The sequence below is a fragment of the Hippocampus guttulatus genome, chromosome 13 (genome assembly GCF_054856545.1).
Source record: "Hippocampus guttulatus isolate MCC_2025c chromosome 13, RoL_Hgut_1.0, whole genome shotgun sequence".
In the NCBI taxonomy this organism is placed as follows: Eukaryota; Metazoa; Chordata; class Actinopteri; order Syngnathiformes; family Syngnathidae; genus Hippocampus; species Hippocampus guttulatus.
Genome location: NC_141273.1, coordinates 13,577,436 through 13,721,614, shown reverse-complemented (window position 1 = coordinate 13,721,614; position 144,179 = coordinate 13,577,436). Strand labels below are relative to the sequence as shown.

General features: G+C 42.7%; 4 protein-coding genes across 4 annotated transcripts; all 4 read right to left on the bottom strand.

Moving 5' to 3' along the window:
- Positions 1–5,328: 5,328 nt before the first annotated feature.
- LOC147196440 (gap junction delta-2 protein) lies at positions 5,329–8,359 on the bottom strand. Its single transcript, XM_086128054.1, has 2 exons — positions 7,901–8,359; positions 5,329–7,579 (listed from the first exon to the last, which is right to left on the bottom strand). The coding sequence occupies exons 1-2, from the start codon at positions 7,969–7,971 to the stop codon at positions 6,694–6,696; spliced, it is 957 nt and encodes a 318-aa protein (XP_085984180.1). The 5' UTR covers positions 7,972–8,359; the 3' UTR covers positions 5,329–6,693.
- A 1,185-nt stretch (positions 8,360–9,544) lies between these two features.
- Positions 9,545–13,370, bottom strand: LOC147196439 (actin, alpha cardiac muscle 1). Its single transcript, XM_086128238.1, has 6 exons — positions 13,242–13,370; positions 12,207–12,531; positions 11,925–12,086; positions 11,658–11,849; positions 10,919–11,100; positions 9,545–9,789 (listed from the first exon to the last, which is right to left on the bottom strand). The coding sequence occupies exons 1-6, from the start codon at positions 13,368–13,370 to the stop codon at positions 9,646–9,648; spliced, it is 1,134 nt and encodes a 377-aa protein (XP_085984364.1). The 3' UTR covers positions 9,545–9,645.
- Positions 13,371–26,485: 13,115 nt separating this feature from the next.
- aqr (aquarius intron-binding spliceosomal factor) lies at positions 26,486–68,590 on the bottom strand. The gene is made up of 38 exons (XM_086127724.1): positions 68,468–68,590; positions 68,021–68,127; positions 67,662–67,718; positions 67,537–67,577; positions 67,415–67,450; positions 67,214–67,334; positions 67,007–67,147; positions 65,860–65,928; positions 65,278–65,378; positions 65,110–65,186; positions 64,596–64,660; positions 62,480–62,596; positions 62,278–62,391; positions 61,815–61,918; positions 58,223–58,325; positions 57,594–57,714; positions 57,364–57,505; positions 56,433–56,611; positions 55,649–55,816; positions 51,727–51,896; positions 50,845–51,086; positions 50,620–50,769; positions 49,875–49,944; positions 48,736–48,846; positions 48,542–48,651; positions 45,337–45,472; positions 43,124–43,333; positions 40,777–40,914; positions 40,623–40,694; positions 39,435–39,622; positions 39,176–39,347; positions 37,416–37,586; positions 33,486–33,571; positions 30,969–31,143; positions 29,861–29,971; positions 29,319–29,769; positions 28,629–28,765; positions 26,486–26,946 (listed from the first exon to the last, which is right to left on the bottom strand). The coding sequence occupies exons 2-36, from the start codon at positions 68,111–68,113 to the stop codon at positions 29,446–29,448; spliced, it is 4,485 nt and encodes a 1,494-aa protein (XP_085983850.1). The 5' UTR covers positions 68,114–68,127; positions 68,468–68,590; the 3' UTR covers positions 26,486–26,946; positions 28,629–28,765; positions 29,319–29,445.
- Positions 68,591–71,743: 3,153 nt separating this feature from the next.
- On the bottom strand, positions 71,744–131,136 carry dph6 (diphthamine biosynthesis 6). Its single transcript, XM_086128052.1, is given in 16 exon segments — positions 71,744–72,204; positions 74,686–75,000; positions 75,003–75,069; positions 80,713–80,961; positions 98,541–98,715; positions 98,783–98,912; positions 101,847–101,984; positions 102,457–102,616; positions 105,126–105,219; positions 105,939–106,033; positions 106,314–106,375; positions 113,520–113,638; positions 114,507–114,580; positions 129,826–130,010; positions 130,618–130,709; positions 131,009–131,136. Coding segments are annotated over 16 exon segments (2,097 nt in total). The 5' UTR covers positions 131,032–131,136; the 3' UTR covers positions 71,744–72,085.
- Positions 131,137–144,179: the final 13,043 nt, after the last annotated feature.

Below are 144,179 nucleotides of genomic sequence, written 5' to 3'. Positions count from 1 at the left end.
TTGACATTATACATAAGCTTTCAGGGTATTTTTTAGGTATTTATTTTGCCATTGCTGCAAGGTCAACCAATTGTTTGAGAATTGTCATTTCTTTATCATGCAATATGCATTGACCTTTATTTTTAAATCTTATACTCAACAAATACTTCATATATTTAAAAAAACTCATATTAAAACTAGTAAAAACTAAATGGAAAGATTAATGAAAACCAGCAAACCAACTCCCAAAACTAATTAAAAGCAACTGAAATAAAATGGGCGAAAGTCAAAACAACATAAAATGTAACTCTCATGAAAACTCGTTGTATCTACAGTACACCGAGGTTATAATCGACGTTTATTATGGAAAATCCGTTTTTCCAAATTAGTTTTTACAGCAGGTTTATTCGGTTTTTTTTGGGGGGGGGGGCGATGCTTCCTTTTAGGTTAGCGGTGATTAATTTCAGTGTTGGTTTTCTTCCCACAGTTCGACCTTGTTTTCTTCTGTATGGCCGCGCAGTGATACTAAAATAAATACATTAAACATAAATCACGAAAGCTCATGTCCAAAATTAATTAACAAAGACTAAATTGAAGGACTTTTTTTTGCTCTAATTAACGTTTTAGTTGGTTTTATAAATGGAAAATGCAGTTTCAATTCGTTTATATTTTATTTAATTCACCCCGAAACTTTTTTTTTTTTTTCAATTTTAATCTTATTCCTAATGAACGTGGTCTACACTTACTACCAGCATCTTAAATGGAGTGCCACTTTCATACTTTTCTCTCAGTGTCAATCAAAATGGAGTATTATTTTCAAGTGTTCAATGTCACACCACGTTAACCTGATCTGGCTGAGCGATGAAAAACGAATCAAATTTCAGTGGCGGGAGGTATACATTTTTGTTTTGGCTGCATCATGTCCCCATCCAGGTGTTGACCACCCCACCGTGAACCTGTGCTTTTGGCAAATCTGCGCATAATCCGCTAATGTTCTTAATCCCAGGGGCAAGGGGGTCACAATTTTTTTTTTTTAAATGGATGAGAAATTAATCTTCTGTCAGGTAGAACACTCTGTCCACGCCGGTGAGTAATATTTGCCCCCCCCACCGCGCACCCAAATCCTTCTGTCATGTGTGCTGACTGCAGGAGCAAAAACCGGAACACCAAATTTGGTCTGGTACGGCCCATCAATGCCTATTTTGTCGTCGATGTCCTCAATCAAGCGGTTGGAAATGTAGCCTATTGTCTGTTGAAAACGGAATGTACTGTGCTGTACTTGGAAAAAAAAATCAACAACATAAAGCTTTTATCGCACACTAATGTTCCAGGGGTTTGATTTGCTTTTTCTTCGGCTTTTTCGCAATACCACAGAATGCTATCAACGATAGCCATCGTGCCAGAAACAGAACATAGTGTCACCAAAGGAAGCAAGTGTGTGGATCAAAAGCAAGTCCCGCTGAAGACGATAAAACTATTTTCCCTCATGGAGGCAGCACTTCATATGTGTGTATGTGGCACATGGCATTTCAGTGATAACAAATACCCCTCTGCCGCCACTGTGCCGACTCTTTACACCGGGCAATCAAATATGTGCGGTTTAACAGAAGATGTGATTAGTTTAAGATTATCTGTGCATATAATCTAACTCGACGCAGCTCTGCTTACCCGAAGGATAGCAGGGAAGTCGCACCTGTGGGTGTTTCTGTGTGGCGGTATGATAATGTTGCAGAAAGGGGTGGGGGGGGGGAGCAAATTCTGGCCTGTGAACTACATTTGGGCTGCCCAATTTATTTATTTTTTTAGCTGGCGCCCCAGCATTTACGTCACAAGTCCTGTAACATTATAATGTATCAATTCATGTTTTCCTTATATTCATGAAGCTATAGGTTTACATTGAGTTAGATTGGCTGACAGAGCCATTAAGCCATCCGTCTGAGAACCATGGTGACCCCCCCCCGCCCCTCGCACAACGCGCATGTGTGCATCCAAATCCTCTCTTTTGTGTGCGTAGAGTATCAAATACTATACGTGCCCCGCACGCCACACACATGCCTCACCCTGTGAACATTCGGGATTAAGAACGTTCCCCGGTGCAGGTGCACGTGTCCCACACGCGGACGCGCTCGACGCGACAGGGTTAATCTTTAATCAACGGGGCTGAATGACACATTGTAAGGTGGGATTCGGGCGGAATTGGTGGCCTTGCTCCGAAAATAGCTCGGTGCCTTCTGCTGCAGTTGTCACGGTGACTCTTTGCCTCTGAGGTGATTTGTAGGTCCACCAAAGCGATCCAGTACAATTGGCGTTGGACACAGATATTTTTATTATCAAGATAGAAAACAGGCAGTACATGCAGTACTTGCGAGCATCACATGACCAAACCTGGAAAATCGCGATGGTCGTGACTGGAGCCCTGAGGCACTGTGATGACATTTTCAGTTGACAGCAAGTTGCAAAATGATGGAGAAAAACGGCAGAATTTTCCTGCTGAATTCATATTCCACAAACAAAAATTGACTCCGAATCTAAAGATTCATGGGGCAATGACGCCCATATTGAATAGAATTTTTCATTTTTAACAAAGCCCTATGGCGGTGGTTCTTAACCTGGGTACGATTGAACCCCAGGGGTTCGGTGAATCAGTCTGAGGGGTTCGACGAAGCCTCTGCTATGTTGGTTAAGACACAACCGACTCAACATGTCACTTAGGTATGACATGCCCGGTTGGCCATCACTGGCTGCAGATAATCACATTACATCGCTTGTCCAATCACTGTTGCGAGGAAATTTAGTTTGCTCAGTAGTCAACGTGTGATAGTACGTCGTGTGATTCTTATTATTTTTTTCATGTTTTAACACATGCTATGTCGAGCAAAAAAAGAAAGTGGTCAGACGAGTGTGTACAACATGGATTCACATGCATTACGGAACGTGATGGGACTCAGCGTCCTATCTGCATAATTTGTCATACCAAGTTGAGTAACTCTCATCTCGCACCTATAAAACTGAAGGAACACTTCTCGAATCATATTTTTATTTTTCACAAAGGGTTCGGTGGATCTGTATATGAACTTGTGGAATTCAGTACCTCGAACAAAGTTAAGAACCACTGCAATACGCCCAGTTAGAACATGGTGTGCACACTTGTGCAAGTTACATTTGACAATTTACAAGTGAGCTCTCATTTATTGTGCATTAATCTAATTGTATCATGTATTTGTTACATATTTTGATGCATTTTTATGTTTTAGAAAACATTAAGGTCTGAATTTTGGGGGGCTTGGAACGGATTAGGGCATTTACATGGAAAACGTGTCCCTACTTACAAATTGCTCTAGTTAAGAAATTTCTTGTAGAACATATTAATTTCTTAAGTAGAGGTACCACTGTATCACAAAAACCTGTGATTTAAACAGGGGTGTTTAGACTTTTTATATCCTCTTTAAATTTCAGCCTGATCTCAAATTGGCACAAAAGTAAGAATTAAAGCACATTGCTTTTGGATGTCAATCGATTGTGTCATTGATCGAATGAAGTGCATTTTGCGATGTTCAGGTAGACGGAAGCAAGCGGGACGTTTTGGTACTCCTTGTGATCTTTGCCGAGTGCTGTGTGTTGTTTAAAAAAAAAAAAAAAAGTGCACGGCAGTGTGCATAATCGCATTGCACCACAGCCCAATTATTTCTCCTGACGTTTGAGAGGCGAGCGAAACGACCCTCTGACCAGATGAAAAGGCGTCAAAAAGCGTCCCGGCGTTCGGCTGCGGCAATTTGTCATCGCGACGGACGCCGATTGTTCCTCCATTTTGTCACACTTGTGAAGAATGAGCAACAAGAGAGCATAACATCAAAGTCATGTTTTGCTTTCTCACCCCCCCCCCCCCCACATTCCCTTTTTTTATTCTCCTTTAGTTTTTCTTTGCGTCAAGTGGAGCATACGGAAAATGGATGCGTCACCCATGCTTCTTGTGCTGCTGGTCGATTTCCTCCCGACTTTGCGGAGTCACGCCAGCGAGGGGACTTGGCCTCCACTCGTCACCTGTGGTGGCCTCCTGCAAGTACCTTTTTCTTTTTTTCTCTCTCTCTCTCTATTCAGGAGGCGGGGCAACCCTCGCTGCGTTTTTTTTTTCCTCTTCTGACCTTCAGGGTGCACGCTTCCTCCTCATCAATCCAGCCTCTTCTTCCTCTCGCAAGTGAGAGAGGAAAGGTGGAGGTAAGCAGACCCAAAATGGTCTGCTGCTCATTTCTAGGCTGCGTGTGCACCAGAACGGGCGAAACCGCAACAGGGATGCCAATGCACGGCAATTATGAAGTCGAATATTAGAATAGTGGAGGAAATATTCCTTTTACAGAAAAAAAAACATTATAAGATCAAATGAAAACACTCCACAATCATTAATTGATGAAAAAAATAATATCGAAACATCAATATCATATGCACTCATACAAAAAAAGACAATAACCCTTTTTTAAATAATATTGTTAATCCTAACAATCAACAGTGATTCTCAAAATCTTCCCTCTCGTGCAAAGTGGAAGAACTTTCAGCATTTCAAACGTGAACAACAAGCAAACATCTTCAAATGAAACTTGTCGCTATGCACGCAGCCTGTTTTGAACCGATCAGTCGGATTTCATCTTCGACTGTTTTTTTGTTTGTTTTGAAATGAGCGCAATTGTATATCCAAATGTAACTTGCGTGCAATACATGAATAATGGATTCATTGCATGTCAAATGTTGTTCAAGGTTACAAATGTTCATGTACCTAATCTCCTTCCTATTTTTGAGGAACGTTTACGCTTACTCCATGATTGTATTTTAGTGTTGGTCATGAATGGTGGTACTTGAAGGCTTTTTTGGGGGTTTTTTTTGAGATAGCACTTGATGTAAAAAGTTTAAAACCACTGTAATATAGGTTATATGTTTTAATAGTAAATATATTTATTTATTTGCTCTTATTATTTTTGTTATTATCATGTTTTCCACATAATGTCAGATCATTGATACGCCGACTAATCTGAGATTATTTTTACCTCTCCTCGGTAGGTGCTGCTGTTTTGTTTTGCAACTGAATTCAAATGGGCTCAGCAATTGACTTTTGAATGTTTGTGTGGGGGGGGGGGGGGGAGCATTGCATCTGTGAGCTCAGGTAATGAAATTTACTCAGCTGTATCCGCTGCATAATGTTGAGTTGCGCATCAGTGATGCGGCACCACTCGTGTAAAAAGTCTGTCCTGTAGTGGAGCGGGCGTGGCTACTGCACCAAGGACACACACACACACATTCAGTAAGAGTGCCAACCTTTGCACAACCCCCCCCAAAAAAAAAAAACTGCGCCCCACATACTTGTGGTGTACAAGAATCCCACTTTTTATTTGCTGGTCATTCCTTTATTCCGATGTCTTTTTTGGTTACAATTTCAGACCATTCTTTGAAACACAAAGCAAAATTGTAGCACCAAAATTTTTTTTAACAAAAAACAAACAAACGTCAATTTGTGCTACTTTTCTTATTTGGAGCTTTGTGTGAGTGTGTGTGTGTGTGTGTGTGTGTGTGTGTGTGTGTGTGTGTGTGTGTGTGTGCGCGCGCAAAGGAGAGGGGGCATTAAAATAAAAACTTCATTTCTTCATTTCCCAAGGTTGAAATAAAACTGTCCATATGCATTTTTTTATTCATTGAAATCACAATAAATCCAGTGAAAGCATTTTAAAAATATTAGCATTAGTTAACATCAAGCAGGGGAAAGAAGCTTCTCATTGATGGTAAAATATCTATCTATATATATATATATATATATATACAGTATATATATACAGTATATATATATATATATATATATATATATATATATATATATAATGTATGTATTTTATATATTTGTATACATTTATGTTTATATACAAGTATGGCACTTGATTACACATCAAGAAAAGTGAAATAAAAAAGAAGAAAGGCTAAAAAAATCATTTTTAAAATCTGTGGGCGCTTTGGTGTGTCCTACCAAAAAAAAAAATGTTCAGGTAATGTCACAGACGTTAGCATTTGCAGCGAAGGTTGATATAAAAAAAGCAATGGAGGTGCTGCGATGATTTAAGGTCCAGTGGTGTGACACAGGCAACAAAACTACTGACGTGTATGTGTTTATACATTTATATATCTATATATATATATCCATGTATCTATATGTGTATGGATATATTTGTGTCCTTTTGACGGTGCCATTTAACTACAGGTAGAGATGGAATCAAAGCACATTTTGGGATCAAGCTTTCAGGTGTTTCCCTCCTTTTAGTGCATTTCCAAGGGGACTTTGTCACATCGTGAGGTACATCGAAAGCATTTAAACGATCATATGGTGTTCCGAAGCTTTGTTTGCCGTCCACCCGCACTCCTAAGCATATTGTTCGGTGAATTCCTCCAAGAAAATAGAATACCGTCATCACTGGTGTAGCCGATGAAGTGTCCAGTGCGTCGCGGTCAACACGTGGTTGCTCTTATCGGAGTACAAACTCCAAAAAGATGCATCGGTGCAATTCATAAACATGAATTAGCAAGCCGGCGCACCCGTAATCCGAGCCCAAAATTCACGGAAAGAAAGGGGAAATCAAACTTGCCCACCGTTCAAAAGTCACGACGCGTATTCGGGCGTGCGTCATCGTCAGAAGTTCCAAACGTGAAAGGAGGGCCGGACAGAGTAACGGCTTTTCCTCTCTAGACATAAGCCGAGTCGCTGGACTGCGTGCGCCCGAAATTGGGCACGCTCATCCGCGGCAGGTCCTTGTTCCGGATCTCGTAGATGGACTTCCTTCGGGCCTGCACGCCGCGCACCGCCGTCTTGATCTTGCGCCAGCCCAGGTGGTTGAGCTCGGCCAGGTTGAGCACCACGCAGAAGCCGCTGACGGCGAACATGAAGACCAGGAAGACGGTCTTCTCCGTAGGCCGCGACACGTAGCACTCGACGTCCTTGATGCACGGGTAGCGGTCGCACTCGTAGACCGAGGGCACGTTGAAGCCGTACAGGAAGTACTGACCCACCAGGAAGCCGATCTCCAGCGCGTTGCGGAACACCACCTGGATGATGTAGAACCGCGAGATGCCCTCCTGCCGCCTCATTTTGGACTTTGTAGTTCTGGCGGCCGCCGAGTTGGGCATCTCCTTCACCTCCAGGCAGTCGGGCTCGGCCTCCTTGGTGGAGTTCTCGGTGTTCTGCAGCACCACGCCGTTGACCACCGTGTTCTTGATCTTCTTGGCTGAATCGTCGCCGCCGCCACCGCCGCCCCCGAGCCCGCTGCGCTTCAGCAGCGAGTCCGGCTCCTTGTCCAGCGTCAGGTAGACGGTGGAGTAGCGCCGCTCCTTCTGCTTGGCCGACTGGTGCACCGAGTAGGTGATGAAGCACAGGCTGGGCGTGCACACCATGATGATCTGGAAGACCCAGTAGCGGATGTGCGAGATGGGGAACGCCTTGTCGTAGCACGCCTGGTTGCAGCCCGGCTGCAGCGTGTTGCACACGAACATGGTCTGCTCGTCATCGTACACCGTCTCCCCGACGATGGCCACGATCAGGATGCGGAAGATCACCACCACCGTCAGCAGGATCCTTTTTCAATACGCGCAGAGAGAGAAAAACGAAAAAGTGAAAACAAGTGAACTCGTTTCGAGGAGGACTAAAAAAAAAAAAAGGCGCATGTTGAGCTGTCCGGTGCTGAAGTGCTTTTCTGGCTTACCGTCTAACCCGAATTCAACATCGACAGTGCAAATCACAACACACACACACACGGAGACGAGGATGGGGGGGGGGGGGGGTACAGACAAGGTCCGGCGGGGGGTGCACAAGACAGAAGCTGGGGGACTGTTGACCATGCTAAAGACGATCCTGGAGGCTGCTGTGGTCTCTCTCTCGTCCTTCTTCTCGCCTTACCTTCCGATCATGGTAGAGTGCTGCTGGACAGCAGCCTCCAGGAGCCTCTCTAGTATAGTCCATTCCCCCATTTCTGAGCATCCGGAGGAGCAGAAGAGGGCACAAGTGGTGGTGGTCCAGCAGCCTTTCCCTCCACCCCCACCCCCCACAAAAAAAAAAGATCTTCCTCTTTGTCTTCCTCTTCTTGGTTTTTTGTTTGTTTTACTTCCCCCCCAGGAAGAGTCCGAGCCCGGCGTCAGAGCGCATCCCACCGCGCCGAGCGTCTCTTTGTCTGCCTGCGCGTCCCGCCGCGTGTGCCACGCGCTCCCGCCGCCACGCCGCCGCCACGTTGACCCCCTGTCATGTGGTGGTGGTGGAGGCAGCAAGTAAGGGGGTGGGGGGGGGTGGTATGGGGGGCGCAGGAGGTTGCCTTCGAAGCCCTCCGACGTGCACGATCCTCACATCAGGTGTCTGCGTGGATGGGAGCTCGCCTTGAATGTCTTTGCCGGCGTTAATCCGCCTTTAAGTACAGCCCCCACCACCTTCTCGTCCTCCCTGCTGCTGCTCCTCCTCCTCCTCCTCGCGCGCATGCACGCACACACGCGCGCAGGGTTTCTGCTTGGGAGTCATTCACTTCACTTGAACATAGAATGAACTTGATGCGCAGGGCAGGCACAGTGAAGTTGCTGAACTGCACGAGGGCCAATTAAAAGTTTTTTTTTTTTTCCAATTAATCCTTTAAACCACAGGTGTCAAAGTCAAGGCCCGGGGGCCAGATCCGGCCCACCACATCATATTATGTGGCCCGCACAAGCAAATCAAGCATGTCAACATCCACGATGCTTGCTAAAGTCTCAACCAAAATTTAAAATTGACATATTTAATCCATAATAACAATGTTTGAAAAGGCAATCATTCTTGACTTTTGATTTCAAAACTAGCTATCCATCAATTTGTTGCTCGCTGTGTATATAACTTGTGGAGGTGGTTAAACATTGATATGGTTTCACAAAACGGCCATCAAAGGGAAACCAGAAACTACAATGTGGCCCGCGACAAATTTTGACACACCTGCTTTAAACAATATTGAATGAAACGGATGAATCATCCACAAAAATCCTCCTATAACTTTATTTTCGTAGTATTTTATCATTTAAAAAAAATATTTTCTCAGAATGATACAATTTTGTTTGATTTACTGTCTATGACCTGATTTCCTTTCCAAATCTGGCAGGTCGTTGTTCCCACTTGGCACCAATGCAAGTAAATTGTAAATTGTAGTGCATTGATACGATCCCAATACTTGACTGTCATGATATTAGACTTTTAAATTGGATTCTTATTATTGTAGTAGGCCAGAGTGAGGTTTGTCCATCACTGTACCAAAAAGGATTAGGGAGGTCACATGACCGCCTGTGTTTTCCCTCAATGAAACGGCACAGTGGCTTATCTTCTCCGCTCGCTCTAATCTTTTCTAATTCAAATCTTTAATAACCTTTATTTGGCAGTCACGTGGACAAAGGACACATTCTTTTTTTCTTCTTCTTCTATGCAGTTTTAATTGAAGAGCAGCTCACCTTGCATTCGCCAGCTTCATTTGTCTGACTTCCACTGCCCGAGCAAGCCGTAATGAAGACAAAGAGGCGCATGAGGCAAGTCCCGGGTTCTTGTTTATTTATAAAGCTATACATAAAATTGTAAACAAACGGCTGGATGGTAGCCGAAGAATTGCCGCTTTAGAAGGGAAGGGGGGGGGTGCTGCTGGCTTAGAAGCACTTCCTGTGGACGATGGAGGGTCCGGCCTCATCGTACTCCTGCTTGCTGATCCACATCTGCTGGAAGGTGGACAGGGAGGCCAGGATGGAGCCTCCGATCCAGACGGAATACTTCCTCTCAGGGGGGGCGATGATCTGAATGCGAGAAAAAAAAAACATTAGCGCATTTCTACATCCTTTCAATTTCGACACATCAGTCCGTTAAAAATTAGGAAACATGAAATAAAGCAAGCTAGCCGTGTTTATGGAGGAGGAGGACCCAATTTCGTTTTGGAGACGAGGCATTCGGAGCTCAGGCGAGGGGGGGGTGCAACAATCGATTTCTTTATTAATTAATCTATTCATGGAAAATCAAGAAAAACTGTTCTCACTAGAATTTTGTACAACAGTTAACAGTCTGGCGGCAGTGGTTAGCACGTCGACCTCACAATGCAGAGGTCGTGGGTTCAATCCCGGCTGTGGCCTTCCTGTGTGGAGTTTGCATGTTCTCCCGGTGCCTGCGTGGGTTTTCTCCGGGTACTCCGGTTTCCTCCCACATTCCAAAAACATGCATGATTGAACACTCGAAATTGTCCTTAAGTGTGAGTGTGAGCACGGATGGTTGTTCGTCTCTGTGTGCCCTGCGATTGGCTGGCAACCGGTTCAGGGTGTCCCCCGCCTACTGCCCTAAGATGGCTGGGATAGGCTCCAGCACCTCCCGCGGCCCTTGTGAGTATAAAGCGGAACGGAAAATGGATGGATGAATGAGTTCACAGTCTCATTATTGAGAACAGAAAAAGGTTTTGTTCAACATTTGCAGACCTCCAACTGGGTCCATAGTCAGTCAGCAATTCTTGAATGCATTCAGCCCCCCCCCCCCCCAAAAAAAATCTAACCATCCAATGAACTTTAAATGATGAAGATTTCCCTGATTCAATGTGTAGTTTTTCAGCACCATTTTAGTGGTACAGGAGGACCTGTTTCATTTTGCGCATCGGGGCAGGGGACCCGGGTGATCTCATAATGTGGGAAGAGGGAGGTGATAACCAAGAAAAAATATTTTTGTGTCAGTTAAAGTGGAAATTCTTATCAAAATTAAGTACAATTTTATCTTTTTTATTTTGTCGGCCATCTTTGGGAAATGCGTTGCCGTAGGATGTTTTGAGGTCATACGCATTCATTTTGCTCAGTCACTCTTGCTGGAAAAAAAATAGTCCAGCGATGCAATAATGTGATGCTTAGCTTCGGGACAATTTCCGACTAAAGTGTCACGTGTCGTAGCTACCTTGATCTTCATGGTGCTGGGGGCCAGAGCGGTGATCTCCTTCTGCATGCGGTCAGCGATACCCGGGTACATGGTAGTGCCGCCCGACAGGACGTTGTTGGCATACAGGTCCTTCCTGATGTCGATGTCGCACTTCATGATGCTGTTGTAGGTGGTCTCATGAATGCCGGCCGACTCCATGCCTGCAGAAGCACACACGTGAGGAGTTGGTGGTGCGGGAATGGGGGGTTGAAACGTATCCGTGCCCCGTGACCCCATCACACCAGAAAAACTGTCATCACTGTCAGCTGCCGTAACACGCGCGACAGCAGACAGCTTCCCCCAACAGCTGACGGCAGCAAATGTTAACAGTATGCGGCTGCTTTGTAGAAGACGCGAAGGGGGCGTCGGCAAAACGCTGCCAGCGATAAAGACTTGAAGATGCTTTATGGTTGATGCCCAGTGAATAAGCATGGACTGTACTTTCAAGTTTTGGACAGTTGGTGTCTATCTGCGGTGAGGCGCTTATTTGTTTGTTGTTGTTGACTTAGCAGTGGCGGGAACGAGGCATGGTGGTTTATTAGCGTTAGCGTCCAGGCCACATTCATGAACACCTGCATAGTTGAATTTTCTTTTTCCTTGATTTCCTGGAAAAAATCACCTATTCGCTGTTTTTGTGCTTTGTCTGGTGACAAATATCGGGAATTCTTGAACACAAGTCTATGAATGACTTCCTTCGAGGTGGTGGCTTTCTACGCACCGATGAAAGAAGGCTGGAAGAGCGTCTCCGGGCAGCGGAAACGCTCGTTGCCGATGGTGATGACCTGCCCGTCGGGCAGCTCGTAGCTCTTCTCCAGGGACGAGGAGGATGCGGCGGTGGCCATCTCGTTCTCAAAGTCCAGCGCCACGTAGCACAGCTTCTCCTTGATGTCCCGCACGATCTCACGCTCGGCTGCGGAGGCAAATTGTCATCCTTAGTCAAGCGGAAGGAAAAAGAACAACTTTTTGGGATTGGGCGGAGGCGTACCCGTGGTGACAAAGGAGTAGCCGCGCTCGGTCAGGATCTTCATGAGGTAATCGGTGAGGTCGCGTCCGGCCAGATCCAGACGCATGATGGCGTGGGGGAGAGCGTAACCCTCATAGATGGGCACGTTGTGCGTCACGCCGTCACCAGAGTCCAGCACGATACCTGACCGTGAAATAATGGCTCGATGAGTTCAACCCGTCATTGGCCGGCGTGTGTCTGATTGACAGCCACGTAATCAAATTTGACGACATGATCACTTCCCATCCGCTGTTGGCAACGTACCGGTGGTACGACCGGAGGCGTACAGGGACAGCACGGCCTGGATGGCCACGTACATGGCGGGCACGTTGAAGGTCTCGAACATAATCTGGGTCATCTTCTCTCGGTTGGCCTTTGGGTTGAGGGGGGCCTCGGTCAGCAGGGTGGGGTGCTCCTCGGGAGCCACCCTCAGCTCGTTGTAGAAGGTGTGGTGCCAGATCTTCTCCATGTCGTCCCAGTTGGTGATGATGCCGTGCTCGATGGGGTACTTCAGGGTCAGAATGCCCCTCTTGCTCTGGGCCTCGTCGCCCACGTAGGAGTCCTTCTGGCCCATGCCCACCATGACGCCCTGAGAGAGAACGGAGCAGGCGGGGCTCGCTTGAGGGATTGGCGCAGACGCTATACAAAATTGGCCCTTCAATCTGTTTTGCCTCGGAGCCTCTTCGACTGTTAGGTTGGTTGTTTCGGTCGTCCCGTATAACCACAATGCGGATCTCTACAGAGGCTAAAAATGTTCTAATGTTATTCCAAGACGTATTTAACCAAAATCCTCATCGTCGATAGTTTTCCTCCTTTGTCAAAAAGAGATCTTCTCTCTCCCCCCCGCCCCCAATATTTCCTATTGATCAGTCTGCACATGGGTATGTTATTTGTACAAATCACTGACAATCACTTAAGATTTTTTTTTTAACCCTGGAGAACCCAAGAACCCTTTTCTTCTTTGGAAAATGATGAATTAAATAAATGACTGCTATATGAACACCAAAATATGTTTTTTCAAATATTCAATGCTTTAATCCTAGTTTACGATTAGGGCCAAAATTGACCCTTTGGGATTTAAGGGTAGCATTTGAGTAGCAGAATTTATAGGGGCCAAATTTGACCCCATGGGTTCTCCAGGGTTAAAATTCTGTTTTGAAAAATATTCTCCCAAACCGGTTTTGTGGTTTCGCTTTTTCAACAGTTCTGCATACAAACATTTACCCTCTGGATCTCATCTCTTCAATTCGAAGACATTAACGCTGGCCTCAATCGATGGAAACGGTTGGTATCCTTTACCTGGTGACGAGGGCGGCCGACAATGGACGGGAAGACGGCACGAGGCGCGTCGTCTCCGGCGAAGCCGGCCTTCACCAGACCGGAGCCGTTGTCGCACACGAGGGCGGTGGTCTCGTCGTCGTCGCACATGGTGTAACCTCTGAAACATACGGTAAGTCAGATAGTCGGCGATTAGGATGCGGTTAGGATATGGAAGGATCCCCCATTCAATTTTCTCTGGCATCTCCGAGACATTTGCCGCAAATTCTCAAAAATAATGGAGCGGTGATGAAACAAGAAGAGATGGAAGGGTTCCACATTATTGACGACATAATTAGTCAATGGTAGCGGGTGAAAAATCAAGTTGCGATCGAGTCCACCGTCTTGGCATAAATCCACGCTTGCATGGGTTCCCCCGTACTCACCAGATTAGCACTGGGCACTGGGGAGGGTGTCGACCAGGGGAGGGTGTCAGAGTGTCAGGTCATGCCATTTTATAGTCTGAAAGAGGTGTGAGGGGGGGGGGCTGTGCTTTCGCCATGTATGGTCACTCGCCACGCCATTGACAACTGCGCTCCATGAATGGCATGAGAGGCAACGGGAGGTCCGTCTGTGCCATGTATGGATGGTGCGCTGAGGACAGACAGACTAAGACAAGCGTCATCTTTCGATCTTGACTCAGGCTGGCGAATCAACACTGAAGACGCTCGAGTCCCTTCTGTTCTGTCAACAGCGTGTAAATTTTGACTGGTCAGCTCATCTTTTGCCTTCATATGGACATGTGGAAGAGGCACAAGATTAGAATGCTGACATTTTTATTGCATTTAGTTGATTTACTGTAGATGAAGTGTAAACCAAAAAAAACAACAACAACAACACGTTTTTCTACATCAATACAACATCGGGGATCTGAACCATTTCGCACAGCCTGTAACCTGATAACCTGATTAGCTGTCCACTGGAGTAACCGCTATCCCTCAAAGGATTAAACAAACAATTTTCACTCGATAATGACTTTTAGCATTTTAGTGTGACAAAGTGAAACATTTTTAGCACAACAGGTGTGTTTATGGAGGCTCTGGTAACTCTACTGTCCAAACCCCCTTGACATTTTGGCACAGTTAATTTCATTTTTTTTTTAATACATGAAGACAGTTTTTATTGACATAGTCAAATACACATTGTTACCTGCTTCGAAGTTGTGGCCTATTATACAAAACCGGTTATCATATGTGGAGTACATGTTTGTTTTTAATAAATAACAATCATGTTATAGTACATTAAGTATATGTAAATTATGCTAAAATAATTTCCTCTTCCAAAAGAGGAAAATCGTATTTTTCTGGGTCACCATTTTTGAAAATTGCTATGACATAAAAATATTTGGGCTAACTGTTAAGAGTTAACTTTGATTTCCATCCCTTTATTCCAAAACAGGACATTATTTCAAATTGACAGGGCAGAAAATGTACCAACAACAATTAATTATGATGCACTCCCCGGTTTTGCACGTAACGTGTCAGAAACTAGGCAACATTTTGATCATTGTTTTCCAAAGTAAAAGCAGGTGTTTGCAAACGTCTGTTTTTGATGAAACAAAGCAAGTCCCTTTTCATGGAGAACGAGAGAAATCTGAGAATAGTTACCATTGAGAGGCTAAAATTTCGAGGATAAAACAATGGCTTAAAACGATTAATCGACTTTCAAAATGGTCGTTGATGAATCAGTTAATCTTTGCATCTCTAAAAAGAATCAATTTTATGTACGTACGCGTATGTCAACATTTCATCCAAGTATTTGGACACATTTTCTCACTGCATAGTGACATTCTGAGCCACTACGTTACGACCTCACAGCTTCTTTGTTGTGTTTATTTTTGGGGTTGTGGGGCCCAGCGCTGCAAGGATCAAGTTCGGCTCTCTGGACGCCATGCAACATGACGATAGTGTAACGAGTGTGCAGCACTTGTCAAACAGCTGGCGTCTGCAGCTGTTACCTGTTTCAAGGCCTCAAGGCACAAAGAGGGGGCGGAGCTGGGGGGGGGCACGAAGATCCCTTCCCACCACCGCAAAAAGAAAAACAGCTTGATGCAAATGTTCCTTCTCGGGACAAAAATAAACCGAACGTGGTCAATGAGCTTACAGCGGTTTTAGGCTAGTTTTGTGCTCACGGGCCATGTATGAATGTATAATAATTTTCATTTTATGATTTATGGAAAAAACACTTTTTGTGTTTTTTGTAGTTAATTAAATGTCATCATCAATCATTTCATCACCATGACCAAGCTTGCTCTCCAAGCGGGAGAGGAGGGGGCAAGACAGTGGAGAAGCAGCAGTAAAACAGGCCTAAATATGGTTCAACTAAATGCCAGAATGGACGCCACTCTAATTGTTTCGTTATCCTGAATCGACTCTGCATGTCTGCGGTTAGAAAACAAAATCCTCTCCACCCCGGACAAAAACTTGTTTGCAGATGCTGACAACGTCTGTTTTTTGCAAACGCAGCACAGCGAACGCCCAGGGGTCTTGTTGTGACATGTGCCATATTCTGCTTTTATTGGCCACGCAGGCAAAGATGGAGGCACGCGGGGGTGACATTGCCACTCGGCGCCAAACGGGCGGTGACGGACGTTGCGGAAAAAGGGCCACCGGCGGAGGAGCAGCGGTTGTTCCCCGCCGCCGCTGCGCGGACCAGGAGGACGGGATAAAAAGGGCACACAGCGAGCCGTGAATCATATGTTGTTGTCAATGGACCGCCAGCCATGACCTCTCTGCTTTGTTGGCCTCTTATGTAATGAATGCAAGCTTCAAGCAGCCACGATTCCAACACTGGCAAAACAAATCGTTGTTTACCCTTTGGAAATAATGGATTTTTTTGTTTTTTGTCTTTAAACGTTCTTAACATTACACTCAACATTTTTGTGATCACAAGCATAGAAGTTGGAACAGAGAAGACACTGGGCTTTGAACCACATGCTGCTCCACGATGTCGAAAGATCTCCATCATCTTGGTCATTTTTCTGGAGCTTTTATCCTCATGCGTGTCATGTCACCATATTTTCCGCACTATTAGGGGCTTCGGAGAAAAGGAGAAGCGACAATGAATGGCCTATTTTAAAACTGTTTTGATATTTAGGGCACACCGCATTATAAGGCGCATAGCGACAATAGTGGCTGCAGTTGCATTATGCATTCACTAGATGGAGCGAGGCTTAAGGGAATACAATACAATACGCCTTACTATACATGGTAGGTTTTTTTCCAATAAAAACGCCAGACTTTACATGGTCATTTTTTTCGGCTAAAAACGCCTTACTATACATGGTCGTTTTTTTTCCGATAAAAACGCCTTACTATACATGCTTGTTCTTTTTTGGCTAAAAACGCCTTACTATACATTATCGTTATTTTTCGGCCAAAAACACCTTTTTAGAAGGTCTTTTTTTCGGCTAAAAACGCCTTACTATACATGGTCGTTTTTTTCGGTCTTTTTTTTCAGCAAAAAACGCCTTACTATACATGGTCGTTTTTTTCGAATAAAAACGCCTTACTATACATGGTCGTTTTTTTCGGTCTTTTTTTCGGCTAAAAACACCTTACTACCATGGTCGTTTTTTCGGCTAAAAACGCCTTACCATACATGGTCGTTTTTTTCGGCTAAAAACGCCTTACTATAGATGGTCGTTTTTTCGTCTTTTTTTCAGCAAAAAACGCCTTACCATACATGGTCGTTTTTTTTCGGCTAAAAACACCTTACTATACATGGTCGTTTTTTTCGGTCTTTTTTTTCAGCAAAAAACGCCTTACTATACATGGTCTTTTTTTTCCGGCTAAAAACGCCTTACTATACATGGTTGTTTTTTTTCGGTCTTTATTTTCGGCTAAAAACGCCTTACTATACATGGTCGTTTTTGTCCGGCTAAAAACGCCTTACTATACATGGTCGTTTTTTTCGGTCTTTTTTTTCGGCTAAAAACGCCTTACTATACATGGTCATTTTTTTCGGCTAAAAACGGCTTACTATATACATGGTCATTTTTTTCGATCTTTTTTTTCGGCTCAAAACGCCTTACTATACATGGTCGTTTTTTTCGGCTAAAAATGCCTTACTATACATGGTCGTTTTTTCCGGCTAAAAACGCCTTACTATACATGGTCGTTTTTTCCGGCTAAAAACGCCTTACTATACATGGTCGTTTTTTTCGGCTAAAAACGCCTTACTATACATGGTCGTTTTTTTCGGTCTTTTTTTCCGCTAAAAACGCCTTACTATACATGGTATACATGGTCTTTTTTTGGGCTAAAAACGCCTTACTATACATGGTCATTTTTTTCGGCTAATAACGCCTTACTATACATGGTCGTTTTTTTCGGCTAAAAACGCCTTACTATACATGGTCGTTTTTTTCGGTCTTTTTTTCAGCTAAAAACGCCTTACTATATATACATGGTCATTTTTTTCGGCTAAAAACGCCTTACTATACATGGTCGTTTTTTCCGGCTAAAAACGCCTTACTATACATGGTCGTTTTTCCGGTCTTTTTTTCCGCTAAAAACGCCTTACTATACATGGTATACATGGTCGTTTTTTCGGCTAAAAACGGCTTACTATACATGGTCGTTTTTTTCCGTCTTTTTTTCGGCTAAAAACGCCTTACTATACATGGTCATTTTTTTCGGCTAATAACGCCTTACTATACATGGTCGTTTTTTTCGGCTAAAAACGCCTTACTATACATGGTCATTTTTTTCGGCTAATAACGCCTTACTATACATGGTCGTTTTTTTCGGCTAAAAACGCCTTACTATACATGGTCGTTTTTTTCGGTCTTTTTTTTCAGCTAAAAACGCCTTACTATATATACATGGTCATTTTTTTCGGCTAAAAACGCCTTACTATACATGGTCGTTTTTTCCGGCTAAAAACGCCTTACTATACATGGTCGTTTTTCCGGTCTTTTTTTTCAGAAAAAAACGCCTTACTATACATGGTCGTTTTTTTCCGTCTTTTTTTCAGCTAAAAACTCCTTACTATACATGGTCGTTTTTTCCGGCTAAAAACGCCTTACTATACATGGTCGTTTTTTTCGGCTAAAAACGCCTTACTATACATGGTCGTTTTTTTCTGCTAAAAACGCCTTACTATACATGGTCATTTTTTTCGGCTAAAAACGCCTTACTATACATGGTCGTTTTTTTCGGCTAAAAACGCCTTACTATACATGGTCGTTTTTTCCGGCTAAAAACGCCTTACTATACGTGGTCGTTTTTTTCGGTCTTTTTTTTTCGGCTAAAAACGCCTTACTATACATGGTCGTTTTTTCGGCTAAAAACGCCTTACTATACATGGTCGTTTTTTTCGGTCTTTTTTTTCCGCAAAAAACGCCTTACTACACATGGTCGTTTTTTTCGGCTAAAAACGCCTTACTATACATGGTTGTTTTTTTCGGTCTTTTTTTCGGCTAAAAACGCCTTACTATACATGGTTGTTTTTTTCGACTAAAAACGCCTTACTATACATGGTCGTTTTTTTCGGCTAATAACGCCTTACTATACATGGTCATTTTTTTCGGCTAAAAACGCCTTACTATACATGGTCATTTTTTTCGGCTAAAAACGCCTTACTATACATGGTCATTTTTTTCGGCTAATAACGCCTTACTATACATGGTCGTTTTTTTCGGCTAAAAACGCCTTACTATACATGGTCATTTTTTTCGGTCTTTTTTTTCAGCTAAAAACGCCTTACTATATATACATGGTCATTTTTTTCGGCTTAAAACGCCTTACTATACATGGTCTTTTTTTTCGGCTAAAAACGCCTTACTATACATGGTCTTTTTTTTCGGCTTAAAACGCCTTACTATACATGGTCGTTTTTTTCCGTCTTTTTTTGGGCTAAAAACACCTTACTATACATGGTCATTTTTTTCGGCTAATAACGCCTTACTATACATGGTCATTTTTTTGGGCTAAAAACGCCTTACTATACATGGTCATTTTTTTCGGCTAAAAACGCCTTACTATACATGGTCATTTTTTTCGGCTAATAACAGCTTACTATAGATGGTCGTTTTTTTTCGGCTAAAAACGCCTTACTATACATGGTCGTTTTTTTTTGGTCTTTTTTTTCAGCTAAAAACGCCTTACTATATATACATGGTCATTTTTTTCGGCTAAAAACGCCTTACTATACATGGTCGTTTTTTCCGGCTAAAAACGCCTTACTATACATGGTCGTTTTTCCGGTCTTTTTTTCCGCTAAAAACGCCTTACTATACATGGTATACATGGTCGTTTTTTCGGCTAAAAACGGCTTACTATACATGGTCGTTTTTTTCCGTCTTTTTTTCAGCTAATAACGCCTTACTATACATGGCCGTTTTTTTCGGCTAAAAACGCCTTACTATACATGGTCGTTTTTTCCGGCTAAAAACGCCTTACTATACATGGTTGTTTTTCCGGTCTTTTTTTTCAGCAAAAAACGCCTTACTATACATGGTCGTTTTTTTCGGCAAAAAACGCCTTACTATACATGGTCGTTTTTTTCGGTCTTTTTTTCGGCTAAAAACTCCTTACTATACATGGTCGTTTTTTCCGGCTAAAAACGCCTTACTATACATGGTCGTTTTTTTCGGCTAAAAATGCCTTACTATACATGGTCGTTTTTTCGGCTATAAACGCCTTACTATACATGGTCATTTTTTTCGGCTAAAAACGCCTTACTATACATGGTCGTTTTTTTCGGCTAAAAACGCCTTACTATACATGGTCATATTTTTCGGCTAAAAACGACTTACTATACATGGTCGTTTTTTTCGGCTAAAAACGCCTTACTATACATGGTCATTTTTTTCGGCTAAAAATGCCTTACTATACATGGTCGTTTTTTTCGGTCTTTTTTTTCCGCTAAAAACGCCTTACTATACATGGTCATTTTTTTCGGCTTAAAACGCCTTACTATACATGGTCGTTTTTTTCTGTCTTTTTTTTCGGGTAAAAACGCCTTTCTATACATGGTCGTTTTTTTCGGCTTAAAACGCCTTACTATACATGGTCTTTTTTTTCGGCTAAAAACGCCTTACTATACATGGTCATTTTTTTCGGCTAAAAACGCCTTACTATACATGGTCGTTTTTTTCGGCTAAAAATGCCTTACTATACATGGTCGTTTTTTCGGCTAAAAACGACTTACTCTAAATGGTCGTTTTTATCGGTCTTTTTTTTTCAGCAAAAAACGCTACTATACATGGTCGTTTTTTTCGATCTTTTTTTCCCGCTTAAAACGCCTTTCTATACATGGTCGTTTTTTCGGCTTAAAACGGCTTACTATACATGGTCGTTTTTTCGGCTAAAAACGGTCATTTTTTTCATCTAAAAACGCCTTACTATACATGGTCGTTATTTTCCGGCTAAAAACGCCTTACTACACATGGTCGTTTTTTTCGGCTAAAAACGCCTTACTATACATTGTCGTTTTTTTCGGCTCAAAATGCCTTACTATACATGGTCGTTTTTTTCGGCTAAAAACGCCTTACTATACATGGTCGTTTTTTTCGGCTAAAAACGCCTTGGTCGTTTTTTTCGGCTTAAAACGCCTTACTATACATGGTCTTTTTTTCCGGCTAAAAACGCCTTACTATACATGGTCATTTTTTTCGGCTAAAAACGCCTTACTATACATGGTCGTTTTTTTCGGCTAAAAACGCCTTACTATACATGGTCGTTTTTTTCGGCTAAAAACGACTTACTATAAATGGTCGTTTTTATCGGTCTTTTTTTTCAGCAGAAAACGCTACTATACATGGTCGTTTTTTTCGGTCTTTTTTTTCCCGCTAAAAACGCCTTTCTATACATGGTCATTTTATTCGGCTAAAAACGCCTTACTATACATGGTCGTTTTTTCGGCTAAAAACGGCTTACTATACATGGTCGTTTTTTCGGCTAAAAACGGTCATTTTTTTCTGCTAAAAACGCCTTACTATACATGGTCATTTTTTTCGGCTAAAAACGCCTTACTATACATGGTCGTTTTTTTCGGCTAAAAACGCCTCATGGTCATATTTTTCGGCTAAAAACGACTTACTATACATGGTCGTTTTTTTCGGCTAAAAACGCCTTACTATACATGGTCATTTTTTTCGGCTAAAAACGCCTTACTATACATGGTCGTTTTTTTCGGCTAAAAACGACTTACTATAAATGGTCGTTTTTTTCGGTCTTTTTTTTCCGCTAAAAACGCCTTACTATACATGGTCATTTTTTTCGGCTAAAAACGCCTTTCTATACATGGTCATTTTTTTCGGCTAAAAACGCCTTACTATACATGGTCGTTATTTTCCGGCTAAAAACGCCTTACTACACATGGTCGTTTTTTCCGGCTAAAACGCCTTACTATACGTGGTCGTTTTTTTCGGTCTTTTTTTTTCGGCTAAAAACACCTTACTATACATGGTCTTTTTTTTTGGCTAAAAACGCCTTACTATACATGGTCGTTTTTTTCGGCTAAAAACGCCTTGGTCGTTTTTTTCGGCTTAAAACGCCTTACTATACATGGTCTTTTTTTTTCGGCTAAAAACGCCTTACTATACATTGTCGTTTTTTTCGGCTCAAAATGCCTTACTATACATGGTCGTTTTTTTCGGCTAAAAACGCCTTACTATACATGGTCGTTTTTTTTTTCGGCTAAAAACGCCTTACTATACATGGTCGTTTTTTTCGGCTAAAAATGCCTTACTATACATGGTCGTTTTTTTCGGCTAAAAACGACTTACTATAAATGGTCGTTTTTATCTGTTTTTTTTTTCAGCAAAAAACGCTACTATACATGGTCGTTTTTTTCGGTCTTTTTTTTCCGCTAAAAACGCCTTTCTATACATGGTCATTTTTTTCGGCTAAAAACGGTCATTTTTTTCGTCTAAAAACGCCTTACTACACATGGTCGTTTCTTTCGGCTAAAAACGCCTTACTATACATGGTCGTTTTTTTCGGCTAAAAATGCCTTACTATACATTGTCCTTTTTTTCGGCTCAAAATGCCTTAGTATACATGGTCGTTTTTTATCAGCTAAAAACGCCTTACTATACATGGTCGTTTTTTTCGGCTAAAAACGACTTACTATACATGGTCGTTTTTTTCGGCTAAAAACGCCTTACTATACATGGTCATTTTTTTCGGCTAAAAACGCCTTACTATACATGGTCGTTTTTTTCGGCTAAAAATGCCTTAGTATACATGGTCGTTTTTTATCAGCTAAAAACGCCTTACTATACATGGTCATTTTTTTCGGCTAAAAACGCCTTACTATACATGGTCGTTTTTTTCGGCTAAAAATGCCTTAGTATACATGGTCGTTTTTTATCAGCTAAAAACGCCTTACTATACATGGTCGTTTTTTTCGGCTAAAAACGACTTACTATACATGGTCGTTTTTTTCGGCTAAAAACGCCTTACTATACATGGTCATTTTTTTCGGCTAAAAACGCCTTACTGTACATGGTCGTTTTTTTCGGCAAAAAACGCCTTACTATACATGGTCGTTTTTTTCGGCTAAAAATGCCTTAGTATACATGGTCGTTTTTTATCAGCTAAAAACGCCTTACTATACATGGTCGTTTTTTTCGGCTAAAAACGCCTTACTATACATGGTCGTTTTTTTCGGCTAAAAACGACTTACTATACATGGTCGTTTTTTTCGGCTAAAAACGCCTTACTATACATGGTCATTTTTTTCGGCTAAAAACGCCTTACTGTACATGGTCGTTTTTTTCGGCAAAAAACGCCTTACTATACATGGTCGTTTTTTTCGGCTAAAAACGCCTTACTATATACATGGTCGTTTTTTTCGGCTAAAAACGCCTTACTATCCATGGTCGTTTTTTTCGGTCAAAAACGCCTTCCTATACATGGTCGTTTTTTTCGGCTAAAAATTTTGTCCAAAAATACCTTACTGTACATTGTCGTTTTTTTCGGCTAAAAACGCCTTACTATACATGGTCGTTTTTTTCCGGCTAAAAACGCCTTACTATACATGGTCATTTTTTTCGGCTAAAAACGCCTTACTATACATGGTCGTTTTTTTGGGCTAAAAACGCCTTACTATACATGGTCGTTTTTTTCGGCTAAAAATGCCTTACTATACATTGTCCTTTTTTTCGGCTCAAAATGCCTTAGTATACATGGTCGTTTTTTATCAGCTAAAAACGCCTTACTATACATGGTCGTTTTTTTCGGCTAAAAACGACTTACTATACATGGTCGTTTTTTTCGGCTAAAAACGCCTTACTATACATGGTCATTTTTTTCGGCTAAAAACGCCTTACTATACATGGTCGTTTTTTTCGGCTAAAAATGCCTTAGTATACATGGTCGTTTTTTATCAGCTAAAAACGCCTTACTATACATGGTCATTTTTTTCGGCTAAAAACGCCTTACTATACATGGTCGTTTTTTTCGGCTAAAAATGCCTTAGTATACATGGTCGTTTTTTATCAGCTAAAAACGCCTTACTATACATGGTCGTTTTTTTCGGCTAAAAACGACTTACTATACATGGTCGTTTTTTTCGGCTAAAAACGCCTTACTATACATGGTCATTTTTTTCGGCTAAAAACGCCTTACTGTACATGGTCGTTTTTTTCGGCAAAAAACGCCTTACTATACATGGTCGTTTTTTTCGGCTAAAAATGCCTTAGTATACATGGTCGTTTTTTATCAGCTAAAAACGCCTTACTATACATGGTCGTTTTTTTCGGCTAAAAACGCCTTACTATACATGGTCGTTTTTTTCGGCTAAAAACGACTTACTATACATGGTCGTTTTTTTCGGCTAAAAACGCCTTACTATACATGGTCATTTTTTTCGGCTAAAAACGCCTTACTGTACATGGTCGTTTTTTATCAGCTAAAAACGCCTTACTATACATGGTCATTTTTTTCGGCTAAAAACGCCTTACTATACATGGTCGTTTTTTTCGGCTAAAAATGCCTTAGTATACATGGTCGTTTTTTATCAGCTAAAAACGCCTTACTATACATGGTCGTTTTTTTCGGCTAAAAACGACTTACTATACATGGTCGTTTTTTTCGGCTAAAAACGCCTTACTATACATGGTCATTTTTTTCGGCTAAAAACGCCTTACTGTACATGGTCGTTTTTTTCGGCAAAAAACGCCTTACTATACATGGTCGTTTTTTTCGGCTAAAAACGCCTTACTATATACATGGTCGTTTTTTTCGGCTAAAAACGCCTTACTATCCATGGTCGTTTTTTTCGGTCAAAAACGCCTTCCTATACATGGTCGTTTTTTTCGGCTAAAAATTTTGTCCAAAAATACCTTACTGTACATTGTCGTTTTTTTCGGCTAAAAACGCCTTACTATACATGGTCGTTTTTTTCCGGCTAAAAACGCCTTACTATACATGGTCATTTTTTTCGGCTAAAAACGCCTTACTATACATGGTCGTTTTTTTGGGCTAAAAACGCCTTACTATACATGGTCGTTTTTTTCGGCTAAAAATGCCTTACTATACATTGTCCTTTTTTTCGGCTCAAAATGCCTTAGTATACATGGTCGTTTTTTATCAGCTAAAAACGCCTTACTATACATGGTCGTTTTTTTCGGCTAAAAACGACTTACTATACATGGTCGTTTTTTTCGGCTAAAAACGCCTTACTATACATGGTCATTTTTTTCGGCTAAAAACGCCTTACTATACATGGTCGTTTTTTTCGGCTAAAAATGCCTTAGTATACATGGTCGTTTTTTATCAGCTAAAAACGCCTTACTATACATGGTCATTTTTTTCGGCTAAAAACGCCTTACTATACATGGTCGTTTTTTTCGGCTAAAAATGCCTTAGTATACATGGTCGTTTTTTATCAGCTAAAAACGCCTTACTATACATGGTCGTTTTTTTCGGCTAAAAACGACTTACTATACATGGTCGTTTTTTTCGGCTAAAAACGCCTTACTATACATGGTCATTTTTTTCGGCTAAAAACGCCTTACTGTACATGGTCGTTTTTTTCGGCAAAAAACGCCTTACTATACATGGTCGTTTTTTTCGGCTAAAAATGCCTTAGTATACATGGTCGTTTTTTATCAGCTAAAAACGCCTTACTATACATGGTCGTTTTTTTCGGCTAAAAACGACTTACTATACATGGTCGTTTTTTTCGGCTAAAAACGCCTTACTATACATGGTCATTTTTTTCGGCTAAAAACGCCTTACTATACATGGTCGTTTTTTTCGGCTAAAAATGCCTTAGTATACATGGTCGTTTTTTATCAGCTAAAAACGCCTTACTATACATGGTCATTTTTTTCGGCTAAAAACGCCTTACTATACATGGTCGTTTTTTTCGGCTAAAAATGCCTTAGTATACATGGTCGTTTTTTATCAGCTAAAAACGCCTTACTATACATGGTCGTTTTTTTCGGCTAAAAACGACTTACTATACATGGTCGTTTTTTTCGGCTAAAAACGCCTTACTATACATGGTCATTTTTTTCGGCTAAAAACGCCTTACTGTACATGGTCGTTTTTTTCGGCAAAAAACGCCTTACTATACATGGTCGTTTTTTTCGGCTAAAAACGCCTTACTATATACATGGTCGTTTTTTTCGGCTAAAAACGCCTTACTATCCATGGTCGTTTTTTTCGGTCAAAAACGCCTTCCTATACATGGTCGTTTTTTTCGGCTAAAAATTTTGTCCAAAAATACCTTACTGTACATTGTCGTTTTTTTCGGCTAAAAACGCCTTACTATACATGGTCGTTTTTTTCCGGCTAAAAACGCCTTACTATACATGGTCGTTTTTTTGGGCTAAAAACGCCTTACTATACATGGTCGTTTTTTTCGGCTAAAAAGGCCTTACTATACATGGTCGTTTTTTTCGGCTAAAAACGCCTTAATATACATGGTCGTTTTTTTCGGCTAAAAACGCCTTACTATACATGGTCGTTTTTTTCGGCTAAAAACGACTTACTATACATGGTCGCTTTTTTTCGGTCTTTTTTTTCAGCAAAAAACGCCTTACTATACATGGTCGTTTTTTTCTGTCTTTTTTCCCCGCTAAAAACGCCTTACTATACATGGTCGTTTTTTTCGGCTTAAAACGCCTTACTATACATGGTTGATTGAATTGAAAAATGCTTAAAAAAAATTCAAGTACTGTATGTAAGGAAGGCCAAGCGTAAAGCTTTTGCGAGTTCCTCCCATGAACCAAGTGACGAAGAAACATTCAGTCAGCAAACGCAGGCACCAGTTCAAAGCAGGTTTAATCGCATTAGAAGTTTGCATTTACAAGTCAGAGCGCCGCCATTGTTCAATTCTTATCTTCTCTGTGCAGCATCATCGCAAATTCGACCCTCTGAAGCCCCTTTCAATCTTGCCGAATGACAAACACATGCTCGCTTCCATGCTCACGCCCGCCATCGTGTCAAACTTTTTTGACATCGCCGTGGCATCAGGGACACGGTCCAAAAAAATAAATAAATCAACACAGTGGCTTGCAGTGCCTCATGTTGAGGGCGCAGGTGCGGCCCAGGTTGGCACCCTCCAGCAGCAGGTCGGACAGTCGGTCCAGGCCCAGGCAGGTGGTGAGGGGGCTGAAGAGGCCGTAGAGACCCCCCAGGGTGATGCTGATGGGCCAGCCCAAGAACAGTAGCAGCACCAGCCACACCAGGCACCACAAACACGAGCTGGCGTTCGCCATCCTGCTCTGGAAAAAAAAAAAACAACAACCATAAATGTTAGCATCGTTTCAAAAGCTTCAATGGCGACTCCTTAAAACGATCAGTGGATTTTGACGCTGTGTTGTGCCCAAAGCAGATGGAAATGGTATAAAAAATAAAAAAAAATCCTAGCAGGACCGTTTGAAATCAACATCCTTTCTGCTCAAGTTTGGACATTGGCCCTTGAGAGTATTTCGTGTGCCTTGCTCTGATAAACTTGTGCACCAAATTCTGTCTCGCTCTGTGTATCTTGGAGTAAGGGACTATTCTTTTCAAAAATTTCAAAGCCTGGAATTTACTCCAATATTTGGGTTTTAGAACCAAAATGGCTGACTTCCTGTTAAATTTCAGGCAAAGTTCCTTGAGACTTTTTTTATGCGCCTTGCTATGGTGAACATGTACACCAAATTCAATTTGGATCTGTAAAACTGGTGAGGGAGCTATTTTTTTTCCAAACTTTCGAGCCCTGGAATTCACCCCCAAATTTGGTTTTATAACCCAAATAGGTAACTTCCTCTTAAATTTTAGGCAAAGCTTCCTAGACACTTTTTCGTGTGTCCTGTTAAAATAGATATCTTCATGTAAATATGATTTATTCAGACAAACTAGTTTAATTGGCCAATGTTTTTTTCATTGAAGCCCTGGCATTTTCTCAAAATGGCGGCTTTAAACCAAAATGGCTGACTTTCTGTTGCATCTCTTCACATGTTCACCAAAGTTTGTGTTGATTTGCAAACCATGTATTGGGGGTTAATTTTTAAAAAATGATTCCACGTTGTATTACTGAACTAGTTTACAAGCAATACTTGAAAAACGTTTGGTTTTAGCGTCCCTTTTTACTGTGGCCTAAGAGCAGATGAGTTGGCATCACTTGCCAACAGTGATAACAGACTCCTGTTTGAAGACTGCTCGTTCCCCCAAACTAATTCTCCATGCAAAGTCATTCCGCAGTGTTGTTGTAATTTTGTATCCCAGATAACACCGTGAAAAATGTGGTCAAAAGCAAACGCCCTCAGGCTTTAAGGGGAGAAATAAACCAAGTGCTGAGTGTAAATGTGATGGAACTGGGCGATCGCGGGAGGTTGGTTGATCGAAAAGTAGAATTTGGCTCAAAAAAGCCCTTCTGATCAATATGATCATAAAAACATTTGATGAAAAGGACTCATTTTGTCGAATAACCGGTTATGGACAATAAAACAATGTCAAATATTTTTGGGAATGTCGTCTTATTTAAGCATTTTTTAACAGAGCAGTGTACGGGACATCCCAAAATCACACATATCCAATGAAAAAAAAAGACGACTATCACTATCCTGCTAAGTGAGCACTCAGACTTCAGCGTCTCACCAGTCTGCTACATTCACACGAATGACTCATCCTGATGAGGAACCAAAGGCGCTCCATCCGCACAGTTGAACTGCTCGTGTGTCATATCCCACAATTTATTTTCACTTCCTACCCAAACAGTAACGGTAACCACCCTGAACTGAAACACGAACTGAACCTTACCCGAGCGCATCCCCAATCTTAACCCTAACGCTTTTGTCGCAGCACACTTTGAGCAGCGGTTGGACCCGCTCCACGTCATTAGGAGGCGCGCGCTCAGCAGGAAAAAGTAGCAATGAAAGCCAATCAGTACCTGTCGCGGGACAAGATAAGACATGTTCACCTTCAGCGCAGGAGCAGCAGCAGATTCGTCCTTCGGTCGTCGGTTGCCCCGCGAGTCGCGTCCCACCGACTCAAATGAAATAATTGAGTCCGACGCCGAGGTGCTCAGTTAGTGCCAGGAGGGTGAACGCCCAAGTCCTAGTGAAGCCAGAAGGAGGATGTTACACAATGCTCGTATTCATGTGACTACACAACATTAAGATTGCAGTCATGGGGTTTTTCCTCCCGTCACGGGGAGGAAAAATAAGTAAATTGTGAAGCTTTGCAACGGACATTTCAGTTGGAGCAATTTCTGATCTGTTAAACCGTCAACATTTGGCTGGGATAAAGTTGCATTTTTATGGATGTTGTCAAAAATGGTCAAACAAAAATGAAATTGCAAAAGTTGCTGCAAAAAAATGAAAAGACTGTATAAAAAAGTATGGAGTCATAACTATGAAAAAGCAGAACGCTGGAAGCTACCGTAACATTACTAAGTTTATACAGTATGTGCGGAAAAAAAAGTTCCAATTCAATTCAAAATGTACCTATGATAAATTTTTAAAAAACAGAAACAAATATGCAAATTGATTCAACTTCAGTTAAATACTATTTTGTTACAGGCTGAAATTCTCATGCGAATATCTGAATGTGAATGAGCCGGTGTACCCAATAATGTGTCCGATGTGAATAAATAAAGAACATTTCTCACTTGTATTTCTTTCTTTCTTTTTATTCAAAATGACTAAAAATGGGCGTGACATGATGTTTAACCATGGTTATAAAAAAAAAAAAGGATCCACTTTGTCCTCTCAAGTAGTCCAACTAAGCGTCCTCCATTATTGCTTTTCATCTACTCCCTTTCGACAGTCCTCATTCTCATCGTCGCTGTCGCTGTCCCGTCCAGGGTGTTCGGGCATCTTGTTGGCTTCCCGCTTTACTTCCTGCCCGCTGGTGTCTGCCTCAGACGTTTGGTGGGCGGCGTCGCCTTCTCCCTTCGCTATCTCCCCTGCTCCATTCTGGCTCTCCGTCTCCATGGGGGTTTGCTCCGGGGCCGTTGCCTCCTCCTCCTGCTCCGGGGCCGTCGCGCCGTCCTTCAAGCTGGCCGCCGAGCTGTCAGTTGGCTCGGCCTGCGGCGGAGGCTTGGCTAGTTGCTCCTGTTGCTGAAGAGGGAGAGTGACAATTGAAATTTGGATGGTGACAAACTCAAGCGCCCAATCGAACCCCGACTCAATAATGAGGAGCGTTTGTTACCTGTCTGTACTTGTGTGAGGTCTGCATCATGTGCATGTACATGTTGTACACCAGGTTGGCCATCTCAGGCATGTTTTGAACCACCTGGTCCGGCTGGTCCGTAGCATCTCTCTGCAAATGACGACAACAACAAAACAAAACAAAACAAAACAAAAAAAACCTTCAACATTCCAGTTGTGACACGGTGGAAGGGGAAAAAAAGCATGGCAGTTATTGTACATGTTCATAATTAGCCTGGATGTCACGCTCGACGGTTAACAGAGGCAAGGCGTCGAATAGATTGGAGGCCGTGTTAGTTGTTGTTCTTTTTTTCCCCCAATGGCGTAAAGGGAGGCCTTTCTTTTTGTTTGTTTTTTTTTTAAACAAAAAGACCGGCGTCTACTCTCGATGCTTTTCACAGGACAGTGATGGCATGCACGTATCTACACCAAGACTTGGAATTGTTGACCATGACAGCTCGGCGCAGTGTGCCAGCCACCGGAAGACTTGGAAAATCTGCATCGGCTTGTGGTGGGGCAGGCTTCCAGACTGAGCTTTACTGAGCGCTTAAGCGGGGGCCGCATGTGTGTGCCCAAAAGAGCTGTCCCCCCCGGTGGGGCCCAGCCAACACTCTCCGGTCACAGGAAGTGTCAGCGACCCCCGGGCCTATTTTGGACACGCGCACCAATACATGCTTGGAGGGCCAGACATGTTGAACCAGACGACCGATGTGATGGGCTTTCGGGAGATTGTGGGGGGGGGGGGGGGGTTAATAATAACTTTTGAGATTGAATTTCTTAAGAGATTCAATAAGAGATTGAATTTGCATATAGAGCCAAGACAGGCGGTGGACACAGAGTACCTACTCCATCCATCCATCCATCAAACCGACCCATCCATCTGTCCATGCAGCCCATCAATTCATCTATCCATTCATTCCATCTGTCTTTTTGTCCGTCATCCAACGCATCCGCCCGTGCACCCATCCAATCCTCATCCAACCCATCCGTCTGTGTATCCAACCCAACCGATCTATCGCTCCATCCCATCCATCTTTCCAATATGTCCATCCATCCATCCATCCCATCAGTCTATCCGTCCATTTATCCCATCCATCCATCCGACGTACCGGCTGCTCCTGGCTGTAGTACTCATGCGGCCGGATGTGCAGCTGCAGGGGGCGCTCCGTCAGCTGGTTGAAGGCGGGCGTCAGCTCAAAGCAGTTCTGGAAGAGCGCCACCCGGGCGAAGATGTAAAGGCCCAGCCGCGCTCGGGACATGGCCACCACCAGTCGCCTCACATCCCTGAGGAGAGCGGGGGAAGATTAGTGGGCGGCCGAAGAGGCCGGAGAGTGTTTTGTGCCGATGACCACGCAGATGCCACCGCAATGCATCGAATGATTTGAAAATGAAATGGCGAGTCCAAATGGTTTGGACTTGCTCGTCGAAGGCTTTCCAACTGGGGCTGATTGAGATCAAATTCCGAGCCGGAGAAATCGACCAAAATGTCCACTTCTGAACCGCAAGCAAGCTTCCTGTTCAATTTCAGTCACGTTGACTTTTTTGTATTGACTGGATCTTGTGTCAGTCGGTGAAAAGTGGTACAAATGCATCCAGTTTCATCAGGACACGCTTATAAAAATGGGTTGACTTTTCGGGCATGCCGGAACGTATCGGAAGTTGCTGCTGATCCAAATGAGGATTATTGCGCCTTTAGGCCCTTTTGAGTGACATTTTTGTCGTTTTTTGAAGCATTTGAGGAGCTTAATGGAGCAACTTAAATGAGGGCCATTAACCAGCTCATCTTGTGTTTGGATGACGTCTGAACATTTCAAGTAGGGGGAGGGGGGGGGGGGGCTTTGGCAGTTATTCCAGGGCCAGTCTTTGCTTTGATGGAGAGGAGTCTGGCATGACCGTCTTGTTTATTTATTTATTTTTTAGTAAACAAAATGCGCAATACGTCCATCTGATTAAGAGGATTAATGTCTTGCGGGTGCTTGGTGAGTTGAAGATGACCAACAAAACTCCACAGAGACAAAGTACAACAGCCACGACCAATGAGGAATGAGCGATGAAAGGAGAAGAGCCAATCAGGGCGCACGCTAGCCTCTGGACATGGCACCGACCAAGAGACGCCCACCTGGGCAGCGCTGTGTGACACGCCAGGGCAAAGTGGACCAGCACTGTGTGTGTGTGTGTGTGTGTGTGTGTGTGTGCGCGTCTAAGTCAGAGTGTGTCTGCATCTGTGCATCTCTGTCAAACTGTGTGTGTGTGCAGGAATGCTCCCCACGAAATGAAAGGGTTGGCTTGTCATATGGTCGGCTGTACTTCCTGTGGTTGTCACGGCAGCAGATTGCCAGGAGGAGAGAGTTGGGAAAGAAGAGGGGGTGGTGGGGGGGGGGGATATAAGACAGTGCTGAGTGGCCCGTCGGCGGTTATGCCATCCCGAAAAATAGGCAAAAAAATAAAATAAAACGTAAATAGCCTGTGTAGTTTTGGCATTCTCCTGCGAGCCAGTAAATAAACGAATGACCAAACCAATAATTTAACAACCGATAAAGGGGGGAAAAAAATGACACACGATAACACCTGAAAAGGCTCCATCAATGCATGGGTTAAAAAAAGCTGTCACCAACCAGCAGGAGACAAAATGGAGCTAGCCAAAATTTTTATCCTGCGGCCTGCAACATATTTTGTTGTTTCCTTGCTTACATTGGGAATAGAGGTTTAAGAGTTTGCCCACAGCAAAGAGTGGGTGAGGGGGAGGGCATGTATTTAGCTGCAAAAAAGGATGACTTATTGTCTAGCTTGCTTCTTTTTCCTGACAGTGCGATGTGAGTGTGGGTGAAAGTTGCTGAGCCAAAGCGGCGAGCTGCGCAGGTAGACGGCATATTCCGGCCTCAGGCCGGCAAAGTATTGTTGGGTTCCGTCTCAATTATCCGCCCTTACAAGACGAGACGTTGCGGCGGCTGAGGAGGGAAGGGGTATCGGTTCCCCAAGCGGGAAGACAGCGAGGGAGAAGAGACGAAAAAGTGAAAAATGCGGACTGAATTGAGAGGACAAAGAATGACAGCTCCTCTGAATGACTGTTACAAGTCGGACCTTTGCAAGTCTTTGTCTCGGCTCCATGTTTGACTTAATTAGCGGAGAACAATGGCATCTCTCTCCAGATGCGCCGCTTGCTGAGCGCTCATCTAATTGAATGAAAATTGTGGGGGACCGCAGTGGTTTGTTTGTCGACTGAAGTGCAGTTCATTTTAAAAATGTAATGATTCCGAGCCGTTCCGTCAAATCAAAACCGATTTTACGATTCAAATTGTTTCTTATTTCACCGGCAGTTTGTGGAAATTGTGAATATAGTTTTGTGTCAATCTGTGAACAAATAATCCAACTGGGGGGGGGGGGGGGGGGGACAACCAACTAACTAAACAAACTACCCAACCAGCAAATTAACCAAGAAAGGACTGAACTAACCAACTAACAAAGGACCTAAATAACCAACCAAGGACTAACTACCAAAGAAGTCAACAACCCAACAAACAAATTAGCTAACCAACAAACCGAGATTAATTTCTCATCTGATAAAAATGAGAAACAAAGCAGGTCTTCAGATGACCACCTCAAAAGACACACAATGGGGTTGTTACCTGAGATGTCCTACGGCTTTGGTTCGGACCAGCGAGAGGATGATGTAATCGTTCTGCTGACCCTGGAACCTGTCGACAGTCGTCACCTGTAAAGACACACCATAGTGTTGTTACTGAGCACCCGAATCGAATAAAAGCGCTTGAGCTGATTCCTCTATGCAAAGTAAATGAGAGTGCATTTTAGCTCAGCAGTGAGATTTAGCCTGAGAGGGGGGAAAAAAAATCCTTCACCAAAGATACAAGAAGGTGTCTGCGTTTGTGTGGGTGTTATCACCGCGTGACACACTGCTGTCTCTAAGAAGGCTTACGGGGGCATTTGCCGCCACTCTGACTCTTACCTGGACCCCGGAGACTCAAGGGGGAGCCAGGGCTGCTACAGGATCAGGGATTAGTGAAAAGTGGTGGCAAAAAGGAGGGGAACGAGTCAGCCAATTTGCTTTGACACGGTGGTAATCCCGTCACGGCAAGAGTGTGCACCAAGGATACTTCGATGGCTCACATACAAGCCCGGCAGCACAACAACGCTTTTGAAATCTAGAAAATGCAACTATGATGTACGCCCACTGTACTTTGCCACACTGGCTGATGAGTCTATTTGAAAGCTCGGGCCTTGTGGCTCGAAATGTTAAGGACATTGGCGATGAAGCTTTTGTGTAATGCGCTGAGTGAGTGATCCAACAAACTGACAAAGCAAAAAAAAAACAACAACAACAAATGAACCAATAATTTACAAACTAACTAAAACAATGACATACCAGGCAAACCAACCAAACAAACAACAAAGGGACTATGTTACCAATCAACTAGCACACCAAGAAAGAAACTAGACATCCAACCATAAAAAGAATCAACTAACCAACAAACTAGCTAACCAAAGAACCAACAAATAAACCAACCAAACACCCAATACAGAAACTAACCAACCAACTAAACAACAAAGGCACTAATAAATAACCAACCAACCACCAAACTAACCAATAAAACAAAGAAGCTAGCTAACCAATTAACAAACTGACCAATGAGCCAAACAACAAAGTAACAACTGAATTACCAACAAACTAGCAAACCAAAAAGCATAAAAGGAATTAGCTAAGCATCCTAAAAAGAAACGAGCTAATAAACCAACCAATAAATTAACCAAACAACCAAAAAGAAACGAACAACTAACCTAATTATACAACCGCTGTGAACAGAGCAACATTGATTATGTCAAAGATTAGTTGCAAAATTTATTTGCTGTTTGTCATTAGTATTTTCCGTGCAGTTTGAAATTCTATCCACCCATCGGAAGCCGTATTGAACAACTCATAAGCATTATTTCTTTGTGATAGTTAAAAAAAAATCATTAAAAGCCTCTCAACAGTTAAATACATTTTTACAACTAACACCTATCTTATGCTCAGAGTACATCCCGACACGTTTCAGCCGCAAAAATATGCGGGTGGCTAGAATAGAGCCCAGCGAGTCGTTGCCAGTCTTTTACCCTCCATGACCAGAGGCACGAGCCGCTAGCCAGCTCACAGGCTAACGGGCTAACGGACGCCGCGGCTATGCTTCGGGCTAGCCCAATATGTCGCTTCCCCGCTTGGTGCTATGTCGGTGTGTGAACAGAAACCCTCCATAATTGAGTGTTTATTCAACAAAACACTTGAGGAGGGCGCAGAGGTTGACGTGGATCAATAGGACACTGGGCAGTATGGAGAAGCCAAAGTGGCTCACAAACACAGCAAGCAGCGCGCTGATGCCACAAGCTGAAGCCAGCATAAGTCGAGCGACAGGGCTAACGTGATGGCGGGCCAGTATTATTTAGGTCTCTTGTTGCTGTGCGGAACAGGTGCAGCACCAGAGGCAATAACGTGCTGGTCGGCTACGGCTGCGGTTGGAGGATGGCACGCGTGCTCTCAATCACACCATCCAAGTAGGTTACGAATGACACAATCCCGCCATTGGGATTGCTGACTGAGATGTTGGAATTTCAAGACGAATAAATAAATAATAATAATTGGTGCTGCTGTTTTGGATAGCAATCGAGTTGAACTGGGCCAACAGTTAATTAACTGTTTACCATCCGCGTGTGACCAATATCATCTATGAGCAGAGATCATTAAGGTTCCTCTCATTTTTCTCCCACGGGAAGAGAGATTTGTTTATTTGTTTAGAGTGGATGATGCGTCTGGTGACATAATTGGGGTACCTTCTAAAAATAGTTCAGCCCTCTTGGCTCCATTTGCGTCCACCTCGCTTCCTTCATTTTAGCTTTGCTCATGCAAGTGTAATGAGTCCTCGGCACCTCCAAAATCATCACTTTTCAGGAGACCCCCAAAACAGCGCATTTGCTCAACCATTAATAATGCATCGTCCAAGAGAGCACGCCATTTCAACTACTTTAGATTGGCCAATAATTTGTACAAAAACATCACCCGCTGAAAGACTAGTAAAATCAAATTGCTTCCAGAAAAATGCTTCTACTTGGAATTTTTTTTTCCATTCCATAAGGAGTTAACGTGCTTTGCCAAAGATCGGATGTAACGTAGTAGCATTTAAACTGGCATGACTGGTCAGCTGTTTGCTGCAGGGAAATCCCCCCCCCCCACCCCCCCAAAAGAGTAAAAGATGTCTGGTAACAGTTAGCACGTGGGCAGATGAACAGAACATGATGTATGCTTGTTTTGGCTGCAAGGGGAAAAATAGCAGCAGGTGTCGTCAAGCCTTGTGTCGGACGCAGCTCCTGCATTGGGTCTCATTACATCTGTTTTCTAATTAGAATCCTACCGTTGACATTTTCTCCATTTTGGCCCCGATGACGCATTGTCGGTACACGGTGGAGCCAGCGCTCAGGCATGGTGACCTTTTAAATGTCCATCTCCTTCTGCGGCCATCTTTCTTTCTCCTCAGATCTCCCAGCCTTGTCAAACACCCCCCCCCCCCCACTCCTGTGCCTCCCACCCACTCCCCAGCTCTCCCGCCCGCCCCAGCAGCTTGTCATGAGGCACGCATTCTGACTAAAGCCAGCAGCGCACCCAATGACACTGGCAGTTTTATAACGTCGCGGGACATTTAGCATGACCAAGCACAATTGCTGACTGACTGTCACAACAGAATACATCGAAAAAGACCAAGACATGACAGTCATGTGAATGCTGAGAGATGCTGTTGCCAAGCTAAAATGTCACCCTCCCCCAACACCCCTTAAAAATAAAATCACAGCAATATAATGTTTATTACTACATAAACGAGAATCACTGTCAGCATGCCGTTATACCTTTGTGTTGAAATTGCAGCTGTCGTGCCGACGCTATTGGAACATGATTAAAATTGATATTAAAAGAGCAAAGCGCATCGGAGGTGTGAAGGTGTTCTTTGGCGTCTTCTGCCCACCTCTTATTGCAGTGAGAAAGGGGCTAGCGCGAGTGCAAATGCGAGTGGACAAAGTATAACACCTAAAATTTCAAATGAACAACGTGTATGCGTATTATGAATTCTGTGAGGAATAAAATTCAACTTTTTTTTTTTTTTTTTAAATAACAAATCTTATGGGACACACAAGACCTCCCGAGGCACGCTGACCCACACCCTAACGACGTCTTGTGGGCGGGCCCTACTTGCATTCTTTGGACTTTATATGAGTAGAAGGTGGAACAATTGTGGGTTGGAAGGAAGAAGGAAGAGGAGAGCGGTAAGCTTAACCTGAGGCACAGTGTGTGGGGAAAAAAACTAAACATTGGCAAGTAGCGACGTGGAGAATGTGGGCTGGCTCCAGAAAAAGCCGACGGCATCCCTGACAGACGTCGGAGCTGCCCGTTGCTCCGTGCACGATCCTTTTTAATCTTACGTGTGCACGCTCTCACGCCCCCACTTTGTTGAGATGGGCGGCGACAAGGCTCCGCTGTGGATGTGACGTTGACAGCTAAGTGGAGTCAAGAGATTTACCTTGTTGGGCTGTCCGAAGAAGTGATTCCTGGCGCAGCGCTGGTTGATGACGTCTCGGATCAGGTGTTTCTGCCCGTTATAGGTGGTGAGGATGCTGATGCGGTCGGCCGGGTAGCCCAACAGACGCATGTACATGAACAGAGCCACGGAATATTCGGCCTCTGCCAGGTTCTTTGCACGGAAAGAGAGAGAGACAAGTGAACTTTGTTAAGGATGCATCTGTGGAGGACAATTGCTGTTTCGAATTGCCAAGCTGCTTTGAGGGTTCTTTTTTTTTTTTTAACCTAAGTTCAACCCAATTTCAACTAAATCCCAAGAATAAATATACTCCGTCCAAGGTTCCCCTCTACCCTTCAAATGTAGCAAAAAGAGAGAGAGAAAAAAAAAAGAATGGCCAGCGGTATGCATTATTCATTCTGTTTCAATTAAACCAGCACCGCAAGCCTCACATCTTTGCTAATTATCGATGCAGCCTCATCAACAGTTTCGGAATCCAGCCACACCAGTCGCACCTCAGGAAGTGTGACTTTGTTAGCGCTTTGTTTGCAAATGGCGCACGTTCAGATGCTCGATGCTATGCTGACATTTTTTCTTGCCCACGACTGTGATCGTATTGACGTAACCTTACAATCTAACCGCACAGATAACTAAACGCGTTTTGACTGTGATGCGCAGTAGAAGTAAACAGTAACGCGAGGCGGTAATTAGACTCCGCCGGTCCTCTTAATTATAGACGGGGCTTCATTAGCATATCACTCCCGAGAAGCGCAAAATCTTGACAACAAAGTCGAGCGAATGGTGTGCACAAGGCCAGTTGAAAACTACATATGATGCAAAAGGGAGAGAAGGGTGGATCCAAACGATGAATTAAATATTCCCCATCACATCACTGCTACTCCAGATGATCAACACTGAATTACTGCAGTTCTTCAAACAGATGTTCGAGTGTAAATGTCCCCAAGTGTCATTTTGAAAGATAACAAAGAGCGATGTTTTGGAATTCAAATTGACGACTTTTTTTTTTTTTTAAAGATCCGGGATATTTGTGCGAGTCGATGACACAGCCCATTGTCACTTGAAATACGGCATCGATTAGAGCGAAGGCCTCTTATTTTTTTTTTTTTTTGAGATGATAAACAGTATTTGGTTGAGAGTGCAAAGCAGGACATGTCGGTTGCTGTCTGCTCAGCTTGTGTCCAGTGTGCCTGCGCCTTGTCTAAGTCAGGGATCGTAGGTGATTCCCTGAAGGAGCGCGGAAAATGGCAACAGTCAAACAGAGCGGAGGTTCATGTGACCCGGAGGCTCGAGAAGCGCACATGGTCTGCATTTTGGAACAATCGCAAGGTTCAGGGAAACACGAGCCTGCACGCTGTCCACCCGATGACATTTACATGATGCATTTAAGCGGGAACGGGGACATTTTAATTTCTTGGTTGGCGCGGAGGCTCATGATTTAGCACCAGTGTAGCATTTTCTACCCGACACGCTTTAACGGATAACTGCGGATTTTTCGGGAGGGTGGAAAATATAATTTATTAGTTCCTGCCCTCTCATTTTTCCATGCATACATTACAAACAATTCATCTTTTGTACATTTTACAACTGTCAAAAGGAAACATGGAGGCGGTGGTCTGTGTGCTGGTGTAGCGCGAGAGAAATGGCTTTTGTTATGAATAGATTGCGTTTGAGGAAAGTATGAAATATATGTTGCATTGAATGGTGTTTGCGCAGGCCAGATTGCAAGGCTTGCCTTAACTGACCTGGTAGAAGTAAGGGTTGGGCTCCGACTCGCCCACGCCGTTGAAATCCTCCACGTTGATGAGCTGGAAGTCAAACGTCAGGCCGGGGTTGGGTACCTGGAACTCGGGCAGCTGCTGGACGTGCGGCAGGTTCCCCAGGTGCTTGTAGCGCCAGTTGTACAAATTACACAAACTGGATGGGGGCATGCGACACGGACGCGTGTTACAAACCACGAGACAACGCCACAAAAACGAAACGGGTCCCATTTGGGCGACCGACCTAGCACGCGCGCGTCCCTGCGCGTCCAGGTCGATGGTTGGCACGCCCAGGCGCACAAAGCGAGTGAAGAGCGACTGCTCCATGTTGGAGTACTTCTGGAAGGCCATGTTCTTGATGACGGGGGGCAGCTGGTGGTGGTCGCCGATCATGATCCAACGTTTCAGCCTGCTGTAACCATCTTCTGGGTTCTGCCAGCACGGAAAAACACATTTGACATCTGGAACACCCTGTGATACATGGGGATTCACTAACATCTACATTGTAGCCACTGTTACATTTTTCCCTCCATGTTGTCTCTGGGGTGCTGCAGGTTTGCCTTATGCAAAATATCAGCCAAGCATGACAGGGTGTTATAATTTGTATTGGCTTTACGGCGAGGGGGTTGTGGGGGGAATGAAGGATTTCATCTTTCTCTGACGTACACCTGCCAGTTAAGTATGACTCACTCATTCAGGAAGGAAAAAACAGAAAAAAAAACAAAGCACATCTTAAAGAGACGAGCTCTGGCGTGGTTGTTGCGAGGGCTGATGTGCTTAATGATCTCATCTGTAAACAGACATTAGCGCTATCACGGACAATTAGGCGCAACTACCAAAGAAACGCGTCATTACTCTGCCTGGCGGCCATCAGTCAGACAGTAATGAACACGGAGAGTCAGGTGGTGGGAGGCTTGATGATGGGCGTCGTACTGTCCGGGGTAAAATGTGAGGGTCGGGCAGTGGATCAGATCATGAAAACATACTGAGGGCACACTCTCACTATGTATGATTTGTAGTGCTTTGGTTTATTTGGCCTTTATCATTAATTCTTTACACGTCGTCGACAGCAATATACGCCAATGGAAATCTTAACGAGAAGCGCTGTTGACCATTTTTTATGGGACTGGGCGGAGAGGAGCCTCGGTTAATTCCGGTTTGATAATTAAGCTGACAAGTTGTTAAAAGTAAATAAATAAATAAAAAGTCGACTCAATAAAGCTATCGTTTGTGGGACTGAGCACCGAAAAAAAAAAAAACAAACAAACCGGTGCCTAAAAAAAGGAAAATGGTATTAATAAGTTGAACACAACTGAACTGTACTTGGGTGGTAATTCTTTCAAGTACCACTTGAGGGTGCCATTGTGCCACGAGTAGCACGAGGACCACACTCGTATAATCACGTTTCTCGAAAGTCAAAAGTGAAGAATACCTGCAAGAGAAGTGGGATGAAGGTCTCGATCTCCAGAATCTGAGCAGCTTCTTCCATCAGGATGTTGTCGTACTGATGAGGACAATGAGCAACTTTAATACACCGACATGAGCTACAGAAATAAAGACCACCGAGAGGGATAAGGCGGTCTAACCTTGAAACCCAGTTCTACCAGGTCGTGACGTTTGAGGGCAGCGTGCGTGCAGGTCATGGCGATGATTTTGGCTTCTTTCACCAGCAGGTATTTGGTGCGGTCCAGTCCGCTCCTGAGCAGCTCGAATGCTCTGAATTCCTACCGGAGGAGACGGAACGCAAGGTCAGACTTTAAAAGAAATTGGCCACCAAAGACGGCGTTTTTTTGTCATCTAACTATCCAACTTCACTTTTCAGTAGGTGATGGTGGCAAAATGATAGATTGCTGAGAATGATGATGGATAAGAGGATTGCTGTACCAGATGATGGATGATAACACAACAAAGAAGAAAGAGGCTCTTCAAACAGTGAGACACCAGCGCCCAAATGTTAATATGTTAAAAACTGCCTACACAGCTCACGAAGGCTTTATAATAGCAACATTTTGACCTCGGAATGGATTATTTCCATTTCATATGGGAAAAAAATGTTTGACAGTATTGCTTTTGACCTTAGGTTCAGCTATAAAAAAAAATATATAAACGGTGGAAAAGATCCTTCTGCCTCGAAGTCTCAGCGCACTCTGCTCTTTGTCATGATGAAGTGCTGCAGAAGGAGTGGTTATCGCTGATTGACCCCACCGACGCGATGCAATCGCGATGCTCGCCCGAGATAAGGTGCAAGTGTGTGGTTATCACCAGGCAAATCGGCAAATCCTTATCTGTGTTAGCGAAGAAGGAAACAAAGCCTGAATTGGGGGTGGAGGGAGAACAAGGCTGGGGGGGCAGCGACCAGGACCACACGGTGGGTCATACATATTTGATGTATTACTATTTTCGTCGAAATATGAAACCAATCACAACCTCCAATATTTATGAGGTTTACTTTTAAGCCTGATGGGTCTGGGCCAGATGAAGTTCACATGCACACGTAGGTTTAAAATAATTTCTTGGAAAAAAAAAAGAAAAAAATCATTTTATGTTATTAGTGTACATTTTTTAAAATACAGAACAATAGTGTAGGGTGCTATTCTTATAAAAACATTTTACAGAATTTTTTATTGGCATGTTATGGAACGGATTCAGGACAGTTTCATTCATTTCAGTGGGAAAACATGATTTGAGATACGAGTGTTTTGCGTTAAAGTGGGGTGACGAAATGAACTGAACTTAAGTCAAAGGAACACTGTACTTCCATGACACCAGATACTACTACCCTTATGCAGGGCATCTTAGGGCGTTTCAGAAAGGCTATAACAGGTGAGTTTTTCAGCAAATGGCTGAACAGAGTCGAAAGTAACATAAGAAGGTACATTTGTCAAGCCGAGGTTGTGTTTTACACTGCATCATGAATCAGGAAGTAGCCTGCTAACTCTAATGAACAAATGACGCACACGGGATGAAGTATGACTTTTCTAATTATTATTTTTTTTTGGGACGCTGACTGAACAATCTCTCTTGCTCCGCAATTAAAAATGGTGCAGCCGTGTTATCTTTACGCTGTTCTGTGTGAACCAGGAAGTAGCCTACGACGGAGGCAACCGAGTCTCAGCCCATTCTGTGTTGTGACATTTGTACTGTACATGGCAGACAAATCCGCAAATTCAGCTCTCGAGAGTGGGCGTCCTGCTGCTGCATGGGCGAGGCCGAGGGAGGGGGGGGGGCGGGGGGAGGAGTGAGAAAAGGGGAGAGGTGACGGGGCCGGATAAATCAAGGTCACCGGGCATGTTGGGATATTACCTCCAGTCAATAACGCCTTTATTGCTTTTTCAAAGGGCCTCCTCACGGTTCTCATAAATCTGATATCGTATTGTTGTCTCTATAAGAATACTCGATGTGCTAAGTAGAAATGATAAGAGTGAAAAAAAGAGGCAAAACAAGAGCACTCTGTGAGACCGCTGCCAAGGCTTCTGCGTTTTAGCCAAATGATTTGTCACATACTCTACACAAGAAATTGAGGACCAACTTCACCAAATAATTGCGCGGCGCTAGCTACTAACTCCACTTTCACTTGACATGAACTGTGATACATCAGCAATATATGATATAATAATTTCATAATGCTATAAATCAAGCCCTCCTCTCAATTCCTTCATCTCGTCATCTGCAGGGGAGTAAATAAACACCTTCAGCCCGTATTGGCTGTTGGAAACATGACATCATATCTGCAAATAGTCAATATAGTGATGATTTCTTTACACTGGGGACCAGTCGAGGCGCCTCTCCACCGTCAACGCTGATTACACGTTCACATCTGTTATTTGTTGTTGTGGTTACGTGAATGAGCTCCACCGTTAATTGCAGTTCTATAAATAACACAGTCATTCCGGAATGAATGCGCGCGAGTGTTTATGAGCATGACGTTCTTACTTCCAGCTGGGTAAATATCTTTTTAATGTGCCGGTAGCAGCCCTCCGCGATGTCCATGTCCTCCTCGTAGGAGCGGCCCTTGAACACAGGCTGGGGAGCGTTGGAGAAGTACTTGTGGAAGGGGAAGAACGCCGCCACGGCCTCCACCTCCGCCTCCGCACCCTGTTTGGGCTTCACTTTGCTCAGGTACTCTTCCCACCGGGAGATCACCTGCAGAAGACATGCGGCGGATGTTATGAGCCATTACGTACAGCTAGGGCCAGAAGCACGGGGCCAGTGACTGAGGCTTTGAGATTGTATGGATTTTAAATTAAACGACCGACATGTGACTGACATGCTTTCATTTAAAATGTTAGACCAAAAAAAAAAAAACGGCATGTAACATTTCGAAATGGCAGGCAATTAAGGCATTCACCTCTGTGTTCAAGGGCTCAACACTATTTCGACAAAAAGGCACATGACATCTGTGACAATGCAGATTTTATTTGACCTTTGAATGATACCAGGATCGAGTATCTGCGGATCGAGCCTGTCACGTACACAATGGAAAAGATGTCAATTCTTTAGAATGTCCTCTATTTGGCCTCTAAATACAAAAGAAATCCCTCGAAACAAGAAGCACAGAACTGTCAGATGGATCTAAGCGCTCACTACGGTGGTGTGGGGGTTGGTTTTCCGGACGTTTCTGCCCACTCCAAATGCTACATCAGACAACTTGCCTTGAACTTTTTTTTTTTTTCTTTCTAAAGCCAAATGAGAGCAGATCGGCACACGCTTGGGGGGGTGCTCCAGCTGTGAACCTAATAAAGCGGCTTCAACCAACCGGCAGGCAGCCTCGGTCTAAAAGTATCTGTACCCTCTGTGGAAAGCGACTTCAACAGCGACTTTACCAATGCGGCTCGGGAGTTGGGTTTTACGCAATCTTTTTAAACAACGATGAAAAAACACAATTTCAATACATTGGTACGTTGACTGATGAGTGCAAGTGAAAGTAAAGGTAACTTGTGTTTTCTGAATTCCAGCAGCATGCTCAACAGAGTGGATGACCAGGGCGACCGAAAGATTATGATGCTTCCTAAAAAAAAAAATTGTTGACGGAGTGGAGGTGAGTGAGGGGTGCGGATGGAGGATTTTGAAACTCAGTGTCGATATCTAACCGCGGTATGTGTTACAACAGCGGGGCTTCGAAGTAAAAGAGACTGGCCTGCCTGCAGTCCAGACCTGTCGCCTGTTGAAAACGTGTAGCGCTTTAAGGAAGCGGACTGTTGAATGAGGAAAGAATTCCGCCTACAACGCTTCAACAATTAGTGTCGTCAGTTCCCAATCATTTTTTTAAGTCTTGTTAAAAGAAAAAGTGATGTAACAAAGCGATAAACATGACCATGTCGCAGTTTCATTTTTTTTAAACATGTATCCATAAAATTCTCAGCTAATGATTTGCTAAACACAAAGTTTATCAGTCTGAACATTAAATATCTTGTCTTTTGTAGGATATTCAATTAAATATAGGGTGAAGATGATTTGCACATCATTGTCATCTTTTTTTAATTTATGTTTAACACAACGTCCCGACTTCATTGGAATTGGGTTTGTGCAACACATTACAACGCAGTCTGGGGATCTCTATTTCAGAGCTTGTCATGTGCAGGGGGGATGCAACTTCAATAAACGGCGTAGAAATGAGGACATCTTTCCAACGACCCAAGAGTCAGGTGATAATTAGGTCTTGGGAATAAACACTGAAGGCTGACACCGTCTCGCCGGCTCTGCGTAAATTATTTGCGGTGTCGGGCAAAACATAGCAACAAGCGGATGACAATAAGGTATCAAATAAATCGTACTAATAATACGGATAAAGATTACACACCACTGAAAAAAAAGAAAAAAAAAACTAAAACAAAGTTCAAGATTCATCACACGGTTTAAATGTGACACACAAACTACTGGTGACACAAACTCACACGTGTGAGAATGATTGCCCTTTGTTGGAGAAGCTAATTGTCAACCGTGAAAAGTTTTCATAACATTTGCATATTCCGCCCATAAATACATGACTGCTTTGAGATTGGCTCGGTGCAAATCTGCGGCCTCGGGAAAAGATGCATTCATGGGGTTTTGTGAACTCAAAATAACATGAGACTTCAGCTTGCAGGCAAGATTTTGTTCGCACGGCATAAAACAAAGAAACAAACAAAAAACAAGCAACCGCTTACCTGATAGAGGTAGAAGTGTCCTGCTGTCTCACAGGTATAGGAGACATCACCGGGGACACCCAAGCTCTCCTGAAACCTCCCCACCTCCGTGAGTAGCTCCAGTCGTCGGGCTAGGACGTAGTTCACGCGGCCGTACCTGCAGACCAACAGCAGAGTGTGGTTCATCAACAGTCATGTTCAATTTCAGTGTTTTTGTCATATGTCAAATTTGGTTTCACAATTTGGGTAGAGAAACTTTTTTCAAATATGACTTTTTCAGTCACATAAAATTGCAAACCTTTTCTTGCAAACACGTCAAACGCTTTTTCTGGGGAAATGACGACAACTTGGTTAAATGTGCTCATAACAATATGGCTTCAGCCATTTAACATGGCGTTCTTTTTAAGACTTCCTTTGTATTGAGAGAGAGAGAGGGAGAGAGACATACTGTACGCTTAAAAAAAAATTTAATCGCCGCCATTTCCTTTTTGGATTTGATGCCCTCATTTGAAGTATTGACAGATGTAGCAGTTCTCTCCTTAGGGGAGGACAAGCAAGTTTAGCCTATCCTTGAGGGTTATATGTGTGCTCGGCTTCATGCAGCTGATTAGTGTTAAAGCAACGCAATCAGAGAGCGGCATTAGGTACACACAGACAGGAAGTGGGAGATTCAGAGGTTATGCTATTTTTAGACGGTGTGCAAAGATTCTCCGTCAACACAGGACTAAAAAGACAACGGCCCAGCTCCATCTCTTTTTGCCTGACTCTTTAAAAATAAAAAAAATAAAAAGGGAAGTGACCTTGATGCCCAGGAGGACTCACCTGTGATGAAGCTGCTCTCACATACAGGCCAATACACGTTACTGCTTGTAACCTTGGGCTGGAGACACAAGTCTAATTCACACCAAGTAGCATCTATTTGGGCAATTTATTTATTTATTTTTGCTTAGACCTCTGAGCAAAAATGTAAGATATGAACAGAGTATGGTTGCGGGGAGACTCAACTGATTTAAGGGCAAGCAGCAGTTTGGCAGTCAATTAAAAAAAAAAAAGGGTTTATCTTTATTGCTACTTCAAGTTCACTGTCAAAGTAAACATAAAACAAAGACAATTATGTGCTTTGTGTTTAAAATGACCACGTAGCCTCGCCTAACTTAATGCTAGCACTAAGGAAACTGCCATTGTCAGGTTGATAAATAACATGAGACGGTGTTAACCCTTTCAGCAATGTATATTTGAACACAAAAAACAATGTAATAATATTCACATGCATCGTGTGTCTGTATGACTTCAGCAATTTGCATACGGGCAGGAACAGGACAATGTCCACTGCACTGAAGCAAAAAAAAAAAAAGTAACAAAAATGGTTGAGTTCTTTATGTGCTATTATTGCATGTTTTTAAAAAGGACCATTTTATAATGATATTTTTCTCTTAAAAAAAAAAACACCCTTAAAAATGTGCTGCTTTTTTGGCAGGCTGGACTGGACTAGACTAATGGCATTTCCACTCTTTTTAGTTGTTTGGCATTCACCACGTTTTCCTTTCTCGCATACGCGGTGTTAATTAAAAATCTCTGGCGCTCAGTGTCACCGGGGTACTAAAAGCAGAGGCGCTCGCATGTTATAATGAGACGTCCAGCGGCAGACGGAGGCCGCATTAAACGCTACTACGGGGAGTGCATTTCTTTTCATGTCACCCCGCTTTCCCCATTCTCCCCCCCCCCCCCCCTGCATAATTTACAAACAGACTTGCCTGGCCGCTATTCATAAGCGCACGCTACGTTCATTCTGAACAGCGCCCATACACGAAACGAGGCACGGTGGCACATGCATAACCTCCCCTGCCCCCCCACGTTTCTCCCACTATAGGGTGCAATTTGCTCTGCGCTACAGATGGATGAGGCGGTAATTAACAAGGTTGCCTATAAGGGAACTATAAATAGTAACAGCAAAAAAATGTTCATTAATACTCTATGGCACTGGCCTATTTATATGGAAATGTTGCCTGAAAAAACGTAAAGGTTAGCGAGTCATATTTGAGAAAGCAGATTCTGGTTTTATTTTTCCAGTTTAAAACCGAGATGTGAGACCAACATGTCCGTGACATGCGTTCATTGACATATCCCAAAAACTCTAGCACTATGGTTTTTTTTCCCCCCAACCTCTCTTGAGGACTTTGCTAAAATGATCCTATTTTAGCAAATTAGTGACTGATCCCCCCCACATCCCTACTACTGTGGGGTGTGCGACGCGAGAACAAATTTTGGTAGAATGACAACCAGGGATATCTTTTTTGTATTCTATCTCACAGCTCATGATGAAAAAAATGGTCTTGCATTACAATGCATGCAAGATATTATCGCATTCGTTGGCTTGAATAAAATGTCTCGAAGTGGACCTTTTTCAATTATTAATTCAGAACCCCTGCACTAAAACCATTAAGAGTTCACCGGCGACTCCAAAATGACAGGCTGAAGAATTGATGTAATATTCTAATGCATTTAAACACTGACGCGTAGTCAGTCATGCCTTTATATTTGTGTGATTACACCATGACCCGCAATTAGTCATTGCGTCGGTGCTGTAAAAATACTTAATGAATAATTAATCAAAAGGGGCCTTAATGTAGACCAGAGGTTTTAATGCCAATATTATGGCTCAATTAGATTTCTTCTCCCTAGTGCACTGTGCGGTGAGGAAGGACTGAGAGCCTTGCTCTTACTTTATAGATGCATCTTGCTGAAAATAGAGCCTGCCTTCATTGGGTCAATGTGTTACAAAAACAACCCTGACAATTAAGTTATTAGTTGCTAAAAGGTGTATATAATATCTAGATGAATGTGATCAATATTAAGTAACTGTAGCTGGGCTGTAGTTTGCCCACCCCTGTACCAGCACCACACAGAGTATTTGGCGATCCGAAGTAGTGACAAGTGGACGAAACGCTGGGTGAATTGTGGGAGAAGCCAAAGAGGCTGAGGATGTCTCACCAAGATAAAAACATGGGAGTATCAGGTGGCTCTGTCTCTCTTTTGGCGTAGACTTGTTATACTTGCGGGCAGCTGGGCAAGTGGATATGTGTGTGTGCGTGTGTGTGTGTGTGTGTGTGTGTGTGTGTGTGTTGGCTTTGACTGAGTTATAAGATAGTTCTTGGACGTTTGTTTGCATAGACACCATCTCACGTCACGATCTGTGGCGTGCCATCACCGCCTTAGCCGTCCTCACCTGCTAAAGTCCTTCTCGGTCTCCAGCTCCTCCTCCCCGTGGCCCAGACGCAGTAGGTGACGTTCGTCAATGTCCAGGGCCATGATCTTTTCAAACAGCTGGTTCAGAGCCTGGTGGACGAGAGACGGGCAGGGAAAGACGTGAGACCCAGCTTATAAAGACGTGTAAGGTCATGTAAATGACAGTGGGCTAACCTGGTTGGAGTGTGTGACTATGAGTGTCCTCTGATCTGGAAAGTTGTGGTAGATGTTGGAGATGATCTGAACGGCAACGTCAGTCTTGCCGGTGCCTGGCGGTCCGACAACCTGGAGACAAAAAAAAAACCAAACAAACACAAGGTGAAAAGAGAATTAAAGAAGAAATGTGAGTTAAAAGCAAAAACTAAATAAAAATAACAATAAATAATAACAATAATACTGTATATAGAAAAAAATAATGCTATAATAAACAAACCGTGTTTAAAAAACACACAGACACACACTAATTTGTAACAAACAAAAATTAAAAAAAAAAGCATTTCAAATCAGTTTGAAATGATACTTTTTGGATTGATTGCTTGTGATACATGTATTGTAAGATTTGCGGAGATTTACTGTATGACTTAAAACGCTGCCTGTACAGTAAATGACAGTTTTATGACTGACAATTTGACACTGACGTGAATGACGTTCATTTCGCTTATGTTGTCAGATTGGAACAAAGCATGCTGGAACCGACTGCGTGTTCAAAGCTAAAGGAAGCATCAGTATCCTTGAAGCCTCCCTCCCATCAGCATAAAATAAGGCTTGTTTCAGCAGGGGGGCAGTTGTTTAAAAAAAAAAAAAAATCTCATCTAAGCATCTCAGGTGAGTCATTTCCGCTGCAAAATAATGAATGCAATTTAGCATCCCCGAATAAATCAACGTATAATCATCCGAGATGAAAGAGGAGGCAGGCGGCCGGGGGGTGGCCGGCGTGTGTTTATTGCTCCTCCTAATGACGGCGACAACTATCAAGAAGCAAAGCGTGTTTGGCCGTTTCATGACTTGCATCCTTAAATTAACTCCAAGCTTTTGTCAAGGACCAATGACAGCACTATCGCTAGAAAGGTACGTGTGAAGTTGTAACCGCCTGTAGAAACAGGAGTAGTGGGCTGGAATGGTGGGGTCAAGGCTGGTTGAGTAGCACATAGACCATTATAGATGTGCAAATCCGGTAGAATGTCCACTCCAAAGACTCGGGTTGAAGAAGAAAAAAAAATCCCAAAAAACAAAAACGCTGCTTCCCATGACACTTTGCATGTCTGGGGGTGTGTACGACTGCCATTCAAACGATTCAGTGTCAAGCAACTTACCATGGTGAGACCTGGCTGCATGCCAGCTCGGATGGCTTCGATCTGAGTAGGCGTGAAGTGAATTGTGTTCCTGGAACGATGTTATTAACACAGGTAATTAGCCAGACAACATAAACTGATTTGAGGTTGAAATTGGACAATGCAATTCAGAAACATTGAGTCCAGGATAGAACAAGAGGAAAATAAGTGCAGAATGTTAATGACAGCTAAATGGCTAAATAAAATAAGTACTGAGGATCCGCGGCTACAAATGACAAATAAATAAATCCATAAATAACAAGCTAGCATTAGCACCACAATGAATACAGAATCTATAATATGACATACAGCTGAATCATCATTGCATCATCGACCAGAATAAGCATAAATGCTAACAATTAGCTTCACAGACCAAGACAAGACTATGCGTGATTCGTCATCGTCACGTCCGTGTACCATTTGAGGATGGCACAGCTGGAAAGGCGCGGAATAAACTCTGATGCGAATGTTACGCTTGCATGCAGAGCCAGTCTCACAAGGGTGACGGAAACAAGTGCGGGTTGCTCAGTGGTCGATCATGGTCATCAGTTTTGAGAATGCGCAGTGGGAAATGAAAAAAATAAAAACGCAGGATTAGCTTGAATTTAGCGTGCCAAGCCGACAGCATATGGGTGATTTGCCTCTTCATTGCTATTTTTGAGGATACACTACAATGACCAAACATGTTAAAATTAGTGGGAAAGTGGATTTAAGAATGGATTGTCACCTCTTGGGCTGGTTATAAGGGTAGGGCCCACGGTTGGGGGTGACATAGGGCTCAACAATCAAGGGTTTGTCCTCCGCTTCCTCCTCGACTTCATCATTTGCCTTCCTCTTCTTCCCTTTGTCAGTTTGGCTTGAGACCGGAAACTTTATTCTTGTAAGACAGAGACCAAAGGATGGATAAGATACCCGTTTCTTTTCGAATTAAAAACAATGATTTGATATTCACCTGAAAGGCGGGACTTGCAGTTCAGGGTTCTCTTCGACCACCTTAATGGACGAACCGGGGAAGCAGGAGCGCAGGTGGTCCAAGGACAGAAAGGTGTCATTGAAGTCCAATGTGGAGATCTGATTGGGCATCTTGGAGTAGTGGGCGCTACCCGGGTCGCCGTAGCCGAGGATGATGTCATGGAGCCAGTCCGGAACGACGCACTCTGTGTTCATCAGGTTTCTGATGGTTTCCAGAACGGCCTAATGTGACAGGCATCCAGTAGAAAGACAGAAAAATTGAGGGGGTTTCGTGTTTTCATGACAACATCACACAGGAGGCTTTGATGGGACAGCGTGAAACTTGTACATCTGTCAATTTGTTTTTAATGAGCTTCAAAGGTGCTTCATGTCCCGTGCGTCAATCAGCAGGAAAGAAACATGTTTGCTTTTATCTGTGCTGAACATCAAAAATGCAGAAGAATGTTCTGTGAATACCCATCAGCTCCTAACGCCTAACGAAAAACATCTGTCGTTCTTTCGGCGTGGGTAAAAAAAAAAAAAAACGGCAAATTAATGTGCCCCGCATCGGAAAATAGCAGATTTGACAAAGCCCCACTTGAGTCGCTTTCAAACAAAAACACGAGGTGGAGTTTGACGCATGAGTTCTTGTGGGGTTTAAACTTAACTTGACCCACATAAAAACATTGGGACTTTGCCTCCGTTTAACCTTAATAAGCCTTTATTTTTGAAGAGATTGTTCCTACGCTAAGCTTCCACTGAGAGGGGCATTGGATAGGCCGTATCTCAGATGCCCTGGCCCCAACCTGAGAGCTTCCACAGCCGGATGAATGTCAGTGCCACAGAAAAGGAAAGACTTGAAGACTGTTGTTGCGCTTCTAACCTTAAAGTTATTCTCCTTTGGCTTGCGTCTCATGATGATGTTGAACGTTTCGTATGGGTCCTCGGTGCCCGCCTGAATGCTGCTCGTCATGTCTTGCTGATACTGGTTGGGGTCCAGCCAGACGCGGAATGTTCTTGAGTCGCCCCGTAGCTTGGGCTTTGGTTCGGGACCTGTATCGGACCAATGTGACAATTACTGTACAATGTAAAGAAACAAAAATGGGAGCAGTGGAAAGGGAGCGGGAGTGTTGTCCGGTCTCGTAAACAAGTAGTTTTCAGACATAGTAATGCTAAGTGGTGACCAAAATGTAAAAAAAAAAGAAAAAGAAAAAGAAAAAAAAAGTAGATGGATTAAACAATTTAAAAAGTACGAGACTGTTGGCTTTGGACAAGACACCAAGGGTGCTGATTCAATAGGTTAGGCCGCTGGGACGAAACACCATAAATTCTGTTTTCTTTGCAATTAAATTTAAGAAGTTCAGTGCCATTCAGGCTTTGACTTCCTCCAGACAGGACAAAAGTGCCCTTAAAGAGGAAGTGTACTTTTTCCTTAGTGGGACATAGACCTGACTGTCATCTGTATAGCGGTGAAGTCAAGTACAACTTTATTGTCAAATGTTCTGTGTGTGTAACATACAGCACAGATGAAATTTCCTCCCTCTAAAACAGACAAAAGACAACAAGAGGAGGCACTGCGGGTGCCCGCGCCGCCATGAAACCCAGGGGCAGCAAATCCAATGAAAACGTCAGGGGCCTCAAAATTGAACCCTGTGGAACACCATATGACAGTGGGGCTGAGCGGGAGTCAGACTAACCAAGGCTAACACAAAAAATTAACATGAGCATATATCGTTACTGTACATATAATGACTTGACTTTGAGGAATTGGTCCAACCCATCAGTGGTCAACAGTGGTCACCCATATGGTATCGGGCTGGAATGCTAGCTAAGCAACCTACATTGTCCAGTGCCAAGGCAGATAATCAGCCAATTTTGGCATAGATGTTTTTTTTTTTTTTTTTTAACCCTTTCTAGCAGTGGATGCACAAATGTAATGAAGTCCGGATTCGGTTAGCAACTAGGAATGCTGAGAATGCTGTTAAGAGCAAATAGTTACTTAAAAGGCTCATTTATTGCCTCACGTGTAAGACGGCTGCAGTAACTCTTATAAAACAGCTCTCCCTGGCCTGGTCTTCCTGCAGTGCTTTGCCTTTTTTTAGGATGAGGAATGTGGATGCGGGGCCTGACAGGCGGCCATGCAGAGAGATGCTGCGAGGTATATGGAGGGCAGCTCACTGACTGAGAAGGTTCATGTGTGGCGCATTGGGGCAGGCGGGGGAGGCCAGAAGAGAGTGACACTCGATCCTGCTGACCTCCTGTTGTGTGTTTGTGTGTGTGGCTATGCTGGGATTGTCAAATCCTCCTGGCTTATTTAAAAAAAAAAAAAAAAAAAAATAGCGATACCGTAGGAGTGTAAGCGACACCCTTGCCGTGGAGGATGACACTTTGGCCAGCTGGGCCAGGATGTGACTGAGAGCCCTCATTGTATTTAAACTATCACTGCAGCATTAAATCAAAAGCACTGCAGGCTACTTTAGATCCTCAGCAAGTTTTGCACAATCTCATCAGACCTGACATCTATAACTGCTTCAGACAACAAAGTGTATGCAGAAAAGTGGTGAAGATTGCACGACTGTCTGTGTCCTATGTGTTGTGTTGTGTTATTTTTGTTATTTTAACTTCAAAATGGCGCCGCGTGAGTGGCTGCCTTTCCAGCAGCTCCTATATTTTGTTGTTGTACTTCTTCCTTTCATAACTTTGCTGCTGTGAATTGAGAATTTCTCCATTGCGAGACTAATAAAGGTTTTTCTTTCTTATCTTTAAATGTTCAGTCCCTGAACTAGTTACACTTGGGAGTGTGAAATTTGGTTTGAACTTCAAACAGCCAGTTCAGGGTCACTTAGGCCCTTTTCAGCTGCCCATCAAAGAGAGACTCGGGATTTTCAGAACACAGATTCTGAAAGGTTGGGAATATTTCTCCAGCCGGACTACTATGCGGAAAAAAACCGCTTTGTGCGCTACATATTTAATGCGGACAGAGAAGAGAAGGGCGAGGGTATACCAGGGATACGTGCTCTGACATGCAGGAAGTGCAAAATAAACACTGACGGCTGCCGGCGATGTTCGGTGCAAGCGAGGAACAGCAATCGCCGGAGGGGAAAGCGATAAATATCATATCATCACGTTACTGTTGCATATTTTAAATTCTTGGGAACATACACCAAAAAATGGCTGAGTTAAATATTTCCACTGGTGTATTCATACATAAAGCATGGACTTAATGCAATACAAAAGTGGAATCATATTGAACAATATTACCAGTGTATTATTAACTAGCTTTTTTAATGTGCGTGTGAACAACAAATGTCTGTGAAATGACCGGATTTTTTCCTGGGAAAAAGGGAGGTGTTTTTTCCCCTTTATTTTCTTGAGTGGACAATGGGTAATGAAACACTGGGACGAGGCATGGCCAATACTTGAGGAAATAGTACATGGACATGAACAAAATTATGGCGCAAAAACCTTTCCTAGCGTGCACTGCTAATGATCTTTAAAGACGTCACGACTTTGAAGACATTCAGTTCATAATGGCACCACACTTTCATGAATGTAATACTCCACCACCTTGGTGCTGCTGTTTTGGTTAGGAAAAAAAAAAGTTCAAATGGGTTCAATTCATGTGTGACCAATTGCATCTGTGATATCAGATGGTGACGGTTACTATCAGTTTATTTTTAAAAGTGAAAAGTAAGGCTTCTGACGAAGGGAAATGTTCATGTTTACTGACTCGGGTATGGCATGTATTCGCAATGCAAAACGTCAGAAATAATGACGTCAAAAGTAACCCTAGTTGCTCGTATGTTTTTCTTCATGTTCGCCTCCGTATGAACCTCCTGTCCTGTCTGTCAAGCTGTCTCAGGAGATGAAGCTGTCGTCGGTGCGTCGTGTTGTATATTGGGTTGTCATGGCTCCAAGAATGACTGACGCACTGTCACCGTTCCGGCGGCTGGTATCTCAAAGCGGAGGGGAAGCAGACAGCCGCTTGCGTGAAGTCAGCAGGGATGACACGTCGCCCGCGAGCGCTGGTCCCCTGCTTTAGTTGAAGCCCAACTCGGGGGCAGAACTAGGCTGAACTAAGTGTCCCAGATTGAGTTTAATCACATCCCTCTGGCTTTTGACTGGCCACTACTTCACCCCTGAGGTTGTGCAATTCACAAAGCGAGCAAAAATCGGAGAAAATAAGCCTCCGTATCCAGTGAGACCTCAGCAAATCGCACGAGATTGCCGCACATCTCATGAGACATCAGATCTGAGGAAAGCATTCAATCCACAAGTGAATAAACAAACCCCAATTCCATTGAAGTTGTATAAAAAGTAATCAAAACAGAATGCAATGATTACTAAAAGACCTGGACTGTGAAGTCACTCAAGTTGTACATGAAGAAAGAATGGAAAAGAATCCCACCAACAAAGCTTCAACCATCATTGTCCTCAGTTCCCGACGGTTAATTGCATGTTGTTACAACAAAAGGTGACATAACATAGTTAGCATGGTTCTGTAGGATGAGGACATCCTTCAAGGTTTACACATCCACATCCAACCTACGCAGCTAAATGAAATGAATCAAATCACGTGGCGAGGGTGGGCGAGGGTGGGCGAGGGCGGGGCCTGCAGCTCTCAGGGCGCTGTGTCCGCTGACCTCAGGTTAATGTCATGTTAATGCGAACAGGTCAGGTCTTACAGTGACTGTCGCCATGACAACGCCACTCGTGACCCTCTCCCAAGGATCAGCTGCTGGAAATGATTGCTTTGATGGCAAGGATGGATATTATGTGTGTGTGTGCACTCTCATGAGCCGTACCTTCCTCGATGACACGCCCCCGATCATCCAGCATGCCCTGCACCTCGCAGCCCCGCACGTACACGAGGCCCGTCTGCTCCACGAAGGCTTGGCGACGGTCGAAGCGCGTGCCGTAGGGCATGTTGGGCCGCACTGTGATCAGAAAGCAGACGTCGTGCTTACGCAGCCCTGTGGAGGAGAGAGAGCGAAAGTGTTTGAGAGTCCGGTAAGACAGAAAGGTGGACGGGGACAGATCAGTAGCCTGGGGCGGGGGGAATGTAGGCATCGGGCAACGAGGGAGAAAGTGCCCTGTCAGCGTGCGCCTGATCTTTAAAACATGAAGTCCTAATTATAGAAGTAGAGGGCAGGAGAGGAGGTGATACTTTAGCCTGTGTTTAAATTTGAGGAAATTGATTATTAAAGAATTCAATTTCAAAAGGTTTTGCTGCAGAGATAGGAATATTAAGTAAACAGCAATGGCAGAAAAAAAGTACGTGGAAGTTTGACATTTGTTCTAATTTGTAGAATTTCTGCAAATTTGTAGCAAGGAATCGTTTTTGTCAAAATGGACACCACGAGCTTCACCATGAGATGAAACTGACCTGAAAAATGGGGAAAAGAAGAAATGCTAACCTAAAAAAAAAAGAAAAATGGAGCCCAAAAACAATAATAAAAACAAAGTCTGATAACGAGTTCACATTTTCTTGCACCTTCAACAAAATAAACTACTGTACAACCACAATGCGGTGCTCAGATGGTCAGGTTGTAATAAAATTCAGGTCGGTTTCAACTCCTACGCCGTTACCTTCCCACTCGTGCTTGATGTGGTCCTGCACGTTGAGGTGGACAGTGACGTCGGCCCGCACACGCGCAGGCCAGCTTTCGCCAATGTTGGGCTTGGCCACCTCCACGATGGTGAAGGCGGTGATGGTCTGGGCCATCCTGGCCCAGCCGCCGAACACCACTCCGCCGTACTCGGACTGCCTGTGGGTGTGTGCATGTGTGGAAGGACAGACAGAAAGGAGGGAGATAGTGAGAGGTGTGACAAGTGCCGCGGGGCGCTGTCAAGCTTGAAATGAGTTGGATTTGGGGCAGCGACAGACAACGCTGCCGCTGAGTTGTTTACTTTCCACCGGAACAACAAGTAAAAAGTTGCGACACCGCTTGACATAATGGGAGCACTTATTATGTTAAGCAATGGGTTTCCAAATGCGCCGTCGCAACTGTCACAGTCTTTGAATTAAATATAATCAATGTGCCGTGCCGTCGCAACGGGAGAGGGGTCTTCATTCGTAAAAGTTAAAAAGGAGTTAAAGTGCGCTCTCAAACGGCCGGAAACAATACTATAGTCAACCCCCGCATCTTCTTGATTTCTTTTTTTAAAGCCATCGTGTGTTATTTACAAAAAAAAAAAAAGTCAACAATTCATGTGAGGGTAGTTTGTACTGAAAACTGAAGAACCGAATATAGCTTTTGATGTAATATGAGTTCATGATTATGTCCATGCCAGATGCATGGTATTGAGCTTGAACTGATCATTCCATGTCTGTTACAGGCCATACAAATTCAATCAAAGCAAAAAGAATACCAGCCTATGTCTGAAGTGTTTTGCATCTAGGTGCAAAAACAAGCCATGATTTGGAGGCGGCGACCATTCATAGATTTTTTTCATTCCTGTCGGCGCTTAGTTGCTATGCACAGTAAACAGTTCTTGTTGCAGATCGTGGACGGCCTACCAGGGTTTCATGCGCCACACCACGTCTTCGATGTCCTGTCTGATCTCGTAGGTAGACTCAAGGCGGAACAAGTTAAAGTTCCTTAGCAGGTAGTCGTGGAGGGTCAAAAACTGGAGGTTGAGTTTGGGGAGCGCAAGGCAGCCTGAAAAAGACAAAGTGCAGAAAAGTAAGAAACGTAACAGCAGACGGGACAGCCAGTCAACAGACCTCACATGTATTTATTTGCATACCTTCGCCAGAGAAGTACTCAGTTGGTACGATATTCTCGTCCCAGATGATCTTCTCGGTCGGGTAAAGGGGCATCTGGTTCAGTTGCTCAATCTGAGAGATTCTGCGCTCGTGACGGGACACCTACAAGTGAAAACCGTTCAAATGCATACCCAGTTATTGTCTGTTATCTTTATGAAAGGCATACGATTGAGACAGATCACGCTTCCAATGTGTTTCAACATGCCTGTGAACACTTTCCTCAGAATATACCAAGGATCAAGAATTACAGACTATGTATCAGCCTCCTTTTTAGCCTCACCGCACTCAGTCTGTTATGACAGGGCGGTCCTATGTCATGCAATGAACCACTGCTCAACCCTCCCCTCTCTCATACAGGGCAAAGAATAAAGCAAGCAAGACATTTGGATTAAATTTGCGACAACCGGCGTCAGGGGGTTAAACATTGCCTTTACCATTAATAATGATTTCTAATAGCTGGAGTGGGTCCACGGAACATAGGGAATCAACTCTTGTTATTTCCTAGAGAAATAGATTGTGCTTGACTCTGAATTCTCCGTTGTACTTTGAAATTAAGGACAAAGCAAGTCGTACAAATAGGTGTGTATGTGTGCGTGTGGCATGGACTTGCCAGAAGCTCCAGGAGAACCTTCTTGTCATGGGTGGTGTCTTGGTCCTTGGGCAGTTCAGGCAACAGACACAAGTAAGATGCCACCCGGTGGAGCATATTGGGGCTGCAGAGGAAAAATAAAATAGGGGTGTAATTTGAGAAAAAAAAAACAAATCTCGAATGAATCAGAATTGATTAAGTTGTAAAGCACTAAAAATTGTTGATTTAAGTATTGTCGTGAAATTCAAATACATTTTGCTCAAGGTGAACTTAAGTCCCATTAAGTTCCATTTAAGTCCTGCTTTCAAACTGTTGCTGACTGTCAAAACAAAACAAGAAGGAAGCATTTCTCTGTGGTCAAGGAATGCTCATGCCCAACTAACGCCATGAAGGTTTCTCCGGTGGTCATACCGCAGTATGCGTGACATCCAACGGCCTTATGCAATTCGCCGCTCGTGTTAGCACTGCGGCACAAAGCCGCTCCTCTGTTGGCTTTGACACTTGCGGTCCTGCTATGTCAGCGCGTGTGCATTAAATGGGTCGGGCCGCATTGATGCGACGGGATTATGAAAATCAAAGACTTGGCGAGCTGAGGCGTGGCTTAATCAGGCGTGGCTTAATCAGGTTGACATGCAGTGACACGGACAGGGTCTGCGCCACAAAAAAAAAAAAAAAAAAGCAGGTCGGGGAGGGAGACGAGGCTCTGGAAACAAGCGTGACAGGTTCTGGACAGCCACATGATGCCCTTGTAGACGTGTGCATACTCATGACAAGGAAACTGGATGACAATAATGCCACCGTTGCACTTTGCTGGCCGGTGGATGACCTGTCAGAGGCCATGTGGGCATCCCTGCCCCTCAGTGAGAAGACACAACAGATCGCTGGCAGGGTTGGCGATGACTGGACCAGGTCGTGATTGACAGCTGAGCCACTGGCATGTGCTGCAACTGGTGTTGGGCAAGTTTATGTTACAGCCCGCAGGGTTGTTTTGACCCTATTGATGTGTAGTAATCCGGTGACTTTAGAAAAAAATAATGCTGCTGTTTTTGTTTTCTGCGAGGCACAACTGACTGTTTGACACAAATAAAAGAATGAGGGTCTAAGGCAAGTGTCTAGTTACCAAGAGGAGAATTGCAAATTGCATTCTACTAAACTGCTATGTCGATTTCAATTTGATGAAAAAGTCTCCAGTTATTTATTTGTCAGGGCTAATTTCATTTCAAGAAGTGACTCAAGGCTGAATCAAAACAGGTCTTGGTAGCAGGATGGAGACTGAAGTACAACTGAGCAGCTATATTTGCTTCAATTTAGGGCAGTCGAGTACGATGCGTAACAAGCTCGAGCGGGGAACAAATTCAAGTTGTAAGTCAAGGTCACTCTGTATTAGCATATGAGGTGCGACCTGATGTTTTTTTTGGTCTTTATTTTGTCAGCGGTTGACATCTTTGTCCACGTGCGTGACAAATTCACTTAAGACAACAGGGAAGTGATGAGCTGAGGTTCAGCTGGAAATACCTTGAAAAAAAATGTGAATGTACCACGATATCAAAAAGAGGAAACGGCTAAAGTAAGGAAGAAACGAAAAGCTTAGCACAAAATTCATACAGTAACGAACAATCTTTCATTGCATTTCCCAAAATGCCGTCTTTCATCGTGTATTAAATTCATTTGCTGGCCTAAAATGACACTTGCTGGCGCTTTATGCAAGTGTCAGAAGTTTCTATTTATAGAAGCTGAGCAATAATACTCCGTTTGTGTGTTTTGGGGAATTAGTGGATACATTCAGAGCGACGGGTGACTAGGAGCTTAGCGAGAGGGTTGCGCGGCAGGAATAAAGTGGCATTAGCATGAGTTGCTTGCATGGGGGGAAAAAAAATTGCCTCGTTAAATCTGATAGTGGCTTATTTCAGAGGCTGGTGCTGGGGTGGGAGTTACCCAGGGTGACAGTTGCGGATCAGGCAACAATGGTGCTTCGGCTCCCGCCAAATGCTGGAGGCTGGCGGGGAGCGTTGTTGGGAGCTGAGCTTGCCGTGAAATGATTCAGAAGGAGTATTAAACCGATTCATCAATGCTCGGCTCATAACCCTCAAAAGAGACAGTGTGAGGGTCCAAGCACTTGAAATCTACGACCGTAGAGGATGATGGATGATGACTCGGCCATGGGAAAGAGGGATTTTATGTTGTGTCAAGCCAAAGGTTAGCTAGATGGGGGGTTTTTTCCCCCCTTCATGGCTAAAATCGGCAATAACACACACAGAGTACACTATGACGGCGTCCGGCTGAGGCCTCATACGTCTAAATTTGGTCAATTTCATCTGTTCTTTTCTCCAGAAATCGGTACTATTGGCCAGTCCCCAAGTATGTTATTTTTACATCTTCTTGACCAATATAAAGTGTTGAAAATGGCCTTTGATGATGCAATGTTAATGGCTCAACAAACCAGCGTTTTTTGTTTGTTTCTTTGTTTGTTTGTTTATTTTCCAGACAAGTCATAGCTTTGGAGATGCAAGGCTTCTGCCAGACACCAGCAATTTGTTTTTAGGAATGCAGATAATGATGATTTGTCTCAGTTCTTGTGTCCCAATGACTGAACCACGAGCTGCGCCGATCCTCAACATGCAACGTCAATCAATCCATTGTTCTAAATATCTATGTTCGATCCATGCATCCATTTAGAGCCAAAACGATAAGACAAGGGAGGTCAATATCTGATGTATCGGCCGATATTATCACATTGGCATAGACATTTTCTGTACTGCACATGAACACATTTTTTAAAATACGATACGATTCAAGACAAAGCATTCATTCACAAAAGTATCTGAGCAATATCCATTTGTCATATTTAAGTACTGAAAAGTTCCATCTGCAAAGGATGAATATCTGCAAATGTCAATGCTGTAGGAAACATTGATGAGAGATAAAAAAGGACTCATATAAAATTAATATGAAGATGCTAAAATGCAATCTAGTGGACCAGTGGTCCTTGCGAGTGAGCCATCCATCGTGTCGCTGACAACATACGACACACACTTTGGCTGAGAATATCCATTCGTGTAAAACCCGTCTTAAACCCTTCCGACCACCACCAAACAATTTGTCCGGCTTTAAAATTTTAAGGGAGCCAATCATATTGCGCCAACACGGCAAAGCGCAGCAATTAAACTATACCAGGATCAATTACGCACGCTTAATAGCTCCACAAAATCAGTCGGAGCCTCGTTTAGCGAACTAAACTTTGCGAGGCCCTCATTAATCTGAACATGATGTTCATATTCAACTGAAATGGGAGGAAAGGCCGCACAACGGAGCGTTTTATGAAAGCCGGTGTGCTTTTTGGCTCTCTGGCGAGCTAATACGATGTGACAAACACAGCTGTTCAAAGGGTTTATTCTCAAGCCGCTGCAAATCGATGAAATTAATGAGGCGTGCCTCTCGCTGCTACCAGCTGCTCGTTGGGGGACAGTGGTAGCTGCCATTTAGCGGCGGCAATCAGGCGGCAACGGCCGTGTCGTATATCGCAGATTTAACACGGGGGACAAGTAATGTGGACTTCTGTGTGTCGGATGAGTTCCAAACGGCAGCTTATAAAAACATGCATTGTCTCGTTTACCTGAGCGAGCCAAAATGTTTCGTCAGGGATTCCCGAGTGTCCACTGCAGCTACGTTGGACAAGGCAAAGTCGTGCAGCTCCGGGAAATGAGCGAAGGCTGCTCTCTGCAAAAAAGGAAAGGTGACATTCACGTGAATTAATCAGTATGGCTTTTTAGCTTTGCATCCTCAAAAATGTCAGAATTAGAATGAGATACGCGCTCGACCAACAGAACGTCATTGGTTCACAGCATCTCATTAGCCTCAGATGTTTAGTGTCTGGTTAAAAACAATGAATGGCAAACGCTATCTGGTTAAGCCCACTTGAATCATCACATATATATATATTTTTTAATCCCTGTAGTTATATTGAGCCACTTGGCGTTATGCGGTTAGCATCAATCCTTAAGATCATCTAGTTAGCATCTGTCGGTAACGTGTTCATAACATCTATTTAGCATCAGCCGGTCGCTTGTGGTGGTTACCTGCAGCGATGTGATTCTGTCGTAGTGCACCGTCGTCATCTCCTTCTCCGTCAGGGCATTTCCCGTCTGGTCATTAATCTCGAAGCCCGTGTAGAACTTGAGCATGTCGAGCAACTGCGCAAGGGGAGAGAAGCACAAGTCAAGTCTTTTAGTTGGGTGCCGTTTAGGCAGAATGAACAGTGATTATGTGCTGGCCTTGTACCTGACAGAAGAGGTGGCCCTCCTTCTCCCGCTGGGTCAGGCTGGAAAGGTGGCAACTGACGACCAGGTGGGAGTCATCTAGCACCGTGTTGAACCACCGCCTGGTGGGCAGCAGGGCCTAAAAAAAAAAAGAAGACATTCTGGCAATAAACGCAATTACAGTGGACCTGTTACTCGACCTTCCAAAAAGTACACCTGGACATCTGTTGAGATCCAATTGAAATAAATCATATCATCGAACATAAAAAGAAAAGACGCCTCTGTATGGTCTTGGCCGTGAGAAGTTTTTTTTTTCTTGAATTTGCCATTTAATGCTGACGGAGGATTGTGGCAAAGTTTGACGTTTTTTCGTATGCCCGGACTATTGTGAACCGATGAGCTCCTGTATTGGAGGAAACAAGATCCGTCAGGTGTTATCTGTCTGAACATGGCAAGTGTCGTATGAAGGGAAACCTTACAGGAGGCGCACAAGCTCAACAATAGGTAAGCAGAATCCGGACTGTGATCTCAACTGGTCCGCCTTTTCTTGACAGAATACTGGCAGCGACACGGCATTAAGCGAAGAAGGGAGGACTTGATTTAGTTGCCGGTGGCAGCACAGTAGCAGGGAACAGGGGGGGTGGGTGCTGAAAGCTGTCAAAATGAGATAGTGGAGCTGCTTTGGTGGAAATAAATCAGCTCAACTTGTTGACAAATTGACAGCCTGAGCAAAAGGGTCACTTGGCGGCCAACAAAACAAAAAGCTCCCATAGAATATGAATTGTGAATATTTTCAAATGCATTGACAAGATAGCTTCAAAGGCTGCAGGTGCAGCAAGTGACACCACCTCTCATTTATCCAGCAACAATCTTCTTCCCACCCCCCTCTGCCTTCATTTCAACAGAGGAGCGAAGTATGGATTTCAGGGCGATGGAGGCTTTGTAAGAGGAGAAGGCTTGAAGGACAGGACGCTCGTCTCTGGAGACAGCGGGCGGGCGGGCGGGCTGGCTGGCCAACGGCCGATGCCAGGAACGGCAAGGCCGGGGCCTGTCAGCAAGATGGAATCTATAGAGCGCTCCCGGTTGTAACGGGAGATGTGCACACACAGCAACACCTTATGGAACATTGTGTCTTTTTCCTTGGTATATACTGGGGAGTAGCAAGTGTGGATATTTTGTTTTAAGCGGCTGACTTGATGGCTCGTACTTGCATGCGTTTCACTGTTTCATCTACAGGCAGGCATACAATTATAATTGTAAATTACGGAAAGTATTGTTTTAAATAAGGGCCAGTGTCAGTTCGGGCAGGACCGTCACATCGTGGCTCATGGTGGGCCTGGCAAAAAGGCTTAATGCCGGACCCTGAGGTTACACATGCAGACAATACGACGACACCTTTGTTATCCTCTGAGAAGAATGACCAATACTACTGCTGTACTGAGAAGCTGAGAAAGAAGCTGATTCTACAGTACAGTATCTCTGTATGCCTGTCTTACACTGACCCCAATTGGTGAAGAGCACAAGAGTGAGCAGCGCAATGTGAATTGCAGGAGCCAAATGTAACAAAAATGACAATACAAAGGTCATTATTTATCCATGTGCGGACTGGCGAGTATGTCCAATAGTGTATTCTCAACACATTTATTGGACTAAAAAAGAGAAAGATAACTATAAATTGAGATATTAACTCATTCAATGTCAGCCATTATAGCTGCTGCTATTTTTCCGTGTTCTCAATGCCACACTGCTTCCGCACATCAACTCGCGACGTAGGATTGCATAACCCCACCCCACACCCACTCCCGTTGTGTGCGACCAAGATCTGTTCAAAGCCACTCCTGCCATTTCGTGGTCATTTAACATACTAAAATCATTCCCACAGCCTCGATACTGATCGAGGAGGTGCGCAAAGCACTTTATTCTTTTTTTTTTTTTAATTAAAAACATCCAAAACATATTTGTACGTTATGGCACTAAACATATTTTTACATCTTGGCATTAAAGGAGTTAACAGTTCAAATGTAGGCAACCTTAACATTTGATTATGTGGACCAAAAACCAACCATGTCAAAGCATAAATAGTAAGAATTCACTTATTTTGGGTCAACCCCGCAAAAAATAAGGCTGTTGTGTCTTACCTCCAGGTCGATCATGAGTTCAACGAATCTCTCACAGTAATGCACCTTGTCCATGGTGATGCTCCCTACATGGGGGTGGGAGGGTGGGGGGGAAGGTATGTACATGTTACGTTCATACAATAATGAAACACAGCAAAACTGAGAGACAAACAAACGTGAGAGGAAGGCACACGCAAACACGCGTGTTGACAACGCCAGCATGTGCTGAGAGTGATGTGCCCCCTGCTGGCTTTGCGACTGTAATCTATTGTGTCAGCTCGGAATTCCACTTAAACACACAAGTGTTCTGTTTTTAGCGTTCCAGGTGGGTGGTGAGGGCGGGGAGGGGGCCTCGGTGTCGGCCCGCATTACGAGCTACCGACGGTGTGGCAGTGGGGGTTCACGTTCCTTCTAGATGACCGCGAAGAGGGAGGGACTAGCATATCTGATAGAAAAGGTATTGTATTGATATTTGATCTGTGTTATTCCAGGCTGAGTGCCACCACAATGGGGGGAATAATAATAGTTTGTTTACCTGACGCTGGAATTGACTCGAGGACCTCGTGAAACTTTTTAATGAGAGACGAGAGGAAGGTTCGCTCCTTTTTGGCTCTGAAAAAAGACAACAAACAAGAACAAAGTGGAAGTGAATCAGAGGCAAGATTTTTGTTTGCTAGCCCAAGCAAAAGGGAATTGGATTAACTGCTCGGCCGTGTCGGCGTCCATCTTGTCGAATTTCTTCTTGATGAGATTCCAGAACTTCTGCAGCTTGGGAACTTTCTTCAGCTCGTGTTGGAGCCGGGACTGGAGAAATGCGAGAAAAACACATTGAGCCTTTGGAGTGATTTCCGCCTCCAAAATTAAAACAATTTAGATTTCGCTACAAACGTTCTGGTCAAATATGCCTCAAAAGTCAAACATCCTCAAATATGTCCATAGCTGTATAAAAAAAGCAGATTGAAGTTAAAACTTCAGAATTTGACTTGAGAGAGTGTCCAAACAATTTCTTTTGGACTGTGCTATAATCAATTAATCACATTCTTTGGTGAGGCCAAACTGATTTTTTTTTGTGGCTTCCGTAGTCAAAGCAGATCTTTGCTAATGTACACAGACGACCCGGTTGACATGACGGTGAACAAGGGGGAACAGGCCAGCATAGGAAAAACAAGCAAACACCACACCAAAAGGCCAGTGCCTGGATGATAGGTGCTAACCACTAAATGGTAAGACGCATATCAATTCACTTCACTTATTGCTAAATAAAATACAGAGTCTACAATCTTACTGGTATGAGGCACATCCACATTGGCAAAGAGATGAGCTGCTGCACCTGCTCTCTTATCAAATCTACCTCCTGGGAACAAGAAAGAGGCAAAAATAGAGAGCGTTAACTATGTGCCGTCCACAATGCGACATTTTTTTTTTTTAAGTTCCAGCACTAAAATATTCAGAAGGCTTTACAGGAGCACGTGAATAGCAAGTATGCAAGTGTGGCATGTTTTCAAATAAGTCGTCTGCAGTGCTTCAATGCAGCACTGGACAATACAGTCGCAAAAAATGACGTGGCCCGGTACAATACTGCCACCTTGTGGACAGAATACAGCAGTGACTGGTGGTGTGTAAAGTAAGATAATGATGTGACCTCCAAGCAAATGTTTACAACTAGCTATTGTAAGAATTCGTGGGCTTTTTAATATCAGATTCTCCAGATTTGCAAAAGGGTGGCGAATGTCCAGTAAATTCCTGGAAAAAAAAGGCAATGGGAAATTAAGCTGCAGATTTTTTGTTAATATTCTAAATTGATTTTTAATTTTTTTTTGTTCAGTAGGGAACAGTGTACATTAATTTAATATTCACAAAAATGTAAATGCATTACTATTCCATCACATTCAAGCATAAATAAATATACAGTATATTTTATGGATTTTTTTGGGGGGGGTCATAAGCAGAAAACAATTCAAAATAGATAGCATTCCTTACTCACGACCTAAAATGCTCTATTTATTTTTTTCACTTCACTTGAGCGCCAGCATACCTGACTGAACCTTGCTCAAATGGGATTTTTCTTTCTCAGTTCTGGACATAAAAACGCCAAAATGTTTCGAATAAAAAAGACTATTGGATCGAAGTATAAACAAATAGTCGACTAATAGAACAAGAATGCACAAGTATGAAAAAAAACCATCCTTGAAAAGACAATGATGAATGTTTAAACAACGAAAAAAAAGTTATCTTTTAGAAAGCCTATGAACAAATACTCAATATCTGTCATTAATTTGTAATGGAATATGTCTTTTTTTTCAATGTTTAATAAAACATTTAAAATAAAATTTATATACTGTATAATTGAGTACATTCTCTTTTCATGGCATCGGTCAGTCCTTACATGTAATGTCCTGCTTGTACCAATTTGTATATAAGACGGTACATACGAGACTATTGAAGCAGTGGTCGAGAAACTCCAGGAGCACCGTTTGTTCCTTCAGGGTGAGGCCGCCTTCATCGCCCGCCAGCAGGGCTGCCATTACACATTTGAAGAAGAAGGAAAAATGGCACGGCTCCTTTTTGAACACCTGAGACGAGAGTTGTTGACATTGAATATAGCAGGTAAACGCATGATCTCAAATTGTATTTCTTACCTCCCAGGCTGGTACATTTTCCCTGAACTTCTCATTCACAATGCAGCAAATAGACATGAGGAAGGCGTTACTGGACACCCCCGGAGTGTAGTTGACCCAAAGGTAGTTCTCCAGGTATTGACTGCAAGGAGATTGCATGATATTATTTTTACCGTGCCACATTGTTTTGTTTTTCATGAAAGGAGGGATCAAAGGTTGCACCTGAACTCCAGCAACATGATTTTCCTGATGGCAAATCTGAATATGAAATGTGAAAATAAACATATTAGTGACAAAATGTGAAACAGATGGATTGCCCAAATGTTAAGTGTAAAAGTCCTTACTTGGACATGAGAATCTCTGTTTCATAAATATCTTCCATCACCTACACACAAAAAAGCCCATATTTGTAATTATCTCACATGATTTATGATACCCATCAAACTAAAAGCAATCAACAAAAACTCACCTTTGGGTCAAAGGGCAATTTGTTTTTTGCATGAGGGGCCCAATATTTGTTAGCAAGCTGAAACAATACAAGATAAAACCATTAATACTCAGTTTAATGAAAAAAATAAATAAACAATACATCTAGAAACACCATTTTTAAAAACTGACTACATTTTGTGTCAGGAGAGGGATTCGGGATATTTCGGGGGGGGGGGGGGCTACCGAACACGTAAAAAGAAAAAAAAACCTAGAACTTGTTACTCCGACAATCGAGAACAATGCAGAGATTTGTAAAGCACAGTTTCATTAGTGTTTTCTTGGGTGACCATATTGCACATTAATTACTACTGGAGCCATGCGTGTACTGCTGAGTATTACCTGTGTGACATGTTCAGCATTAATCTGCGACACAGATGGCGCCGCAACTTTTTTAGATGGTGTTTCCTTCTCCATCTTGGCTGTCCCAAGCATCTCTTCGTCAGAAACTGATACAGTCCAATAGATCATAAAGGCGTATGTATAAACGAAAAAAAAGACACGTGAATGAATGAAGCGGGATTTTAAGTAGACAAGGTCGGGCGCCAAAACTCATAACTAACTGAGCAATGATAATATACATTAAATGCCTTTACTATTAACTTTAGTCCAAAATCAAGACACAATTATAAGACTGCCAGCTTTCCAGAAGGAGACGACAGCGTATTTACAACTTTGGCTAAGCTAATGTGAACACATGAGATGATCATTTCTCAGAGTGACCGAGTCTTCACTATCTTCAGAGTGTTATAGCGAACATAATATTGAAATTTTAACATAATAACAGACCTTTTCTAATTTTATTCTTTCAGTATCGATGTGGAGCAACGTTGTTTCCAGTTGGTTTACGCATGTACACAACAAAACGCGTAGAACCCGACACACTTCCGGATTCCGGAAGTCCGTCACAAATGTATTCCGAAATGAAACAAAAACAAACGGCAACAATTTTCCGACAGATCGAGTACTGTATTTGTTCTATTTTAATATTATTTTTAGAAATACTGTACAGTAAATTCACAACTAACTATAATTTTGAACAAAACATATTCCCAAAAAATTAAGACCACATTAAGATATTGTAATATAATAATAATAATAATATTAGTGGGTGCCTGGAAAGCCACACCCATTCAGAAAGACAGCGAGTCACAGCAAGTTGTCTTGGTCCTGAGATGGCTAAGCAAACCCAGGAGCAATTATTTTTTCACATAGAGGCAGATAGGTCTTAAATTTCCCCCCTTTGGTAAATGAAATCGTCATTTAGAAACTGCATTTGATATTTTCTTGGGTAGTCTCGGTGTGATATTAAAATTGGTTTGATGAACTGAAACCTTTGTGTGTGATAAAAATGCAAAGAACACAGAAATCCGGATCGAACATTAAGTTTCTTTTACAGGAAAAATAAAACCTACCAACTGTAAAACTACGAGCATGACTTTTTTTTACATGTTCGTTGCTTATTTTAGGCAGCAGAGGGAGGCACACACCATCCAATGGACCCATTTGAGGGCCTCTTGATTCAATATAGCAGCAATTTTTTTGAGGCTTTGAGCTGAAGACAAGGCTTTAAAAATATGTCAAGCATACATACACACAAAGCAGCCATTATAAAACAGAAATCACTCAAACATAAAAAAAAAAACAAAGGATGTCAGGAGGCATCTCCAGCAGTGAGGTCACTCCCTAAACTCACTTTACTGTATGTAGCTATGGGGAATGAAAGTCTCCCACGCACACACATTTATACACGCACACACATTTATACACACACACACACACACACATCATCAGCCTGGAAGCCCTGGAGGAAGCAGCACACAGTTAAGTCCATGTGCAAGGCCAAAATGACAAGGGCCGCAGGCTGGCTGGTGCTAGGCGGTACACAAAAGACAACAATGTTGGTCACACACAAAAAAAGGAAAAAAAGCCACTTTTTGCATGTGGAGCGGTCGCATCTTGGCAGACAACGGACGCATGGGAAAAGCAAATGTCAGCCTGTCTTTAGTCATTTTGCAAGCCAGGACACAAAGACCGTCTTGTCACGGAACATTACGTCGGCCCAGCCGCGATCGGCATGATGACATCCTATTGGCTGTGGTAGCATCTCTTTGGAAACAGATGGAAACAAAGGTTTACGAACGCTTCCTACAAATGGCGGTTGATAGGAAAACACTGCCTTGTGTTTATTTGTTGTGATTTCGGGCAAGGGAAGCAACATCTTTCTATAACTCGGTGGTGGCCTCGGCCATCCATTATGGCATTGTCTGCTGGTCAGGCAGCATCTCAGCCCGGGACAGAAAGAGACTGGAGCGACTGGTCAGGAAGGCCAGTTCTGTCCTGGGCTGCTCCCTTGACACTCTGGAGGAGGTGGGCAACAGAAGGATGCTAACTAAGCTAAAAGCTACTATGGACAGTCCCTCCCACCCTCTCCAGCCCGCCCTGACAGCACTAGGTAGCTCCTTCAGCCAGAGACTGTTACACCCGGGCTGCAAGAAGGAGAGATACCGACGCTCGGTCCTACCAACTGCTGTCAGGCTGCTGAATAAAAAATAGCAACAATAATATTAATAATAATTAAATGATGTGGAAAACAACTGTAAATAGCACTGCGATTTATCCATTTTGTATTTATATTGCACTTAATTGAATGGTGTTTGTTTGTTTTTTCTTCTTCTTTCTGCCTACATTCTTGCTGCTGGAGGCTGTAAATTTCCCCAGTGTGGGACAAATAAAGGATATCTTATCAAGCCAGTTGCTACATAATCAAAAGCTGGTTAGGCTAGTATAATGTGATTTAAGTCTGATGGGCAAGACAAATGCCTTCCCGTTGACAATTTTCCTTGAACAAATAATCAACTCCATGGTCTTCATCATTTTCATTCACGGCTGTTCTTCACTTTCTATTGTAAATCCCAAAGACAACTCAAACAACCCCGGAGACTGTTCATAGTGATTATAAAAAATAGCAGAAGATCACAAGAATGAATGCAACAAGTCATCAACTACATTGGCGTCATAATTCTTTTTAAAATTAAATGTTGTTCTATAATTTCTGACAAAGAGAGAATGTCGATGATTGAATTTACTTGCATATATGATGTAAGCATGATGTGATGGCTGTATCTAAAATCTATTTCGAGACAACTCTCCCCCTTAAATAAGAAACAGGTACACACTTGATAGAACATTAGCCTGCTTGCTCATAAACAATTGCTTGTTTGTGTTGTTTCGACTCGCAATAAAGAGAAAAAAAAATCTTCAGGCTCCATTGGCTGCCTCCATTGTTCAATTTTTGAGAGCAACAATCAAAACAACGGCAGGGCGGGTTGAGGATCGATAGGTAGGCGCGATCCTGCCGCCGTCTCGGTTGCGTGCTTTGAGGAGTGAAGACGCATTTCAACTGGTTCATCAATATGGTTCGTGATCTTTGAGAAAAGAAATGTTCCAGGAATGTTAATAGTGTTATTTTTTTCCTTGCGCTCGCGCGCACACGCTTAATTCCTTGCCTGCAGCGGTGTGAGCTGAAGTCCCTCTCCTATTAACCAGGCTGCCTTAGAATCAATGAAAAACATAAAGAGGCTTAATCTTTTCGGGTGCCTGCTGCTGATTGCCTATTACAAAATAATAACACACCTCCAGCCCTGTGGAGAGCGAGAGGGAGAGACAGTCACATTAAAAGACTCGCACTGGAATAACACACAGTAGCTCTGTTGCTTTACTACGACTGCGGCGGTGTTGTTGTCAGCTCGCGTGTTACCTGAAAACAAAGGGAGATTAGAAGATGCTTTGTTGGAGCCTTTCTTTTGTCTTCACGGACGACAAGAGTTACGGCGGGGTTTTGCAAAAACCTGCACGCTGAGATCTGCTTTCAAATGTGTGTGTCATGTCAACAGACGGCTGACAAACACCATGTTTAACAATTGGAAAGTGAATTTGAAGCTTGTCCTGATTTGGCAGTGGTTGCTAAGTTACATAGCAGGTAAGTAGCCCGGTGTCGCATTTTGGGAACCAACTGAAAAGCGATCGGATCCCACAAATGTAGACGCCAAACAAAACTCTGTAGCAAAAATATTTATTCACAAAAAAAGAAAGAAAAAAAACGCACCGACAACGTATGAATAGAAATGGCTGGTCAACAATAACCAGGAAAAACAATACATGAAGAAAAAGGAAACAATTTATCTGAAAATACCAAACAAAATGACAAGAGTCCAATTAACACGACAAAAAAAAAAAAGCAAGCTGAAATGACTAAACAAATGCCATATTTACAAAACGTGGAACTAAGGGAACGAATATGACGAGTGCGAGCACGAGAGGTCTAGAAAACAAACACTTGGGCAAGAGCAGCAACAAGGTCCAATAATCCGACAAGCAGGAGGCTCGCTAATTCTCGCTCTGGTTCTACGAGCTGAGCCAGCAGGACAGGTGGAGGATGTTGGAATCAGGCATGTCCAGGACCGGCACAGGGGCTACAGACGGACTGGAGTCGCTGAGGAGGTTTTTCAAAGCATCTTCGAGTCCTGGTGGAGGAAGGAGGGTGACATTAGGGCAGCAGTCCCAATGGGGCGACACTGAACCCTGTGACCGGGAGCTATTCTTAAATTATTGATATTCTTAAATCCCCTTTACATTCATTGCAATGTCGACACATGTTAGAAAGGATTGAATTCCACATGCAGACCAGTCAACGTGTGTGAACAGGAGGGGGGTTCTGTCATTATTGGATACATTTGTTGTCTTTAGTGTGTGTGTGTGTGTGGCCGGACTACAGATGGAAAGCAGACGTGAGAATTCCAAATGTCTTGATGACAGCCTGTCTATTTAGCGGCGGTCCGCCGGGATCACCGTCCGGTTCCGATCTGTAACGCTAATTGGCCACAAAGTGTGTTTGTCTCACGGTTGGCTCATTCCTTTCAAAAGGATACACACACCAGGTATTATAACTAGGAAAAGGCCACTTCGCGAAATGTCGATGACCGCAGAGGACAGCGAGCAAGCCTTGGTCCTGACGAGAACAAAGAAATCGGGTCTATATTACACCAGTCCTAAAGGCTTTTCGCCGGCTCCCAATCAGCTGTAGATTCGATTTTTAAACTCATTTATAAAAAGCACGAAGACCCTACCTACATTTGAATTCATCCGAGAGAACGGAATGGGCAATCAGTTCCTAAATTCTGAGGATGATCAGTTGAACCATTTTCTGGTATATTGAGAAATACATATTCCACTTTATCGGTTCATTGGACTTTTATGGCACAGTCTTGCAAATTCGGCCATTGTGATGCAAGCCGAACACCGTATGTCATGTTCGCTCTGGGACGAGCGATCCGAAAGGAGAGCGTGAGCGTTTCTTGATATATTGAGGCTGCAGCGCAACTGGAGGATTACCATGATTAATAGCTGATACCTTCGGGGCTCATTGGGCTTTTAAAGGAGTGGCCGAGGCCCGCAGCCGTGTGAGTTTTTAGTTGTGCTACGCTGCCTCCCAAATGGATCAAATTAGTCAAATGAACTGGCGATTATAGCCAAGTGTTGGCCAATGAACATTGTTCATTTAGTAGAGGATGAGTAAAGATGCTGAGGGGCACGTAAAGACCTCTTTACCATTCATTTTTATGCGTTCTACTTCCTGAGGTGACAAAAGTAATGACAGTCTGCGTTTAAGGATAAATGCAGATACTTTTTTTTTTTTTTTTAATGGCCTCACAGTGCAGAGTTGCAGGGTTCGAGTGCAGCTCTGGCCTTCCTGTGTGGAGTTTGCTAGTATCCCCCCCCCCCCCCCCTCCGTGCCTGCGTGGGTTTTCTCCGGGTACTCCGGTGTCCTCCCACATTCCAAAAAACATGCGTGGCATGTTAATGGAACTCTCTAAATTGTCCCTACGTGTGAGTGTGAGCGCGGCTGGTTGTTCGTCTACGCGTGGCCTGTGATTGGCTTGAGGTTAAATAGTTCAACAATGCCACATGGTAAGAATATCTCTGCCCCTCTCCGTAAAAGTTAAACAGGGGGTTCGTCTTTGAGACAGAGGTGGGGGGCTTTGGATCGTAAGTAACAAGTTGAGACAAGATGTTTAAAGGTTTCATTCGAAGCATATGCCACGTCTATCAGCTGTGAATCCTCACGCAAATAATGAAAAGAGGGAAGGGGGTCGGGGGGGGGGGTTACATTTTACGTCGTCTGGGCTCTGACAGCTGCACATCGCGACACTGCGAGCGCTGACGCCGGAGGTGTTACTTTTTCACCCTTTTGACTTTTCGGATTCAACGGGCCCAATGAGAGTGGGCTGTGACCCATAAAGATGCCCATGGGTGGGTTTTGAGGGGGTGGGGGAGTACGGGGGGGGTATGGGGGGCTTCGCTGCGTGTGCGTGCCAGCCAATTCCAGCTCCTCCATGATGAGTCAGGGTCTGTTTGCAGGGGAAGCGGCATCATCAGAGTGTTGACTTTGCTCCAGTTAACCAGCTAATGCGGTTATTCGTTTTCACATGCTTCCAAAAGTATTGGAACGGGGAGTCCAGTTTTGTTATTATTATTATTGAAGATGAGACAAGTTTCGAGTTATTTCTATCTGCACCGGATACACAACTTAGTTAACTTAATTTTTATTAAAATCACAATATTGAGGAAAATATCTTTCAAAATTGTTCAGCTCTAGCGACCACGTCAGTGTCTACTGAAAGACTAAGGGTCTTAGCAAAAAATGTAATCACCACCTTAAAATAAGATCAACTTTCATACTGTTGGCAAGGGTCACTCGGCGCTGCTGTTTTGGTTAGCATCAGACTTCAACGGACAATTCTGGACAAAGCAGACAAAATTGCGAGCCGACCACATCAGTCTCCAGGTCATTCACATGCACAAACGCTGTGTAACGTAGTCTCTTAACTACAGCAAAGAGAACTCAAAGTAATCTCGGCTTCAAATTAATTTGTACTACTTCTCACGTGTCGCATCATGGATAAATATGATCTTATTAGCATACATTAATTCGGATGCGCACAAACCTTCGGTGATTTGTTTCGCCAGCGCGTGGTGGCACTTGTAGAAAACCCGGGCACACAGCGGAACCAGCTCAGCCTGCGTCTTCTTGAGGGCTTTCTCAAACGCAGCGCAGATTGCATCCGTGACCTTCCGCACGTCCTCGATGACCAAAGGTTGGACCTCGGTTAGGTTTAGGGACAGCGAGGCGGAGCTTCGGTCGCCAGATGTTAGGGTGTGGCACTCAATGCGGCAGTGCTGCAGCGCTGCGGTCATGTGACAGGAAGTCCTTTGGCTGGGCTCATCCTGGACGGCTGTGAGGTGGAGCTCGACGGCGGCGCCTTTGGTAAAGCGGGCACGACCACCACCACCAATGGAGGGGCTTTGTTGTCAGGCCCCATAAGCAACTCCTGCAATGTACATAAATGGTGGGCAAATTGTTCAATGATGCACAATGCCATTGAAAAAAAAAAAAAAAAAAAAACCAAAACAACATAAACATCCAAAATGCTATAATTTTTTCCAGCAGGAGTTATAATCTGTTCCAGGGCCAAATTGTACAAATACATTTGACAATTTAACATTAAATATAAAAGAGTAAAACAAATAATAACAAAAAAAAAATGGCATTAGCATTAGCATTGCTAACTCATCAAAATTTTCCAAGATCAACCGATCAAAAGCGATTCCATGTCCATGTTCATTAGCGAAACGATTTCTTAGCCGATTTTTTTTCCCCACAAAAACCTGACTCGTTAGCCAATGTGGTTGTTTGTCACGTGAGCGTAAACAAGACCACACACAGATATCAAACTGGACCACACGCAGACGGACCAAGTGTCTCCTCTTTACGTGACAGCTGTGACAGGCCTTCCATTACCCGCAGATTGTGAGGTGACCCCGGGTAATGATAGTGTGCAAACAACTGCCGGCAGATCCATCAAGCTTTCAGCCACCATAAACAAAATGCTAACATGACAGGTCCTACTCGTGTCAACTTTTCACCTCACCGCCAGGATCACTCCGTGGCCACACTTTTTTTTAAAAATCTCTTTTCTACCCCAACGGAGTGGCGGCCATTAGCCCAAACTAAAAGTATTCGGCACGGCCCCCTCTAATAATACTTGCGCTGTCATCATCCGCTAATGGGACAAAAATGAGTGTTTTATATAAGCGCCATTTCAGCCAAAGTCGATGGGGTGAAAACACTTAACCTCCTTTTCAATTTGCTGGATCAATTTTCACCCACTTACACGGCACTCTGTAAGTGCGGAATAATAACAGGTTACTCTCGTTTTTTTACTTGGATGCCCACTTGACACACACACACACACACACACACACACACACACACACACACACACACACACACACACACACACACACACACACACAAAGAAATAATCGAAAAGAGCAGCAAAAACTATTTGTCCTCACTTGGTCACCTTCAGAAACAACTTTCCTAAATGAATCACAAATCTATGAAATATGAGAACCAAAGGGGGGGAAAAAATGTTGGTTTCGAGATAAAGGTCCTAATATTACAAAAAATAAAGGGGTACATTTTCGATATTCAAATCGTAATGCAATGGTGCCTTGACGTACAAGTTGAAGTCGTAGTCGCTCGTGTCGAAATGATTTTGCTGGTTGTATCTAAAATTATGGCCCAAAATGAAAATCGGCGATTCAGTGGATCTGCAATAATCGAGCCGTAACGAAGCAAGGGAACATTGTATTGTAACCCATACAACCTTATTCCTGAAAAAATTATGACTAGAGATGGGAGAGTATTGATACCAGGTATCGGTATTGGTCTGATATGGACTTTATTTTAAGATATTGGGTACTCATGGAGGCTATTGATACCAGCCACCGATACTTAAGGCAGAAAAAATCTGACATTGAACAAGTCCACCTCGGCAGTAGTCGAAGCTATACTGAGGCAGATTGACACATCATCAAATCATCAACTGTGTCAGAAAGAAAGGTTTATAGTCACAACTTTGTTGTCACTGTGTTAAATTAAATGCAATAGACACTATCAAAAGTACTCTATAATACTGGGACTTATACTATTTTTGTAAATTAAAAAAAATAGACTATTTCACAAGTATAAAACTTTATTCTCATCAAATTATGATTTTAATCTTGGACTTTTTAACAGTAAAATAAATCTTTAAAAAAAACTTTTATCGGGGGGAGGTGGAATCTACTTTAATCACATTGTTAAATTTCATTTTATTTTTCATGATGGTCTCAATGCTCGATCAATTCAAGAACAACGCGGCTCCCATGTCAAGTGACAGCACATATCCACGGCCCACGCTTTGATAAATGTTACGTTAGCACTTCTAGCTATTCCTTGTCAATCGCGATTGAACATGGAAGAGAGCAGGCGAATGAGGAGGGATGTGACAGGACTGAAGGGGTGCATTGCGGGGTGGGGGGGCGTGTGCGCGGACTCTTGCTCAGCCAGGCTTAAAGGCCACCCTGCAGGCCTCTGGGATACCCAGCCCGGCCCGGTCCGCCAGGAGAGCGGCGCGGCGCTCCGGGACTTTGTGGTGACACGCGACTTGCTGACTTTTTAAGCTGTCGGACAAGCTCACGTCAGCCTCACGTTTGTTCTTTTATTCATGTAAAGCACAGAGTGGAAGTTGAAAGCGGTGGAAAACGCAGAAAGTTGGCATGGTGGAGCAACTTCAACTTCCACAGCAGCAGGCCTAAATGGGCAATTTTGGTATGGGACTCTCTTTTTTTAGTAAAAAATACTTTTTGTAAAAAAAAAAAAAAAAGAAGAAAAGTATGAAAGAAGTTTAATTACTAAACACTAAGATATCATGTTGTCCGGACACAGACGCATTTTTTTGGGGTCAAAGCATTTTAGTCAAATGGCACATTTATTTTACCACTTCAGGCGAATTGGACTTTCCACTGTGTCCCACAGAGTAATTTGTCCAGAATTAATTTTGGGACCTGCTCTATCAACTTTGATATGCAGATATTGCACTCCAGCGGTATTGACATTTTGATATTTGCAAATTAATTTCTCCCCCCAGAACCTTTCCTCTGTTACGGAAATGTGTGTGGCTATATCATGGGTCAATGACTCATGTCAATTACTTTTTATTCAAGGTTTAGGATTTTTAACTGAGTACACCGAAATAATTTGTTGACATCTATTATTTTCAACATATTTGACTTTTTAATACTTTACAGCTTTGATGTATGGCAGATTTCATATCATCTATATTCCGTCCTCCTTCACTCGCAGGGCGTGCAGCCATCATCCCTGCCGCGCTGCACTTAAGAAGTGTGACCCACCTCTCTCTTCATGTTTGTTTTCCTTCTCTCCGCTAACCGCTGTTCCGAGAGGCGTGAAGGCTGAACGGTAAACACGGTAATAAGGAAGCGGTGTAAAGGCAGCCGAGCAGCAGGGAACTGATGGAACCGCGCCGCTTATCCAGTTCCCCTACATTTCCTGCTCAGCGGGACGCCGTCGGCGCCGAGCCCTCACTGTCGTGCCGCTTGTCAGTCTGCCATTGCGTGCCTTTCCGCTCGCCTTCCGTGAGCCAGGATGTTTGCGGGGAACACACGTGAGACCTTGTAGCCGTTTACAGCAGGCCAATGGTAGGCAGGCGTGTGAATATTTTCGACAAAATCATGAAGTGCCATTAAAGAGCAAGTAAACGCATCTAGATCATAAGCGGGAAAGCGCTGAAGTTGTCACATTTGTACGGGTACAATTTGAATCAACATTTCACCAAACTTTGGATCGAAACTTAATTTTCGGCAAAGCGAAAACTCAGTCCGAGTACAATCAAATGCAGCACCTTTTATTTTTTTTTATTAGCCTTTTTTCAAATTTAACAATGGCCTAAAAAAGGGGAATTCCCTTTTAAAATCTTCGTTCCTGTTCAAAAATGCCCAAACTTGGAGAGCTCATGCAAATTTAAAGTCCCAGCAATTCAATTATTTATCTTTATGATAAATATCAAAGAGGTGAATTCTGTATGAAACTCCTCATTCTTGTTGAAAATGAAAAAAAAAGTACACATTTAAGCACTTTGAGTTGCTGAATGGTCACTGAAATGGAAATTGTCCACATTAAAGTCCTGGATGATGATTGATAAGTCTTTTTTTTTTTTTAAACAAAGTAGCAATTTTCGTTTTAAAAAAATGATATTATCTGTGTAATTCCTCATTCTTTTTCCGAATTGTAAAATATGGAGAGCTCACAGAACCTGAATGAGTCTTTATTAAAGCACTTCTCGGTTCTGCATGGTCTGCTGGCAGCTTGCATACCATTTTACAAAGTACTGGAGTTTTTTGTCTGCTAAAACATTGTCCGTACAGTGAAACAAGTTTTATTATGGCAATTCACTTTTCATTATTTCCGATGAGATTAAAAAAAAAAAAAAAAAAAACACTGAAAACTTGAACTGTAGACGCAGACATTTAAACTTTGTCTCTCATGATCTGACCCAGTTTGCATTCCTAAGCGCTGACATGTTGTCAGTGCTTTACATATTTCTTATGCTATGGAGTTACAAAACGTCAAAAATCACAGCGGCTTGTGAAATCTGAATATTGAACCCTTAAAAAAAAAAAAAAGTCTAGAAATGGGCAAAAGCAGCAGGAATTACCGCATGGCTTTCCAGGAAGTGACACAAAGTTGACATCCTCTTTGCCATGGTTTTTAACCCCCCCCCCATGTCCCCCGCCCGCTCCAACTGAGCCACAAGTTGGATGTGCACTCTTGCCTCTCTCTGTGCCCCCTTGGGGCCTATTCCCACCACAAGACATATCATAGTGGGCGGAGAGAGGCTGCCAGGGAAGACACTGGCGCTCGGGTTAGACGCATGGGGTTATAAACCAGGGCGGGGGAACGGAGGGTGGTGGCAGGAAAAGAGGGCTGGGGGAAGGGGGGCGGGGGTGGTCGATAAGCTGCTCTGAGAGTTGAACCTAGATCCAAAATGGTCGGGGGGGGGGGGGGGTGCAAAGGATTAGGGAGGCTCTGAGGAAGACATCTGCCTCTGTGCCAAGCTGCACATTATCAAAGACGCCGGCGCTTCCCACATCATCAAGTTTTCATGAGAAACGACGGCGGGAAATATCAGTCGCAGGGAGCGCCACCCCCCCTCGGGACACAGAAAACTCTTTACCTACTTAGGCCTCTACACAAACATGAAAAAAGTTTCGGGACACCGCATCGCCACACCTCCATCATGTGAGAATAGGGGGGGGGGGGTTGACCCTTCTAACTTTGAACGACACCGTGTAATTCAATCTGATGATAAAATACAATTTGTATTTGTTGAGCAATAACATAATTACATAACTCAACAGTCTGCGCATCCCATTACATCTGTATGCAACTTGGCCACTAGGGGGCAATATATAATCGTCATACAGACAAATGAATAAGAGTTACAAAACTACTAAAGCGACTCAGCAAAATGCAGTTAAGAGTTTTTGGCAGAGGTCAAACAATACATGCGTGTGGGTATTCTTGTATTATATGTCTAGGCACCGTTGTATTTAAAAATAGATAAATAAAATGACGGCCAATCCGACTTACAGCTTTTCCTTAATAGCAGGCCTTACTTATTGCTGAATTTGTATTTATTGAGTTAATAATTGTAGAAATGTTTTTTTTACACTCGATTTATGTATTTTTATGTAAATTACATACTTATACTATTAAATGTGTTTAATGCAACTAAGTTTGTGGTAAGATTCTAATGTAGACATTTATTTTTTATGTTGTTCAATTTATTTGCATTTTATTCACAGCAATTCTCAAGGATTGTAAAGTAGAAAATGTTTTAAACTGAGTATAATATTTGAATATTTTCTTTTTTTTTCCCTTCAAATTTCAGCATTTAACTGTGCAAACAACACCCATGAAAATAATTAACTTTTCTGTTCTTGCTTGCAAATCAGGACAAAAGTATTGGGAAAAGTCACCGTGAGACCAACAGGAAGAGACATTTCCTTGCATTAAACCTCGCTCGAGTCGCCTGCTATCTATCTATTGACTAGTACCTACTGACCTGGTCATCATCCATCACTTCCAGCATGCGCTTCCACACAGCCTGGATGACGGCGACGTCTTGGCGTCTGGTGGCATAACAGTGCGCCTGAACAACATGGACCAGGGTCAAGCTGCTGATCGTGGCCTCCAGAACCTTCTGGGCGTGGCTAAAAGCCAAACTGGCCTGTATGCGGGGGCCTGCCTTCACCAGTTGCATGGTGCAGGGGACCAGTGCGATTTGGCCCGCACAGAACACTGCATCGTCTACCTACGGAAGAGAACCAGAACAGGACAACTGTCATTATCTCACTTAATCACATATTTTCATAGCTAAATACCACACCCCAAATATGCATTCTTTTCAACTCTGGGTGGAACACTAGGTGGCCAGAACAACCGCTTTGATGACTACGATACCGCTATTGTGGCACACATGGCATCTGTAAAGCTGCCGTCTATATGTACAGAATATATGTATTATTTTTGTTACAATAAGTTTAAATATATCTATATTTAATTTTAAATATGTATTTGAATTTTGCTAATGGCATTTATTGACATTGGATTATATTTTAGGTGTGTTATGCACTGTTTAATCCATTCTTCATTAAAAAAGAAAATGTTGAATTATTTTGAACTATTTTTGTATTTTTCTACTTTTTTATTGAATTAATCCATTAAATTTTAAATTCACAAATATTTTTTAAATGAATGAAACTTGCATTGCATTCAGGTACTTATTTTAAAATGTATACGTTGTTTTAGTGTACTTTTCATTTATAAACGTAATGAAGCAGTTGTGTATCTCTTTCCTTACTTCATAAGAGTTTAACAAAGTATGTTAAACACTGCATTTTTAATGCCAAAGAGGAGGCAAACCTTAAAACCCCTTTAGTCTTACAAAAAAAAAAAAAAAATCAGTAAGATGCTATATCAAATTAACATTCATTATGAATGTCCCTTGGTTAGCGGTGCATTAATCAAGCGAGGCCCACCTCCTGATTTTCGGCTTCTTAGCGCTAACAGTTTTCATTTCACACGTCACGCAAAACCTGCCGATAGCTTCCCGGCAACACCAATGTTATTTATAGGCACAATTAAGCATGTGATAATAAGCAAATTCTCTGTTAAATACCTCTGCCTGGGGTCTCGCATTACAAAAGTTGGGCTTGGATCTATCTGTTTAATGCGTAGAGACGTGCGAGGATGAGGGATGGTATTAAAGAGGTTAGGTCTTCAGAGACCCCGCGTGGGGGGTCAGAGGCGAGGCTCGCGGACACTAGCGTGTGGTCAATGCAAATATCGGCTCGTCATAATTGCTGCGCTATGCAGGGAGCCGGTGTGCCTAAGTTAAGCCTCGCCGGGGAGGATCGAGATAATACCTGGATCATTTGATGCACAACAAGACAAGATGCTTTACTTAGACACAAAAAAATGTTTTGAACATATAACTGAGCATGTTGAAAATAACCACGGTACAATAATAGTTGCGTCCCAACTTCAAAGGACCGAGCCTCTCCATCGATGATCTAAAACGCTTCTCCTCACCGGGGTCGACACCCCTAAGAAGTGCATCATCCATTGTTACATGAAGATGTTAGGTGGCTACATGTTAGCATTACTAAGAGGACAGCAGTGATACACCAAAGTCAAGATTTGATATGTATCTCAATTCATGACGCACATTGTGTGCGGCATCAAACTGTATTTCCTTGTCTTTTTTCAAAAGAGTATACAAAATTTTGTTCTGATCGTCCTTTTATGAGGCGCAAAATGCTCTGAAAATACAGCGCGAAACCGCTAAGTTCTATCCTTGGATTCCAACACATTGCCATTAGCATTTGGAAGCCAACAAAGATGATCACAGGAAAAAGAAAGCTCGCTTGTCCCTTTCTGCTTGGGATGACTGTCCGGAATTTTTAAAGCTCTTCCCGGCGACATGAGTTCACCCCATTTGGAATTCACAAAAGCTCAGTGAGCATTTTGTCAATTTGAATATCAAAAGGTGCTAACGGAGGGCTCCCTCGACTGTTAAAGGCAGACTCCCATTGCTGCTAGCAAGCAGGTGTGTGATGATCAATTATTGACGACGACGCTCTGGTTACTCTTTGTGGGAGGTGGAATAGGGGGAGATTTGAGGAGGGGGCGACACGGGCGAATACTATTAACATAAAATTAACAGTTCAAAAGAATGACTTCACACACCGATCAAACTTGTTAATTGACTGTCAATGCGGTGTGCCGCCGCATATACACAAAACGCGCACACACACACACACACACACAGCTACATTATTCATCTCGGACCCTGACAGGGAAGACAGTCCAATTTGCATGGGCGTTCCCGACGTGATCAACAACCCCTGACGCCGCATGCATTTTTAATAGCAGACCCTCCTTAATATTCACGAGGGGGCAAACAATCGCACGACATTAAACTTTCTATAACAAGGTAAGTAGTTTTCAAACGCTCATCTTAACCGTCTAAACGGCCCGCGGAGACAAGACGGGATGCGACGCGTTACCGCAGATGCGCTGCACCCGTGCGGCCATTTTGATCTCCTTTATTTGTCGTTGATAGATATTGATGATTGAAGATGATGTCATGCGGTGGTTGTGGGCTTTCAGTTTTTTTGTCATGCCAACAACAAGCTACCACAAGAATTTTTTTGGGTTTTCCTATGGCATTTTTGTTTCTCACAATCTATCATGACATTGGAAGACTTCATTGCCGTCATCTCTTCCCAGCCAACGTCCATCTTTCCAAAACTAGTGTACAGTTTCTTTGCCGATGGGTGAAATGTCTAGTGAGGAACTTTGGAACGTGATGCTTCCGCCGTAGCAGTGATAAATGATGACCTTAAACTGCCATGACGTTAGTTGTGTCCGCATGGCACCGGCAGTTTGTACTTTATTGCTTTGCTGCTGTATATTTAGCCATATGCCAACATGTTCTGACCATGATATATTGCTAGAAAACTGCTCCCCATGACATGAAGCCCTCACATCGGACCAAAAAAAAAAAAAAAAAAAGTCTGGTTGCTGTGGGTATGTCGTCGCTTCTTAAATACACTTTCCCCAAACAGAGTGTATCATTACCACATTTCCATGTTGTTTATCCTTAAACAAATATGACTCATGTTAGCATCGGTTAGTGGGATTTTGATGGGAAAATCGAGTGGCATATTGCAATTTCTAAACAAAATGTTATGGTATTGTAAATGGATTGTATATGCATGAATAATAATAATAAAACATTTAGGGAATGATAAATCAATATACCTTTGGGGCAAAGACACGCACGCACGCACACACACACACACACACACACACACACACACACACACACACACACACACACACACACACACACACACACACACACACACACACACACACACACACACACACACACACACACACACACACACACACACACACACACACACACACACAGAATGTATGTCCCAGATCTCTGCATTCCGGATGCAATGGGGCCAGTGGTTGAGGACCAGCGATGTAGATTTTTACGTTAGCTTATTGCATTAACATGTAGCTATCAGCTATTGGCAGTTATGTGTGTGTCATTTCCCTGTCTGATGACATGATTGGTTGATTTGATTTGACACTTGTGTGACCCGCAGAGTTCGAAACGGAGTCACACCTATCTGCTTTGTATGAACTAAGCCTCATTTTTGCTTCTTGCTTATCTACGACTTGTTAAAAGCTTACCGAAGACTTTCTCTATGGATACTAACTTCATGTAAATGCACCCAGGGAAACTCTGTGGAGCACTAATGGTGTATTCTTTCAGGCTGAAGTGTTTCTAATTGGGTCTACGTTTTATTTCTTTATTTATTATTATTTTTTTTTTTGTCAGACACTTTTCCACAGATGACCAGATAGCACCGGACTGTACTTGTTCTCAGAAGCCCTCTGGGGGCCACGCTGCATTCATCCGAGGAACATCTCCCGGTGTCATTAGCAGAGTTTGGAAGATAGCTGAACTGGGATAAAATTACCCACTACTGTATTGATGAACAGTCCGGGTTTCCGGCTGGTTCCAAGGACAGGAGGAAAGAAAAGCATCTCGAACGCACCTTTCAGCTATGCTAATGGTCACGTTTGTCCCCACAGAGGTCTCATGCATAATTTAAGCTGGAAAACGAGCATGCAAAATGTGTCAAATAGGTTTAATTAAATGGGTATAATGTTGCTTAATGTAAGGGCACATGCAAACTAACTACAGAGGTAGTGTTATGCATTAAGAGCTCTTATTTAATTGCATGTTTATTACCGTGTAATTACCACTTATATATACAGTATATATATATATATATATATATATATATATATATATATATATATATACACATATATACCTGTATATACAGTAATATATATATATATATATATATATATATATATATATATATATAAATTTCAATTATTCTGTACACTTGTGCAGTGGTTAATTAATTCCCATCTCAAAACATATTTAATAATACTGAAATTCAACTCTGTACACGTATTCATATTTTCATCACAATGACTGACAAACTGCTGCGAGAAAATTCGCCCAAATTAGCCCCAAATAGGAAGCACATAACCAACACAGATGGACAATGTTAAATTGTTAAGCTTTTTTCAGCCCTCCAGCATCTAATCCGGACAGCACATGGTGTTAGAATTCAATGATCATTTTGGATAGCAGCTTCAACTGGACTTTTTAAAAAAAATGTTTTCGCAACAACAATCCGGTAAATGGATGATGGACTAAAGCAGAAAAAGCCATTTATATTGATTCTAAATGAAGGGGTCTTTGTTTGAATTTCCAACCACACAGAGGAACATTTGTCATTTTTTTCCACGGTGTCATTTGTTTTGCAAATGTGGAGTTAGTTAAGGGGTGAAGGGAGACAAAACGCTGATGCTTGACTCCTCTTCTTTAATTTGAAACGCTGGAGTCTTCGCTAGAACTTTGGATCCCTCTCGGGAACATTTTTAATGCATGTGACAAAACTTTTTATTGATGTCTAGTCTTTTCCACTCTTTAACGAATACTTCAAGTACGGCAAATACAGTATGTGGCAAAAATAAATCAATAAAAAATCTGAACTATGTCAAAAGCCTTCAACTCAAATTACATTTTGATAAGAAAATATGTCTTGTGCAATTGTAATGATTTACTTACATTTCTGTATGATGCAAACAAAAAAAGTTTTAGAAGTTGAACATTATGCTTTGATTCATTTCTTATTTGTCAAATTTGAAAAAAAAAATTACATTTCTCCCAACCGAAATGACTGACACCCTGTGTCTTTCCGGCCATGTGTTCTCCAAACTTTTTTGTGGGTCTACTCATGAAAGACAATCTTACCAAATATCACGCTGCTACATCAAACTACCTTCAGGCTGTGAATTTTCAAATCATTATCTGACGCGACTGACCAGGGAGGTCACACTTGCACTGTAAGCAACAAAGAAATACATTTTCATCAAGTTCAACACATCTGCAAATTTTGGTGAGTTTTTGAGTGGAGAAATGCTTTCAAAATGCCCATTTGTTTCGAGGATCATTTAAAAAAAAAAGGCTTGGATGATGATGCGGGACGTACGGAACAGGAAATCTGCGAATTTTCCCGCAAATAAGAGAGGACCGCACCCCCGCCAAATTAGCGAGGGTTCCCTATATTTGCATCGTTTATCTGAGCTATGGTCATGCACAGAATGTGCTGTGCGGCCATGTCAACCAAAATCTGCATGACTTTAACTGCCCCGTAAATAGCTCTGTGAAGCGCTCAAACATTTCTTAAACCCTTTTCACGTTTTAGGGGGCGAATTTATCAGGAAACAAGTCAAACGTAGCCAAACGTGAGCTAAATTTTCACCTCCCTCTCCATTCAAAAACATTTGGTTAATACCAGACAGGGACAAAAGGCCGTCCTGCACAACCCTGCCCCTCCTCCCCAAGATGCCCTCACGTCTGCCCTTGACGTGACCACTCGACATACACAGACGCACACTCACGCATACAGACACACACTGAGAGTTACACACTGTCATGTCAGCTCTGGTCAACTTTATTCTGGTCGGAGAGGGCTGCCGCTCAGTCTCCAACCAAGGTCAGGGTGCGGGGGGACGGGGGGGAAGCCTGACAGCGGGACGCTCAGGGGAGGCGCATCGCCAACGCCGCCGGGCATGAATAAACAAACACGTCCTCTTGCCATCACTCAAATTTGAGCTTGGTTTTTTTTTTTTCTGCCGAGATTTTCAAATGTTTATCTCTGTGTTGTGTACAAATGCATCATATCGCTTCTATCCGGAGTAGGACCAAGTGGCGATTATTATGCACGATAGCTTGATACAATACATGCCTCCATTAAAAGGATATGATGACATCATGATAGTTTTGACTTTTCAATATATAATTAGCGAAAAATCAAACTTATGAGGTTCCCTTCACGTTGACATTTTGCATACAAAAGGTGCAGAGTTTTTTTCTCTATATGGTGTGAAGGCAGAACATGATTCAAGTCCTCATAGTATGACCAGTTTGAGGGTGCCAACATTCTAAAATTGCAATCCCGCGATTACAACATGGGATGATGTCCCTCTTTCGATTCTCACCTCTAAGTCTAATGTTGTGATGGTTTCTTCAAAATGATCGATTATAGCTGTACCATGATGTGAACACTACCGTTCGAAAAATGATGCAATATTCCATCATGAGTTACTCTGTGATTCCCACACTTGCTTGCTGGGGGCAGACTGATGGAAGGGCGAGCTTTTTTTCATGGAGTTAGGCAAATGGTCCTGGCTGCCTTCAACTGTCGCCACCTCCGATCTTTTGACAAATTGGTTGTGAGGCTTTTTAGGACTGATGCACATATCGCAAAAATCATTTCTGCCAAGCCTCCCTTGCTTGCTGTGTGTGTGTGTGTGTGTGTGTGTGTGTGTTTGTGCGCGTGCGAGTGTGACCTGCCCGTGGGGACATGACAAGCACTGCCACGCATCGCTCTATCAAGCCCGATCTTTCCAGGACAATGCAAATGATGACAAATTCCATCATCCTACATTATGCGCTTTGCCGCTAATCTCCCTAATTCGAGAGAATCGCAGAGGGTCTCGCCATTTGGGCTTGAGGGGCATGTTTGTCTGATTGAATGATGATGAAACGGCAGCCCTCAACCCTCCCTATCCCCCGATGTCTCCCATCTTTTCCCTCTTCTCCTCTAGTCTTATGATGCTGTTTTCTTGGGGGTTTTTTTGTGTGTGTGTGGAGTAAGGATAGTTTATAACGCACAGAATGTGAAATGTCCTCTCTAAGCATACTCCGTATAAAGACAGCATGATATAGTTGAGAACTGTTGATTAAAAAAACGAGCTTTGGACAAAACAAAGAGTGATATCAACAAGACAAGTGCTGAGAACACAGGAGTGCATGTAGTACCAGCTAGTCTCGACAGATGACAGTATAGCTGCATGGAAAGGACAAGGGACAAACCAGTTCAAAAAGCGACTGTCAACATTTTTTATTTTGTTGCCTAAAGTCAAAATGTTCATTTTCATAAAGTACAAAAATTCCGGTAGTGAAGTGCAGTAATATTGAGAAAGCTGTAAATTGTTGTTTGTGGGCCGTACTGTGGAAAACCACGAGAATACCCGTTACCTGTTTTCATTATTCATAACATAACTACATAGGAATCTGTTGTATTGATGATACAGGAGTGTCAATAAAAATATAATTATAAAGAAAATACTCGTTAATAATAATGTCTGTTTTTTGATAACGTTTCCTGGCTATTTAGGTTGCTATTTTAAATATTGTCATAGTAAGACTGAACACATGGAGAAAAAAAAGTCAACATAATCCTACAAACTGCAGTAAAAAAAAAAACATTTCCTCGAGGAATTATTTTGTAACATATAATAATTAAGATATTTAAGTTGTGACTTTAAATGTACAAAAACCCCAAACCTAAGAAACAAATAAAATACAGGATATAATGTTTTAATAAACCAAAAGGAGATATTACTTGCAAAATTGATTTTTTAAAACAATTTGACAAGATCTGTAATGTCCAAAAGTATTGCTATGACTTTAAATATATGAACAAATCAATATATATAATATATATATATATATATATATATATATATATATATATATATATACTCTCTCTCTCTCTCTCTATATATATATATATATATGAAATACTGAATAGTAATAAAAGAAAAGAATAATGAATATGGCCATATTTTTTATCCTTTGAACTAATTTTCACTGCCCATAATACATATTTATGTTATGATTTCAAATATGTGAATGGCCATTCAAATTATCAGAGCAAAAAATAAATTTAAAAAAACACTCAAATGGACTACAAAATATCAAGAATGAGGCACTGACCCTCTCCGAAACTTTAGCATTCCAAATGGAAATGAATGGAAACAGTTTATCCCTTACCATCTCAACTTCATGAACTATGGGGCCCTGACCCTCCACACTGATAAATCCACATCAATAGAAGATTGTGAATTAAAAGGCAACATACTGAAACATAAAAACACAAGCTGTGCTGTGTGTTATTCATCCATTTTGGGGGGTTTTTAGCTCTGCAATGGGCGACCCGATGACAGCGACAGTTGAAAAATGAATGACCCCGCGCTTAAAAGTTCCCACTCCTGTGAACTGCCTCCCTGTTCAATTTATGATCAAGTAAGCCCCCCCCACAAAAAGACTAAAATGTAAAGTAAACACTAATCTCTTCTGAGTCGTCTGTGGTGCTGCTAAAAAAAATGGAAATGCTGGCATATTGTTGCATGTGGATGTAATAATCATTTCTAACCAGAGGCAGCGACTGTCACTTCTAATGTGCGCAACTTAAGGAATCGCAGAACTGGGGCATAATAATCACATACATCATCTGCTGCTGGAGCAAATTCCTAAAATACAAAAAAAAAAAAAAAAGCCTGAGCAGCATCAGCGCTACACTTGCTAGTCCTCTTTCATTAATCTTGTGCTCTCCAAATAAACTACTAATACAACCCGCAGACCATGAATAAGAAAATACTCGATTTAATCTTTCTTCTTGAGGGAGGGTGGGAGTTGATTCTAGACACCCTAATATTACATGCTGGGCCCTTGTATTAAGGGGCATTGGAAACATCACTTTTGTTTCTTTAAATATATTTAATTAAAAAAAAACTTAAAGTAAATGTGGGGGTTTTTTGTATTGACCTCTGAATATTTCACCAGCAGCATCTGTAACATGCGTGAATAAGGAATGTGTATTTTTTTTAACTTACTTTATATTTTTCCTTTACATTATTTTTTTTTCTTGACAATTTTATATTGAAATTAAGGATGTTGACCCACTTGAAATATTTTACAAGTACCGGTATGTTGAATATTTTTTTCTGAAAAAAATAGGTGCATTTACACCCTAAATATTAAATACAGGACTTCTGTATTACTTGATCGGTATACTGTATATTTAACAAGGAGCATCTTCGACATCCTTCTTGCGCATGGGTGTGTGTCTGTGTGTGTGCGCGTGCGCGTGTGTGTATTTGGGCCCTGTCAACTCTCGTCACTGCGAGGGGAAGAAACACACACAGGCAGCTCTGAATATAGAAGCTAGTTACCATAGTAATGGTATGGTCATATATCGCTCTCATTTCACATGGTCGTCGGCGATGTTTTTAACCATGCATTTCTTGTTCACTTATCGGAATGTACAACAAAAAAGAAACATGTCGACCTTCACTGGGGGAGCCAATACTGATCATCCAGACATGAGAGCAACTAAGAATAATTGACGTGTTTTGACTGAGTGTTTGCCGTTGTTGATAGCAGGAGTGTCACGGTGGATAGCGGCGGCGGCGTAAACACACACTGGCGTGTCTGTGAACCTCTTTCCACTGCTACATGCACACACAAACATGAAGCATGTCCTTAAAAAAATCTAATTGCACTCATACTACTGCACAAACATTGACCCTCACTGGGCTCAACATTATTGATTGAAAGAAAAAAAAAAGAGGATCTATGGTAAATACAAATTGAGCACATTTATTGTGCACTCAAATGTCAAAATCAAAACTCAGGACTCCAATGTGAAAGCAAACAAATATAATTATTGGTATTCTAAATATTTTACACTAATTTAATATTTTTAACCTTGTAGGTCACTCCTAGTTGTAGCATACCGTAATTCATTTCTGTTGCTGGTTCTGTTTAGCGAGTAGATTTTCACTCTGGAGTCCAGACACTTATTAATTTGTCTGCTATTTTGTTTTTCAAAGTTGGATGTTCTCCGCTTGAAGGCGGTTCCAACCAGACGTCTGTGAAAAGTGGACTCGCTCACCCAAGCACTTAATTTCAGTGTTAAACGCGCTGACCGTGACAGTCTTAGGTTAGCTTAGCAATTAGTTTGGCTTCGCCGGCTTCCTTCGTCTTTCCTTCGTGAGAACAATGCTTGTCAGATGTGCAGCTTATTTGCCGCCGTGGAGGTGATGATTACCGACTCAGGAGCGAGTCTGCAACGTGTTAAAAAATCACAAAGGTAGCGAGCAAAGGATGTTGCTATATAGCTGGTTCCTTTCCCGATCACTAGTGGCACTGCCTTTACCCTCCATATTTTCGCTATCTATCTATCTATCTATCTATCTATCTATCTATCTATCTATCTATCTATCTATCTATCTACCTATCTAGCTCGCTAGCTATCTATCTACACATACATACTGTATATGCAAATACAGTATGTACTGTAAATATGCACACTATAAACACACTGAAGACCGCACTCTGTTGATTGGACAACTGAAAATTCCTGCGGCGGTTATAAATTTTATGCGACTAACCTGACAATGTCACATTGACAGTAAGTATTTAATTACAGTTGATGCAGCACTTGTATTAGATCTCATCAATAGTGCATACGGAACTCATGTTGTGGCCATTTACAAGCCAAGCATGTCCACTAGCGACTGTACAAGCGCATAATCTTATTAATAATTAAATATAGGGCGATATGTGGGTCTGCTGCGTTTCTTGCATCCGAGGCAGTCAAGCACCAATAACAATACACGGAAGAGCCCCTCAGAGGCAATCATGCTCAGGCCCATTAATGAGTGGGAGTGTGGCAGTGGACAGTAAGCCACCGCGTTGACAGAAGATGCACTGTGACACATCCACTCCCTCCCTATGTCCTCACTACATGCTAATACCAGCCCGTGTTCACCACGTGATGCTGGCTGCAAAAGATTGGTGGGTCGACACGAGTCCCCCCATTGAAATACTGTGTGTGAGACAATGACCCCCTCAAACTCGGGCCATTCGTTCCAGAGTTGACTGGTGCTTCCAAACCACGTCAACGTTGATAGGTACCTCTCAATGCTGGGAAACCTCAAACGCGCGGCGGTTTCCAGCCCGGGGACTAAATTCCACAAGCATGTTTGTTGGATGTGTTCTAAATGCAAGCAGACCTCCACCAAGGCTGAAGTCTGTCTCTGTCATGTGCGAAGTCAATGAGGTGACGATGCCATTTTGTGATTGTCGCAACAGGGAGGTACAATGTGGTATCTCTATGAGCTGATGCCATTTGACAGACCGGGAACATCTCAGGGAGATCTTCGCTATTAAATTGAAGGTGCTGGGGAATGTCAATTCTGGATCGGGTCTATGACTTTGAAACGGGTAACAGAAAATATTGCGCCATAGAGCATCCGATTTTTTAATAATATGTATACATGAGCCACATGCTGCTTCACCAGTATAAGACAAAGACATGAAAAACCTGTTAGACTTGAGAGTTTATGATAATAACCCTGGGGAATGATCCATAAGCTGTTTCACTATTTCTAAAGACAAAAATACACGCAACATCAAAACACCACCATGATGACAAACATCCAATTATTCACTGGCAGTTCCAACTCAGCTAGCAAGAACTTTAAGTCTGAAGACAACGACATGTTTATCATGGTTGTTTTAAAGTGCTCTACAAATACAGTTGAGTTGAGTTGAGAGAAGCTCCTCCTTCGCTTTCTCTGATTCAGATTTAGTGTGGTACACACCACATCACGAAACTGCAGAGTGGCGACTTGCCAGCCTTGAAATATGCCCATTGACTTTTTACAAGTTTGAAGATATCTGTGATGCTAATTAGAGGATCCACCCTGTTTAACATATCCCGATGGTCCAATTTTTTTTCCAACTTTTCTGGAGGTATGATCATTTTTGTCCATGAGTTTGTTGTTTAAAATAATTCTTTTGAAACACATATCAAAAGCAATGTCTGTTTGTCATTGGTTCATTTTGCCAGCTTCAGGTTAGTTCTGTGAACACTTGGGGTTTTTCTTTCATTAACAGAGGGGTTCCGACAATTTTGTCCACGTGTAGAACGCATCGAGCCGTCTGTCACATGACACGGCAGTTTGGTGAGGTCTCACCGTTTTTGATGAGTGGCTTTGGAGCGTGTCCACTTCAAGGGAAGTCACTTGACCTCAGAGTTTGTGTATCGAATGTATAGGTGGGAGGAGGGGGGTGGGGGCAGGTGGGAACTCAATCAGTCGTCACCCTGAACGTTACTCAACAAGTATTCGGACAAAAACTCCATGCCATCACACGTCATTTTGGTATTCCGAAAAGGAAACAAGTGCGAGTTAACATGAGTGACGACAAGTTTCTGAGCAGTCCGGAGCTCATTTTTCATCAAGTCATTAACTTTTGCGGCTCTACCCGTTTTCACACAGCACCGAAATAAATCCGTAAATTGCGACGAGCGGGAGAGGTGAGATAAACGCCAAGTTTTACAAGACGACGGCCAAAAAAGGGGGAAGAGGCGTCAAGGTGCTGACAGGCGTCGTTTCCTCAGTGAGATTCGTCGGATTTCAACCGGATTCATTTTTTTTTTGTTGTATTCAAAATAAAGGTACATTTCCTAATTAATCCGTTAGCACGGTAGGAAGAACTTGTACTAGATGGAGATAATCACTCTGGTGCTAACTGAGGCGGATGGAGTCTGTCTGTGTGGACTGAGACGTGGTGCTTGCTGACTTCAAAGCAAGCACAAACGGCTTCCGTGATGCTGGTTGTCAAGTTGTTCTCATTTCAAAACAGGTTTTCCCCAAGGGAACCCAATATCCAATCTGAAGTGACACAGTAGGCAGTGTTTTAATGAACAATTTGGCATTCTTAATGGTCGCACAAGTACCCATATTTCTATCACGCTAAGTGGGTGGAATTGTTTAAAAGCTTCGGCAATGAAATCTTCGTTGCTTCGCTTTTTGGTCTGAGTGGCGGTTTGACGTCACCATCTTTGGTTCATCGGTTAATTGATGGATGCACTAAAGCGGTAAAGCATCTTAATTGGATTATGCAAATAGTGTCAGGCACAATTGGTGGACGCCTTTGCAATTGGATCTCTGATAAGACAGCGAAAACAATTAATGGCAAGATGGTCTGATGCAAACATGCTGAGAAATAATGAATGTGAATCAGGTAAGTGAATCACACTTGTGCCCCCACCGTCCTGATTTGACAACCTAAAGGTTAACTCATTCTTTAAATCAAAATTCAAAAGAAATATGTCAGGACTCAATACTCCGCGTGACAAGGTGGGCTGCTGGATGACAACTTTGAAGGTCTCGCGTCCATCATGTGCCAAGCTAATCAACATGTTTGCGACTGTGAGCCACAACAACGAATGAGGATAATTCCTGTGTACAATAACACAGTGGAAAATGGCTGTCAAGCAGAGTGGGAAAAGTATGGCCTGGGAGCCAGTTATGGGCCACTTTTTTTCTTTTGATTCTTCTCATTAAATCGTTTGATTTATTATAAGTAGTAGTTTTAAAAAATTGATATAATACTTTCGATTAATATTTAGCAATTTTCACACAGACACACACACACACACACAAACACACGTTTTTCTAGCACCAGACTTCTATCAAGTCTCGATAATGGAAAAACCAGCGACCAGGTAACAGATTTTGAGAAGCAACGTACAATATACAGTACTACCTTGTATTTTTATTGAACTACAAAAACATAGCACGATTGTCAAGGAATAAGCAGATTGCCACAAAGAAGAACAATTATTGGTCAAAGGAGAGAGGGAGACTATTTTGAGAGACTGTTGGCAGTGATTGATCGCTCCATTCACTTACTGCACTTATGCATTTCAGCGACAGAGACTCGCCGCGCTTTGCTTTCAAGTCCGTTGTTTAGCTTGCCGCAAATAAAGGTGTGCGTGTTAATTTTTTTAAGGATTCAAATGACTATGTGGTCTGTCTAAAATTTGAAGACCTTGGAAGGCTGTGAATATTTGTTGTGTCAGTGAATTTACAATTTTGCGCTGATCCAAAATTTAATTGTTCGCGTTGGCAGGGGTTTTGTAGCAGTTCTCGTTTTAATTATTTCAAGCAAGACAAGTTTATGACAAATGTTGACGAGGCTTTTTGGAAAAAGCAGCCAAGAATAAAGACTGCCGGGAATGCACAACAGGAGCGACGGGGGTTGGAATGCAATAAAGAACCCCAAACCACACGGAAGAAACACGGTCGTGGATGTTCCTTGGTATCTCGTTTCAACCACGGGATTTACAAGAGTACGCTTTTAAAACGATACTGATGTATTACAGCTTCTCTTATTGAAAGAATGTTATGGGGCAAACAGATGATGAGTTTGCATGGACCCCCGACACACCTGTTGAAATCTTTACAAGCAGATAAGCAATAAGAGGCTGGGCTGCGAGATGCGTGCGAATATGATGAGTGAGAAATTGCTTCATGGGGTTTTAAGCAGGGAAGCCTGTGAAAATTCCAACACAACACCAATTGCTTAGCTTGAGGACGTTTGTATAGCCTTACCCATTAATGAGGTCCCAACAGCATAGCATTATATTACCGATAATAAAAGTTAATTGCTTCACTTGGAGAATGAGAAGGCAGCACCTGTTGATTGTTGACAGATTGCAATAACCGAATGAGTTGAACTGAGATCTTGAAAAAATTGTTTTAAATCACATATCAAATCCCAAAGGCAATATTATGGGGAATCACAATTAGACTATTTTCCAGGCACACATTTGTTACAGTAATCATGTTAACATACTCAGGAGATATTTCATTTAATTCCGCGTTTAATTTATTTAATGGATTATACTAATTATAATCCCTCAAGTGGAAATCTTAATCACTGTAACATATTTGTTCCATAATTGTATAAACCTCCTTAAAAAGGCTGAGATAGCTTTTTTGATTGCTGATTCTCTTCCAACTTCTAGTTTTTTGGTACCACAGTCTTTTTGTGGTTTGCTGGGGCCACGTCGGCTGCCTAAGAGGAGCGTCACCGAGATGGAGGTGGTGATGACAGGTCCCCAGTGAGGGGCTAATTGTATCAATATGTAACAAAATGATCCCCCTTTTCACTGAAGCGTCCCTTCATACATGCTTTTGATTAAATTAAGTAATTGTGGCGAAGAGGAGCTGCTGAACAAGCATTGTTTTCTCAGATGGCTTGGAATGGGAATAATCATTAGCAGTGGGGTGAAGGTAGGCGAGTCCAGTTTTCCAGGGATGAGGGCCCATTCCCATAGCAGACTTAAAGAGTTTAGACCAGTGATTCCCAAACACTGTGCCGTGACCGTCAGAGATTATCGGGTATACCACAGGAAATTGTCCAATTTCAATTCATTGTTCAGAAAGATATTTATTTCAAAACAGTAGTTAAAAGTAATGTATCTTAGTTCATCGATATTGTTCTGTATCTAGTGACAGGCTGAACAATTAAATGTTCTTTCAGTCACTGGCAGAGCTCTTGAATTGCAACAATTATGTAAATTTTGTGTTCAGCTAAACAGGCGCAGATTTCGACTGCGAAGTTAGCGTCTTGCACTTGCCGCTGATTGGCTTGATGTTGACTGGATAGCAGCCACCATTTCTTAAACTACTTTGTTTGGTTCATCTGTGTCAAGTGTCATGCATTTCAGTGAATCTGTTTGTGAGGTTTGATGACACCAACCACCATGAGTGAAAATGCAAGATCCTACTTTAGCCTATAGCACTAGCCACTGACTGGCAACCTGCCAACCAACTTTTTTTTTTCTTTTACAAACTAAGAATTTAGATTTTGCTCTTAACTGGTGTGATGTATTTGAGACTCTATATTTGCTTGACAAGAGTAAGAAGTATGAGCGAAGCTCCGGACAGCTGAGTTAGCTTCTTGCGCTAGCCACTGACTGCCAAGCGGCCACCTTGTTTTGTGAGAACTTTTTTTTTAATTTCTAATGTTTGTAGAGTTTGACAAGAAGGAACCCCCAAGTAAAAATGTAGACTCTTAAAATAGCTGATTTTGCTAGCCTCTGAATGGCTAGCTGTTGACTGGCTAGCTGGTAACTTTGAAGGATTGTGATTTGAATGCTCCATGACCATTTGAGTCCATCAGTTTGTACTTTTTCACTAGAGGGGGCAACATGAGTGAGGATGTAGTCAGGTACATTCCAGGAATGTATTTGGGAAAACACGGGAAGGCATCACGGCATGTACATGTCCAGATTCACTCGGATGCTGAATATGTGTATCTTGACAATTTCAAACCATAACACACAGAAACAAATACAACATTAAAAACAGTGTCGTGTAAGCAGGCCCTCGAGTAAATCTGACATCGCGAGAACTCTCTAGGCTGCAGATTTTAGGAATCCGAAGTACGCTCGAGTCCGCGAGCTGTGTTGAGTCACAGGCATACGTGCTGTCAAAGCATCTAAACGAATAGCTAATCCACACGTGTTGTAACTCATACACAGATTTGGCAGCGGCATCAAGGACGGCATGCAGGACACTATCCTTGTTGACAGTACCTTGACAAGTCTAATCCCGGATAATACACACTGGGTAGACAAACAAACAAACAAACAAACAAAAAAAAAACGCAGGGACGAGCGCTTAACCACCGCACCACAATTCCCACAGCGCCGACGTTGGGATATGACATTCTTTCTGGGATCCAAGCGACAAAAATGGAGACACACTTCCGACAGTGAAGGACAAAATACAGAATCATACAAAACCACAATCATATGCTGCAGCACACATAAACGGCAATGGAGGCAAAGACATAAAAAGCATCATGGGAACGTCCGCTAAGATCTTCTGAATCCCTGCATTTGACGTTATGCTTTTTGCAAACCATGACACGAACGCAACAATTATAACTCCTGTCTGTGATGTGTCACTTAAAAACAAGGAATGAGTTGTGGAAAATCACTGCAAAAGCAAATGAGTACGTTATCAATGTGGGTTACATTTGGAACTAGACTCTTTTCCAGCTGTAGTGTGCCACTACAGCCAAACTTATTTCAAAAATAATAAATAAAATGAAGTACTCCACAAACATGGCAGCCATGCTACACAAATAAATGGGCCCCAAAAAAATTACCATAGAAATACCTCAAAGTAAACGGAGTTTAAAACACGAATATATTTGTGTATTTTATTATATATTACAATGAAATCACATTTTAATTAATTTGAGAATTTTTTTACCAATTAATTGTATTCTGAAATATGAATTATATTATATTTTAAAAAATAATTTGAGATAAAATAAAATTGGAATGACAAACATTAGAGCTACATGCTTTCTGCTGGACAGTAACAATCACCAAAACTATTACATTATATTTTATGATCTCAAATGGTGGCCAAGTGTAACTTCCAGGCAGCCACACGACCTGTGTGCCTCCGTTTTTTAATGCAATTTTAATAATCCCAAAAGCCCATTCAACTACCACATTTTCTCAAAGTGTGGTCAAAGCGCAGTCTTCTTACCCTAAGGGCTTGACTGTAGGGCCCTATGTTGGCCGGGGCCCAGTGAGATAGACTCTGCACGTGCAGCGCTTCTCTCCGATGAAAGCGATCCTCCGTGGCGGGCTCTGTCCACTTATGGAGGAGACAGTCCATTTGCAGCAGATGGCCAGCAGGCAGCGAGGCCTGGACACATACCCTGGATGGCAAAAAGGAGTGTTTTACAACAACCACTTTGACTAAGATGTGGTTCATTGCATTTGTACCTGGCAGGAGGGTTGGTGGAAAAGTGGTTCTTATAGACGCCATTGAGTGGACCAAAGTCCTCCATGTTCCTCACATACATGTGAACAAGGACAATGTCCTTCATGCTCCAGCCTCTGGCATCCAGCTGACCTGGACGCACGGAGCAGCAGCGTGAATCATCATTATGAAAGCTAATAGCCTATATGCATATAAAAATCTATGCATTTGTATCTATTTGTTTAGATACATGCCTTAATAAACAGCATTTTCTTTTTAAACTTGAAGAAAATTATTGACTGTTGTTTTGTGGATAAATAATTTCTGGGGGAGGTATGTTTATTCCTGAACAGTGATAATAAGGTAAATATATTAGCAATTGCTACTTACTGTGCATTTAAAGTTCTCTCTCTAAATTATTATTTATTTTTAGTTAAAATTTAGGAGAAAATATTTTCGAAAATGGGCGGCCCGGTGGGCCAGTGGTTAGTACGTCGACTTCACAGTGCTCCGGCCTCCCTTGTGTGGAGTTTGCATGTTCTCCCCGGGCCTGCGTGGGTTTTTTCCAGGTACTCCGGTTTCCTCCCACATTCCAAAAACATACATGGCAGGCTGATTGAACACTCTAAATTGTCCCTAAGTGTGAGTCTGAGTGCAGATGGCTGTTCGTCTCTGTGTGCCCTGCGATTGGCTGGCAACCGGTTCAGGGTGTCCCCCGCCTGCTGCCCGGAGGCGGCTGGGATGGGCTCCGGCAAGCCCCACGACCCTTATGAGGATAAAGCGGATCGGAAAATGGATGGGTATTTTCAAAAATATATGACAGACATTTTCATGGTCACTGTTCAACAACAAAAAAAAAAAAAATGCATCTTTTTCTTTTTTGAAAGTGTAAAAGATTGGGAGGTTTTCATTTTTATCCCAAAAAACAAAGCAAAGTCTATTTGTTTATTAGGTACATTTATAAAAGCGGTGTGGGGATGATACTGTACATGTTTTTTACTGAATAGTGATAAGTAAATACGTTACCAAAAGGTTTGTTTAACACACACACACACACACACACACACACACACACACACACGCACGCACGCACGCACGCACGCACACACACACATTTTAGAAAATTTCAATTTAATATGTCAGACAAATTTGACTTGAAGTATAAAATTTGATTAGATTTTTTTAGTGCCAATTTTGTGAGTTACTTCCCGTTCTTCAGAAAAAAAGAAACATTTTTGTTGATTCTTGATAAAAACATATTTGAAGGGAAAATGTGGACATGTATTCACTAGGCAGCAACAAAAACAACAACAAAACAACTTCTTATTGGTCAGTTGAAGCAATTCTGTTTGAAGATTCGCTCAGACAATGCGCAAGTATGCGTGCTTCAACTCCTTTTTTTTTTCTTTTTTGGGTGGATGTGTGGCTCCTTGAGGCAATGCTTAGCAAAAAAAGCCAACCTGTGCCTTTGCAAAGCATCGGCTTTGTGCTGAAGATCGTTTTGTTGATGTATTTTTAACACGACTGAAACCTCAGGAAAGCGCTAATGGTGTTTGTCCCTCCCTGTAAGCATGCGCAGCGTGCGTGCGTGTCGAGTGCAAACACAGGCTCAACACAAAAAAAAAAAGCGCTCAAAGCCAAGTCTCCCCTTGCAATCATTTGAAAGAGCTTCAAGTTTGTTTTGCCTTTGCCAACACCACTGTCTCGCACTACTTCATCCTCATACAAAGAGGCCGTTCATTAAATATTAACTTGTTTAATATTGTCTCGACGTTGTGCAGGCAATTCAGCCCAGCACCGCGATAAACATTAAATATGCTTTTCATCTTTCGCTCCTCTTTCTCCATCAAAAAAAAAGCAGCAAGAGAGCGAGAGAGAGATAGACTGGAAAAAGCGCTCTCTTTAAAACATCTGCAGGGCAACAATGATAACTCCGCCCAACGTGACTGCACTGTCTGGATGCCTGTGTTGAAAAAGCATCTGGCACAGGGGTACATTTGAAGAGCTTGTCCTTGTTTCGTGGCGAGGTCGCTGTTCGCTATTCCGCTCGAGCAGCCGTCGTTGCACATGACACAAGGCCTTGGTCTCCTGCTGTGTTGTCGAGCGCTTTAAACACGGGACAAGACCTCAGTCAGGCTTTGTCACTACACCTCATGCATGCTAACATAGCCAGAAGAACGAGAATGGAGAAGCAATGGAGGGGAGAAAGAAATCCACTCGCCCTCAATGCTTCTGTCGATGTGCAGCCCAAAAAATACACAATGCAACCTTAAAAAGTACCCAAACATATAGCGATAAAAGCATCTTTGGTGCCGTTCCAAACACAAATGGCTTGACAAATGTCTAAGTCGAAAGAAATTCATCCAAAAGGATACAAAGAGCAGCAAGAAAACCGTCCGTCACCGCAAACCAGAGACTGTGGAGTATAATACTGCAGTGTCCAAAGCTAATGAATTGCTGCAAAGCGAGCCCAACTTTAGCACGGAGTGCCTTGTAGTGCTTATAGAAAAGCATCAATAACAATTTATTGCTGAAATTTAAAAAAAAAAAAGTGAGACAACATCTATCCAGACTGTGGATAATAACGATACAGTCTACGGAACCAAGGCACATGGACAAGGTGAGCTAACATTAGCATGTGTGTTATACTCGTATAAGTCCCTTGGTGTACCTTGAGTTAACATCTTTAGCTCACGGAAAAACGTCAGTCGCGGGTACTACAATGGTGCCTTGAACTTATTGAGTGAGTACGTTGGTACCTCCAAATAATTCGTATTCATTGAAATGAACGGAAATCAAGTATGGACTCGAATACGGCAGCATCCAGATCTAACGGGGTTAGCTAACATTAGCATGTGTGTTAAGTTTGGACATTTCTAGGCATCTCAAAAATGTCACAATGGCGCAACAATGACAAATCCACCCAACCAATGAGACATTGCGGTTTACGGCACTCATATGGTGTCTGCTTGTCGTACTTGGTTGACCAGATACTAAAAATAGCGCTTCAGCATACCTTGTTTTGCAAATAGAAATATGCCAATGGAGAGAGAGAGAGATAAGCACTTATTCTGGTTCTTTGCTTACTTTTCAAGAGTACAAAAGCTGCTGCAGTCTGGCCCTGGATTCCGGGGTCTTGGCTTAGCAACCCGTTGATACCAGAAATCCACTGATAACCCCGAGAAGTTCCGGAGGAGCAAGACGGAGGCATATCTGCGGGGAGTGCTGTGAATATGGAGGAGGAGGAGAGGGTGAGCAGGTTTGCAATCGAGTCCAATTTAGAGACAATCAGAAAATCAGGCCTTTGCTGACCATAATGATCGAAAAGTTGACCTCATTTTTAGTATCTGTGTACGGAAGCATCAAGAAGGGTGTGGTCCTTTGTGGCCCAAAAATTGGTGCCCGCCTGCAGCACTGAAGTTGTCCACCGCTGGTCTAAGTCTTATTTTTCTTTACAACCTTCACGTGTGCGATGCAGGAGGTAGTACATGTATAGACGCATCGAGGCGATAGAAATGCAACGACTGTCAAGCAGTCACTCAAGCATGGAGGCATTGCCACGCACAAGACACAGATACGCGGCACGCATAAGGATATCATGTGACTACCCCCCGCCCCGCCCCTCCATACACACACATGTGCAACGTAGACATAAATAAATGGCTGAACGCATGCTGGAACAATACGCGAATCTCACCATGGCCTCGCTGACAACTAAGGTCAGCGTCTGATGTAAATTGTCGCTGGTGATGGTGGTCGTCTCCGGCTCCATCAGCATATTCCGCCTCCTCCGTCATCTTGTCAATGGCATTCTGGCAAGGACAACGAGCGCGGGCCACAGCTCGCACCACCACATCCTGCCATTAGGGGTGAGAGTGTGGATGGAAAGGGGGGAGGGGGGGATACATGAGGCCAAAGCAGACAAAACGCTGCATAATTACTCAACCTTTTCAATGCGTGTCAGTCTTGTGAGGACCCGGGCACATGTATCTTGAAGGTGAATGAATATGGAAACAAGGCATTGACATACTTGTGTGTTGGGGAGAGCAAAGATTCAATCACGCCGGCTGTCAGTCAAATGTGACGACCACATGGGCGCGCTGTGTTTTGGTCTTCATCGTTTCGTGTCTCCTCTAAATCACAAATCATTAGCATTCTCTCGAGGCATGCGTATTACCTGCCAAAGCCTGCCTGCCGCTACTACGGCCGCTACATTTCTATACATATTTCATATTTCATCCACACACCCCCGTCACCACCGCCGCCGCCGCCCCGCTTCATCTGCTGTCAACTGCATTAGGCCATAAGATAATCAAATTAATTATACTTCAGCCCCTCTCCTCTCCTTGCCAGCATGAAAAATAGCTTGACTAGCATTAACGGAGGGCAAATGACGGCGGTCCGTCCCCACCCCCTGAGCCCGGTGCCGTCTCCTCTAGTGCTGGTGTCACCGCCGATCTGTCACCCTGACGAGAAGAGTTTCAGAAGGCTGAACCGGGGCAGGTTCTCCCCTGGTCGCCCCCCCCCCCCCCCCGCTCCGCCTCTACTATCCCTGGATCTTCTTGCTCTTCCCCCAGCATCCTCGGGGTGGGGCGGGGGCTGTGGGATGGCATGTGATGTGAGTGTGGGGGGTGGGGGGGGTGAGGAAACATATAGCTTCAGGGTGCAAGGCTGCGGGGTCACGGGTGCTGTGCAACGGGGGTATGTTTTCTGTCCATAACAACCCAACCCCCCCATGCACAACACAACATGAAGACACACGGGAGGCAACAAAAAGCGGAACACATGTTCTCTTCCATATGATCATACACCGAGTTTCGTACATTACTGTGAGGCGTTCAAATCACTTGACTTATCCCAGAGACGCGATGCCACAGGCTAGTGTGCGCGCACACATCCAGTAAACTTGGCACAGTGAACTTCTGTTCAAGAAGTGGTTCGCGAATCACTCTCCTCACTTCATCAGAGTTTTGGTGTACTTTCTGTAACACCCCGAAGATGCCACGAGGCTTCTTAGGAAATTGGACGTTAGTGTCAAGTTGTACGATTTTTTTTGCCTGTGAGAGAGGAGTTAAGTTTAGCCTGGGTTGTTAGTGGAAGTTACGGGGAGACTTTGCTGCAAATGTTTTTTTTCTCTGCCGAGTGTCTATTAAAAAGCAAAATCAAGTCCTCTGGAAGCAGTTTATTTTGTGGGTGAAGTTGTGAGTTTGAAATAATATTCAAGACTCTTTAAATAGTCTTGCCCCACCTTACCTGCCCGGTGTCTCAGGTCAGAGGACGCTACTGGAGATACCAAGGACTAAGTGGAGCCTCAGAGCGGCTCAATCCATCGCCAGTTTCTCCCTTTGGAATGACCTCCTATTAAACTTTAGGCAAGCCCCCTCGCTGTCCATCTTTAAAACTTGTCTTAGAACACATTTTTATACTTTGGCTGTCGACTCAGCATCTTTTCAGTGTTTTCCATTTTCTTTTTTTTTGCTTTAACCGTCTTATAAAGTTAAGTCGAGTTCAACCTCACAGTCCGGAGATAAACACTAGCTTAACCTATTGCAGCATAATTCTACTCCGCCACTTCCACTGGGCTTCAGCCACTCTGAACCTCCTGAATAATAATTGACCACTTACGTCAGGTTGTAGATACACAAGAACCTTGTTTTGACTGATACGTTCATTGTGGCGTAGTTTTCACAGTCTTACGTTGAAGCGGAAAAAAACAAACGCAGTCAAACCTAATCTAATTAAATTCTTGCCTCCATAAACGGCTCCCTGACACTCTTATAGGCATCGTTCGATCGAATGCTCATTTTAAAAGTACCCGTTAAGTAAAACAGTTGCCACCTTGCAGCTCTTTTCTTTGAGCTCCTTTCTGACGAAGCACCCCAAAATAAATAAATAAATGAAATTAAATCTTACTGCATCCCTGCAAACCCCGCCCGCGCCCACTTAGCCTACTACCTGAATGCAAAGCGGCCTAATGCGAGGGGACATGTTTATTAAGCTGGGCCTAGTTTGGGGCAGCAGTGAATATTGCAGACGTCAAAGTAGGCCATGTGGAGCTGGAGGAGGGAGAGAAAGGAGAGCGAGAGAGAGAGTATGTGAAAGAGCGGCCCCTCTGGAAGCTGATCTGAACTCTCGCCTCCGGTTCCTTGCTCCTCCTCTCCTCCTGAGCAAAGTTATAACACACCAAAGGCTTTTGTTTTTCCATTTATTTTGCTCTGAGTGTGCTTTTGGGAGCAATGAGCACCAAAGAGGGACAAACGTCATTTTTTTTTTTTTGTTGTTGTTTTTTGTTTCGGCCGTCATGTTCATCGCTTTGTGTCGAATAGCATTGAGTTCATCCGCCAAAACGGCTTTGGTTGTACTCACGCTGGCTTTGCTCTCTGTGTGCATGGCGGTAAAGCGCAGATAGCCGACTGGAGCGAAGGCATCAGCCGAGTGGATCACCGTCTCGGATGCATCGCTGCCATACATTAGGGAAAAGCAGTCAGAGGTTCAACTCAGGGTGAGGCATTAAGTCATGAAGTAAAAAAATAATAATAATAAATAGCGTGGGATTTACTCCATTCTTCCACAATGCTTTTAGCACCATAAGAGTGATTTAAGCCACTGTTGGCCACTCATGGAACATTTATCATCATCCTCATATCTGTGTTGGCTTCCAGAATCTCTACTTAGCTGCAGCAGTTGCCCCTCAGCCTCCCCTTGGATAAAATTTATCTCCTTAACATGGCAACTCCTGGTCAGTCATTAGTGGAGCAGATTCGTCATCATCATGTCAGTATGATATTAACTCCATAGTGTCTGTTTTGATGCAACATTCCATTTCATTGCCGCCCTGAGTGTCATTTGAAAATTTGCCTCCATACCGTGATGACCCTGTTTTCCGAGTACCTGGCTCAGCTGAGCCTGAGCTCTGGATGCTGCAGAATTTACTCCACAGTCTCCCCTTTGCTGCAGCACTTAATTTTCTTGCTGCCCTGAGTCTCCTTTTGGATAAATTGTGTCTCCTTCCAGAGACCTCCTGACTTTTTAGTACCTAGCCAGCTACGCCTTAGGCCTGAACGTGCAGTATCACACTCCACAGTTTCCACTTTTCTGCAGCACTGTGTTTTCTTGCTGCCCTCAGTCTCCTCCAAAATTTGTCAAATAGAGATGGAATTTCTGAACGTTAATACTCACATGACGAGCCTCTTTTTGAAGAGGGGGCAATCTAGGGTAAAGGTTTCATATTCTCCTCCTTCTCCGCAAATATGGACGCCGTACTTCTGGGAAAGCTACACAAACCAAAAAATAAAAAATCAGCTCTACGCTCAATAACATTAAATTGAATTAAATATGTTCATGTTTGGTTTTCATATATTCACCACTACTCTTACAATGTACTGCATGTAACACAAATATGACAACAACAACAAAATATAGCTGATAAATAGAACAATGAATACAAGAAAGAAAAAAAAAACTTTTTGAACATAATATGCCTGATGTTTTACCCTTAGCGGTCCGTACAAGAACATGATATGATCATTGAGAGCATCCAAAAAGGTTTGTGACCTGTTTCAGGTAGGGTGCCATTTCAGCCAGAGATTTTCCCAGGTGCTTGTCGGGATCCAGACCTAACGCGCAGATGGCGAGACAGAATCACAGATTACTGATTGAAGATGGCAGACGTCAACGCGCAACAAAATCTGCAGAGAGCATCTGTTTGTTTGACTTTAAAAGTGGTGTATATACATCTCTGAGGGCAAGGCTAACAGTTTTCAAAAGCGTATGGCACACCAAATTTCATACTCATACGTGCACATTCCCACCTCATCTCGTTCACCCCTTTGAGAACATAAACTGTGGAAAGAGACTTTGTTTATTTGTCTTTTTCCCTCCCAGTGCAGGGAATCCACTCAAGGCCATGGGGAGGGGGAAAGGTGGAATACCCAACGTGCCTCACTCTCTTGAGCCTCATACCGTCAACATCCTATGGCAACCCAAAAGAGGGGGTCGACTTGATTACTTTAACCAGCCATATAAGAGCTCACCAATGAAACAAAGGAAGTTTGCTTGCAAAGCTTTACACCAAAACCGCTCGCTGCTGCTCACTGGCATGTCACTCATCTCTATTACAGTGAAAATTCAAAATCTGAACACCCCCGTTTTAATTCACACCCGGCTCAACTCTCAATGAACCCTTTCAGGGACAGCGGTTACTGCAGTGGAGAGCTTATCATATTATCAGGTTACAGGGTGCATGAAAGGGTTAAATACCACTTCATCTAGCATTTTTCTTATGCCGACACATCCCTACATGTTTGAGCCTCCAAAGCAATTTGTCTTCAAGTCTGCGATGGCTGGAATATACTCCCGGGGGCTATCCATGCGGTTTTGAGAGGCATTAGCCACCAGCTAGCTCACAAGCTAATTGGGGCTCCTCGGAGGGATGTTGCGCTCGTCCGCTACGTCACCTCCTTTCTCGGTGGCGTGTCGGTACCCCAAGAGATAGGCAATGATGTGATTAAAAATTTTTGTTTCAGCATATCTCGCCGTAGAGCCAAATGCAGTTAATTGTTCATATCTGAAAACAACGATTCCATACGTCACAATAGCAAGATTACATCCCACCACGACTGAAAACCTCTCTTAAGTGATTGACGTGATCTTTTAACAAGTGGCCGATCCACCCTTAATGATCGCCAAGATGGCCGTGAAACCCTTCGCCCCGCTGCGGGGGGTGCGTGAGGCGGTGCTGTTCTCCGGCACATCGGCGTGTCTAATTAAAGAAGCAAAGTTAATCTTAATGTGAGAATATCTTTTCCCTCGTGGCCTGACGAGCTCAAAAGGTTAAAGTGGCAGTCGGCGCGAGCCCACCCGTAGGGAGCCATGGGTGGGAGGTGTGAAGGCGGGCTTTTTGGGGTTCATCTTAATCCCAGTTGCGTTTCACGATGGTCCAACACACGGGGAGGGTTAGAAAGAATGGGGGCGCGATGGTAGAGTGAGCACACATCCTTATTCTCATCCCGGGAGACCCGTGCTCTTAATTAGAGTGAGAATTTCTAATCTCAACATCCTCTCATCTTAACCTCGCCGCAAAGGTAATAAGGAGGGACGCATTAAAATTCAATCCCTTTTAAATATCCTCTATAATTAGTCATGTCTTTTAACAAAATCTTCATAATTGGCTCCAAATTGCAGAGAGGATGCCACTTTCTTCTCTTTTTGTGATAGTTTCATTAACTTTTCGGCTCTTAAATGATTAATGATCCGCAAGGAGACATTTTTTAACAGGCCGAGGGTTTAAGACCAAAAGTTCGCAAGAGCCAAAAATGTAAAAACAGCACGAACAACGTCAACACACTTCACCTCGCAGGCCCTTATTGATGCTCCCGACTTCCTTTGAAAGACGAGCCTTCAGCCAGCTCACGCTAATTTATTTTAAAAGCGCTGTCTCACAGTTTTACAAGTTGACCGTAACCAAATTGCCAAATGATCCCGTATCTGCCGCTGGAGACACTTTGGATGGGAACGGAATTTCTGGAAGATGGGCCTTTGATTTCATGGCATCTCTTCAATCTCAATTAATAATGGTGAACTTCAAAGCTAAAGAATCCAGTGTCGGTGGGATCAAAATCCAATGCTGATGGCTTGAAACTGTTCGTGATGATACGACACATCACAATATTGGATTTTGCCCCGGCGCTAGGGGCAGTGACGGTCGTCATTCAAAAATGAGGATCTTTCTATGGTCTTGTTCTAAAAAAGGTAACCACATGAATAAACTGAAATTCCACTTTGTATTTCCCAGAAATCTTCGCCAAGTTCTAAAAATTTACAATTTGTTTGGAGAATCATGCCATTGTGTTTCTCTTCAGTGTCACCTGATGGTCTCGGTGGGTCACAGTCTGAGTTGGCCCCGCTGCAAGTGGACAGTCGGGGAAAAACGTTGTTTGTTTACATTTAAAAAAAAACAACAACAATAACAATTGTCGGAATGAATGGTTTCGGCTCTGTGTGACCTTCCGATGTGACTGTTAAATGAAAACCAGACAGTGTGTAACTCTGCTAATGAACAAAGCATCAAAATAGTGTGTCTCAATATTGTGATTTTATGGTTGGCGGATGTAATTGATAGCGATTAAAAATATATTTTTTTTCAGGGAAAATCTGATGTTTAGGTGTAATCATGCTAACAGTCAGAATAACACAGCAATTAAACACAATGCACAATGTTTTTTTTTTAATAATTGTAAAATGTTATAATTTTCAAACAAAGTTGCCGACCAAAAAAATACAAATAAAAAATCTGTTGCAAGCAGCAATTCATCGCAGACAATGCCAGGCAGTGTAACCAATTAGAACAAGTCTTAGAGAATTTCTTTGTAGTTTCGTTGACCTTTGCCAATTGCTAAGAGCTTTAGTTCTGTGAAGTTGCATCGTTAGCTCAAACTGCTTACGAGTTCCCTTTCGTGTGTTGAATTAAAAGCCTGGAGATGGCAGATAGCATCTTAGCCAAAGCGAGCCTCGCTGTGAGAGCACTATCGCAGACATCCACAGGGTTTTTCCTCGCAATCTGGTGACAGCTCGGCTTTAATCCCCCACCTTCACCGAGCAAATTACATTCGGAACGCGTGGCACTTTAGCCCACTAAATGGATGGAATGAGCGTCTCCCCTCCCTTGTCAGTGAGCACTTTTAAAACAACACTCAAAAACAATAGCCGTTTGCTATCTCCTCACTTTATTCCCTTTTTTTTTTTTTTTTTTTGGCAGAAGGGGAACACCTAAAGAGGAGCCGAGACAAATGATGACAAGTTATATGGAAAATCTGTCAGGCTCTTTATCAGGAATTCAGTGTCTGAAAGGAATTATGGAAAGCAGAAAATATGTCCGATGAAATCTCGTCAGTCCCGGTAAAGAAGGGAGAAATTTACTGATAACAAGCGACACTAAATCCACCTCACATTTTAATACGTTGATCATACGCTCGATCATCAGTCAGCTCATCGCGTTGCAATATAACACTAAATAGTGGCACCTCTACTTACGGAATTAATTGGTTCTGGAAGAAATTTCGTAACTAGAAAATTTTGGAAGTAGAGACGCATTTTCCATGTAAAGGCCCTAATCCGTTCCAAGCTCCCCCAAAATTCAGACATAAATGTTTCCTAAAGCATAAAAATGCATCAAAATATGAAACACATACATATATTTATCTCCACACATAGACACATTCGGTAGAGGTCCCTCTTAGCCAATGGGATGCCAGGATGATGCTCGATAATAGCCAATGGCAGAGGAGCTATAAGTATGTTGCGTTCAGGAAACTCGGAGCTGCGAGTAGCAGCCCATACTTTGTTTAACTTTCGTATCTTGAAATTTCTTTCGTACCAAGAGGCAATATTTTCCTGTTGAGGCGTTTCATAAATTGAAATTATGTTCAGGGGAGCTCAAAGGCTGCCCAGTGTGTTTATGCAAAGGCTTAAAAAAAAAGTGTGTGTTGGAGGGGGTGGGGGTGCTTTGGGGGGGGGGGGCTTTGATTTTGCACATGCCAATTATCTTTGGAGAAGAAGCCCAATTAACCGGGCGACCTGTGGCGCCCTTACTCGCCAGCATGACTCAATCGATTAACTAATTACATGAATATTTGATCATGACTTTCAGAATAGCCAATTACTCTACCTTTGTGCGTTCGAGATACTAAGCATGTATTTCGTCTTTTTTTAAATTTTTTTTAATGTCATTTTGAGGCACACAGAAAGTGGATCCCCCTTTCAGCGGTAGTGCACGGACAGTGATGCTTAACTCATTCATTACCAGCCAATTCTGGACCAAGTCTGAAAAGACGTTTGAAAACGGCTTTGGGAGTGAATGAGTTAATATGAATGGCTGGTTTACAAAATTTGATGCAAGACAAATTTTAAAATGCTCTGCCATTTGTTGTCCACAGACTGTTTCGTTGAACATGCTCAGACGGAGGATGAATTGTTTTGTAAAATGTGCAGGTCTGGCTAAATGATTTGTGTTTCTTCTCAAAACAATGCAAATGGATTTATAAGAAAAGAGCTATTTATAGGTTTGTGCATCAAGATTGTATTCAATAAACAGAAGAGTAAAATAAAAACAATAGCTTCGAAGTGGGTTTTGGTGAGCACCCTTGTATCAGTTTTGTCCATGTCAGCCTAATTTGTTTTGTTTGAATCTGTTTTTGCCTTATTGACATTCCAGTTAAGTTAGTGACCAGTGGAGCTTTTTTTTCTCTTTTTGGGTCCACATCCGCAAATAGTAAAGACGACATTTTCTTTTACCGTATACTTTTCTCCTGTTACATGGTATTAAGTTGCCATCAACCCAGATTTCAAACTTGCGGAGAATTCACTTAGGGGATTATCCCGCATTTGGACAGCTGTCTTTTCACAAACGGGGATTTGTCATCAAGCTATATCCTTCCTTGAAGAAAAAAAAAAAAAGATACTTTTCTTGATCCATTCACTTTTAATTTGCACCTATCTTCCCCAGCAGCAAACGATGGAATATTAATCTTTATTGACTTGGCAGGAAAGCGCATAGACACATTTTGTCTTATTATTTTGACAGAAAATCATAAGCTGTTTTAGCTGTCATTTCACAGGGAGACTTAAACTTTGACCTCCACGTTTTCCTTTTTTTTTTTTACCTCATAAAGTAAATCCCTTCAAACCGCTGTCCTTTTCTGTCTCGCGCGCGCACACACACACACAACACACACACACGCATACACACACACACGCAGAGGCCACCAGGTATGCTGTTGTGCTGTCACACAATCTCCCTTAAAAATGTGACTGACTGCCCAGACCTGCTCCCACCAAAAGCTGCAATTAGAAGAGGACTGCCTAAAGGCCCCCCCATTCAAAAGTCTCCTTTCTAATTGCTTGTGCCGCGGGACAAGCGAGGAGTCAGGAGAGATCTGATAAGATCTCTTCACTTTTTAATTTATTTTATTTTTTTTACCTGTAGCCAAAACACGCGCGCGCACACACCCACACGCAAAACGCCAATATAGTGGGAGGCCTCGCCGCACGCTCAAAAAAAAAAAGACACCTGAGGTGATGTTTCTTTCTAATTATAATCTGCGCAAAAATGTGGAGGATTTGCTTTCGGATTAAGTTTTGTTTATGGTTGAGGGCAGCGGAGTTACACGGTGACTAGTTGAAGGTGTGGCTTTTTTTTTTCTTTTTTAAATATGACCAAAGAACATTTTTCTCATTGTGCATTCGCTAGACTTCCAAAAACTCTGTATGGGGAACTCAGGAATTTTTTTTCTAAATGTATTATACATGGCAGCCCGGTGGGCGACTGGTTAGCGCTTCGGCCTCACAGTGCAGAGGTGCAGGGTTCGATTCCGGCTCCGGCCTTCCAGTGTGGAGGTTGCAGGTTCTCCCCGGGCCTGCGTGGGTTTTCTCCGGGTACTCCGGTTTGCTCCCACATTCCAAAAACATGCAAGGCAGGTTCATTGAACACTCAAAATTGTCCCTAGGTGTGAGCGTGAGCGCGGATTGTCAATCGTCTCTGTGTGCCCTGCGATTGGCTGGCAACCGGTTCAGGGTGTCGTTTCATGTTTATCATTTTTTTATTAAACATGAATTGTTCAAGTGGTGAAATCACAGATTTGTTCGCATTACTGTTGTAATCTGACTTGTGACAGATGCATGGTTACGCCACACTTGTTTGGTCAACTTTTCTGAGGTTGTCATCATAAACGCTTACAAGACGGCAAGTCAAAGTGTTAAGTACTTGAACAAAATTGTTTTTTTTTTATATGAATTCATGGCTCAGTCACCTTTATCTTAGCTTAAACGTAGAATATCCTACCAAAGCATTTGTTTCATAAAGCTAATCGTTGATTGAAACACACGTGAAGGTATTGCTTGTGTTCCCATGTATTTACTTATTTTTAACAATTTTTTTTTTAATGGGAAGAGGGCCTGAAAAAATAAGTCAATATGAAATTGGCGGGGATAACAAAAAAAAAAAAATCACGAGTTGTTTTTCGAAATCCGTTCAGCGCTATGAACAACTGATGAGTCCCGATCATCATTAAGTGTGGTGAGATTTTCATATCTCGCCAGAAAACTCAGGAGTCTCTGCCAGCACCGCCACTTTGACAAAAGTGAACATTTGAACACCCAAGAAAAGTCGAACTTTTATTTTTTTTTTGGGTTGTTTTCCTTAACATCCTCCCGTTAGTCAGTCGTCGTCTCGCCCTCAGGCTCCAAAACAGGCAAGGTAGCGCACCGATTACGGCACATTTACCTCAACGCGGAAGCAGTTGAGAGACGCAAATGAGCGCTCGCCCATTTTTATCGCGCGAGTGCGGGAAGTGGGTGTTGCTGCGGCGCGACGAGGGACACGTGCCGTTTATCGACGGGCTAAACGTGAAACGGGAGGAGGTGGGCGCGATCACCTGCGATTACTTCTCGGCTGCCAGCCAGCCCGACGCAATCGTGTAGGCGCCTTCCTCCCTCTGCGCTCCTTATCTCCTCATATTGTTCTCTGCTTCAATACCTTTGCCTCTGGCGTACCAGCGCTAAGCCGCAGATTGGCGATGAGGCCATTATTCTGCCTTTCTCGCTTTTCTTCTCCCCTCGTCCTATCAGTCACTTATCGAAATTCTTCGATTCCCGTGACTGCTTCACAAAGCCTCAAGAGAGAGTAAAACGACTGACCGTGAGGGAAGGGATTGCGGTGCGCAGGGGCTGAAAGGGGGGGAGAAGAGAAAGCGGAGGCCATCTCACCGAAGGCGGCGACTTTGATGAGTATAGCGTGGACGTCAGATGATATCATCTCTGAGAGTAGCAACTCCTGATCTCGCCGCCACAGGTAGGCCAGAGGCTGCAAACCAAGACGCAAACACCTGGTGGGGGGGTGAAAGTGGGGGGAGAGGAGGTTGATTACAGGGGTGCCAAAAGTTTCGCTAAAGTTGCAGAGCTAAAGAGTTCAACCAATACATTTACTGAAAAACATGCAACAAAATTTGATTCGGACTCATTGAAAGTCTGCATTGCGTTTTATGATTAAAAATAAATATTTTACAAAGTATACGTATGAAAAGAGTATGCCTACAAAAATTTGAAAGACTGGTAATTCTGTGGGACACACACACGCACACACACACACACACGTATAATCATTTTATTGCAAAAAGTATTATTTTTTCATTTATTTACAAAACACATTCATATTTTTTTGTTGATATTTTTGGTTCAAAATTAATTATTGCCGAACAAAATAACTTTTCGTCATTGCCTCCTGCATGTCCGCAAACCTTGTGAGTATAAGCGGCTCAGGTAATGGATGGATGGATATTTTATTCTGACATTTAATATGAATGAATATTGAGAAATAATGTTGGTACAGAACTTTCAGCTCCTTCAAATATATCCCACTTTCTACCATCATATTATAATTTAGGACAAAATCTTCCAGGATTGCAGGAATGCTTGGCAAAGCAAGCTGGGAAAGTGTGTTCAACTCCACCGGGGCTAAACTTTCGTGACACCAGTCCTAGAACTTTTCGGACACATACCGTAACTCGAAAATTCTTCATTACAACAGACCCGCATCCGTTTACTGAGAAAATCATTTCAAGAAATGGTTGAAAGTGCCATGAAGGAGCCGACTCGGAGCTAATTCAGGAATGAAGTCTAACATCAACTCAAAAGAGTTGTGTTCTACCACCCCAAGTGTGTAACGTGTATACGTGTGTGTGTTGTGAAACTTACACGTTTTCAACACGGACCCTCTGGTAATCAGAGAGAATGGCCCCCACAGATACTGCGTCGACACCCTCCTTTTCCTGTGGAGAGAATGAAGGAACCTTCAAATACAAAGCTCCCCCACTCACGCCCGCCTCCACTCCATTTTCGACAATACGCGCGATACGTTCCGTAGAGGCAATGACGTTTGCATCCCGCGAGTCTTCAACACTTGTTTGCTCAACCTACAATGGTGTTTCTAATCTGACCCGGGCCACACACAAACACACGGTGACATGCGCACGCACTCATGGCAAGTCTTTCCATTCACTGTCAGGATGTTTACATTCTGGTCATATCAAAGTCACCGTGGTTCAGCCCACTCTCCCTGGAGATGGATTTATTTATTCAGCTATGAGTCTTAGCTTCAATTTTTTGATGCTCTCACTCTCTTGAAAATATTGTCTGCTTATCTCCACCCAAAACTTTGACGGCTTTACAAATAGAAGCCATTTATTGTTATATAAGCAGCGGTGCACGCACACATTCCCTACCTCGGTGCGTCCTCCCCCACCGACACACACCTGCAGATTCATTAGAACATTACACGCGCTGTAATTAGAATGCCAGGCCGGTGGCGGGAGCGCGGCGGATGGAGCGGCCTCCAGTAAATTACCTTGTAGACATTATCAATTTCCCTGGCTACTGGTCCTTAAGATAACCCTGGCGGTCGTCCTCCTCCCTCCCGCCCGCCCGCGCCTGCTTCCTGCAATTTTTCTCTGCCTGATAAACATGCTGATTAAAGCGAGCAGCGTGTAAACCTTTGATACTTTCCTAAATGAAATCCATGCCCTGCCTGGGGCCTGATGCTGTGCTGCGTTGCACACAAACCGACGCACACAACTGCAAGGAGGCATGCCTGCTAACTGCTAATCAGATTTAAAAAAAAAAAAAAAATGCACCATTGTGTGCGTGTGTGTGTGGCAGAGTTTTGATACAAACTACCGCGCGGTGTCCGAGTTAAAAACACGTAGATGAACGTGGATCAGGTTTAAACATCTTCGGGCCTCAGGATTCAGTTGGTTTTAATATCCTTCCGTTGTGAAAATAAAAAAAAAACATTACAGTCAATTCCAATGGCCGGTGACAGTAATTAAGTTGGACTGATAGCGTTTCGGTCCCGGCGTCGCGGCGAAGGGAGCTGCAGGCACACTCGTGTAATTCGAGGTAAGCCTCCGGGCCGGCGCTCTCGTCTAATGCAATGACAACCCTTTTGCCTAAATGCAACTGTCACTTCCTAAAGAGGCCAATTAGGAGGCACGGATTGGGATGAGGAAGGACAAATAGAAGAATATAAGCGATCGAGGTTGGCCGTATCGAGTGAATCACCATCCGTGGTCCATTAGGGGGGAGAAAAAATCATTTGGTTGGCTTTGAAACTGAATGGGTTAGAGATTGAAGTTGCATAACGTCGACCAAGTTGCAGTGTGGAACAAGACCGATCTTTCGGAAGACAGCTTAGGAAGATGACTTCTTTTGGGGACTTTGACATCACAACTGCAGTGATGACCAGAAGTTGACAACACTCCATCACAAGGGATTCGAAATATATCAACAGTTGTCCATTCAGGTGCATCTCAAATTTTCATCAACATGGGAAAACAATTTCAAGGTTCATCAAAAGTACGAGCCTTAGCGCCCCTTTAAACCAAAACGGAAGACTTCCTGTCCCATTATGGACCAGCCTCCTTGAAACCTTTCCGCGCATCCGGTAATGACAGCACGTCCAGCCAGTATTGGGTCCATCAGTGAAACTGATGTCGGGCGCTCATTTCTTCCTAACGTCCCACTTTCTTGACTGACTGTCTTAATAGTGTATGTTGTATTCAGAATACATCCGTTTTTCAGAAATGGATGAGTATTCAGGCATGTCCAGACCCCCAAAAGGTAATTCGGAAAAACAGAAAGCTCTAGCAATGATAGTTAAAGAAATCCAAATAACTGGAATTGCGAGCATAAATGAACAGGGCTTCACACGCATCGTTTCATGGCAAAATTCCGATGTGACCTTCAAATTTTGACGCCATTTAAGCATAAAGCTTTGGTACAAGGCCTGGGATTCGCCCAAAATGGCGGCTTCAAGCAAAAACAACCAACTTCCTGTTTCAACTTCGGGCAGGAGTCCTCAAGCGATTCATGGCAAGCCTCCCAATACAAACGCTTATAGTCATTCGTGTCGATGCCAGCTGGCGTTGGGTGAAAGGCGACGTACAGACAAAGAATCAGTCATACGTTCACATCTAAAGGACAATTTTGAGGCTTCAATAAAGCTAAAAAAAACCCCATAAAGCTTCGTATCCAGGGATACCCGAGGCTGAGGCATCCAGGGGGGTGCTTCAATCTTCAGGAGACTACTGCGAACAGCGTTTGCGAGGGGCCTGAAAAGAAATCCAAATAAAACCTGATAAAGAGGCACGGTCGAGTCATAAATAATCAGCACGTTCAGGGCTAAGCGTCTGATGGGCTCTGGCCTTGTATCTACATGACCGGTGGCAGATACGTCCCAAGCTTTCCCGCTTTGTGAAATGCGAATTCACCTGATGCTGGACCCAAGACCATGCATGAACTCAAGCCCCGAGCTGGACGAATTCAAATCCGGCATCGTGCGACCGCACAACCCTGCAGCAAGCCCTGTCGAGGGGCGACTGTACGAAACAAAGGCTAACTCTCCCTCCTGTCCTCTCCATCAGGCACAAAAAAGCTATTAATGAGGATCTATAGCCCTGAGCAATGGAAGCCTCGGTCCCCAGGCCATGTCCATCAGGGTACTTAGGGTACTTAGCCTCATGCAGTCATTAACTCCTGTTACTAATTGTCAAATTCATTAAACTCCTCCTTACCCCTGCATCCGGATGGTCCCCCATGTAAATGGATGGAAAAGGGCTGAGTTATTAAGATGTCACCTGCGGGGCGGGGGAAGAATAAGGCCATGAGGCACGCTTCACAAAGAAACGACACGGCCATTAAACTCGATCGCAAGGTTGTGTGCGTGATATACTTTGTAATTATATGTACATTCGTCTTGGTAGGGGACGTAAAAGAGTTGTCGGATTGTATTCACGGTCACGCTGCCTTCAGGTAAGACCGATATTTGTTTGACCTCTTGTAGGACGGGAGGAAAAACATCCCATTCGTGGTTCAAAATGGGTCCCCTTGTACAGTGGGATCTCCAAAATCAAACATAATTTGTTACGTGACGCCAGTTGACTTCAAGGTAGTTGGAGTTTCCAAACAATTTCTCCGTAAGATGACATTTCAAGCGATTCAATACAATTTGAAGATTCATTCAAATGTCTGAAGTACGATCCACTCACCGTGACTGACACTTAATGGAGTGGTCACCTATTTTATGCAAAATGCAACAATGCTGGCATTTTTCAATAATCCCGGATCGTCTTAGATTGTTCCGTTTCATCCTTTGACTTCGGGTTTCAGTTTGAGTCCTGCCTTCCTGCACTGTCTGACTGTTGTGTTTGTACGCAGTGATGATGCAACTTTAGACGGCAGGCCCATCAACAATTCATTATCACAGCACCACAGATTCTTTTATCTGGGTTTCGTTTGTTATGATGTTTTTAGGTTAAAAATGTTGAAGAGAAAGACATTCGATTATGTAGTAGGCTGACAGTGAGAGGATATTACAGCAACTTTCATTTTATTTCCATTTGCGGCATAAACGTGTTGTTTTGGAATACGTTACAACTCAGGTGAGTCAGGTTGTGTCATGTTGCAGGATAGTAATGGACCCCTCCCCCCTCCAAAAAAAAAAAAGCAGGGATGCAGGAGAATAGGGGAGCACTGAACAAAATCTATTCGCAAAAATCACTTGCAGGGCTACACTGGAAAAACTAAACCTAAAGCACAAACAAAATACCTGAAATCCGCAATAAACCAAAGTAACAAACAAACAAACAAAAAAAAAAAACATGACAGTAACACAACGATTCGACAAGGCCGGCAGAAACCAGGAAACTAAATACAAGCAAACTGATGAGACAAAAAGGAATACCTGGACAAGACACAAAGAGTTTCGGGAGCTGATCGGTGAACACAAGGGACCCGGAAGACAAGAACAGGTGAAAACAAAACAAAAATGTGTGCCTTGTGACGGCAGTGATCAGTCCAGGATTTCCGTCTCCTGTCAGCTGCCATTGTCCCTATCTTACAATAAATACTGTCTGCTCTGTATGTAAAAGGGCCATATGGACTTTTGAGTGGCAGTAAGTAACTAGTAATACGGAATGAATTACCGACCTAGCAGAGCTTTATGCCCGCGTGCAAAACAGCGCAATATTGAGGAATACAAGCCATTAAGCGGCAACCAAGACCATTAGAACACCATGAAATATTAAAAATTCTATATTCCGGCGGAATACATCAGAACCCTCATTAGCTCCCTCCCAATGGCTGTCAGTGTGACGTCTTAATTACACTGCTTAACAATACAAAAGCTCCATTTAGCCAAATGCAGGGTTTCCAAAATGCCTCCTTCAGCCTATTCTGGCAATGGTGTGATGCCCGAGTTGGCGGATCTTGACTATTATGCGCAGCCTTGACAGACATTTCCATGCAAAAGAGCAAGGGGGGGGGGGGGGGGGGCTCTTTTTATCGAGTCCAAAGTTGTTGACGCACTCTTTCCATTATGTTATTGCCTCGTGTGGACTTCAGTGTGATGGCGGGGAAGGAGGAAGGGGGTGCGGAAGGTGACAAGGTAGAGAAATTAATTAAAGTGCTTTGAATGACAGCTTGCTCAAGGGCATCAGGGCACCATCACACGCTGTCTTGCCGTCATCATATCGACACCACGGTTAACCTATATCCCTTAACCCCTCCACCCCACCCTCTTGTCAAACACTCCTCCTCACCATCCAGCTCTTCGAGGACCCATCAAGTAAGTAAGTGACTGGCCACTTTTAATGTTGTCTCCATTAGATCAGCTCGGCAGCCCATAGTCCTGTAATGTAATGACACGGTGAGAACGGGAGAGAGGGGGCCGGGCTCGCTCAAGTGCACGGAGTAATAAGTGGGGGCTCGGGCCGTCTTGGGTCAAGTGATTGTGTTTAATGCGATGAGGACAAACGGTCCCGGGGCGTGGCTGGCTGTCCCGACAACTCCAGACATGCCACGTCGACGGGAAGCTGAGTTGTTGGCTTGTTTTGTTTTAAATCAGCGTCATTGTCGTCATTCGGTGAAAGGTGGACTGAGGCCAAGGTGACCCGGATGATTTTGTAGGCTCATGAGTGAACCCGGTGTAAAAAGACATGGCAAGTATGCTGTTCAGGGTTGAAGCGCACATATTAAGGTCATGTTCTCGCTTTCTAGGGGTCCTTGAAAAAAAAAATGGTGGACATGCATTGAGGTGACTCGCAAAGTCACACAAGGCGTAATAGTAGATGTGACAGGAAGACGTTCTGATTCTTAGGTCCCCAAAATAAGCATAGTGAGGTTTTTCAATATTAATTTATTGCGGGAATATCCATCAAATCCACCTGCAAAATGACGTTTGGTTTTGGTTGTGTGTGAATGTCCCTTTCACTGACAATGTCTATAAAATCAATTCTGACTCTCATTCTGGTCAGTCACCTTGTCCATTTCTAGGTGTGCTTCAAAAATGGGATTTTCGACTAAATTTAAACCACATATACTCAACAATTGGAAAATTGTAAAACATATAAAACACAAAATAAAGTTTATGTTTTTCTGTTTGCACATTGTAAAGTGCAAAAGCTGGCACCCCCCCCCCCAAAAAACAAAAAAAAACTCAAATCAAGGTACAATGCGGCAATGTACGACTTGACATGCAGGCTTAGCAGCTGTCTCTGCAAAGCTCCGGGAATCTTTCACAGTCATTCTCGATGGCAAATTAGCCAGGCTTTCTTTTCCCGAGCAGCTGTTGAGAGACGGGTCTGAAGTGAACTCACGGACGGGCTCCTGATGTGTCACGCGTCGGTCCGCAGCCGTTCAGTTTGGCAGGATGAGGAAAAACAAAGTGCTCACAAAACGGGTTCTTGCAATTTGATGAGGTAAAATGGTAGTCTCGACGCAGCACTATGGTCTCATCGACGCAATGGGTGAGGATTTGACAGGCAGCAGCCCATATTGTATTTTTTTTACCTTTCGTATCTTGAAATTTCTTTTGTAACAAGAGGCAATATTTTCCTGTCGAGGCGTTTCGTAACTTGAAAATTTGGTATGAAGAGACGTTCATAAGTAGAGGTACCACTGTATAGTCATTTATTTCACGTCGTATTGCTGTCACTCCAGTGCTGGTGTTAATTTTATTCTCCACTGTTCATAGTGACTTTATGTGCCGCTACTCTCTGTCCATTTACAGCTCTTTAACAAGAATTTCCCCCTTTGGGCTAGTAAAGGCTTATTGCATTATACTCTATGTTACACACTCATCGTTCACTTACAATGATTCAGACACATCGCCTAAGTGAATATAGAATAACAGGAATGTAGGAAATCATGTAAAAGAAAAAATATACAGTTAAGAGATTAATGTTTCACGAATTTCCTCTCGGATATATACGGATACATAAACACGGTCCTTGCCAGAAGCGAGGTTGGGCCGGGGGGGGGGGGGGGGGGGGGGGAGAAAGCCACGGCCAAACAAGCACAAAGACCAGGTTTCAGCGAGCCCAAGGACGAAGGAAGCGTTCCATATCAACATGGATGGAAAACTAAATCCTGGGCGGCAGGCTGGACGGAAGGTAGTTTATCAAACTACCGTAGGCCTCTAAATACTTGCAATTCAAGCCGTGAAAACCGACACAACAATGTCGGACAATGTCCCTTTGTTATTCACATTATCAGCTGAGATTGTTTTGGCAAAGAGAGGAAGCCATGCAGTGGCCTCCAAACATCCCAGATTTTGCGCGTCACCAATAAAAGGAGAACGTTTTGTGTGTGGCGCAAAGCAAAATGAAGTCACAGCTGAAATCTTGAGTGTCCGAGACAGAAAGTAAGAGTCTCTCATGCCATGGAGAGGTAAAAGAAAAAAAAACCATGTCAGTTGCTTTTCATGGTGCGCATCGACCGGCCGTTCCGCAGAGGGTCCATGCGCACTCATGTACTGACATCCATGTATACATATATACACACACACACACACACACACACACGCAGTCCTACGCTGATCTCTAAACATACACACTCGCCAATGTAAATGTTTTTTCTGTTGAGGTCAGGTTCCAGGCTCTTGGCATATTGGCCCGCTCTGTCCGTTCTGTCGTCGACAACTCGTCGCTCCAACCGACCATCACAGACCCCGGAGAGCGACTGCAGGATAACATGCTGGTTTAACCGATTCTCCAGACTGCAGGTGGTGTTTTTCCATACGGTGGGTTATGACTTAAGCTTCGAAAAGGTAATGGGGCCTACAACAAATATTTCTTGTGGGGAACAGCTCACAAAATAAAACATAAAAGGAAATCGTTTTGGACCACTCGGCTGTCTGTTGCAAAATACTTAGCCTGACTGGCCGTTGATACTTGTTACGCCCCCCCCCCCCCGCCCTCCTCGAATAACAAGCCAATAAGTGATGTTGAAACGTCTACACTAGTTTCAGCTTTCAAGATTCAGCTGTCGCCTAGCAAGACAAATTATTTTAGAGGACCAGAGAGCTGACTGAAAAACAAGCAACTGTAAAACTCGATCAAGCTCCTGAACACACATTGATCATAGCCAGTTCAACTACCGTATTTTCCGCACTCTAAGGCGCTCCTAAAAGCATTCCATGTTCTCAAAAGCCGACAGTCTGCCGAATAATCCCATGCGCCTCATATATGGATCAATATTCAGATTTCTTGGCCATGTTCTGTAAAGTGCGTTGTTACAGCAGCAGAGGTTGTGCAAGCCCGATATAAATACAACTGTATTGTATTGTACTCCCTTTAGCATAGCTCCATCTAGTGTATGCATAACGTAACAATTGTTGCTTCTATTCTATGCGCCTTATAAAGCGGTGCATCCTATATATGAAAACAATTTTAAAATAGGCCATTCACTGAAGGTGCACCTGATAATCTGAAGCGCTTTATAGTGCGGAAAATATGGTACTTAGAATAAAACACTGGTGTAAAGGACCAGGATGACACTTGACTGCAGAAAGGTAAAAATATTGACGCAACTGTCGATGTATTGTAATACCAACAAGGGCAAAATGAGTTTTAACAATATCATTTGTGTTCCCGCATAAAATGAATCCAAACTTAGCCTCTTTATAGCCAATAAAGGCAAAAAATATGGGCGGAATTGGTTTGTTTTTTTGGGTTGGGGGGGTCAAAATGCACAAATGTAACTTTATTTTGTGAAAAAAAAAATCCACCTGGGGAAGCCAACTGTCAGAAAATAAATGTGTTTTGAAAATGTGTCATTAAACTTGCTAATCAATAAGTTTGACGCAAATGCCCAAATAGAATATTGTCAAAACGTGCTCAAGAGGGCGATGAACACGCAGAGCTGAGCTCATGGAACCAAATGCTAGTGCAGCAGTGGTTAGTGGCTCATGCCCTTGGTCAGGCAAGATAAGGCTATCAGCTTCCATCATCGCTAAACACGACAGAGTGAAGTACATTAAGCAGAAAAATACAAACAAATTAGAACGGCTCAAAGGCCGGGCTCTTTATCCTGTTGTTTGTGGGGGGGCCCGCTAGCATCAATTTGGGGATGGAAAATGGGTCTCTTTCTAATAGTTGCCGCCACTCCCACACAGGGAACGACAAATATCCTGGACTGTGTGCCATTTTCTCGGCACTCGTGGTAAAAACACGAGGATACAGCTAACATTAGCTGTGAAAGGTACAGGGACCAAAACACCGACATGGAAACAAGTTTTGGCTGCTTGTCAGCTCATTCCAAGAACAGCATTCGGTGGTACCCCTGAACCGCAAACAAGCTCACATTAGCTCGGTTATCGATCGTCTCTCCTAAACCCTCGCCTGTGACCCCTGAGGTCATGATTTATGTATTAAGCCGCTTTTAAGAAAAAATCCATTTTTCTGTTGAGCCGCCCCCCGCCCCCCCCGATGAACGGCTAATGCGGCACCGCGCCGGTAATCAGAGAAGGGCTGTATGTTTGATTTTGACACCCGCCCCCACCCTCCTCCAGCAGTTCACACCGCTCCGACTTGTCTTCCAACACCTCAGCTCCCTAATCGATATAACTAAGAGATTCCTCCGCCTGGCCGACAGCCTTCTTTTTACAGCTTCCCTTCATCCCTTGCAGCATCTTGATCCGGAAAAATGTGCGACGACAACGCAATAAAAACAAAGTCAAGGACCAATAAGGACATTTGGAATTTTGAAGTTTTTGTTATCTAAAGCTGAGCATGCGTTGTAGCAACTGAGGACATTTGTAGTGGACTTTTGAACCGGAAAACAGTTTCAAGTTTGGCTGGGTATCACATGCAAGAAGTGTATTGTCCGAAAGACAATTAGCTCCTGCTCGTGATCGCTTGTACATTTCCAGGGTGTCTGAAATTTGGTTGACTGGATTCCCCCGCCTTTGAGTGGATGAACAGTGACTTGTGACAACTCGGCTTCCTAAATACAACTTCGGCTACCTGTACAAGATTTGGAAACAAACGTCAATCTCACCCTTACTCACATTTAAAGACAAGTTCGAGTTTTTAGTCACAGCCTCGTCTCACGCTAACATTTTACAAAGACTGAATTTTGGAGGGCTATTACTTACCAGTCGACTACAACTAGATTTTATCCCAATTTCTTCCATCGTGCTCAGGTACGTTTTCGCCACCGTTTCTCCTTTGGTGTTATTAGAAGGGTCAGAAGAGTCACTAGATGTAGCGAAAACGTCGCTAAGTTGAGACGAGTTGTAGCACTTGCTCGCTACTGTACTAACGTCCCATGAAATATGTGCCCATGAAACAAATGCATGACTTTCAAAATAAAAGCACAGCAAAGTTTACATTATGCTTTGACTTCATGGGGACTGTGAGGGCCGACCAGAGACTGTCGGCAGGCCATATGAATCCCCCCAGCTCAGAGCAAATGTACATCCACGTAAGCTTTCTTACTTTCTCATGTTGCTCTAGCGAAGGTCAGAATCAAAATTAGAGAGCAAGCGCCACAAACGAAATCATATGCAAATGGAGCGAGTGTAAACCTGGCCATCCTTTCCAATGTTGCGCCGAATGCATTTCAGCGCGGCAAATTCAACTCGAAGGTAACATTTCCATCCTCTCCAACGCCGGCGCTCAGTACGACAGAGATGTCACGCCGCCTTAATTAAAGCTGGCGGATGGCAACGCGTGCGCGGAGATCATCTATAGTTCCTCATCACTTTAATGAGCTTAAATGTCTTTGTCTGCAGTCGTCAGCTCAAAGGTTACCAAGTAATACAGTCACTGAGGCGTTGGCGGCGACTTAGATTATAACACGAGCATTTTTTTTTTTTTTTGCCACTGTGTGGTCGCAAAGAAGCTTGAACAGCAGTGCAAATGCAATGCAAAAAGTTTTAGTTTGGTAGGTTTCGCCATGCCAGGAAAAGAAGGGTATGTACCACCAATAAAAGTCTCGGTGGGATTACTTCCTGTGTTGTGGAATTGGGGTTCAGGTTTCGGTTCGGTACAGTTCGATATATGTCATCGGCATCTTTTAGAACTAAATCCCTTTGTCATCTTTGCTGTTTGTGCAAGAGCCAAGCAAATGCAAGATTACTTCAGTAACTGGACTGTGTCCATGGCAAATGTGTGATGACGTCAGGGCCAGCAAGGAGGAAATGCTTTTTGGACACCAACATCGCTTTCAGCACAATGTGGTGGCATAAGCAGAGTAAACCAAGTCAGGGTTGTTCCTCTGTTTATGACATCAAGGAACCTTTGACAAACCCCAAATTAGAAAGTCGGAATGTGTCATAAACGATCACTCACCTATGCTAGCATGGGAATGCAGTCATGATTCCGGTAAACATTTGCATGAAAAGCCTTTTGAGGCCAAAACAATGAAATGAAAACCTGAGATAATCCAGAAACTGAATATTTCCAGGACAATTTGGTCATCTAATTCCATCAGTCACTTGTGAAAAAAACAGCTTAAATCTGATTTCGGCAGGTGGAGTAAAAATGGATTACAGCAAAATGAAACGGTTGCAATATGTTCATGCACTTGCACAAAAAATAAATACCAGCCTTCCAAAAGGAATCGGTTTTGTATTTTAGTGTGTAATTCACCAACTGTATTCATGCTTAACAAAGTAGAAAATGAAAAAAAAAAGCTCATCTAAAAAAAAAAAAAGTATATACACTATACCGTGCCGATTATGAAAGGCTTATTAGCCACATCAAGAAAAAAAAGTGCAGGCGAGCTGGATCAGTCGGCACACAAGAGAGCTCAGCTTTTACCTGACCTTGAGCAAACACATCCACACAACCACATACATGTGCACAAGCGGGGGGTCATGGGGCACAAAAAGCCCCCGTGTCAGGTCACAGAGCACAGCGAGAAGGATAAAGGATTTGAGGGATGTGATACGACTAATGTGAGGGGTTTTGCAGGCCTTCGGGGGTTGGGGGTGAAGGCGGGGAGGGGAGGGTGGGGGGGGGGGAGTAGGGACTGGGCATTACAGCCAGGGGTGACTGACACTGCTGATCTGTATCACACATCAGAGCGGATCACACACCCGTGGAGTATGGAATCATATGTGGTATGATTTACCCCCCCCCCCCCATTAAAATCCACAATAAGAATATTTAAGCAAAGCTCTGTAAGGTTCGTCAGATTTAGGACGGGCAGAGTTAGGATGAATGGATTAACTGCATCTTGAAGCAATTGAGGCAAAATAAAGCACGGCGTCGCTCGTGGAACAACATCCACCGGTTCAACTACTCCGGGCAACAGTAATTCACATCATCGGGAATTGAAAACTTTCAATTGAGTCTCTCTATCATTCTAGTTTCTACCCACTTTCATTGCCACCTGTACTTCCCCCTGCCACTTTGTACTTGTATTGTTTTGTTACAAAAGAAAAAAAAATTGAGTGTTGTTCAAAGAATCAAAAAGACATGGAAAAACATTGTACTTTTGAAGATTTTAAAAAATCCTTAGTGAGAATACAACTTGAAAAAAGTCCTAATAGTATTTAAAAAATGTTGTAATCTCACCAGAAGTCCAATTTTTCCTATTTAACAAAACTGTAATGGGAATAAAGATATGCAAAGTCTCAAACCTAAATATGCCATACTATTTTAATAGATTTACACGTGTGGTATGAAAACAACCGTCAAGTGAATCCTAACCATCAAAGCATTTATTTTTAATTTTCAGAGAAATAAAAGTAATCATTTTTTTTTTGAAACAAAAAAATTTAACCTTACAAAAATATTCATTTATTTCCAACAAAATGGATCTAACAAGAATAAAGTCAAAGCTACAGAATGATAAAATTGTAACATTATGATGATCAATATTTAAGAATAGCACCCGAATCTCGATCTCAGACTTTTGCATTGATGTCAAGAATGAAGACATTCTAATGACAACATGAAAACTTATTCTGATATGATTATGACTTTTATTCACTTTTACTAATCTATGTCTCCCAGACACTCCTTTGTACTTAGTATTTTATTTGCCATCTAAAATTATTTGAACCCGGCAATTAAGAGCACTCTAAGTGCATTAAAAAAAACAAAAAAAAAACAATTACCTGATTAACTGCTGATTTATTCTCCTCATCTAGGACACTGAGTCCGAAATGTCTATCCTTACTTAGGACACACAAATGTCATCAAATAAACAAAAATATGGCCCGAGAAGAGAAAAAGAGGGCTCTTTTTTTTGTCCCTTCTCCTTTTCCTACCCCAAAACAAGACGAGCACCTTGCGGGATGGGATGGGATGGCGGCTGGCCCACTGCGCATCGATCGGGTTACATAGTTCAAAGGCACGCCGCCATGCCCGGCCAGCGGTGAGAGCAAAGAGGCCGAGGATAGGGCCGCATTGTCCTGCTGTCATTAGCGCCGCTGCCAGCAGATGGATGGCTCATCCCCCGACCCCCGCGGCCCCCTCTACTCCTGACCCCCTCCGCTATTATGATTGGGATTCTTCTTCCTCTCCTCTCTGTCAACAAAAGGTTCTGAAGAATATGATCTCTTCCTTTGATTCTTTTTGAATGGCCCCAAACACGCAAAGTCGAGAGGATCCACTTCCCTGTTGGGTCCACAGAGGGCACTGTTGGCTCACGTTGGCAAAAAAAAAAAAAAAAAAGGGGGAGGCAGGAAGAAAGCTGTGACACTGAAACTCATCAACTGCAGGAGAAATCTTTCATCTTTTGCTGTGGTGTCATTTGCCAAATATAATCTTGTAACTTCTAATTAATTCGTGAATCTTTCAAAACATCACACTTTATGAACAGAACTCTTTTTTTTTCTTCTACGTATATAACTTATTCCAGTCAACCACTTGTCATTAAAAGGAGTGAGGGGGGGTGGGTTCTCACTTCTCAACTTTACTGCATATGTGTTGAGCATAACAAAAAGACTTATTTGAAATAATGTATTCCGCCAACCATCCAATTTACCATCATGTGAGTGAAAACTTAAAAACAAAAAACCCCCAAAAAGACTGACATCCAAAATCACAAAGGTGTCCTTTTGGCTGACTTCATTCAGCAAGAGCGAGCGAAAGATGGAGGCAGCCCGTTGTTTATGGTTGCAGGTCTGCCGATGACTGCGAGAGGGCTAAACGAGGTGATCACTGGAGGTCTGAGAGCACACCAGGGGGACCCGCGGGACTGCAACTGCCGTGATCTATGGCCTGTGTGAACGAGGGGGTCAGCGCTGAGAAGCCTTGGGAATGGGGAAATTAGCAGCCTTTTTGCAATTATAGAGGCCTGACCAAGGGGAAGATGGGATGACAGTATATCGCATACCAAAAGCATGCGTACAACGCTGTCAGAAATAGGGTCAAAGTTGGAGTTTACATCACAATTCGGTCAGCCCTACCATCTAGAATTTTTAAAAGCTTAGTGTCAAGAAAAACTTACATTAAAATGTGTATGTGTGGGGAGGGGGCTCCCCCCCCCCTTCAAATTTCCCGCTAACACTTTCTCTCGTTCACGACGACGACTCGAAAGAAATTTTAATGTTGGCAGAAAAAATGAGCAACAGTCTGGACTTGGGTAGCAGACACTGAATGGTTTTAAGTATCCAATGTTTTTATCCCACCAATTAATCCGATAAAAAAAATATTTATCATTACTGATACTAATACAAAATATATATCCATTTATAATTTGGGCTTGCCATTGTCACAATACACACTGCAGCATCTGTGACTTTGAATGTGTGTGTCTTTAAAAGAAAGGGCCTGGTCGGGGGAATGTTATTCAGAGGTTATTGTTAGCTCAGGTTAGCCAGTCCGCACGTATATTTTGTACACTGTTCAGGATTAATCACTTTCCACTTCAATATATTCCCACGTCCATTCGACTGGCCATGATTGTCACGGGACACCTTCTGGAAATTGCTTTCTTCGTCCATCTGATTGGCTAAAAAGCGCTTGGGTTTGAAATGGCAAGTAAGTGACAGCCTATCCTGTAAAAGTATTTTTTCATAAACCACGATTTCGGTTAACTCCCATGTCCAAAATAAACCCATATGTAGTCATCTCACCATAAGGGCGAAATGAAGATGAAATGTGAATTTATTTTTGTAAAGGGATCATCGTTTTGTCGTGGAAAGCATCGAGTTCCAACTTTCTCGATAAAACTTTAATTACGCAATACAGCACTTTGAGAGTGATTTACCAAGTACGACAGATTCAGAGCACCGACATGACTTTGTCATTGACCGTGCAGTTTAGCAGCACTTTACAACATAGGCGAAAAGTACCATGACCATTGAGCGGGCCCAAATGGAATCAGACAAGTAAGACCCCTCTGAGACGGCACTAATGGGCTACTAAGTGAGTAAAAATCCAAAGAGGAGGAGGACTTGTAAAACATCTCAGCGGTGTGACATGTGTCGTGAACCTAGGCTGCCGGGAGAAGTTTTAGTGGCGCTCGGAGAGCTCGACAAACGTGAAGAGCGGTCGGCGGAGCACATGTCAGCTAACATGCTTTGGAAGTGGAAGAGTTACATGCGTTTGGTGTGCTGTGAAACTTTCTGTTCCATGTCAAGAAGACTGCAAATTTAGTGTCTCTATAAAAAGAATACATCATGATTTCTCCATATGCATGACTGGGAATTGATTTCAGAACCTCACACATGTGCGGCACATTCCAAATGTTTCAAGGCAAAGCGGTGCAGGGCAAGAGGTACCTTGACAAGGCTTAGCAGTTGATAAAGATCCTCCACCTCATCCCCGTCCGTCTCCCGATAGTCTCTGCCGGTGTCCAAGCTGGAGCCCTGAATGGTGCGTCGGTAAAGGGGCACGTCCATGGCCTCGGCATACAGCTCGATGGACTGATGGCCCACTGTTTGGTACATGTAACTGTCCAGTTCATCTGTGATGTTTTGCAGGGGGGGAGACAAGGTGTGATGACATGAGGAATTTAAATGAAACTGCCATTTTTTTAAAATGAGGTATTATTATTTATTAGTTGTCGAGAAAATGATCAAAGTGACAAGTGGCACGAGGAAAAAAAAATCAGTTATAAGTATCCCAGGAACATGAGTGATAAAAAAATAAATATAAAATATACTGTAAACATGTATACTTAATATAATATTTTAAAAATAAATACAAATATTCCAGCTTTATTAAAACATTAAAGAAAAAAAATCTGGCCAGGGTGGCGGCCCTTCGTCTCTATTTTACCAAAAATGATTGTTGTCACACACACAAAATAACAAAATACAATGTAAAAGTAAAATTTTTATGCAGTTTTTGACTTTAAAGAAATATTTTTGCAAATATTGATATTTTTAAAGCAATTATGTTTTGATGCATACTTGCTACACTTCACCTTAAGTGCACCTACATGTCTACTAGAGATGGAGAGATGTTCTTAATATTTTTTCCCTCCTATGTAGCCAAAAAGGCAACTACATATTAGAACGTGCACTTCTACACTACTGCAAACCACAACAACAAGCACAATGCATCCTCACCTTTATGTGCAGGGCGTAGGTTGGCCAGAGCGACAATCTGATGCCCAGCAGCCACACACTGCATCATGTTGTAACAGCTGTCTTTGCCCCCACTGGAACCATAACACAAATAACCGCATCTTCACTACAGGTACCTGTATGTATGTGTCATATTAGCTCAAATATTAATGTGTAACATGCCGTGTTCCTCTTTCAAATACAATTCAGCAAGTATTGTGTTCTATTAATGGTGGAAATGCAAAGGTGCCAAGAAGCACCAATACTTAGTAAGTACAGTCACAACTACTGTATTCCATTACTTCCTACCTACGATGCAGCTGAAATGCAGTGCGTATATCTAGTTTCAAAAAACCTTTGGTAGCAGTAAAGAGAGCAATGGCATGCCGTTTACCTTATTAAAGCAACTACTTTCATCTTCACGTGTACTTTTGGTATTGATTCCAAAGGTATCACTGTAATACTGTATTGGATTATGCGACATTCCAAGCCTGCCGGTGCTCTAGAGTGCCTGTTGACAACTACACGTGATAACACTTCCGGGTTGGAAGGACCCAAACATTTAAGAGGGTGTGCTCCAAAATGTGCCTGATAGAAATACGTGACCAAAACCCATCTCTCTCTCTCTCTCTCTCTCTCTCTCTCTCCCCCCCCCCCCCCCCTCCATCCCTCCCTCCCTTCAGGATATACTGTATATGGTGAGAAATAATAAAGTTTTACTGTTTTATTCAAATTCGAAAGCATTTTTTGACAAAATTTTCTAAAGGCGACATAACACACAAACAATTTATCCTTGCCTCCACCCCCCAAAAACATTTTTTTCCAGAACCCATCATACGCTTTCAAAATTATTGGTGCATTTTATGCAGGTTGAAGTGGCCATTGTTGCTCGACTCAGTATTTTGATAAACTGTCATTTTTGGGAAATCTTGTAAATGTTTTCATTGTTTTTAAATGAGAGCCACCTAAGGTGCCTGTTGAATTTTGAAGGATTCAACTGACTATGGGGACAACCACATAGCATTGTTTAAAGCACCAATGCACAAACATATCTAGCCAAAGTGGCGATAAACCGTACCTCTTCCACCCACACTGACACACATCCTCTTGCCTCACATCTCTCTGGAGAGACCCCAAAAGTCCATGCGCTGGTATTTGCACACATAGGTTGTATATTTTTCCTCTGAAGGAGCGCTTTTTCGCTCAGAGGAAAAGCCTTTGATGCTCCTTTTGCTCTCTGTTGTTTTGCCAGAGACGAATAATTGCTGCTGCTTTCGTGTGCGCCGCTCACCTTCTGCCCCTAAGCGGGCCAAAGGCAACGGATTCTGTTTGAGTGTACAAAATCGAGGAAGGCACCTCCTCACCCTTGCACTTTTAACTGCATTCTCTTGTACTTTTTTTTAAAAATAAAGTTGGGAATATGGGGTAAAATCTAAATGATGCACATGAGCAGAATCTGACTGCAAAGACTGAGAAGCGGGATCACTTTTGAAAAGAACCAATGAATGTGGATTCCCCAAAAGTACAGTTGAGCACAACAATGTATTTTCTCAATTTTCTTGGGTCTCTTGTGTAAGCCCTTTCATTAGGCGCAGTGTTTATATTGTCGAGGAGGCCTCAATAAGAATACACGCTCCCAAAAGTCAGATGTGTTTTTGTAGACACATTGCTCGACAGGTAAGAGTTCTTTTTAACCCTAAACACACACACGACTTGACTCGAATAAACATTGCTCCTTTGACACATGTTTGAATAATGACCTTATTTTAGGAATAAACTCTCTTGGGTTTTGGTCATCCTTGACTTTTCATTATTTGAGCTGCAATATTGTTGCTACTTTGTCACTTGCATTTCATAAAACAGCAACCCCCCTGCCTCCCCGCGCGATGGCCTGTGTGGCAATTTTCATGAAAGCTCCCCCAGCCCCAAGGATGTGAGCAAATGTAAAATGTCCCCGCTTATTGTTTTTAATTTATACAGTTTATTACACAGACAAATAAAGAGGCTCCGATTTCACTTGCGCTAGCCTTTTTTTGCTGACGTTAAAAAAAAAACAGTTTATGTCTGCATTGTTGGTGCAATGGCGATAAAAAATAAATAAAAAAAGTGTTGATAGATAGCCCAACGGTTGTGAATATGAGACGCATAAATATGAAAGAGCGGCGGCGAGGCGTCAAATGACACCCTTGGCCCTTTTTTTCTTAAAAGAGCCTGTGCACATGACAAGTGATTTACACACGCGCGCCGCAGCTAATTTCTGTCGTGCAAGGACACAAAAAGTTTTGTAATAAGAAGCCGCGCCTCAAATCACCGCCCAATAAATTGAGTGTCACAACAAACAGGCCGGCCAAGGTTGCACTCTCCGGTGGCCCCAATTCAAACACACATGCACAAACGCGTGTTGGCACACACTGGCACACACGCGTAGTGTCTTGAAACACAAGTCGTGGCAACACAGGTGCATATTAGGCACGCCATCATAATGCTTTGTTTACCATTTTTATCATTAAATAGAAGCGAATAAGCACCAAAGCATCAAATATGCGCCTATATTTCTTTGGCTTTTTTACTCAAAAATAACACATGCATTTTGCCCCCTTTTCTTTTTCTTATTTTTACATTTGTGCGAGAATAATATCATGGGGGGGAAGTGAACTTTTAAGAGTCAAAACTTTGCTATAGTGTTATGACATATTCAATGCTTCACTTTTTCTAAACAGCGATTTTTTTTTCTACGTCAATATTATTGCACGCACTTACTCATAACATTGACTTGATTCTTGTAAAACGGAGCATTCTGTGGAATAATAGTACAGCCACATTTACACTTGTGCTGCTTGAATGTTACTTTCTTTCACATGAAAAAAATAACTGCGCTCACATAAGATTACGACATTGAAAATTTGTTCCAAGGCTCTGACTTTTCCTTTTCTTTTCACCTTTCAGTCTTACATTACAGCTGTGTTTTACAGTTAAGGCTTGCAATATTTTGGTTAAAAATTATATACAGGTATATATATATATATATATATATATACAGTATATATATATATACAGTATATATATATATATATACAGTATTTATATAATATCTTTACGTCTTTAATTTTATTCTCGCAACATTCCACTTTAGCGTAGTTGTGCATTTGTAAGTTTCCTTGGAGTAAAGTCCGATATTCTTACACTTATACTGTATGACAGGTAAGACTGATAAAATGTTACTTGAAAAAAAAATTGCCTTTACATTCCTATATCGCCACAGTTTGTTTCAAAACGTAAGAAAAAAAATTAATGAGGCTGAATGAGGTTTAATGACAACCAAATGTTATCTTCAGCCCGTATTCCATTTGCTCAGGCGTTGTTAACTCCCCTCAATGACGTTGCCTCCATCAGGGGCTCATTTTGCAACGGAACCATCAACATAATGATACCTCTTTAGGGCCTAACCACATCCAAATCAGTTAGTAAACAACCCAAAAGGGGTGGGGGGGATCTGTACACATTTTTACAGACAATTAACTGTTATCACGAGAGGCTTAAACGGATTAGCAGGCCCATTAATGTCGGGGGCTAATCGCTCCTTGATTGGAAATGTGAGACAACGTGAAATCAAGTCAAAAAGGCCTTTGGATCCAAAATGGTCTTCAACGGTGTTTTGGTCTCAGTGGCCTCATGAAGGCTTGGCTCTGATGCCGTCTTTGCATTTGGCTTGTAAACCACTTTCACATATACGCAGATGATTAATGTTTCGCTTTAACCCTCCCGCCCTGCTTTTTGCTAACTATTATTTCACTGTCAAAATCAGGAATTAGATAAGCAAACCAATGCTTCTTGTATTTATGATCATATTAAGATAAGTCGGACAGATTTGGCTTCTATTTAATCTTGGGACAGAGTTTATTTGCATAATGGAAAATGAATGAACCACGCAAGCAAAGCATTACTACGCCAGCCAAATTAAATTACGGGCTACATCATTTTGGGGCTAATTGGCATTTGGGAAAAAAGTCCATTGGACGTGAGACACGTGCGATCATTTTCTTTATCTTAAAATAATAAACATGAGGGTTTAGGAACGTGTGCACCCCATATACAAAACACACACAAACAACATTTTGCTTCAGGATTAAATATTGTATAAGACCTAAAATATTACTGCTACTCTAGCACAATTACGATGACAACTACGACTACCAATAACAAGAAATAAAAATAAAACAGTACTACAAGCTGCAACGTCAACCACTACTACAAATGTGACCACTTAATAAATAATAATACATCCATACAAACATATAACAATAAGAATAATAAGAATAAATAACACTACGAGAGTGAAATACTATTATGGTCGATAAAATACTGCTACAATATCTCCTACTACTACTACGACTCCTAATTGATACTTAACAATACTCTATAGAATAATGAATAATAGTAATAAATAACAAAATATGCTCCTGCTACCAGACTACTACTACTACTAATAATAATAATAACAATATCCATTCTACTGAAGCTACTCCGACTCATAATAATGATGATGAATAAAAGTAATAAAAATACATGAAGTAATAAAAGTGACACATGTTAACGATATTTACTGTATGTTCACTTATAATATACATAATTCACTTATATACACACACTTTATACACTCCTACTACTATGAATAATAATAATAATGAAAACAAAGTATTGAAAAAAAAACAGTAACAAAAGAGTTAAATGTTATTTTTTATGTTATAGTGCACTGCAATTATATGCACCTATTATTTATTTATTTTAGTAAGTTATTTTAATTATGACTGCGACTCGCTTTACCGTTTTTTTTCCCTTAAAAAAAAGACGAGAAACCAAAATATCCTTCTCACTCTTCAAGTTTCATCAATGCTCTCTAAAGTGATAATTTTCGTATCCGTTAAAGACAACTTTCCAGCATCCAGGCCAGCCAAAAATCCTTTAGTACAAATGTAATTTCCTCGACGGTTGTCCTTGATGTGAGGTCTTCTGGCATACCTTGCAACATCCCGGAGACCCCAAATTACAGCCTCGGCACTGTGAAGCTACAGCCAAAAAGGATGCGGTCCGTGAAAGTAGGCCCCCGTCCCGATAATTATCACGCTGCCAATACAAACTGCACGCACCGCCATCACCTGAGCCAAATGCTGATACAAGATCTTACGCTAATGGTTCGCAGAGACGCTCACTTCTGGAATGCGCCCCTTTCCAAGACGCCTGAAGACACGCACCGCTCCACTCTTCAAAACCACCAATGTAAAACTATTGCACAAGCCCATCTACTATTTCCTGCACCCTTTGATTTGTCCCAAGATTAATTAATGTAAGAAGATCCACGCTTGGCTCATCCTTTGTATTTCTAAATGTTCACGATTGGGTCAAAAATCACCTAATTATGGGTCAAACAGCGATCGACCTCATATGGGTCAATTTGACTCAACTTTTCAGGTTATTCATACCCTGAATTTTGTCTCAAAAGGATGAGCCGAACAATTTTTTTGGCGTTGTTTTGGACAAAACAATCAATTTTTTCAAGTTGTTTTGAAGATTATTCATCAATTGACTCACACCACCCAATTATGGACACCGGTTTAGCCCAATCATTGTTGTGTATTATTTTCATAATAATTATTATTTTGCTTACATCTTCAAATCAATAAATACGTACTTACTCACATAATCTTTTTTTTCCCCCAAGATGAGATCTTATTCCTTCAATTTATATTAATAAGAATAGATTGGTAATCAGGTGCACCGTAATTATTTTACTCTCCCAACAACATCCGCCAAATGAGATCCCAATGCAGTTTTACTGTAGCTTGCAATCAGAATATTGGAGCTGACATCAGTTAGCTGATCCCCCCCCCCCCCCCCCCCCCGACCTCCTCCAACCCCCAATCCACACACACACACACACACACACACACACACACACACACACACACACACACACACACACACACACACACACACACACACACACACACAAGGCTTCAAAGATCCTCCCGGGCCTGTTATGGCTCTCCCTGGTGATCAAGTGTGACACTCGGCAAACACAAAAGCCTCAGCCTTCTCGTGGCTGCGCCTTGCTTTTCTTGGACCGCAAAAGTCCGCCGGCTGCCAAGTTGGTTTGGCAAAAATGAGCTCCCATATCTCGGGAGAGAATGTGTGTGTGCGCATGTGTGTATTTGTGGTATGTTGATGCGTTGAGTGTATCACAAGGCCCCATGTTTGGATTTCCATATTTAAATGATGTCACCTGGATTCAAAGCTGCCACCACCACAGAGTCTGTGAGGCTCTCCAAAAGTACAATTTATTTGTATTGAATCATCATAATTTAGGTGACTAAATATCTTTGTGACCAAATGCAATACTTATTTTATGTGAAAATGTTGCTTAAAAATAGTGTGTATGACTGTTATGAGTTGCCTAGACGACAGAAATTATTTGTGATTCATAATAAAAGTTTCCAACTGTAACAAAATGCTAATGCCCACCAACGCAGATCAACAAAGCAGCTTGGATGGCACCAATTTCCTGTTGCTAGGCAGAGTTCATAGAGGCCAACTCATTCCTGTGAAACAAAAAAAAAAGGTTGCATTCATCCAAAATATTTTTTTTTTAAAAAAAGCATAACAAAGATGACACTGTGAATTTTTGTTCTGCATTAACAATACAAAATAGTGTGGCGTCAAATTTTTAATGCCACAATTATACAAAACTGTTGTGAAACTGAAGTGTGAAAAATATCCCCCAAAAGTCGCAGCTTAGTGAACAACAAAGGATTAACTCCTCATTGTTTTGGCATTTAACGAATTGTATTTTAAAGAGAGCCTCAACAAGAGACGCACAAAACACAAAAAACAAAGTATTTGAGCGCCATGTTAACCAAAGATTATTCAAGCGGCTAACTGTTGCTAGCTGCTTGTTGCGTCTTGTTGCTAAGCTGAGTTTGTAGGGTTCAATCAAAACTTCCTCTCTGATTTGAGTAAAGCTATAAAACTTTAAATTGCACTCTTCCAAAATGACCCCAAAAAATTTAATCAGCCCACTCAGTGGCTCAGATTTATTTTTATATTAACTTTATTTGACATTTCTATTACAGTTAGTAAGTTGAAACGCTGCTTTGCCTGTACAGTTAATCACCATTTGATGGAAATGGTTTGACCCGTGTAAAGGTTATTTGTATTTCCATGATTTCCAACGGGAGGAACATTTGAAATAACCTCCCACTTGACTGCAAATATTCAAAAAGAAAAACAGAGCGCCATCTCTCGCGTCACCACCACTGCAATGATGCAACTCCTTCGTTTTCCACATTAATCCAGCCATTTTACCCATCCCTTTCCTTCTCTTTGCCACACGTCCTTTCATCTCTCCATCGTCTCATTCGCGGTTTTGTTCGTTTCCTTTTTGCAACACGACGTCACCTGCGCCAGGTCGGCCAGACCGACAAAATCGACGCCAGGGCGCTGCGAGCTCAAAAGTCTGCAGTTCGTCTTGTGGTTTTTGGAGTCGGGACATCTTGGTTTGACGCACTGTCCAATGTCAACACTTGCGCTACATACCATTCGTGCTGTTGGAAAAGCGCCGATTGCTTTTGGGGAGGATTATTGGAGAAGAAGTGAGAGTGGGGTATAAGGATGGGCTTTGAAGGAGACAAGTTAGGGCAAAATGTGTTTTCCAAGAAGAAGAATGGCACTCTATTTTGTAAAACATACACTAGTGACATGTTGTAAACAGAATTTAAATCATTAAACACTTTTGGCCACATTTTTTTTTTTGTTGCTTCAATTCAATGAATATTGTACTGCTCCTTCTGGTGTGTGTGTTAAGGCTTCCAAGTAGCAGTATAATACAGAAAGGCATACAGATGACCATGGAGAAGGTCACAGCTCCTCAGTAAACTGCAGTAATGTCAGTGATTCTTTGCAGACGATAAGTAATATATGCCAGTGAATATTGTTATATTCGGTACGTACAGTCGTTTGTGCTCAAATATCGCGAGCTTGGAGGGTTATAACACTGCAACACTGATCATCTTTGCTAGCCCTTCTATGGGATTACACATGATGTGTTCGCATTAAGATAGCGGACTTTAAAATGTATTCAAATGAATGAATAAAAGTTTTACAGTTTTTTAAACACACACAATGTGCATTTCTCTTTGTTAAATGTTTAGTTTGACAGGTAACTTCAACTGGGAGTGGCATTAGAAAACCCGAAGCCTCTTTACAGTTTGTAAGTTACATTTTTTACATACTGTAAACTGAAAAAAAATGGTGGGTTGAATTAATCAATTTCATTTTGCCAAGTGGTTCCATGAAATAAGATCCTCTGGTATAGTCATGTGACTCCATTGCCCGCACCTGTGGCGTGTCCCAGCTGTGTGGATCTGCAAGTAGGGGACGGCCTCTAATGGCCCATTTTTAAAGCGGTGACTAACCGTAAATAACAAACAAAATCCAAGGCCTCGTCCTGCAACGACACAACAAATGACCTCAAGTTTATGACCTGTAACCTGTTGGTCCTGAGCGATGACTTGTCAACCAGCACCCCCCCCCCCCCCACTCTCCACCACCGCCACCACAAGATAGATTCTCACCATGAGAAGCCCATCAGCAGGCCCTGCTTCAGCTTTTATGAGAATAGTTTCACACACTGAGCCCAATACTCCTATACTTACTGGAGTCTGATGATTAAAGTATATTAAAAAAAATGGGTGGAAAAAGAAGGGTGCGGGGCCTCTAAAAGACGGTGATTTAGTGAGCTGTCACCACAGTTCGGAAAAGGGGACACCAGTTCAAGTACCCGCTGGAGAAGTGTGGTGAAAATACATATAACAGCAATGAAACCAGTTCTCACGCAACTGTCACCGAGGGTGTTTCTTCGCAGCATTGGGGTGGACATGGCAGATGGTTTAGTGCTACAATTCTTAAAAAATAGATAATAATAATCACAAAAATTTCAAATGAAATAAATGCGTCATTGATGATTTTATATTTGCACTGCGGGGACGGCTAGATTTTAATAATCCAGAAAGTTTTAATTAATTATAATTCTTTTTGAGTGAGACTTACTGAGAGACATTTTTCAGTTGTTGCAGGGCACACAGAGACAAACAACCATCGGCACTCACAGTCACACCAAGGGACAATTTGGAGTGGTCAAACAGCCTGCCATGCATGTTTTTGGAATGTGGGAGGAAACCGGAATACCCGGAGAAAACCCACGCAGGCACGGGGAGAACATGCAACTCGACACAGGAAGGCTGGAGCCGGAATCGAACTCCGTACCTCTGCACTGTGAGGTCGACGAGCTGACCACTGAACCACCCGATATTTCTTTTTACTTATTTATTTATTTTTTTGACAATTGTCCGGCAAAAGTCCTCCAAAATTGGACTCACATCCCTTAAAATGAACAGTTACTCTCCTGAAACTCAATCAATTGTTAACATGTGTTGAGTGCTGCTGTTTGAGATGCAATCGAGTTAACAGACTTACAGTCAGACTGGAAAAAATAAAAACGGAGTGCAATGGAACACTGAGTGCCTAACCCTCTGCTCACCTTACCGATCACCTTGTAAAAAAAAAAAAAATTAGAAATAAAAATAACGGCGAGCCCATCATTTCCACCTTTACAGGATTCATCTGCTGGCCTCTCATCTGACAGAGTGGTCCGCAAAGCCTTCAAGTGGCAGCCGGGCTATAAAAGACACATCCTGACAGGCCCATTTTCCTCTGTTGTGTTTAATAGCCATCGCTTCACGCCCCCCCCCCCCCCCCGACCCTCCAGCCTGCGCACCACCCACCATCAGACGCAGACCCTTGTCTCACCCCTCGCGCTCAGAGTTCAGGGTCAGGGCAGCAGACTTGTCAGCCAATTGGGCCGCTGCCCAGAAGAACTGAGGACGTAAGAGACCCCTAAGACCCCTGTGATGTCCCGAGAGCGTCTGACAGAGTGTTTATAACATCTTAAATACGTGGAGAAGCAGACGTTCATGTGAAAAGCAGGTGAGCCAAAAAGAAAAAAAAAATATTCTTTCTATGAAGACACACATACAGTAACTACACTATGAAGCAAACATCTTCAAATGGCAGACTATATTCCCGGTCCGGCAACTTTCCACCCCCCCCCCCCCCCCAACCACGGGCAGGAATGTTGGTCGGCAGTACCTCCAACGCCCATGAACCGATTAGTTGCAGAAAAAAAGTTGCGGGTTTACATGCTTTGCTAGATGCTGCAGTCTGGGTTAGCAACCAAACTCAAACAACTGTTAAGGATAATGGAAACACAACATTGTGGGATGACCACATGTCAGCATCACTGGAATGGTCATCGTCAATAAAGACAGTAAGTAGTTAGATCATGTTGAAAACAGTTAGCGTGTTTGGCTATGTGCTAATGTTATGGTTAGCAAAATAGTTTAAATCACTGTCAGGCATGACTCACGCAACACTGTGGGACGAACACATGCCGGAGTCGACTGGAACACCATCTCCACATAAGATTTGGGACAGAGGATTTGTCGACTTGAAAAAAAAAAAAAAAAATTCCCAGCTCGCGAAGCATTATTTAAGATCCTGGGATCTGCCGCTTCCTGCTTCAGGACAAAGCGAGCGCCAACATCCATGCACTTGTCTCATATTTTTAGACTGCTTGCCGGTGAATCTCTTGACATCGTCAATTTATGTGCGTAGTCCTTTGGTTTCCTGTTGTAACTAAAAGGCACGGGGTGTAATCACACTGCGGGCCAGCACAATGGATTTCTGTCCGGGGTGGGAAAACCTACCACCCGATAAAAGGGAAAAGGTTTACATGAACTTACTACTGCTAATGTGGAACCATGGGAAACCATATTTGGTAACTAAAGGTCTGAATAAAAAACATGAATCCTTGCCTTAATAATTATAAAGGGTTCCGTAACCTATTTCAAAGTGTCAAAGGTTAATTTTGAGGCGGATGAACCATGTTTGGAAACAAAAGCATCATGTTACTCTATCTGTACCTTTGGAAACATTTTTTTTTTTTAAAAACAGTGAAGACATTTACTTGGGAAATTAAGAAAAGGTTTCTTTCCTTCATACTGTACAAACAAAAGTTGAAGCATAGTTGGCGACCACACTGATTACATCATCAAATACTTTAGATTTCTTTTTCAATGTCAGATACTCCATTTGGATGTGTGAGGAACCATATTTGAAAACTAAAGTAGTGAAGGTACTAATTGCTTGGTTGGTCAGATATTGAATTGTTTGACTGAATTGACAAATCCTAACCCTGACCCCGACCCTTAACCCGAACCCAAACCCTAACCCCCTAACCCTGAACCCTGAACCCTACCCCTAACCGCCTAAACCTAACCCTGAACACTAACCCCACTAACCCTAACCCCAAACCCTAACCGCTAATCCTAAAATCCTAAAACCCTAACCCCCTAACCCTGAACCCTTACCACTAACCCCTAACCTTAACCCCCTAACCCCTAACCCTTACCACTAACCCCTAACCTTAGCCCCCTCACTCTAACCGAACCAAACCCCAGCCCCAAAACCCAACCCTAACCCTACACTAACCCTGAGTCAATTGATTGGGCGGTTTGGTCAGGTTGCCTCTTGATTGGAAGATGTCAGTTTTTTTCATAATTTCACTTTTTTCAGTTATTTTTTTCTTCCTTTGCTGTTATTGGCCCACATAAATCTGCTAAATGTATCCATTTAACGTTAATCTCGCACCTGACATATTACACACCCAGTGCAATATCAGCGCAAAACACTTTCAATAATTGCCCTGATTAATATTCTAAGTCAAACCCAACCTTCATCTATCTGTCTCGAGTGACGCGTGGTAAACGGCCAGCGTCTTCACACGCCATTTTACGTTGGTCTAAATTACAAGGACATAAAACAACGCGGATCTTTTGACAGTAATAGTACAGGCGATGGAATGGCGTCACGAGAAGCATCTGCGGGGTCACTTCTCTGTGGCGGGTGCATGTGAAATACGTGGATGCGACAGTGTTTACCCACGTTCATCCTGTCTGTGTTGGCCGGCCGCCCTGCAGTCGGCTTGGACGGCGCGTCAGGATCTGAGGGCAGGTTTCCTTCTGGCGAGCTCGCTAATTGTTTAGAAGGAAGAAGGTGAAATACAATCTATAAACAGCCGTGTTGTACGGGGGGCCAGAGGGCCTGGGACAGTGGCTGACCGGTCATATTACTACATCAGCGGTATTTAAAGAAAACCATCCACACAAACACCGCGTCACAAACTGTGGCGCCATTGTGAAAACACATACGCGACGTGACCACCTTCACCTTGTTTCTTTTGTTCCAGTTTTTCAATTATTGATTTGGCTTGCTAAATAAGTGTGAGGTGAAATTGCTGCGGTGTCAGATACTAATCTGGCGGTGTCTGCAACCGCATCTAGTAACTGCAATAGTTAAGATACCAAATGTGTTTCTTTGGCTTGGTATATTTAACTCATTCAGTACCAGCCAATTCTGAACCAAGTCTGAAAAGACGTTTAAAAACGTCTTTGGGAGTGAATGAGTTAAGAGGTACAAGGACTTGGATCAATGTCAAATGCTAATTTTGAAGGGTTTGAAACATTATTTGGTAACTAAAGTGGTTAGGTTTATAAACATTAGGTGAGTTTACCTTACTGCCAGATGTCACTTTAGAGGTGTGGGGAACCATGTTACGAAAGTGATGCAGTCACCAAATATCAAGTATTTGTTCACCATAGTGTTAACCTTTGGAAGTACAGTACAGCGAACAATATTGGGTCACCAAAGTGGCTCGGCTATGGGTCTTCCTCCTTGAATAATGACATGAACACAAAGATTTCAATAAACTGTGTTCAATGTCAGATGGTAATTTGGAGGCATGGGCAACAATTACTCAAGTGGTGAAGTAACTAAATATGGTCCTCTGCCGAAATAAGGATTAATAATGATATTTGGTAAATAAAGTAGTTATAAAACTAAGTTCCTTGCCTCTAAAATAAAAGGTTCCATCCACTTTCTCTGATGTCAAATGCTACTTTTCATGTGTAGGAACCCATATGAAGGAACCAAAACGGTTTGATTGCCAAATATGATTCCTTGCTTTAAAAAAATAAATAAAAAGGGGGGGGGGGGGATCGGGAGGTTATTCTAGTGTCAGGTGCTAATTTTTGAGAGGTCAAGAACCATATCCGGTAACTATAGGGAATAAGTGAACTTTTTTTTCTCCAGTGCCAAATGCAAATTTTGAAGCGTGAGGAATCATATGTGGCAATTAAAATGGTTGAGTTACCACAATGGTCCCTTCCTTTATTACATATAAAGGCTTCCATGTCCTATTTGACACGAAGAAAAGAAATTCACATGAAGAACAGACATTTGTCATATTTTCTACTGATTCAAAAGTCTTTGTGTGCAGCGTCAAACGGGAAACTGAGATGTCAGCGCGGCTGCTCTCGGCACACGGCGAGGATATTAAGACAATCATGTTCAGTGTGACAAATTGATCGGAGTCAATTGAGCTTCTATTATTAACC

Excerpts from the sequence above, each read along its gene's own strand:
- aqr (XM_086127724.1), bottom strand. The coding sequence starts at position 68,113 with ATGCTTGGGACAGCCAAGATGGAGAAGGAAACACCATCTAAAAAAGTT. Across the intron at positions 40,695-40,776 it reads TGGTAGAACTGGGTTTCAAG|TACGACAACATCCTGATGGA; the intron begins GTTAGACCGCCT and ends TGTCCTCATCAG. Across the intron at positions 29,770-29,860 it reads CCTCACACAAGTACAGACAG|CAACAGGAGCAACTAGCCAA; the intron begins GTAACAAACGCT and ends CTCCCTCTTCAG.
- LOC147196440 (XM_086128054.1), bottom strand. The coding sequence starts at position 7,971 with ATGGGGGAATGGACTATACTAGAGAGGCTCCTGGAGGCTGCTGTCCAG. Across the intron at positions 7,580-7,900 it reads CACTCTACCATGATCGGAAG|GATCCTGCTGACGGTGGTGG; the intron begins GTAAGGCGAGAA and ends GTATTGAAAAAG.
- LOC147196439 (XM_086128238.1), bottom strand. The coding sequence starts at position 13,370 with ATGTGCGACGACGACGAGACCACCGCCCTCGTGTGCGACAACGGCTCC. Across the intron at positions 12,087-12,206 it reads CGCCTCCGGTCGTACCACCG|GTATCGTGCTGGACTCTGGT; the intron begins GTACGTTGCCAA and ends TTTCACGGTCAG. Across the intron at positions 11,101-11,657 it reads CTTCCAGCCTTCTTTCATCG|GCATGGAGTCGGCCGGCATT; the intron begins GTGCGTAGAAAG and ends GTGCTTCTGCAG.